The following is a 144,179-nucleotide window of genomic DNA, read 5'->3' as shown; positions in this document are numbered from 1 at the left end:
TTTCAGTGAAATAATGTTTTTCCTACTTTTTGTGATCAGTCTGCTAATGTCAGTAACATAATAGTACACATGTGGAAATGGATTTTTGCTTATGTTTTCATCTCCAGAATTTATCTGTGATGCATTTACAGTTATTGATTAAACACACTTAAAATGGTAGGTTTGCATTAGCTTTGCAGTTCTTCTGTAATCTTATTAACTTCTTTTTTCATTTTTTTTCCCTCCAAGGGAGTAAATTGATTTGTATGAGCATGCTGTTAATATTATAACTCCTTGTCTAGCCCCTTGGGTTCTAATGTTTTTTAAACACAGTACAATTATGAGAAACACTATATTGGAATGACAACATAAATCATCCCCATAGGAGTCTGAGCAGTCTGGGGACTAATTGTATAGAGCCCTGCTGAGGTAAATAAGAACAGTAATTTGAAATAAATAAAAGACCAGTGGTGCTAATGTGGATGTCTCAAGAATATCATTAAGTTTGTAATGGCGATGTTTACTTGGTGTAATGATATTGGATGTGGTGTAATGTTGCTGCTTAAATCATAACTTTATAGTTCATGAACCCGTCTCTTTTTCTTCAGAGAGGATGGCAAATTGGCTGTGTTTCCACATCCATCCTCCAAACACCAGCACTTTGTCTAAGAGCATATGCATATGTGAAATGTGGTAAGATTCTCTAGAACTTCGGTTAAATTTAGTCAACAAATATTGAAATTCCAGATGCAAAAATATGCTTATGGGGATGATTTTGTTCTTTGTTTCCTCTTTCTTACCATAGTCAGATGGTTAGAAAGAGTGGGGAAATCAGGTAACAAAAAATACTTTCCTTTGACATTCATCCACGTACAGCAGTGTTGTTCTTTGGGTCCAAAAGGGGTCTTAGACCACCTTGCACTTGAGCACAGTGTGAATTTGGGAGCTGGGCTTCCTCTCTTTGGCAGTAGCTACTTCTCCAGTACTGAATTCTCATTGATACTCCAAGCTATTGTTCCTCCCTTGACCAGCAAGAGAATTAAAGTATGAGTGTAAGATACAAAATAAAAACAATTAATCTGAAAAGGAACTACTCTAGAGATTTTTGTCAGTCTTTATCTTTTTAACATGTACAAATTACACAGTAGAAAATACTTCAAAATTATGATATTTTTATAGAAATTTTATTCCCCCAGAATAAATTCAGCAATGTCATATGAATAAAATGTAATAAAATGTACTTTAAAAATACATTTTTAAAGTAAATTAATCTTCCATGATTTTTTTTTTGCAGGGAAACATGGATGTAAAGCAACTTTTGTAATTGAAAGCAGGCTGTATTTATGCAGAACTGAATGCAAAATGTTCATTGTATAAACGCAGCCAAACCTTTAGAAGACATTTTTTAAAAATTTGATGGTATTAACTTTTAAAATAATTTCTGAATCAGTCTTGGAGCAAGATTAGACTTTGTGGAGTCTGTAACACAGATTTATGTGCTGCAAGTGTCGATACGACACTGCTTTTCAGTGAGACGAGTGCTATCAGTACAAGGTCTACAGGTCTGGGAGAAATGCTTGTGACATCAGGGACTTCAGCGCAACTTGGACTAGTCAAATTGGCATGGGTTCCTTTTGAAAGTAAAAGTCACTTCCACTTATTTTTGCTTTTTGTTTTTAAACAGCAATAAATCTTTAACGTAGTTTATATGAGAAGCTTGTTGAACAGATCTTTTTGTATGTTATGTTTTAAAATGTAAATAGGAGATTATATAGAGAAATAAAAGAAATCAAGGACGACTCTGGAAAAAGCGTACAAACTCTAAGGCTGTCTCTGTCCTCATCTTTCCTTACAGGTATCTACTTTTGTTACTGTGTATGACCATAGTGGCTCTTTTGTAGAATGTCTTGTGGAAATCTTGACGGACTGATTGCATGCAGCTTTTTCTCATTTGTAAACAATGTAACAATGCAGTTTTATTTCGAAATGTTGAAGTAAAGATTGTCTGTCTCCTTCAGGGTATGGACAATGCTACAGAGTTGATCTTGAGACACAGTTTTCAGCCTTTTCCAATGAGGTAAAATGGGTTTTAAAGGTCTCAGCTTTAAATACTCATATACTCAGGCAATCTAGTAGTGCATGCATGTGATTGCCATTTCTATTTGTGCTCTCAGAACACAGAACTACAGGTATCAAAACAAAACTAACATTTGCAGTCATAGTCAGGCTTGTTAAGTATGTTTATTTGGCTGGCTCCAAATATGAATTTGTAGGATTATTTAGGTCAGAGAGTTGATGCAAGTGAAGTATTTTGTGCCATTCACAAAGCCTTTGATGTTACAGTGGTGAAGAGCCTATCAGTATTCATACATCCGTGTTTCCTGCAGATGGCAGTCAATTTCAGAAAGGCATTATGTAACTGTTTGACTAAATTGTGAAATAATTTATTAAAAATGTCTGCATTTTCGATATTTCTTCCATATTGTTTCCTAATCAAATATATATGTTACAGGTGTATTTGCTATATATGATAACATGCATTCATATACCAGTTCTTAGATATTATTATCTTCATTTTTTCATGATTTTATGTTTGCTGACCGCATTCAGCATGCCATTCAATGTTTTTAATTAAATCAAAATACTGTGTAAATCTACCTGTCCTTTTATGAAACATATTTTTAAAATATAAAACCAGTATTCATGACAATAATACCTGGTAAAACTAGGTAAAGGAGAAGATGAAACTCTGTCTGGGACTTTGTATTGTCTTATAAGGATTAAACTCACTTAGCAGACTTGGAATCCTTCAGTTAAAAAAAGTCAGCCAGTTGCAAGAGATGAGTTAACTAGAGATCAGACAAGGTAATAGGAAAACATGATAGGAATGAGACTTTGCTTCTTGGTGGCAGCACGTTGTTAAGTAATTTGGAATATATTGTACAACTTCATGTTTGAGGGAGGAAATGCCATCTGAAAGGATTATGTTTGACACTATCTGGGAGTGTCTTAGAGGAGGCATGTGAAGTAGACAGATGCTTAGATATAACAGCTGCGCAAGAAAAAGAGGAAAAGTAATTTTCATCAGAGTAAAGCAAACAAGATTTTTAGAAGAAGACTTCCAGAAACTTCCAGGGAAATGCTGTTGTAAAAATGCCAATATTTCCTACTAGTACTATATGTACTAAGTGCTCTGATTTTATTGTGTAAAGCATCTAATAGTAGAGAAAAATATCCACAGTTTTATTTGTTGCTTTCTCTCACTTGTTCTGCATTGGTGATAGAAAATTGGAAAGAAGCAATAGGTGATGCTAATAAGGCTGTCCAGTTGGACCCTGCAAACTCTGGAAGTAATCATGGTACGAACTGTATGTTCTAACATTTTATTTCTGTTAGTAGTTGAGCTTACTCATTTAGCTATTGCTGATTTCCTAGAAATTATTAATCTAATCTGCTGTATTTGTTATAAGAGAGTGCTGCTTTGACTAGCTTTTAAATAGAAGCATAGAATAGTTAGGGTTGGAAGGGACCTTCAAAGGTCATCCAGTCCAATACCCCTGCAAGGAGCAGGGACATCTCCAAACAGATCAGGTTGCTCAGAGCCTCATCCAGCCTGGCCTTGAATGTTACTATGGATGGGGCATCCACCACCTCTCTGGGCAACCTCTGCTAGTGTTTCACTACCCTCATTGTAAATTTTTTTTTCCTTACGTCTAGTCTGAATCTACTCCCTTTTAGTTTAAAACCCCTCGATCTGTTGCAACAGGCCCTGCTAAAGATTTTCTCCCCATCTTTCCTATAAGCCCCCTTTAGGTACTGGAAGGCCGCTGTAAGGTCTCCCTGGAGCCTTCTCTTCTCTGGGATGAACAGCTCCAACTGTCTCAGCCTGTGCTCATAGGAGAGGTGCTCCAGCCCTCTCGTCATCTTCATGGGCCTCCTCTGTTCTCGCTCCAACAGGTCCGTGTCCTGTAATCAAAATAAACCTAGTTATATTAATGTAAAGTGTTTTATTATGTAAGATATTTTGAAGTGGGGAAAATGATATTTTGATAGAGAAATATTCCAGATTTAAATTCTTATATCTCAAGTTTTCCATGTAAGTGGAATACTTTTCCTCTTGCATATATCAACATGGTTATGTAGTGTAGATCTATTAAAACCACCTTCAAACTACTGAGCTTGGGTACTGGGAAAAACCATGAAAATCTAGCGTTTAACTGGATTTTTCCATCATGAGTGTCCTGGGATGGAGTTAGTTTTCCTCTCAGTAGCTGGTATGCTTTGGATTTAGTGTGTGAAGAATGTTGACAAACACCCTGATGATACGAGTTGTTGTGAATGAGACCAAGGACACCGTCCTGCTTTCCAAGTCTCGCTAATTTGCAGATGCAGGAAGCTGGGAGAAAGACTGACAGAATAATTGACCCAAAGTGGCCAGAGAGTATTCCAAGCCATAAACGTCTTGCTCAGTATATAAGTGGGGGCTGGCCAGAATGGGTATCTGCCTTCCTGGCATTCATCTTTCTCCCTCGTTTTGCTGGCATCGTTCCCTCTACCTTGCTGGCTCCCTTTTGCTCCTTTGTCTGCCGCTTGGTTTTGTTTCCATGATTGCTGCTCGGGACGGGCTGTATCGGTCATTGGGACATTGGGTGGTGAGAAAACATATATTGTTCACTTTGTATGTTTTAATATCCTTATATTCTGTTATTATTGTAGTTTTCCCTTGTTATTTTAGTAAATTGTCTTCATCTCAACCCACGAGTTCTCCTTCCTTCCCAATTCTCTCCCCCATCCCACTGGGGAGGGGGAGGGTGAGTGAGAAACTGTGTGGTAATTCAGGCTAAACCATCACAATGAGCCTATACTGAGCTCTGAGTAGCACAGCTTAACTTCTCCCAGTACTGGAGGAACCTGGAGCCACCTTGTGTACAAGGTCATAACAGAGTTTGTGGTGCAGACATACTTTGGTTGACACCATCATGTAAGAAATGGGCTTACTGATCTAGATTTATAGTGTCGCAGTCACACAGCAAGCATGATAACTACTTGAACAGTTACAGTAAGAAACACTAGAATTGCATAAAATGTGAAGCCTCCAGAATAGGTCTGGGATATTTAAGTAAAAAAGGTCTAACAGATACTCCTCTTGTGTCAGAAATGTGACACTGTGCTCCATGGTACGTGCTGGCCAGATGTATCCTGTTTTTAACCAGACCTGGCTCTGTTAACTCCAACTCATGCACTAAGAAGAACCTGCTAGATGGTGCTCCTTGAGGCTTCCCTCTGCTTCAGAGGCATCTTTACAGCTTCACTCTGCACAGGAGAAGGGTGCTGCAAAATAATCCTTACCTTCAGGATGGAGCAAACTGAGATTGCTGTTTTGCTTTGATTTACAGCATACATACTGTATCCGAGCTCGTGTGGAGTACTGTAAAGCAGAAGAAGAGAGACGTTGATTTAGACCATAGCCTCAGGCTCAACCCTTCTCCCGTCTGTGCTTTAATCATAAGGGGGGGCTATCACATATAATGTCAGCAGCCTTATATAATGATTTCTGCAGCCTTCAGAAAAAAAAACTGAAGACCATGAAAAGATGTAGAAATTTTAGTTTGTTTCGCTTCTCATACTGTGTTTAAAAAAAGAAAATATGAGGTAAAATTACGCTTTAGTTTAATCACTTGCATATCTTTTCTAAGCCACTGTTTATGCTGAAACTGAAATGAACCTCAAATGCTTTTTGTTCTTGAGTTTTGATTTGATCTAATCTTCTCATATTGTAGGGTGTTTAAATGAAAGCTTTGGTTTTGGATCACCTTTCAGTTACAATTCCACATCCTTCCTGCAGTAACCGGTAGTGCTTGGTTAAAAAAACACAAGTTTTACCAAAGCAGAATGCTCCTCAGGACATACGGTTCTCCCTAGGAAGAAGGTAAAGGAATAAACAACATGTGACAGAGAACTGGCGTTCTGATACTACCCTGCACTGTGGCAGACAGTATTTTCTAAAAGTTGAAATCGTTTAAGAGTTGACAGGAAGAATACTTGCAAAAGTAGGATGGAGAGAAATTGGCATTGCCGAAGAATTAGGAGTCTTTTGTTTCTGGCAGCATGACTAAATACGGTATTTTGCTTTTAAGGAGAAAAAGGAATTATGGGTAGATGGAACATTATTATTAAGGTTAAAATTAAAACTATTAAGAAATATGAAGATTTATGGTTACTGAGCAGTGCATGTGCACACATAATAATAATACAGCATCAGTGGAACTGTTCTAGTCAGTGTTTCAGTTCACAGAGTAAAATGCTTGATCAGCAAAGTATCAAACCTGGGTTAGTTTGGTTACCTGACACACCTGGGAAACAGTAAAGAAAGTATATTTTTAAATAAATGAGGATCAATCTTTATTGCATTTTTTCTGCCTTTTGAGAGGAACTCCTAGGTCGTTCCAACTCAGTTTGTATTAGATGCAAATTACTCGGCATGGGACAATATTATAACATTGTAGCGATTTTTGCAGGTGAGAAATTCAAGTTGCATCTCTATGAAACACACTAAATGAAAATTTGGTAAGTCCCTCAGGAAATCTTCAAGCTAGTCTATTGGAGATTACACTTCTTTTACTACATGAATAATTTGTTTTTGGAATAATTCTTACAAGCACACCTTAGAAGACAGATTATGGCATTCCAACAGCAGGATAAACCTTTTCTGTCCAAATGTATTTTTATGAGATTGTTAATATCTACACTGGGCAGAAAAAATACCAGTTTCTACGTTACGAACATGGCCTATGATGACAGAGTATCTGAAATGTAGAGAGTATCACTCTTTAAAGCTAAAGGAATGAAGTCACCTTTACTGGCTGGAAACTGACGGTATGATTTCAAAGAGTCTTGCCAAGCAAACTGGATGATTAGAATTAAAGATGTGAAGGAGCAACACTGAAGAATATGCTTAATTTTAAACACAAAAGTAATTTTATAGAATTCAGTGTGACTTAAAATGAATTATATGCTCCCTGGAAGCAATGTTTTAAATCTAACCTTTGCAATTGGGCATACATCTGGAGTGTTTCAAGTTCATTTGCTAGATAGCTTGCAATTTTCATATGCTGCTGATTACAGTATAGGATTGTGTTGCAAGTACTCTGGTAATTAATGTGCAATTAGTAAATAAACACTTTACTTGTAATGCTCTATGAAAACACAGAAAATTTGTGGAGAATCCTCTGTTATTTCACAGACCAGATGGAGCATAGTGAGCATGTATTCTGCCTTCCCAAAAATGCTCTTCCAGTATGCTTTGTCCTTGGTCTGGAGGCAAAGGATGTGGAAATATAAAGTCCACTTAACACCTGTAGATAGTCATTTGGTGGGACTGCTGAGACTTAAAGTGCCAGTGCAGTATGAGGAGCCTTTGATAAAGGCTGTAAGATTTGCTCAGGCAACTAGCTAGTTTTCACAGGTCAAGTGATTCTTGATCACCACTGACATCATATGTATTAAAACTGGACAGGTGGATACCTATTTCTTGTTATTAATCCCTCAAGGAATCAGGAGTGATGGGTTTGGGGATTTGCTATCTGTAGCTTCTCCACATGCTCAAGCTTATTCAAAGAATCACCAAGATGTTATTATGCATTTAATTCCATACTGCTGATAATCTAGTTAAAATTTCAATTCTTTTCCCAATAACAGGCCTTTCAACTGTCCAAGAGAAGTCATCAGTTTTTTGATGTGGAGGACTTTAGTCTTAAAATGGCATATTTCTATGATGAGAATTCATTTGATTGTATAGAGAAGTAAAGAGCTTATCTGAAATGATCAGTCAGAATGAGTTTTGATCTTTTACAGTTTCACTTTTTGGCAATAAGAGCCCCTGGTTATTCCAGATTTTTTTCCCAGTGGCCATGGGATTGTCGCAGTAGGATCACCTACAGGATTTTTTTTTTTCCCAGGGTCTGTATGTAGATAACTCTTTCACATGCAGAACTTCATAGAACCACTTTTCTCCAATGCAGATATTGGATAATCAAAGGCTAAGAATAAACCTGTGAGGAGACAGAGAGATGTGGCTTAGGTGCTACACACTATTTTCAAATGTTTTTGAAGAAGATAATTCACCTTTTGCTTATACAGATTTTTCTTTTGTGATGGGAATTTCCCCTTTAAAAAGTGCTAAGAATCAGAATGAGGAAAAATGCTGGTGTGTTACTGGATACAGGGGAGGGGATTCTGCTAACTGAGCAGACCTCTAACAAAACCCAGTGGATGTGCGGACTCATGCGCTATATTGCTTTTTTTGAGTAAACACTACCTCTTAAAAAAGCAATCTGCCTGCCAGCCCCATTGTGATAGTGTCTTTTGAATTAGATGAGATGAATACACTAATAAAATTGCACTGATACAGCAATAATATTGGGCAAGTTGGCACAGAGGAAGGCTAACCTATTGAAATTTTAGTGAAACTGGTTATCTAAAATATCTTCTGAGAGCAGGTAGATATTAATGATGAAGCAGTGAATCCAAGGGGTAGAATCCTAACTCTATATGACTGTCATCAGCTAAAGTGGAACTGGACATTCTATTAATTGCTGCTGAGCTGACATTTAGTAACTTCTCAAAATTTCTTCTCTCCCTGAAAAAGACTGATGTTGCCTCTGAAATGAGTGGTGTCCTTTGACTGACTTTAGCTTTATGCTAGTATATTTTTCCAAAGCTTTTTGAAAAGTACAAGTTCCGTATAGTCTGATTTGAGTCCAAAGATGTGTAATTACATGCTATAATCAGGAACTAAATTTAAAAGCCCTGTCTTGGATAAAAACTATTGGTTTTAATTACAAAAGCTTTCATTTGAGTTTACCGTCAGTGAGCTCATGTGATGAACTTTTCAAACATTAATGTGGTTAGATTGAGATGTACATTGGCCTGATCTTTTAGTTTACGTCTTAAGGAATTTGACCCATCACATACGTGCATTGTGATTAGAAATGCACACAAAAAAAAGAGGATGAGAAAATTAAAGTTCCTGGTCTGCTAAAAGCCTGCTGCTTTTTCAGCGCGGCTGCACTCTGTGTTTCAGTAATCCCAGTTAGACCATTAGATAAACAAGTGTAGTGAGTGCTGAAATAAGGCTGTGAGCATCTTCAGTTCTTGTAGCAGGTCAGAACTGGTCTATCAGTTTTTGAGATAGTGAGTCCTGGTTCAGAGATGAGTCTTTGTGTAGCTGGCTAGCTTGGTAAAATGCATGATTTCTGCCTTATCGGTACCTTTAAATGAAGGTTCAGTAAGGGAATGATAATACTCCTGTAACTTCTGTGTTGTGTTAAAAGGCTGTAAACAAGGCTGCAAAATGGAACAATGAATAGTTCTGATCTCCCATAGGAATAGTATTATGAAAAAAAAAGCCAGGCCAGGCTGTTAACAGTAGCAAGGATTTAACAACCAGTCTTTTGCTTATGCCAGAGAGTGATAAAAAGTAATTTTATAAAGCTAGGTAAAAATGCTATCCGTTTGTTCCTTGAGAACAGTCTTGGAGGCTGTTCTGGTTAAGCTGACTGTTCTTTTCATGCTTCCCGTGGCTGAGGATTTTTGTTCAGAAAATTGAATGTTTACAATAAAACTACCTCTACCATTCTGCTGACCTTAAATGTAGTCATATCTCACTGAAATTGAAATTGTGGCACTTGTTTATTGAGAATAGAATTAGGTAAAGCCAGCTTTGGTTTATGGGTTTTTTAAAAACATATAGCCACAGTGAGGTTGAATTAGTATGTCTTATTTCATGTATATTTGACAGTGCTTTTACATAAGTAAAATAACTTTTTAGTAAAATGCTCACTTGGTGGAGACAGATGCTGTTTTGTCCTGAAAGGCAAGCTCTGTACCTCAGCTGTTACCCTTTATTGTTGACAGTTGTTCTCAGGTCTGAATTTTGATCATCAGAGTAACATGTTGCAACAGTTCCTTATATGTAAAACATAATCTGCTGAGGTAATGTATATTAATTTAGCTTCTCAATATGACAAATTTGATGCACAAATATTCCTCAGTTGTTTTCTCTTAGCTTTATCCTAATTTTTTTTGTGTATGGTGGATGGATTTGATACTGATTTCTAACTGGTTCATGGTATGTAGTTGCTATGGCTACCATTTATCTAGAAACTATGGCAAGATAGTGAACAATTAAAATAAAGCTTAATTAGGAGTGAATAGTCTGTAGTTTTAATATTGATCCAAGTAAGTACACTTGTTTCTTTCCCTATATTTGAAGGGAGCTTATAAATAAAGCTCTTCTGAAAATATAGCAACACAAGTATCACTTTTGGGATAAATAAAACCATCATTAAAATACAGTTCACACAGTATTTTGCAAAACATCTTACAGCAAACAGCAAAATCTGAAATACTCCTCTTTTACAATGTATCTATACCAATATGTGAATCATCTCTATTACTTAGGTATTGATCTCATGGTTTACCATTGCATTTTTTCAATAGTTATGGCACAAATATGTTTTATTCCATTAATAAAATGTACTCTGCAACTAGGAAATAAAAGGTCTAGACTACAGCTCATTATTCTTGGATGGCGTGGTCATTATTTCTTGGCATAGTGCCTCAGACAGTGCTGTCGTCATTCTTGGGTCTGGACTCACAGATAACACATCCTCGCTTGGCGGTGTCTCTGGTGAATGCTTGGTCTTTACACACTTACAGAAGAATTGCCTAGTCCCTTTGAATTCAAGCTTAGGGGCAGATTTAGATGGCCCAAATACCTTTGATCCTTCTTATTCTTAGAAGGTCAAATACTCCTTCTTATTCTTAGAAGGTCAAATCTCAGACAGATTGATTGTTCTCCGGCATTGCCTGGCTGTGGAAGCAAATGAAACCAGGTGCTTTCATTCCTCTGCCATGGTTTACAAAGTTTCAGTGCCTTGTGGTGGCTGCTAGAGTAAGCCTAGAGGCATTCTGACCTGGGAACCTGGCTCTCTGCAAGATCTCTTATGATTTAATAACGGGCAGCAAAGCAATGAATTCTGTCTAAGTGGCTAATTCAATCTAAATCCATTAGTCAGATCAGACCACTTCTTGCTTGGTGTGCATTGACATCAGTGCAAACCTCACCACTCCCAAAGGCTTTCAAAAGGAAGTGTAATTCTGTGGCCTTGTAGTAAGGTTACTCAGACTGAGAGGGTGTATCTCTAAGGTGTTTTCCCTGTGTTTTCTAAAGAGGATGCTCATGCACTTTTCCATTTAAGAGTTACGGGAATCAAGGACCTGACCCTGGGATTCTCCCTTCTTTTTCAGCTATAACAAAAATTAATTTTACTCATTGGCCTCAACTGGTTGATTTTTACAAAATAGAGACAACAGGGAAAAATATGCAGTGCCACGTTAAACAAATAGCACATCAAAGGCCTTTTTATGGAGCACCTCTCTTATGAGGACAGGCTGAGAGAGTTGGGGCTGTTCATCCTGGAGAAGAGAAGGCTCCAGGGAGACCTGATAGCGGTCTTCCAGTACCTCAAGGGGGCCTACGGGAAAGATGGGGAGAGGCTGTTCAGTAGGGCCTGTTGTGATAGGACAAGGAGTAATGGTTTTAAAATAGAGAGGGGTAGACTTAGATTGGATATTAGGAAAAAGTTTTTTAAAATGCGAGTTATAGAACACTGGAACAGGTTGCACAGAGAGGTGGTGGATGCCCCATCCCTGGAAACGTTCAAGGCCAGGCTGGATGAGACTCTGAGCAACCTGATCTGGTTGGAGATGTCCCTGCTCCTTGCAGGGGTATTGGACTAGATGACCTTTGAAGGTCCCTTCCAACCCTAACCATTCTATGATTCTATGATTCTACTAGTTTTCTTTCCCCGAAGTATTTAAAAAAATATTGAGTGCAGTTTAATTCCATGCTTAAAAAGGTTTATAAGCCTGGATTGTAGGTTCCATTGACGGTACGAAATGTACAGTGACAAAAAGGAAAAAAAAAAGAAGATAGAAACCTTTGTCTTGTTCCCTGCCTTCCCAAAATAAGCATCTAAAAGGTGTCCTCAAAAATGGCGAAAATGTTTTCGTCACTGAAAGTACATCTGCATTCCAGTTCAGTCAGAATTTAGGTGATCTGAATATAGGTCTAAGTTGAAGTACCCAAATTCATGTGTCTTATCACTGCTTAAGAGAGAGCATTCATTTGGTATTTAGCAGATGCTTCAACCCCACAAGGAAATATTTATTTTTTACTGCAAGCATTTATTGTAGAAAATAAGCCAATTTTGTTGAACAGAGTGCTTCCTTGCCGTGATAATGCCCACTAAGAATGTGATTTTATTTTTAGCTTATGTACTTGTTAAGTGGTACAAATTGTAGTGTGACTGTAGTTACGTTATGAAGGTGCATTACCAGTATGGTTTATTGCCATTCATTCTGGAGGAAAACGTCTGTATCAACATTAGCACGTTATGTGGATTTTCTTATACTGTAGTGGGGATTTAGCAATTTAACAACTTATAATGATACTTTTGTTGTTGTTGTTTAGATAAGACCTTCAACAAGAACTATATTTCTATCAGCAAATGTTTCTTGTAATAGAGATAATTATAATTACTTACGGTCAATAGTGCAATAAAATTATTTTGTTCTACAAATGCTGTATCTTTAGGGAGAGTTACAACTTCTTATCTGTGAAAAGCCTACCTTTCTATTGCCTTCATTGACACTTAGGAATACTGAAGGATATTAATTTCTGAAGCTCTACAACCTGCTCTGGGGAAACGTGATACATTTCTTACACAGTCCTCAGCACGCTGTCTCTGCAAAACTCCTATCCTCTGCTAGTCCAGACCACAGGGCTACGGCTGCATTACTAAATAAAGTACGCCTGAACCTGTTCTCTGACTGTTAAAGCAAGTATCACGTTATGCCTTACATTTGTATCACCAACCTTTCTCTTCTTTATCGGCATTAGACATTCTGGCCATATCACACTGTCTGTTGGGACAGCAAGTGCCTGGCTCACGCCGTCCTAGCAATATGGCATGACTTGGGAGCGTGGTAGCTGACACAGCAGAGCCATAGTAAAGGGGTGTGCTAAGAGTTACATACGTTAAAGAATATAAAGAACTGCAAGACCATGCTTGAGACTGTCCTGGCCCTGTTTAATCCTCTAACATAGACTGAGCTTTTGAGACTTTCTGTTAGTCAGAAGATGCTGCCCGGGAATTAAGTTTACTTCATTTGCACTCAGACTTCACCATAAGAGACTGATTACAAATAACATAAATATGGACTTGATCAGACCCTTTTTTTCCTAATTCTTTCAATGTTGTTATTACTTAAAATAATGAAATGCCCCCTATCCTAGGCTTCAGGATGCATGGCTTACAAATAAAGATGCAGAAGTTGTCTAAGTATTCCTTTCAAAAAACCAACCATGACTACTAGTTCTTTCCTGATCTGCCTGTTCATTTCTAGGTCCTTATTGTGTAAGTAAACTTCAAGTCAAATGCAAAAATTGATGTGTGTGCCTTACAAGTCTTAACACCTGATAGTATAAAATTTAGAGGAGCAAGTTGGACTGATTTTGCAAAGCTTGAGTTTTTTCTTTGTTTAACCATGAAACATAACCAGATCTGATTAAAAAAATGAACTTAAGACTGGAAGGGGACATCTTGGGTCACTGAATCAGAACCCTTGCAACTGCAAGTATCCGAGTCGTATAACCTTTTGCTTTGTCTTAACATTTTTTGCAGGCCTCAAAATACAGATTTTAAAAAATTATTTTAAAGAAAAATAACTTCCTTTCTTTCAAGGTGAAACTGTTTGGTTTTTTTTTTTCCCTCCAGAGAACACCCCCTCACTATTTTAAATTCAGATATTTTTACTGTGTATAGCCAGACCTCTTTATTGCTATTGTAGCTGGGTTGTGCCCTGTACTTACAGACCCCTTATTGCACAAGTTACCTTCCCTTTGTGATTGCAGAGGAGTCACTTTGTTCAGACACCTTTTACCACGCACAAAGAGCGCTCTACATGCAGCATACATCCAAGTCAAATGCATAAATCAGTCTCTTATTGGCTAAAACACAGAAAAGATCACTAGGATTAATGAGCCACTCAGCTAAGCACTAGTATGCTCCCCTCTCCAGTAAGACACCTGAAGAGTATTTGCTGGCCAAATGGGTATCAGTCAGCTGGGGGAAGGTTAGCTTCTGCTCCTCCTTGGCATAGATCATTGATGGTCCTGAATTGTCATCCTCTTGATTCCCTGCTGTTTCCTGAAAGTTCTTATACTTTAATATGTTGTTTTTCTTTTCCCCTTCAACTGCTGAGGGTCCCTAGCTCAGTAATCCTCTATCTGCAATTACCTTTCTTATCTTACCTGGCTTTACTCTACAGATCCTCTCTTTCTCACCTAGGAATTTGCTTAGCAGTCAGAGCCCAGGTTACACAAGTGGCTGTGTCAGAGCTGAGCCTTGGATCTTCGATATAATGGTGAGGGCAGGCCTGCAGGAGTGGTTAGAGAGAGGCAGACTTACAGCTATGCCAGCAAAAAATACCATTGTATTTACAGTAATTAACATTTTCCATGCATATCAATGTGTTTATGTTTTCAACTCTATAACTGAAGTTATTTAGGTGCAGGCTGTTGTTCTGAACACCTGAAAGATTTCATTACATACTTTTTCAAGAAGCATGTTTCTGACTCAAAACTTTCTCCACTGAAATATTGAAATTGTTTAATTCTTTTGAGAAAGTCTGTTTTCTTTCAGTGCCGTGTTAAGAGCAAAGCATGCAACTGAATCATCTCCACAGTAAAAAGTGCAGCCTTTTAGGTGCAGTACTCCAGCTGGATAACCAGACAGCTCGGCCTTTCTAAGGAGGCTATCAAATGTGGAGATAACGAAGGAACTAGATGCAACATCAGAAGGTAATAATATATCTGTTCTTATTGACTGAAATCTATCTCAAAGGCCTATTTCTCTTAATCTAGAATGTTCTCTTTTCTTATTTTTATTGCGAAGCATTTCTATGGAAATAGAGAAGTTCACAGTGCTTTTATGGAACATAAACCAGAGTTTATGTTCCATAGTCCCTACGCAAAGTGTGGGCTGCTTTTTGTTTGGTTTTGTTTTCTTTTTTAATTGACAATATGGAAAGAATGGACAAGTAAGGAATGAAAGGATGAGAGTGGTGGAGTTTGAAGACAAATAAGTAAATTATATTTGCTTTTGTACAATTGTACAAATGTAAATTACATTTACATTTGTAAAGTAGAATATGTGCAAAACTTTGCAAATAAAATAACTGCAGACAAATGACCGAGTTATAACTTTCAAAATCCAGGCATGGATTTTTATTTTCTTGCTAGAAACATCTAAATTAATGTGATACTTGCTGGTGATATGGGGTGGCTGATTAGAAGGAATAGATATTCTTCTGTCCTGGTTCTGGCTAGGATAGAGTTAATATTCACCTGAGCTGGGTGGAGAACTGGAGCTGGTGGCCCCTGTAGCTGGGCCACCCAGCCAGGATAGTTAACTAATTAGCTAACAGCTGGGGTTAATTTACCCAAATTAGCCAAAGGGCTATTCCATCCCATCTGACATAATGCTCAGTGTATCAGTGAGGAGAGTGCTGAGGGGAGTCTCCTGCTACTTGGAAGAAACTAGGTGTGGAGATTTGTTGTAAGCCATTGTACTGTATTTGTTTTCCATTGCTGTTTTGTTTTCTTCTGTTATTGCTGTTAAATTTATTTTTTTTTTGTTCCATATCAACCTATGTGTTTTTGCTGGGGTTTTTTTTTGGTTTTTTTTTCTGTTTTTTTTTGTTTAACAATTCTCCCTTCTGTCCCACTGGAGGGTGGGGGGAGTGAGAGAGACTGCGTAGTCTGGTCCTGATCAGGGCTGAACTATGACACCTTCTTGTTAAGTTGGATTGCTGAGAAAGATTTTTTTTTTTTTTTTTTTTTTTTTTTTCCTTGAACATGTCAAATTGATTAAAGTGAATAAAAATAGTTAAAGATAGTAATGCTTTTCAGCTAGAGGCACAGGGAAGAAGTATGGTTCCTACAGGGAAGGTTCAAAACAGATTATTTTTATTTTAATAGAGTATATTTGCATGTGTAAGTCAAACAGTGAAACAACACAGGGTAAAATTTTAAAACTAATTGAAGTGCAAATGTAAACTAATTTCTGGCGGTCGTTTCACCACAATTTGTTTTGTTTCTTTATCTAAGCACTAATGGGGAGGTAAGTTGTGCTGTTGTGCCCAGGTGGCCAAGAGGGCCAACATCATCCTGGCCTGCATTAGAAATAGTGTGGCCAGCAGGAGCAGGGAGGTAATAATCTCCCTGTATTCGGCGCTGGTGAGGCTGGATCTCGACTATTGTGTTCAGTTTTGGGCCCCTCACTACAAGAAAGACATTGAAGCCCTGGAACGTGTCCAGAGAAGGGCAACAAAGCTGGTGAGGGGTCTGGAGCACAAGTCTTATGAGGAGCGGCTGAGAGAGTTGGGATTGTTTAGTCTGGAGAAGAGGAGGCTCAGGGGAGATCTCATTGCACTCTATAGCTTCCTGAAGGCAGGATGTGATGAGCAGGGGTTTGGCCTCTTCTCCCAGGCAACAAGCAGGACCCGAGGAAATGGCCACAAGTTGTACCAGAGGAGGTTTAGATTGGACGTGAGGAAAAACTTTTTCTCCCAAAGAGTGGTCAGGCACTGGAATGGCCTGCCCAGGGAGGTGGTGGAGTCTCCGTCCCTGGCAGTATTCAAGAGGCGGCTTGATGAGAAGCTACAAGATATGGTTTAGTAGCTGTGGCAGCAATGGTAGTGGGAAGACGGTTGGACTAGATGATCTTAGGGGTCCCATCCAACCATGTGATTCTATGATTCTAAGATGAGATTTTTGTTTTGATGAGAATGAAATAGCCTCATGAAAATCTGCTGTTCCAAAGGAGGGAACAGCAGTATTGGTATAAGCAGTTTTACACAGTTTCTTACCCAGTGGTTCCTTTGCATTTTACCATCATGAAATACAAAAGTGAAACTTTGCACCATTCTAATCCATGCCAATAGTTTCAGATCATAAGAAAGCTCAGGAAGATTGCTGCTGGGAATCCAGGCAAAATTCAGGATGGCCTAAATGTTCCTGTGTTGGCATTGGTTCTGCGCTGTGAGACCATACCTAGGCTAGTTGTGAAGGCAAGCGACCTTCAGAGCTGTTGATGCAATCTAGCACGCCCAGTATCACTGTACTTAGTGCTAAGCTTGACTAAGAGTAAAAAAAAAACAAAATACAAATGAGATTTACTTAAGACAAAAGTATGTTTTGGAAAAACTAGAATAAGAAACATATCCAAATTGCAACACTGGAACAGACAGAACTATATGGAAAAAAAAGCTCAAACTGAATTCCACTCCTAAATTGTTGTCCAGGTACAAACATGTTCAAACATAAAGTTACTCGGCCATATTTTCTTCAGAAGGTGAGTTTTTAGGGAGGATTCTGTTAATCACCAAAACTGCTTCAGAATGGCCAGGAGAGAACAAAGCCTTTAGCTCCATGAAGAAAAATTAGTCTCCTTTTTATGAGATACGTCCTGCGAATCTTTACTGTGTAGTGTATTCTATTTTTTTTTTTTTTGTATTTACAAGATAGCTAAAAATAGAAACACATTCTCCCTCATGTCCTCAACCCATCTTTTTCAGCAGAGGTACTGCAGAGTTCAGAAGCTGCATTGGTGAACAGTGCCTGGTTGTTGCAGTCCTTAAATTTACCAGTTCTTGTTAAGCACACAAGTGCCTAACACACAGCGAGCAAAATGAAGCACCTTAGAAGTGACTTCAAAGAAGCTGCAAAGATGAGTGGGGAAATGCAGAGCAGAGAAATAAGGTCTGAATTCCATTTCTCAAAGGTGCTTGCCTCAGGTTGGGATCCTTAGATCTCAGCTTTCTCCCTGCTAAAGTAGCTTCGTTTTAGTGTAGTTGAAAAAACAGAAAGGTAGCTCTGAAGACAGCACTGATTTAACTAGAATTTGCTGTGTAATGAAAACTGCAGTCCATTTTCTCTAGTTTAAAAAGAAGAAAAAAAAAAAAAGACTTGTAATTTCTCTAGGGATCAGCTTGGTTAAGACTACAGGCTCATTTTCAGTTCTTCACATGGAGTCATAGAAATAGTGATAGGAACGTATCTTTGTAAGTCATCTACTCCATCCTAATCTAAATCGTGTCAGCTGTGACTTCATCTAGCTGAGTCTTGAAAATCTCCAGGGAAGGAGTTTCTATGGCCTTTTTGGGTAATTTGTTCCAAGGTTCAGTAACTTCCCAGTGAATAAGTTTTTTCCTAATGCCCAGTATGAACTTCAGCTTGGGGCCACTGTCTGAAAAGTTTGACACCATCTTTTTGTACTCCCTTTCAGTTAGTTCTTATAGGCTGCAGTTAGTTCCTCTCAACCTTCATCTTCTCCTTGTCAAACTAAACAAGACTTTTTCCCTCAACCTCTCATTGTAGGCCACATGTCCTCTGCCTCAAGAGCCATCTCCCATACTTTCTCCAGTTGTCTTAATTTTCTGCTCAAACTAAGTGGACAAAGCTAGATACGCTATTCCAAGTGTGCCTTGCCAGTGCCAAGTAGAAGGAGGTGTAGTCACTTCCTGCAGTTCGCTGGCTGTAACCCTCCTAATGTGTATGGTGTTTGCTTTATATGTGTTGTGGTTTAACTCTAGCCAGCAATCGAGTGCCACACAGCCACTCACTTCTCCTCCCCAGATGATTGGGGAGAGAATTGGGAAGAAAAGAAAACTTGTGAGTTAAGATAAAGACAGTTTACTAGAATAGCAAAGGAAACCTTTATACATATATAGATATATATATATATATAAATAAAATGTATATAATGATAATAATAGGAATAACAATAGTGATAGTAAAATATGCAAAATGAATGATGCACAATTTCTCACCACCCAAAGACTTGATGACCAATACAGCCCATCCCAAGCAGCAATCACAGAATGAAAAAAAACTGAAAACAATCCCAGAACGATTCTGAACAGCAAGAGAAAAGTGAGCCAGCTCACCAGCCCACCCCCACTTATATACTAAGCATGACATTTATGGCACGGAATACTCTGTTTGGACAGTTTGGACCAACTGCACTGGCTATAACCCTCCCAGCTTTCTGCACCTGCACATTAGCAAAACCTGGAAAGCCGGACAGTGTCCTTGGGTCTCTTTAGCAGAAACTCATAACTTTAGTGTGTTTATCAACACTCTTCACATACCAAATCCCATACTAAATCCAAAACACAGCAGTTGCTGAAACCAGCTGAAACCAGGACAGTATGAGGGCAGTCCATTGGCTTATAAACAACTTGAGATCCACCATGATGACCCCAGAAACTTTTCAGCAGGGTTGCTCTTCAGCCAGTTGGTGCCCAGTCTGTTGTGATGGGCCTGAGTTTTCTGCCTCAGGTGCTGGACTTTGCACTTCTCATACAACTACACGAGGTTTCTCTTGGCTTGATCCCCAATATCTCATCAAACTGAAAGTGAGATTTTTCAGAACAGAGTTTTTCACTCGATGTCTGTAAGAATTAATCGGGTGTGGTACTTGAAAAGTTTGAAGTACTTTAGTGACAAATAACTTTGTAGTAAGTTTTTCCCAACAAAATCTTTGGCCAGAATTTGCCACTTTGTTGTAATTGTTTTATTGCTGTAGAGGTTAGGTTTCATTTGTAATGTAGGAATGAACAAGATATATGCCTTGTAACTTTGTTTTCTCTAATCTTGGAGCTGCTACGTTTGAATTAGCCTGTGGTCTGATTTTGTAGCAGATACAATGGACCCTAAAAGAAATTTTGAAGAGTGCTGAATTGACTGAAGGTGTCCCAGGGTGAGAACTAGAATTGTTAATAGTGACAGATGTTTGCAGATCTCTGAAGAGATGCTATATAAATCAAGAACATCTACATTCAGATTTGCAAATTAAATCTCTGCTTGTTCCACGTGGGTTCAACTACTTGAGGAGGAGGAGGGGAGAATAATGTTAACCTTATTGCTTTTTTAGAAATGTACCAATGTTGATTGAATTATACCTTTATTGCTATCAAATGCTGTTTACCATTTGGTAGGATAGCATGCCTAAGACTTTGCCTGTTGCTCTTTCACAGCATGGTTACAACTTTATAACAAAATCACAAACTCAGAGGCAAAAACACAGCTGTTTAAGCCCATAAAATAATTGGTTTACAAGAAAAAGCATAATCAGTAGCATCAAGTATTTTGTCAATTATATTAGCAACAGAAAAATAGAAAATGATGCCTATTTGACAAGAGACTGTTTTTTTTAAGATTATATTTGCATAATGCTTGTCTTTTCATACTATAGAAAGCAGCAAGACATCACAAAAGAGAGATCCATTATTCATGAATTTCAGTAATCTGACTTGCATATGGAAAATAAAACTGAACTAGATTTTATATTGTTATAGGGGTTTTTAAAAAAAATCACAGGCAATTATTATTTGTTGGTTTTTAACTAATCCTGTTTCTTCAGAGGCTGATTCACTGTATGATCTTGCAGCTAGTAAATTAAATATTTTCTTATTAACTTCAGTGTAATTGACACCTTACATGACTCAGAGTGCTGAGAGTAACCAACTCAGGCAGAGTTATCCTGTCACATCTGTGGGGCCGATCAGATGTAAACATCAGTCATGACAATTCAGGTTTGCTGTAGTATGTATGGCTTCTCCAGGTGCCATAGGCCGGTATAGATGTACTATAAGGATGGATGTTAACTGAGACTGCTTACCAGATCTATGTTGGTTTCAAAAGACAAAAGTACTTTGGAAAAAGAGTAATGTTTTTCTATTGCTCCATCTTGGTTTTTACGCAGGAACGGTTTATCTCAGCACAGAATTAGTGACTGGGTATAATAATCAATGGAAGAGGCATAAAGCAGACTAATCCATATCTGTTTACCCAAATAACATATGGAACAACCGTACTACAAAAAATAACACCTGACATTTGGTCAGCTAAAAACCCTTGGATCTCTGTGGTTTTTCAGCTCTCCTGAATATGTTCCAGGTACAGTTTCCATGGGCTTTATACCCATTTCCTGAACATAAACTCCTCTCTCTTTCCAGTGAAAAATTGCAGTGAAGCAACTCTGTTGTTCAGTGCAAGAGCTCTGCAGTTGTGATGTGCAGCTCTGAAATGCAGATGAGAATCTCTTGCATCAGTTCTAAAGCTCCGTCATCTCCCTCCCACAGCAGACCCAGGGAGACGTTAGAACATCTCTCACTTTATTCAGGCTTTTTCTTTCCAACTCTTAAAGCATAGTCTTGACCAAGCTCCGTTTGTATTTCTGAGTCTACAACTTTATATTCTTTAAAGATAGCGATGGATTTTGTAAAGAGTAGGTTATCTAGTAATAGTGTTACTGTGTCTGTAGTAGCCTGAGAATGTAAGAAGTCAAGATTTGTAGGTATAAGTAACATCTTTTAATTATTTTATTAGTTGAAACATTCTGTAGAGCAATGAAGAGTTCTCTGGCATTGGTCTGAGACAAAATGGAGGATGCAGATACAAGACTTGATTAATATATGGTTAAGGGAGGAAAATGTAATGATAATTAATATAACTTTATGGAAAAAATACATTTTTAGCTGCAAAACAGATTCTTCCTCACCGATTTCATATTTTTGCATCTTAACAAAGATGTTCTTTTAACCTTTCTTTCACTATTGATTAGCTTTTTCATTTTTCTTTGACCAAACTCAATTTGAACTAGGAAAATGCTGATTTTTCTAACCAGTCATGTGGTCAGGGGTCTTTAAGGCAACTTGGACAAGACAGAACCATTCGGAGCTCACTTTGGCTTTGTGGCCTGTTACAAATGGATTAGAGGTCAAGATTTTTATATTTAATACTGTATAAATATATATCTTACTGTGGTAGATACTATTATGAGACAACTAGCTGATCTAATTACATGGGCTACAGCCCATAGCATTTTAACTCGGATTGCTTCTTTAGATTCAGTAATATAAGCAAAATTTTAGACTTGTTTTGCAAACAAAACTGCTGTTTCGTAGCTGCTGTCTGCTCATCTTGCAACCCATGCAGGAACTCACTTGAAAAAGAAAGAATAGGTATTTACTTTACAGAAAGGATGAAGATTCAAGTCATGTTGTCAATATGGATTCCATGACCAGACCAGGTTCCCATTGTAATCCTGTGAAGCATTATATACTGGAAGAGGAACAGGATTGCCAGAACATGAGGTAATTTTAGTTCAGTGAAAGAGTGCTCTCAATCTCCACTTGAAATCACTCCACTTTTAAATGGCATACTTAAATAGTCTTTGGGTCAGAAAGAGAGAATGTGTGTTATAAGGTGAGACTTTGGATTTAATCCCCAGTCTTTTGATTGTTTCAGTGTTTTCTGTCAAGAAGAACTGTGTGCATCTGCTCTGTTGGTGAAAATTTAGGGGTCTATTGTTTTGACTGTCACTGCTGGATTTAAATACATGTGTTTGATTTAAATTCCACTTTGGGCACCTACATCCTTCTATGAAACTGGAGTTAAATGCTTCAAAACTCACACAACATGTGAACAAGTGTTTTAGAATCCGGATTCTGGACTTCTGCACTGAAGACATGTAGTGGAGGCGCCTAAATGCTGCAGTGGTTTGTCTTGTACACTTGTATGAACTTTAGGACTATTTGTAAGCTTAAATTATTTTTCCATTTCGCTCAACTATGTGATTAGACATTTTGATTCCTCTACCTAACTTCAAGTTTGAGAAAGCTATTGTGAACTCACATCCTTTCAGCATACATACACCTCGTATTTCAGTCTTGCTGTCTTATTTCTATTTAAATCAATGGCTGTAGGAATATGAATGTTCACATGTTTTGTTTGAATTATGAAAAAAATTGTTTCTTTAATGTTAAAGGAGTTTCTTGAACTTCTTCAAATTGATTTGGTTTTGGTGGCTTTCCAAGCTGTTAATAGACTTCACTCTTAGGAAGTATCATCCTCTAACAGGAAGTCTTTGTTATTTCACCATAGAATATATTTCCTGTGGCTGAGTGTTAGATAATACGCCATGAATCTCACCAAGTCTACGTTTTCATTTAGATCCATTTGCTTACACAGGTAAGAGAATGTGTTGACAATGTGTATGGTAGTAGTCATCAGCCAAAGAAAGATGATTATGCAGCTTTTTTAGAGAACCAATTCTCGGATTATTGGCATGGTGAAGATTTTTTAATAGTGTGGAATTGTAGGGTTATAAATTATTACACCTTACTGTTCAGTGTAGTCATTACTAAGAAAATAAAACAAGTTTCCTGCAGTAATATATCTCGGTTTTAGTTCAGTACTGAGATTTTTTTTTTATGTTTAGTCACATGTTAGTCTGAAAGGCAGTTTAATGAGCTTGATTCCTTCCAAATTTGATGATTTAACTTCTGATACATTCAGACTTTTGCAAAAGTAATGATCTGAATTTTGTGGCCTGTAGTTACAACTAGGCCTGAAGTGATGTGGAATATCAAAAGTTCCTCTGAAGTCTCTCAGTTCCATGCAGAATTGGAATGGCAAGCATGTGCCTCTGCATTGAGGGACCAGGCTTCCTGACTTGAGAGATAATTACTTATCAAATAGTTGAAGGATTGCTTTCCATGTGTTTTGCTTTTGTTGAGTTTAGTGGAGGTCTGGCTGCATGGTGCAGTTGTTTAGAACAATTTTGCATCCATGTAAAAGTTCAGACAGTCAGACTTTCCACAGCAGTTCAGCAGCAGACTTGCCATGGAGAAGCAGCATTGCATATTGGAGATGGAAAGAGTCTGAGGAATGGCAGCATGTCTCTTCAAGAGGTATATTATATTTATGTGTCTTGTCGGTATTCGTTTCGATGGCGTTTGCACAAGTTATCCTTGCTAAAGATTAACGTAAACTATGTCGCAGCTCTTGGTGTCAAGGCTTATCTAATCATCGGTGCATCAGTGCCAGTATTTATCCATTTCTGAGGAAGCTAAAACCACTTCAGTGAAAACTTATCATCATAGGAAGTTTCTTTAAATACAGTATTTTTTTCACTAGAGTATCAAAAAGAGATTGTGTTTGTCTCAAATCACTTCGAAATATTTGACAAGAGGCTTTGTGTAATGGATTTTCAGAACAATCTTGTCCTATACTGCTTGCATTCTATTATCATAAATATAATGGAATGGAGGAAAGCATAAAGTTTCTTCTGCATTACGTTTTTGTTTTACATTTAAGGCATTGATGCTTAAATTATATTTCTTCTTTGTGATCTAATACAATCTGTTAGACTAAGAAGTGTATTAAAATACTTCTCTTTTTAAAATATTATCTGATTTTGGTTTAACTAATTTTTTAAATTATCTGCATGTAATTTTATTTACCAATGATATTCTCTGTGTTTATTCAGAAAAAATTTTGTTCAGGGAGCTGGAATCTGTTCCTCCCCTTGATTTTTGTAGGACTGGAAATCTTCTGTTACTTTCTCACTTATAAAAAGGGAAAGCATAATAATTCTATTGGTGCTTCTTTTACTTTCTCTGTGGCAATGATGGTTCTGTAGACAAAAGAAACCACATCTAGCTGCTACTGAAGCCAGAAAAGTCTTTATCTTTTAATCTCAATGGAGAGTGAATCAGGTTTTGTGAGAATGGATGATAGTTTTTAGATCAAAGGTAGCGGTATGTTGCTGTGGGATGAAGATGTATCTCGGTACTCTGCTGTCCATTCCTTGAATGGAGAGCGCTGCTGTAATGTGTTACAATCCGGTGCCACAGAGTCAATGTTGCTACTAATTAAGCAGCCTAATTAAAACTAAGGATTTCTGAGTATGCTGAGATTTCAAGAAGCTTGTGTTCCCATTAAATATAAAATTTGTGTTTCTAGAGTTCTTTTCTATTTGAAAATTACTTTAAAACATTTTCCATTTAGAAAGTGAAACTGTGTGTTCTTTCATCTTCCTGATTCCAAACGGAGCTGAACACCCCAGCTTTGTGCAGCTCTCAGGTCTTGTTCCTGGAGCAGGAAAAACTCTGCTTCACCAGATTATTTGCTGGCTGTGATTGAAGTTAGTGTGACCGTAACTTGTGTGAGTGCTTCAGATGAGGACCTCCTGTCTAATTGCAAGATGCTTCACATCTTAACTCACACCTGTATCAACACTTGCACCCCTAAAATGAGACTGGCTGGGAGAAAAGGCTGGGGTGCTAGAGAGCTGCTGGCAGTCAGCATCCTCTGGGAGGTGCTGGTGCTTTGCAGCATCCCCAGCTTGTACATGGTGGGGCCTGTCTTCCTAAGGAGGCACTGAACGCTGCTTACTCTTGTTGAACCTGGGGAAGCGAAGGAAGAGCTGTCTTGAAAATCTGGTCTCCTCAAAGCATTATACTTATTATATTAAAAGCATTAAAACATTGTATTTACTCATTTTAGCCCAGTACTCTGTGTGGCGCTGTTAGAGTATTTGGAATTACTGCTAATCTTAAAAAAAAAAAAAAAAAAAAAAAAAAAAGAGAATCTTTGCAAATTTCCCTTTCCAGTACAGAACGAAAGATTTTAACCAGAAAAACAGAACATTATTTCTCCATTTAACAGCCCCTGTGACAGCTAAAGAAGAAAAACATCTCAGTCACTTATTTTTATCCAAGCCCAGTTGCACATACCTTGTTTTAACTGGTATAACTGTGACCATAATGCAGCAAAATCTGGAGGTGATCCTCTGTTCCTTCAGAGGACAAATAATGCAGAAAGAATGGATTTACGCAAGGCCATATCAACAAAGTAAGTGTCTTTGTATTTTTCTTGTCAAGCTTTCACTTCCTTAGTGGTTATTTAAGCTTGCTAAAGAGAACCGTTACTGTAGCATCATAATATTTGATTTGCATTTTTTCAGGTAAATAATTCAGATAACTACAGTGGCTACCTTGGTACCTGCTTTGGATCCCACAGGGACAGATGCTCTTTGCAGGTCTTGGCCAGTGACCTCTTTCTGTGCTGTCCCTGCTTTTGCTCTGGAGAGCTCTCCTACTGCCTTTGCTCCAGGTGGAACAGCTTCTTCAGCTGTGCTTACAGGTCTCTCGCCTCTGTGTGGAAAAGCTCCTGCTGTCTTTTATGCACAGATTAGAAATCACTTTTGTTTATGTGGCAATCCTAGAGTAGGAAAAAAAAAAAAAGAAACAAAGGTTAAATTGAATTTTGGCATGGTTCTCTTTCTTGTGCTTTTGTGAATACTTCAAAAAAAATAGCAGACCTATTGTATCATGTCAGTCCATTTCAGATATTTAGCTTCTTTTTAAAGCAAAAATAAAACTTTATAGTAAAAGGATTTCATCTTTGTATTATTTTTAATTTTCAGGCTTTAATCCAACTTGTTGTAGCATCACAATATTGTATTTTAAAAACATTCTCAAAAGGCATTTTTAGTTTACACTGAAGTTTCTTTTATCTTTTAATGGTATGACATATTAATGCTGAAGTTTGGGGGATTTTTTTAAACTATCATTATCTAAAGAAAAGCTACTGAATATATGACCTGATTCTTAACATTGCTCGGTAACTGTAGTGCCCAAAAAACTCAGGATTGCAGAGTTTGGTTCAGAGCCTGAATTTAATGGATCTATTAGCCTAGGAAGTTTCCAAAGCTCTTGAGGTGAAGCTAAGCTCATTTTAACATGAAAACAAAGCACAGACAGTTCTTGGGCCAACTAGTGTCTGCAAGCCAGCTTTCAGTCTGGGAATATATAAATAGCAGTCGAAGAAGGAAGAAGCATTTGACCAGCCGCATAGCTTTGCACGGCTGCGTAACGCTACGTTACTGAACCTCCTCAGTAGAGCTAATTGCTTCAGACAGAGGCATTGCGTTAACTCTGCCGGTCTTGGTCCCAACATCTCATTATACGGGTTTGCACTGTCCCCTTTGCTGGCAGCTGTACTGCCCTGGTTCCCTGGATCATGAGCTTCTGGTACAGATAATATGGCATTTTACCAGTTTGAGCCTGCCAAGCGGCCAGACATTTCAGAGTATAGCTACAAGACATCTACATCTTGTCAGCTAAGATCCATCTAAAAATGTTTCAGCTGTGCCATCCTGCAGCATGCCCTGTTTAACCTGTAATAAAATCCCCTCCAATCTCCTGTTGATTTGCTCAGATTATGAGATTTGTACACTAAGGATTTTCACTCTGCTCCCTGAATGCATAGAAAGCCCATTTGCACTGGGGTGTTCCCAAAACCAGGGAAAAATGCCAAATACAGGAAGAGCTGGTCTCTGCTGTTTGAGTCAGGTTTTTGTGACTTGCCGACTACAGGCCTTGATTCTAAAAAGGATCGATTTTCCAAATGGTAGAACTGAGGACAAGACAAACTGTTGCTCTGCCAGAATCAAATACATCTAATGTATGAAGTATATTTCTGACAATATTATAAAAACAATTGAGAATCACAATTGAGAATCACAATCCTCCCAGGACACGGACTTGTTGGAGCGGGTCCAGAGGAGGCCACAGAGATGATCAGGGGGCTGGAGCACCTCTCTTATGAGGACAGGCTGAGAGAGTTGAGGCTGTTCAGCCTGGAGAAGAGAAGGCTCTGGGGAGACCTTATAGCAGCCTTCCAGTACCTAAAGTGGGCCTGCAGGAAAGATGGGGAGAAACTCTTCAGCAGGGCCTGTTGCAATAGGATGAGGGGTAACAGATTTAAAATAGAGGGAAGTAGATTCATAGGAAAAAAAAATTTTACAGTGAGGGTGGTGAAACACTGGAACAGGTTGCCCAGAGAGGTGGTGGATGCCCCATCCCTGGAAACATTCAAGGCCAGGTAGGACGGGGCTGCGAGCAACCTGATCTGGTTGGAAATGTCCCTGCTTCTTGCAGGGGGATTGGACTAGATGGCCTTTAAAGGTCCTTTCCAACCCAAACTACTCTATGACTCTGTGTTTCTATGATATAAGTTAAAAGTAAAGAGAAGAAAGGTGATTCTGCAGCACTTGGTTTTAGGCACTTTATAGATAGATAGATAAATCCACAGCCTGACACTCTGACTTGCCCTAGATCCAAAAAGTTATTTGTGTACCAGAAACTTGGTTGAGCCTGAAGTTTGCTGTCTTGTCCCCCAAAGTTTCATCCAGAACTTTGTAGCTACAAGCCTTGGCTCCCCAGACATTGCACACATGTGTTACCCAGACCTAGCCAGCAAAGCCAGGGAGTTTTTGTGGTTCTGAAGGATCGCTTCCCTTCACTTCAGAGTGTCCCCACTTACAAAGTGTTTCCTCTCAAATAGTAGCATACCTGGGAAATAGCTACACTGTGCAGTGGAGCTTGCTGTGGAAGTTCTGCAGTCTTCCAAGCAAGAGAAATAAGAAAGATGAGATTTACAGAGAGATTTCTAAGCAGTTATTCTGTATTTTTACGTAAGTCACAAAGGATGTCCAGAGCTATGCAAAACAGTAGAATTTACACACCTAATTTCTTCTGGAGTGTTTTGGGGAGATTTGATCTAGACTTGGACTCTTGACAATCAAGATGGTTCTTCAGCTTGAGAAAGCATGTCCTTTAAACCTCTCCTCTGAAGGCTTAAACCCAACTCTGACACTTGCTTTCACTCCCTCAGCTCTTTAATTTTCTTTTATAACTCTGTGGGCAACACAGGGAGAAGCAATTTCCCAACTTTACTCCCTGCACAACTTGTTCAGTTATTGTCTCATAAGGAGAAGAGCTGGTTTCTAATTTCCTCTCCTGAAGCATACCAGTCTTGATTTAAACAAAAATTCCAGAAAACAAAAAAAGACAAATTTAGGATTGCACACGTAACAAAGTTCATAACATGCAGATTTCATTGCTTTTAACATATGGAACCAGCATGGCTGAATTTTGCTGTAGATAAAACACCTTTATTCAGTACTGGATGGATAACATCAAAAGAGCAGATAAATTTTCATTTCAATCAATAAAAGAGAGTGGTAGGCATGAAGTCTTTTTCTTTTCTTTCTGTGCATCATACCCTGATTTGGTGTGATCAGGATGAGAAAGGTCTAACTCTATTAGAGGTCTTGGGTATTACAGTATGAAGTAAGTCTAGCTGCCTTTTTGCGTGTGGTTGAATACATTTCGCTGGTGCACACCTTATCTCCTACTCAGCTTCATCTGTTTCAGAGGGGATCTTGGAGATACAGCTGGGAAGTTTTAAACTTTATCACAGCAACTTTGGACAGAATCTTGAGTCAGCCTATTTAAAAAAAAAAACGCAGCCAGAGAAGGTGGTCTTAAGATAGGAGAAATGGTATTTGCATTCTTAAATTTAGTCACTAAAACATGTGGTCTAGTTTTCAAAGATTCTGCAAACCGAATTGATTTTTATTAAGAAAATACTGATTACATTTGTGAAGCAGAAGCGGCATTTAAAGGAGCACTGAGGACAGTATTTCTTCCCTCTTCAGTGCAAAATCCACATTTCAACTTAGATGCTCTGTATCGCCAGAACAGGAGACTTGCCCGCTTCTCATGTGCATGCAACTGAGTCCTTACAGGAAAGCTCTCTATTTAAAAGATTGTGGGGATATGTTACTCATAGTAAAAATAAAAAATATACATAGACAGAAGAGGACAGCAAAATCCCATTTAGTCCAACACAGCAGGGAGAAATTGAGAGACCCTTTGTGACTAATGAGTTCAGGAGCAGCTTTGACTCAGTGCCATTACTAAAAACTCATTTTAATCCAAGGTATTGAAGACTTCATAGCGGTGCAGTTTACCTTATCAGCTTTAACAGATAGTGGTGTATACTCCAGAAAAGTCTGTGACTGTTGTTTACTTCACTGTAGTGATGTGTTGTACCTTTAAACAAAAAGCAAATGCAGGCTATGAGGAGGTCAAGCAGAATTGTTCACAATGCACTGTGCCAGCCCTACAAGAAGACTTCTTTGAAATGCACATATCCCTTTGGTCAGTATAATCCAGTTTTACATAGTAACGCCAAGGACTTGTCATGTTCCTGTTTTCTGCCCTGCTTCTTCCATTTTTATTGCAGTCTTGGATGTGTGTGTCCCAGCAGCTGAACCATTGCAGTTCATGGGTAATCTTTGTGAATCCTTGACATTCTAGCAGCTGTTGCATGAAGAACACAGGCACACCTGAAGCAGGGGTAGGAATTTCCAAGAGGTTGAGGTTACCACAACAGGAATTCCCTAGGTAGTCTCTGTGCATTCATGAATTACAGCCTTTGGCTTCATCTGGGGATCATATTGCACTGCTGACTTTGCTAGAGTTATGTTGATATGCCCTTCAAATGTAAAGATTGGCTCTTTTGGAAGTCTAAATTACACACATGTACTCAAGATTACCTTGAAATCTGGCATGTCCTGTGTTGATATGGAATAGCACTTGTGACTCAAATTAATTTTCCATTTCATAAAACAGGGGTTTTTTTAGTGCTAGCAAGTGAAGATCACATATTTTGGGAAGATGTGACCTGCAACTCATTAATCTATTTTTATCTCAAATGTTCTTAGTTACTCAACATTTATCCTAGCCACAGCAAAGCACGTTGTGTACCTCTGAGGGACTTGTATGGAGGGCTTAATTCTCTCTGTAGGGAGACTGGAGAGAGTGTCTCCGGGGCTGATAAAATGAGGCCTTGTGAAGCTGCCATTTGAGAATGACCCTGGGGGGACATACTGCGGCCACTGAACTGCAAGACCATGTAAAGTTCATCCTTGTCACTGACAGCTGGAGGAAACTGTGTTTTCTCTTCTTTTTACTTAGATAATTACATAAGATATTTCCTTTATCTGCTTTACGTGGGTTACACTTGAGCTACTTTAGAAAAGAAATGACAGGTGAATGCTCGTCAGGGGCAGAGACAACAGGCTGAAATGCTGGGGAGGAAAAAACTTGGGTTTGCAATGAAAAGAAAAGGAAATTACAGGAAGGTTCTGGGGAGAATGGCTGGCAGGGGGATGCAGAGAAGGAGGAAATGGGCTTACAGGGGACAGGGGTCAGTTTCCTCGTACCAGGATCTGTTGTGTACTAGGATCTTGGAGGAACTCATCTCTTGTGAGCCTGTGAACCTGGGGTCCTTCAGCAAGACCTGACATTAGGCCTCTACCTTAGAGGCCCGGAGAGCCCCTCACCCTGTAATCATCTCTGTCTTCTTGTCCCTGACTCCGTCTTGAGCAAAGCAACCACAAAGCAACCTTCAACTTTTGCCAGGCACTTTTTGTTTTGTCAGTAAAGAATAATGCTGGCAGGCTCCAGCATCCTGCTTCCTTTGCAGGTGCTTGGCACAAAAGCACACAGCCATCTGCGGGGGGCAGAGGGCAGGGGTCTGCTGCTGGGTTACGGGGGCTGTTCTGGGCTGTCCTGGGCTTGGGCTGTCATATGGCATTACCCACTCTGCGAAAATTCCCCACCTGAGTGTACCCGTTTTTTTTTTGGCTGAGCCGTTTCACTGGATACCATTAACTGCTTCACAAATGTGTCTTGAGGATTACTTTACAAAACTGTTCAAGAAAGTGGTATAGAGAATGAATGTTTAAAACCAGCTATTTTCCTGTGACACTGCAGCAGTTTGGATGACATGACAAGTCTAAAGTCAAAGATGCGTCTTCACAGGGGTATTTATTTCACAGTAAGCTCAGCTACTGCTCGTGAAAGCGGCTGCAGCTAACAACTAACAACGCACAATAATTAGTGTACTGACTGCCAAGACAGCGTTTGTTCCTCAGTCTGTTTTGAAGGTGCTTTAAGTTCACTGTTTATTGATGCAGTACAGACAAAGATATGCCTTTAATATATGGTAATCCTTCTGTTGTGTTTCACACCAGGACCAAGTAGTCCTTTTGTCTTCAGGCCTTATCCAGCTGTGGAGAAAACTGGGGGCATTTTTACCTGCACATCCCTGGCATCATCGTCAGCAGAATACAGTGGTGGTACACCAGCACTGCGTCAGCCAGCAAGCGTCAGATCTCCATGACTTTGGGGAAGAAGGAAAGGTTCAGAATGGGCTTGACAAGTATCCCCTGAAGGGGTACCTGAACCAGGAGGCATCTGGGCTAGCCTGTTTTGCTCACACAGTGAGGTAAAAGGGAATTGTAGAAGACACAAGGAACAAAGAAGAGGTAGCAAAAACCAAAGGAAATGAATTACCTGTGGATTTGAATCTCCTAGCTGGACTCTGCTGTTTAATGACACTAGCCATGATTTATGCTCCAGCAATAAGGACATTTACGTTGTACTCGCTCCTGTATATGGTAACTAGCACCTGAAGTGGGTTCAGCCTTTCATTTAAGAGGGACACTTATGAAAGGTCCCTCTCCATCTCCTCTGCATACTTTCATGAAACTTTTAACATCTTTAACGTCTCTAGCCTGACATTAAATGAGATGTAATTGATCACTATGTTTGAAAGTTACTGGGAACATACGCATGCACACACAGGGTTATTATGTGTCATCTCCATAGGAAACTCCACAAACCCCAGACCTCCAGCCGTATTTTTATATTCTTCTTCTGACAAGCTGGATGGCATTTCGTCATGAGAGCAGCCTGCAGTGAGCCTCTCTTGGCTGCCAACAAAGCCAGGCCCTCAGAGCTGAGAAGAGCTTCTGGTTCACATGGCTGATAAGAGAAAGGTCTAAGAGGATTCTGGCATCAGCAAACAACCTGTGTACCTTGGCGGTGTTTTTAGTGTGCCACATAGTAGATTTAGGGTAATAAAACCTTACAGTGAAATAAGTTTCTGGAGCAGTCCAGAAGCAAGGTATCATCTAAAGCTGTTTGATTCAGTTTTATCATTGGGTTGTTGAGATGACACTTATGACAGATGACTCATAGAATTATGTCATGGTGATAGAGCATTTAATTACCTAACAAGGCAATTCTACAAGGAAATCCTACCGGGGTTATTATAACCAGTGAATGAACTTTGCACCTATCTGCAGGATGCACTGAAGGCACAGCTGTAACACTGCCGGGCAGCACTCCCTTCTCATCTGCTCATCAAGCTATGCTCTTACATGCCAGCAACATTTTGTGAGGGAATCAATCTGCCTGTGTCTTGCTGAGTCTCCATTTACCATCTTAAACAAGTACATCTGTGTTTTTTAATACTAGATACAGCCTGCCAGTGAAAACCACTGTACAATAGCCAGCTTGCTTCCTGCAGGTGTTCAAAGCATGTTCTTCCATGGCTTTCCCAAATACTTCGCTGCCAATGTCCTCTGAAAGCTCTTCTTCCCTTTCCCACTGCAGTGATGGGAACTGTTGCTGCTGACAGTCAGCTCTTCTTGATCAATGGTCCGCAGCAGAAAATCACCCACCTACCCGCACTGGGCACACATCACAGGAGTATGGAGAGGGGACTCCTGACCACATGCTGTCATACCTGGGGAAAACAAGGTGAGGAAACAACTTCTGTCTCTGGTTTAGGGAAGATGTAAATATCTCTTTATTGAAGGGTATGGCAGACTGCATATTTTAACTCATCCAAGTAAGAAGTTCTCATTAATCTACCTGCCTTCCACAGCAATGGAATATGAGACGGTGCTCTCAACGACAATGTCCTCCTTCCTTGCAATTCTGAACAAGGAAGAGAGAAGAATCAAAGGAGGAAGTGCTTGAACAGCATCTCGTAGTTTAAGAAGGCTGACAAGTGTTTTTAGCATCTCTCAAGGTTGGAAAGAGAAAGGTGACGGGTTAGCCATGTTATAACTGAAGAAAATCTCACCATAAGCAACAAGACTTGGGAAAATAGGGGTGAGAGAATATCACTCCTGCAGACAAAGAACAGGCAAATGGCTTCACTGGAAAGCAGACGGAAACAAGGCAGTTATTTTTCCTTTTTTTTTTTTCTTTTTTTTTCCTCCTATCACAGCTTACATTCTGCATAGGGCATTAAGAACTGCAGGTTTGTTTTGACGGCTGTATGAAACAGAACATCCAGGTGAGGGCTCTCTCCCGCACAAGATCCTGGTCCTCAAGATATCTGAAACAAAGTGGGCAGATAATTCATAGAATCACAGAATAGTTAGGGTTGGAAGGGACCCTTAAAAGGTCATCTAGTCCAACCTCCCTGCAGGGAGCAGGGACATCTCCAACCACATCAGGTTGCTCAGAGTCCCGTCCAACCTGGCCTTGAATGTTTCCAGGGATGGGGCATCCACCACCTCTCTGGGCAACCTAGTCTGGTGTTCTACCACCCTCACTGTAAAAAAATTTTTCCTTATGTCCAGTCTGAATCTGCTTCCTTCTACTTTAAAACCATTACCGCTCGTCCTATCACAACAGGCCCTACTGAAGACATTCTCCCCATTTTTCCTGTAGGCCCACTTTATGGACGAAAGGCCACTATAAAGTCTCCCCAGAGCCTTCTCTTCTCCAGGCTGAACAACCCCAGCTCTCTCAGCCTGTCCTTACAGAAGAGGTGCTCCAGCCCTCTGATCATATTCATGGCCCTCCTCTGGACTCCCTCCAACAGGTCCATGTCCTTCTTATGTTGGGCGCTCCAGAGCTGGACACAGTACTCCAGATGGGTTCTAACGAGAGCACCTCCCTTCGACCTGCTGGCCACACTTCATTTGATGCAGCCCAGGATGCGGTTGGCTTTCTGGGCTGCAGGCACACATTGCTGGCTCATGTTGAGCTTCTCGTCCACCAGCACTCCCAAGTCCTTCTCCTCAGGACTGGTCTCAATCCACTCTCCACCCAGCCTGTATTTGTGCTTGGGATTGCCCCAACCCATGTGCAGGACCTTCCACTTGGCCTTGTTGAACTTGATGAGGTTTGCACAGGCCCACTTCTCCAGCCTGTCAAGGTCCCTCTGGATGGCATGCCTCCCTTCTAGCGTGTTGATGGCACCACACAGCTTGGTGTTGTCGGTGAACTTGCTGGAAACTTGTGGTCTATTGGACTTTGACAAATTCATGCTATAGTTTCTGTAAACATCAAAATTTAATGACTTACTCTTTTTCATTTTATGAGCTCTCCTCTTTGGTGCATTTTTTACAGCAAAAAGAGTTCTATTTTTTTTTTTTTGTTTTTAAATGAAGGAGTATTTTACATCTGTATAATTGAAAAAAAGTTCTATAAAAATGTAACTTTTAGCCAAGGAAGTTCTGCTCTCACATTCAGCAATTTTCATGACATATCTAAAGTATTTTAAAAAGACTCCCTGGTGTTTTAATGAAATATAGAAGCCAGTGTATAAAGAAAATAATTAAGTCTCAGTGAAAGATCTTGTGAGTTAGGCAGACTCCAAGACAACACACGCCCAGTTTTCATGAAACTGTATGTTGCATTTCATGAATTGTTCAGACCCAGTATTTTACAATATTCATTAAGTTTCATAGCAATATTAATGACATTTAATAGCAGTGTTCATGCAATATTTAACAAAGCATAAAAAAAACCATCACAGCCACAAGCTTAATAAATCACAGGAGTATAAACTTCCTTCCGAGCTGTAAGAGAACAGTCATCTTGCTTCACTTTTCTTATATTTCACTAAAGACAAGCAAAGTTTCATGGTAGATTCACAAAATAGGTCTTAAAATTCTCACCAACCATAGGCTAGCCATTCAAAATTACACAAAGCATGAAGACAGCACAGCCACAGCTTCACTGGAAGTTATTTTAAATTATTAATAATAAAAAGTAACCCCCTCCTGTCGTAGCAGGAATGCTGCTCTGACAGTCTTCATCAGAGGCTACATAACGGTCTTCTGGAGAGAGTAGCTTTCTAGTTGCTCGTAATTTCTACCTCTGTGTCTTGAAATACATAATCTTAACACTAAAAGGCTGTTAAATGGAAGTCTCTAGCCTTGTGACTTGCCTTTCAGTTTTCCAAATTCATACTTCATCCTTACCTTGCAGTTAATTAGACAGTCATTCAATAGCCATTCAGGAAAAGGCTTTGTTGATCTGGGAAGCGGACAGTAAGGTGGATCTCCAGGGAGAAGACCATCAATTATAGTAGCTGTGGGAAGAAGTGGATGCTTTTCAGCATGGTGCATTAATGCTGACAAACATATCTCTGTGCTAAACCAGCACCAGTGACTCCACTAACAAAGACAGACACATGATGTGACAGCAAGGAGGAGTAGGTAAGGTTCTTTAATCACTTCCACCCTGTTGAAAATATCACATCCTACCTGCACCAGCTGTACTTTCAGCAGAGCACAATGCCTTCACCACCCAGCAAATAACCTGCTCAGGCCTAATGGTTGGCTGATGGGCAGCGGCAGCAGGTTTCTGGGCAGTGCTGGTGACAGGCTTTTGCAGAGATTAGGAATCTGGTACTGGTGTGCTGCTTTCCCAGCTTTGCTGGCTGTTTATTGTATCTCTAGAGATATGATCCGTCTCATGATGAGGTTCTTCAGTCAGGGCAGGGCTGAGGAAATACATCCCCCCACATCCAAGGAAACAGTTTCCCCCTCCTTGAGCCCTGGAAACTTTTTACGTGGCATCAGAGGCATCCAGGAAAACTCATTACTGGATACTGGTCATGGCTCCTCATCTATGATCTGCTGGACCTGTCAGCAAAGCTGCTTCTTGTTGATGAGCAGAGTGGAGGCTGTAAGGAGCAGGCTGTCAAGTGCATCTCTACAAAACTGTGTGGGTGTTAGCAGGGCTGTGGAGTGGAACACTGTCTGACACACACTGGTCATCACCTGCAGACGACTCAGGAGGAGGGAGGTCACGGAGATGTGTTAGCAGCTTTTGAAAACCACAGCTCATTGCTAACTCAACCTTTGTGTAAGTAAGCTCTCAGGTAAGAAGGAAAGCGTTCTCTTCTGGGTTGTTTCTCTTTGTTATTTTTTTGTTTACTTGTTTTGATGTTTTGCTGTCCTCAGCTACCAGTGCCTGTGGATGGCAATACAGTACAAAACATATCAATTAATGTGTGTAGCTACCCCTGAGTAACAAATACTATACCTGTAATGTTAAAGCACTTGGACAGTATATTTTGCTACTGCAGGGATGCGTTGTGTATGCTGGGAAATGGGGAGAGACACTGGGATTTCTTCTGGAGTTTATTCAGTTACTTCTTAGGAAAAGCTTTCTCTAATGGGAGTTTGTAAGAAACTAGCTTGTAATCTGGCTCATGATGATTAAATTAATAGCGAGAAGACAGTGCTTTGATCTAGTTTTTTTGGTTCTTCCTGAGAGGAACTTGCTTATTTGTCAAGAGAGGCCTTAAAATATTCTCATATACTCAGCTCCCTCTAGGCCAGTAAGCGAAACCTTCAGCTTTTCCACAGGCAAAAAGCATTTGGGCTGAACAAAGTCTTCAGGATAATTCACGTAAGCACTTGAAGCAACTGAATCCCACATAAAGTTTTTCTCCTGTCTGTGTGTGAATGAGAGGCCTACTGTTGACATTTGTGATTCAGACTCCAGCACAGACGGCTTTCTCTATCAGTGACAGAACTGCTTCACTATATCAATATTTAATAGTAATGTTAAATATTTCCAGACATGACAGAGCTAAGCACAATATACTGAACTGACCTGCTTTTTCAATATGTGTGGTGGTTGAGAGGGGAAATTCTCAGGCTTACTACTTGGAGAAGGGTAGACCAAACTGACAGCCACATGGGAAAAAAAAAAAAGAAGAGTCATCAAGTCATCATAAGGTGCTGGCAATGCCTGGAAAGCAATGCTGACAGTAGGATGTTCCTGTGAAACCATTTGGTGCCAGCTCATTAGAGGGCTTTGGCAAGGATATTTGGCATAAAATAGATTTTATTTAGAATTAGAGACTCTGCTGCCTTGCTCTTGGCACAGAATGAACTTCCAAATTAAGCTGTCTTGTAATATAATGACATTATCTTGTCTTATGAATCATTTTAGAATTAGAAACATTGATCTGAGTAAGAAATGAAGACTTCTTAAGAAGCGGAGAAAGATGTGCAGCTGACATTCAGGACCTGTACGCAGATGAAGAATGCACGCCTTGCACGCTGTCCCCGTCCTGCAGCAGTGCGCTGCTTCTAAGCCTGTGTTCAACACCTGGGTCCTTTTTTTGCTAAGGTTTTTGGTTACTTCAGTGGTTGTTTCAGTGGTTATCTTCTTCTCAGGTTCAATTTCTTTCAAAACTTTTCTTTTTCACTGGATGTCTCAGGTGGCTTAATATTAAAATTTTATAATTGCCAGGGGCTTACTTTTCAATTAGGACATGTTAGAAAAGTTTAGGTTAGGTGGAAGAAAGTTTTAAGTACAGGGAGATGGTGGTTGGGCATGTGATGCCTCTCTAAATGTTTGATGAAGCACAGGGCTCAGTTCTGGCTGCCCATATTCTGCATGGGGCAAAAAACCCAGAGACATGGTTGTGCATTTTGGAGCAACTCACTAAGTGTAAGTTTGGCTTGTTTCCTAAAGTTAATTCAATACTTAAAAAACAAAACCAACCAACCAAAAAAAAAAAAAACAAACAGAAAAAAAAAAAAGTCTTCAGGGTTGGTGTCCTGCTTATAAGAAATGGATACATTCTCAGCATAATCAGCTCATTTTTCTCAGCATGCCTCAAACTCACAAAATTACAAGTGGAGAGAGTTTCCTTGGTATTTCCTTGCAAATACTTCTCTCTCAGGTCAAAGACACCATCCAGTCCTCTGAAGAAAGCTAAGCTATGGAGCACTACAGCTATTTTCCTGAGCACACAGGAATGCAATCTGCTTTCCTGCATGTGTTGTGTTTTAGCATTCATGAGTATCCTTATGAAGGCAAGTTTTGAGTCACATGCTGTGTCACACTGCAGGAAAGAAGAATATCAATTATATAGCATGCTTAATCATCAGAGGAAATGGATTTGACTAACTCAATATGCAAATGCCAATTCAAAATAAAATTATGAGCTCTTCCTGATGTGCAAAATGCCACTGGTGAAAAACATTTTAATACATTAGTACTTGGCTTCAGGAGAGTGTGGTTTATGAAGGAAAGAAAGAAAAAATGTAAGTAATTTAATTTCTTCTTGCATTGTATTATTCTTGAAGGTGTTGATATTTTTCTAGCTTGGAAAAGCGTAGCTGACATGAAGCTTTTAAAGCACATTTTGACATTTAAAATGCAGCTTCCTGTGCTTGCGTTCATGCATGGTTTCCTGAGACGAAGGGTGGTAAGTAAACATTCAACGCCGGTTTTCCTGCAAACACCACGAGGCTGTATAGGACGGGATTTGTTGTACACAAGGACAAGCTGCTTCTGGAACCTTACACCCCCTTGCCCTAATAAATCAACAGCTGTTTGGCAAGGAGACAGGAATTTTCTTATTTAGCCAAAACTTGGTATTTACAGCTATTCCCCCATGGCGTGGGTGGTCACAGTTCATGTCCGGCGGCTGCTCAGTGAGAACAGTGCCTCCCACCCAGGGTTAAAGTAGTCTCTGGTGGAGCATCTCTTCCAGTCCTCATCTCAGAAGTGTTTCACTTCATGTAGCATGGTGGGCTGACTCAGAGAAAGGCGATGTGCTGTATTTGAAGAGTATCACACTCTCCTGAGTGGGGAAACCTAATCCCAAACAGCTTTAAATATTGTTCAAAGTAGCAGAGTGCTGGCCGTTGAGGCTGCGTTCCCAATGTCATCAGTGAGTTCTGGAACCAGTCATCTAGTTAAAAGGGAAAGTCTCTCTCCCCTCTTACCAGCTCTCATGTAGAGCACATATTTGGAGGTCTTGTCTAATCATATGCACAAGGTCAGGCTCTGCAAGTAGATCAACATGGAAAAAGTTTACAGACTCAGAGGTGCTCGTAACCCCGAGCTGGGCGGTTTGCTACAGGGCATCCTATGGACTGGGGGCTTCAAGCCAGAGGCAGAATCAGAACTGAGGGGACACCGGCATTTCACTGACAAATGCAGGCACTGCAGCAGAGTTCAGACCTGAGGGCTCTGGAAAGATGAGGTATAAGCACTGAAATCGCCTTGGGGATCTGAATCTTATGCCTGTTCACTGCAAACTGCTCTGACCACAACTTTAGCACCAACCAACAGCCTTATTGCTGGTGGGGCCAACCAGGCTTCTTGCCACCTTCTCCTTCTCCTTCCCTTGGTATGGTTTTAAAATATCAATTTAATGGTGAAACAAGACTGCAGAAATTAACTTGAACATTTAGCTTCTAGATTCCACAGCCTTCAGATTTCCTTGTCCCAAGCTGCCTACCTTTCTGCAGCTGGGTTTTCAGTTGATGTTATTGACAGTTCCATTGATCACATCCTGCCTTGCTGGTGGCCTGGGAGGCCTGCTTGCACACCTTGCCTTCTCCACATATTTGGAGCTTGAACTCCTGGGTATGGGGAAACACCGTACCTTTCCACCATACACCGATAGTAGGCGGAGTGTCTGGGGCTGGCCCCCATTTCTCACAGAGGCAGGGCAATGGCCAGCAGGCTTTCTCAGGAAGGCAGCTCTTCTTCAGCGTTGTGCATACCCAAACATGCAGGCTTGCTCTGCAATGGGTGTGAGGCTGGCCAACAGCTCAGTTAAGGGAAGGAGCCTCTTCTGTATGCTGAGGAAACACTAACAGAGGGCTAAAAGCTGTGTTGGATTTGCTTAGATGACAGGATGATGTTTGGTGGAAACCTGCTAGCTGGGTCCTGCTTTGTAACCCCTAAAATCCTGAAGTTTTAATGTATGTTATGTCTCCCTTTGACTTTTCAGTAAATAAATCAATGTTTACTAGCAGGATAGATGGAGTGACAGAACCACCAGTGTGGCTGATATGGGATAAAAATGTGCTCCCATGTGAGGGCTGGGATGCTTTCACTCCACTGCCTGCAAGCTCGGTGGTTATTCCCCAGCCTTTGAGTGATACTGTTCTCATCACGGCTTCATCTGAATGGGGTTTGGGGTAAAACTGATGGCTTGAATAGGAGCTGTATCTCAATCCTCAAACTTGGGATTTATGCTGTGGGAAAGAGAACCCATAAATAAATGAAAAGTGAAAGATGGATGAGCTGGAATGAGCTGTGAACTGACAGCTTTGTGACTGGTTTTGACTTATTTCCTTTTTGCAGTCTAAAGCTGAGTGCCTCATAAATTCTGAAGACATCAAAACTGTAACTAACACAACTGAAACCATCCTAGGATCACTGGAAATATAAAGAGCAGCAACTGTAGCTAGAGAAGAGATAGTGTACAGGGAATGAGTTCTCTCCTCTAAGTGGTATTTTTGGGTATTTACTTCAATTTTGACATTACAGGTTGGATCAGCACACTGACACAATTGTGGGCATGCGGGGTCACACAGTGACTGTCCTGCAATCTAATATGGCCCTAGAGATGAAAACAGTTTCACAGTTTATGGTTCTGGGGTATTTTGCTGACTGATCTTAAAGATCCTGGGATCCTCAAACAGTTATCTGACCTCTCACGCTCTGTCAGCTATGAGGTTACATACGGTAGACATCATCCGACAACCACGGACCAGCGTGCTGGTCTCAGGGGCCATTGCGCACTTAGCTCGCTGTGTAGACAGGAGAGCTGTGGGGTTTTTGCAGGGAGGAGAATGTAAAATGAGAGCAGCCACATAGGGTCTGGTCAAATTGCTCACCCAGAACTGGAGATGCCTGAAGAGTCTGTACATGTATTAATTACAAGTCTCCAACAGCGAATTCTGGGGTTTATGTACACATTTTTGCGGATCAAGAGCAGGCTGGTCCAAAGGTTTACATCCTCTTGTCTGGGAGTGGAATCAGTCTGTTCTGGCTTGTTCAGACAGGGTGATCTCCTGAGTGCTGGCCCGGCACGTGCTTTCTGCGTTTGTAGATTAGGTAGGCTGTAGGTCAGTCACCTGAATCCTTCCTGGTAGTTATCTTAGTTTTACTCTTTTTATACACCTATGTCAAATAAACAGGCGTTACAAAATATTTGATTTCCTGCCCTAAATCAAGCAGTCTTGTAGGATGCCTGGGTGCAAGATAAGCAGATGCGGTTCCTTTATAGGGCTTCCTGCTCCCCTTCCAGCCTCACTTTCCATCCTTCTGTAGTTCAGGCACCTTGTCCGTGCATGCCAGCACTCTATTCTGCCTGCATTCATCAAATCTCTGGTCAGAATATGCTCGATCTTTAAACAATCTATTTCCATGAGTAATTTAGATATTAGAAACCTGCTTGGAATTCGGCAGGGAAGGTACCATGTTTCCAGAAAAGCATCTGGATTCTCACTCGAGAATAAAAATGAAACAGGTGGAGACTCGGCTTAAGTGGTCTGAGCCATCTTCCTCACCAGTGATGGCAGAAGACAGGGAACCTTCTGCAGTGCTGCGACAGATGTTTCATGCACAAACACCGCTGTGGGGACGTGCCTGAGGGTATGTGACATCCACTATTGCCTCCACACCATAAAAACTCCACTACTCAGCCAGCTGTAGGTGTACAACATTATCTGATTTCAGACTCTGTATTAAAAATATAACAATTGAAATTTTTTAGAAGTCATCTTTACGACAGTACGTTAAATGGTGCAAGGACATGAGCCCAGAATGGAAACTTGCCCATCTAGCCTGTTGGTTTGTGGGAGCTGGTGGGGGATGTGTTCAGTAGGCAGTTTGGATGCAACCACCCTGATCTGGAAGGTAAGACGGTCTGATAGTACACACAGGCCGCCTCTGTAAGAAACAAAACTGATCAGTTCTGAAGCTTTCCTCTAGTTCTAGGTCTATGAACACCATTCTCCTGGCCACAATGCTGAATCTGACCCGTATGATATTACTTATTTTCCTCTTGGCTTTTTTTTTTCCTTTCTTCCTTTTCTTCTGCCCTTTCCTTCCTGGGAGAAGTAACCTTTCTCTAAGGATAAACATCTCATACTCTTTCGCAAGGCAGAAGAAATCTTTAGGGCTTTCAGCTATATAGACCTAATTTGTCAGGTTTTTTTCCCCCTCCCCATCTCTCTTAATGGATCTCTTATGCATTTATAATGTACTCCGTACCATGGTATCTAGGGAACTTATACACAATTTAAAAAGCAAACATTTTTTTTGCAAAAAGTTTCTACTTCTGGCTATTGCCAATCTCTGCATGAGGCTGTTCTCTTTGATTTGCGAAAGAAGCCAAAGTGTCTGTTTTACACTCATGACACTGACTGTCTTAAGAGTATCCAGCTTTGCATTTGTGGGATGGCAGTCAAGTTCACGTCATTGATTTATTTTAGCAGCTATTAACTACAGAACTGTCTGTAATCATCAGAGCTGGCTGCATTGCTCCATCAGCTTCAGCACTGGCATGAGTCAGCACTGGCAGTTCCCTAGCTCCGTGCAGAGTGGTATCTGAGGTAAGAGCCCAGAACGTTTCACTACACTTTGAAGTGGCTATATAAATACTATATAGAGAAAATAATCCAGTGCTGATGAGGAGCAAAATTTTACATTTCCGAGTCACTATCTGTAAGCAGCTGGATGCTGCAGGCACCTGTTGAGAATAGCTTCCTACTCAGTACCCCAAAGAGCCTTGCAGGGTGACCAACCTTTCACAAACGCCGAAGGTGTGCATCCGGTTGTGCAAGGAAATGGTACTCCTTCTGGGCCTGAATCTCTAAAGGTGAGCTCTCTAATATTGAGGGCCTTTACTGGATCCAGCTTTCCATTCTCCAGTATAATACAGGGGTAATGACATATTTGTGTTTTACTCCACAGTGGTCATGGGCAATGCATTCAAGAGCTGATGGACACCAGCTGAGTGCAGTGCTGGTGCAGTAGGTAACACTTATCAAAGCCTTTATGCACTTTTTGCTCCAAATCCACGTGTTCGAATTTTTCTGCTACACTTGTTTTCCAACAATTATAACAGCACCTAAAAAGAAACATTATTTGAACATTCACGTGGCTATTTACACTGGCTTTTATTTCCTAGGTCACGCAACAAGTCGACCAAAAACTACTCCAAAACCCCCAAACGCAGTGCCATGGATGCAGACATACCTTGGGTTGCCTGGTTCCATTCAAAGAGACTTAGAATAGCTGCAGGGCAGCACTGAGGGTGAGCTGTGCTGCTCTCTGGGGTTACCTCGGAATTTGAGACTGAACAGAAAGGATCTACAGAAATCTAATAAAAGAGGAACACTGATTAATAAGTTGCAAAAGTAATGGATTCAATCATGAATTAGAAGCATGAGTCAAAATTAAATTCCTTCTGCTGAAAAAAAAATAAACCAAAGAAAAAAGTGCCACTGAATCTTCAATATGCTCAGCTAGTCAACGTGCTACAAGCACTGCTGATGGTGCAGTGCCCTTCTCTGCAGCTTTGGACACTGGATTACCACTGACACGCCTGTCACCCCTCGTCACACTAAACGCTCTGCTTCTCTTTCATTTCGCACTGAAGCCTTCCCTTAAGCAGCCCCAGCTTGTTAAGAGTAATGCTGAGACTGTTCCATGAAGAGGGAGCACAGGAATCTCCTCAGCAGTTGTTCAGAGGAGAAGTGCAGATCTGTACTCCTCACTATTCTGCAGCATTAGTTTCCTTCTGCTTCATCTGCCAGGCTACATCTCTCTCAGACAGGAACCCTCCCGTAACTTGATTCCACTGGAGACGACAAGTTAAATTGTTAAACTACGAATAATCCTTTGAGTATTTTCAATAAGCTCTGTTGCAATTTCCAGTTAAAAAAACCCACTCTGAAACCAGCTGTACAGAAAAAAAACTATGTCATTCAAGAGGAAGCACAGAAATCTGGGAAGTGATCAAGGCATAAACAAAAAACATGAAATGGAAATAAGCATCCGAAACAGCAAAATATATTTAAGTAATATCATAAATACACACACAAAAAAATCTATTTACAGATCTAAAATCAGTACATCCAGTAAAAATCCTCCCACAGTAATGTATTTATAAACAAGAGAATTAACCCAGTTACATTGTCTACTGCCGGCAACAGAGATGCTTTACAGCTAGCATAGCATTAATTATGCCTTTGCAAAATAAAGAGAAGACTTAATAAAGGTGAAGAAATTATTGGAAAAAACTTAAACTGAAGGCTGCACAAAAACAATCACAAGGCATACAAATCATAAGGAACCGCAAATACAGAACTCTGGTAGTGCAAAAATGAAGAATGGCTTTTTTCCTCAATACTTGTTCAGAGAAAAGCACTGCTGTGAATTTGCAATTTAAATTCCTTTTAAAGACCTAAGTTTGAAGGACAGTGCGTCTGCATGTTTCAGCAAGGCTGATAATACACAGGAGGTAAATGAAACAAAGTCAACATAAAATTACTGTCATGATATAAATTTATAACAACTTTTATAACAAAATGCCTGAATATACAGAACAGAAACAAGCCTCCCCAAAAAAAAGTTTAGATTTTCTCCATCCAGACAATTTGTAAGCATGTTACTGATAAACAACTTGCACATAACTGATAGCATATGTTACATTCTTTGGAATTAGATTTCAATTTCTTTTTCAAGTGTTGCCCCTGGATTTCATACAGGGAACAGGGGAGGGATAATTCCTCACTCCTCACTGGGATTAGGAGCTCCTGGTGTGTTGTCCCTCAGGCACGCGCCCAGGGCTCAGCAGAGACCGTGGAGGTGCGTGAGGGGCACAACCTGGAGACGTCCACCTCCACCTGGGAACGTGAGTTACAGTAGGATGCCTTGATATTAGTCAGTGTAGAAGCGGAGAATTAATACTGTTGAACTCCTGAGGCTCATCATCCCACACCCTGTGTTTTAGTGTGTTTTGAAACACAAGACAGTCTCTTTGTCCAAAAAGGCCTCACAGTTTTGAATGACTGTAAACATTTCTTCTAGTTTAGATCAGCATTTTCACCATGCTTTTGCCATTTAAAAAAAAACAGTAAGATCAAAACAGGAATACCTTAGCTCATGTTAAAACTACTTCAAATTCAGAAAACTAGACTTCTTTAATTGAAGAAACTGAAACAAATCTGCAAACATGTAATTAGTTTTGCAAATAATCTCTTTGTTCTGTTTCTCAGTTGACTTTTCATTTGACTTTCAATAAACTGCTAAAGATTGCCCAGTCTATCCTACAGAAAATCTAGCAGTTTGATAAGTAAGATGGAAACCATCTAATAAACACAGATAAAATACCAGCACCAACTGTTGCATTTGTTCTGCCCAAAGCTCGGCCCACCGCTGCACTGCAGAAGGGATACTCCACTTTAGTCTGCTCACAGTCCCAGGACAGGTTACGAGTCCCACACTTTCCCTCTTCCCCTTGGTGTACAAAAAGTAAGATTCAGATGATGTTCCTAAAAATGTAACAGTAGCAGGTACAAAGTAAGAGTTACCCATTATAATCAGCGGGAAGTGTTATGGTTGATGTTTAAAGCTTTTCCAAAACAAAAAGGACTAACTTCTTCACTTTCAAACGTTCACAGGGTGACTATCAGGTATCAGTGTTGTTTTAAGAGGACTTTGTTAAAAATTTCTAGTGCTCTAGTTTGAACAGTTTATGATGCAATCAGATGAACTTTTCCTGAAACAGCAGTCAAAATAATGGTGATTTTACAAACCAAATTATTGCCTTTATGCCTCAAGGGCTGGTGACCAGAAATGGCTGAAAGTGACTCCTACAGAGGAGGCAGTGCTGCTTTTCTGCAACTTGATGGATGCTTGTTTGGCCTAACTTCAAGTGCTCAAACGAGGATCTTATGTACCCAGCCCAGGCTCCAGAGGACGACTTAGAACAGGAGTGCTCTACGGTTATTAAACAGACATAAGGGATTTGTCTGCTTGACTTCTGGCATATGAAAGCAAAACCAAAATAAATCTAATACGTACAATCACAGGAAAATTTGTCCCAAATTACAGATCAAATGAGTTTTCCCCTGTAGGAATTTTTTTCCCTTTATTAGTGAGCAGTGGAGCACTTAAGGTCAATAGCATGGATTCAGATGTCTAGCTTTCAGGCATCTGAATTAAATGAGAAGACTTGTACCTCAGGCTCCCCCACATCAAGAACTTAAGTTGGATACCTAAAGCTTGATGGTGCAATTACCCCACTGTCCTTACTGAGAACAGCCACCTCTCAAATCTACGACAGAGCTGCAATCACAGCATTTACTTAGAGAATACCCAATGGAACTGAGTCTTGGTAGGACATCTCATCATCTATCTTTATCCTTTTTTCACTTTATGGGGTTTGGGGGTGGTGTCTTGCTAAACAAAGTTGTAATACACACTAATGAAGAAACTTAGTGGCTGTCACTTGTACATACTACAAAATCTATAAAATCACCACTTTGCAGTTGGTGGGTGCAAATTACTCTGGCTATTGCAGATCTCATAATTTCATCACACATTTTATTTTCAGGAGTTACTAACAGGTATTGGTGTTAGCAGGTTCTCTAACTTAGCCAGCTAAAAAATTCAAATGGAATTAGAAAAACCCTTGATGGCAAAGACTTAAAAAACTTCTAAAGTATTTCCATATATTTAAATTTAAAAAAAAGTAAGTTGTATTTTAGACAAGTATCAGCTAACATCTAGCATTTTTATTAAAATACTGATGGAAACAGAAGAAAGTAAACTCTAGGTCTACTGAATTGCACACATGTATGCAAAAAAAAGAACAATCACAAAGTGTACTGTTTTAGTTGCTTAGTTGTTTAACTCCTTATTTTCTGTTCTTGAGAAAAAGATCAGAAAGCTATGCAGCTTCTCTGACCAAAGAGGAAAAGCCGGGGCAGGATTTCTAGAGTCCCATCCAGCTCTGTAACTGGAACGATAAAGATTAGAACCTTGTGGCTGGGGAACAGAGCTGAGGAATACTCAGCATTCATGCCTGCACAAAGGGAGTAATCTATTCTTTCTGACAAACTTTGCTCATGGTTTTAATAGATCATCAGACTTAACAGACTCATCGGTCCAATCCTGTACTCAGCATTTTACAGAATCAAGGTCTTAGGCACAGCGAAGATTTCAGATAAACATGGAAGCAAGGCAACACTTGTATTCCCATTTTTTATCTATGAATTCCTTTTGTTGGGTGGTGTTTTTTTTTTTTTTTCCAGAGTAGCTTTTCAAAATACAAACTATTAAGAGCTTCGAAAAGACAGAACCACTCTAACAGGTGAGGAAAAAACTCTCAGTGCACTTTTTATTCCATATATGAATTAACTAATGGAAATATTTAAAAAAAAACAACAAAAACCAACCCAAAGATCACCAGTGAGATACTGAATTTTGAAAGAAACACTGGAAGTTTTAAAAACTGCACTTTAGAAAACATTATCTGAGCAGCATCAGAACATTAGAGGGTTGTCTGACTTCCTTGTTTTCTGTGGCAAATTTCCACTGATGGTAGTAGAGAACTGAGGCAGGGGCTGAAGATGTAAAAGCAAATAAAACTAAAGATTCTTGGTAGCTACTTACCTACAATGGCTATTCATTCTTCTCTTTTTTTTTTTGGCTCAGTGCTGTTTTATTATACCCTTGACCGCAGCATATAATTTCAAGGACATACATATTGATTTGAATGTCAATTTGATTCCTTTCCTGTATTTCAACCTTATGATGCATATAAATGGCAAATAAGCATGCTGTAACATTCACAGGAGCTGTTGTCCATCAAACTGGTGACTCTGAACATAGGCTGCTTGAAGTAACGCATATGAACATGCAAACTGTCTCCGAGACGCATGGTCATATTAAGTAAATCTCTAACAATCGTACATACAGACCAGTAACAAAACTCAAATATCATAGTCCTACCCTCTTCTGTTGAAGACTGCAGTTTCTAACTGTTGCATATACTGTAGCTGCTCAAAGAGCTGAATAAAGTGAGCATAGCAGATTTTTTTCAGAGAAAAAGAGTCATACAAAAAGTTCTAAGTACAGTAAAGTGAGAAAGTTCCCAGAGCTCTTACTTTATTTTCTCTTTGGTTGCTAATTAGGATTTGACGAGTTTGAAACCCTGTCCTGTGTCCAGCACTGTGGGAAGAAACCAGCTCATTTTCAGCCTTTTCAAGCATCTAAAACACGCTTTACAGACCCAGAACAGATTGAGACCACAAAACCAGTTTGCCAGAAGTACTAATGGGTAGGTGATACGTGGGAAGTATATCATCCAGTGTTTGGCAACATCACTTCCCGTTGGCAAATGCAAAGTGTAGTCGCTCCAGTGTTTTGATACACCATACACTGCTTTCACTGTACGTCCCTTTTCGGACCAGCTGATGTTACTGTTGGGGTTACAGTTGTACTCAACCCATTGCCTGGTGAAGTCACCAAGCTGTGGAGGGTCTGCTTCCTCGATGTCTACAACTTTGGCCATTTTTGCTCCTTGCACAGCAATATACTGGTTATTTACTTTTCTTACTTCTTTAACCCAAGGCTGAGAGTTCTCACAGTCTAAAACAATGATGAGTCGAGAACAAAAAGTGCCGTTCTTCTCTCTCCACCATTCCAGAAGTGTGTCAAGTCGTAAAGCATCACCTCCTGCCACAAAGAAAAAATATTTAAGATTTGCAGGAAGAAAAAGAAATCTCTGTAGAATTTTGACTGCAGGTTCCAACAATCCCTTATTTTAACAACCTGGACAGAGGTAACGTAAGTTTTCAGCTGATCCTCCCTGCTTGTAGATGTTGCATATCTCTAGAGAGATATTAACTTGATTCCACCTACTTGCTGTGGCAGATGAGGTTGTAAACTCACTCTTGATTTAAAAAAAAAAAAAAAAAAAAAAATTCCCTCACAGGATGAAAGAAAATATAGCCTGTTGAAGAAATCTGGAAATAGCTAAACAAGAGAAGAAAATCTGAAATCGTTTATTTTATATTAAATTCTTAATAACTTTAATAGAAAAAGCACTCTTTTAAATATATTTTTATTGATATTAAAAAGGACTCCTCTTTTTAGGAAAAGAGAGGGTTTTTGAACACAACACATGCTAACAGTTTTGAAGCACAATGAGAAAGGCACCTACATGCAAAACCATCACTTTGGCTTGAAAAAAATCATGTGATTAGGAATGGAGAGATTCACTCTATAGACATAATTGTCTTCAGAGCTTCAAGCAAATTAAAATTGATATGGATTTACAAGTCATTGAAACAAAAATGTCATAGGAATTTTTTCCACAATATTTATTTCCTATCAGCTCAGAAAACACTTGCAACTGGAGTGTTAAACTTCTCATGTTCCATCTCAGCTCTTGCTCCAATAATGCTTTGAAAGAGCAGACTGTAATCAAACAGAGTTACCTATAGTGTGGAGTCCTTCTGCTTAAGTGTAATGGATACTGACGGATCTACGTAGCTTTGAAAAGCAGACCACTTACTCAAGCGCCTACGGAAAACATCTTACAAACAAGTGACTAAATCTCCACGGGCTCTGCAGTGACTATTAACGCGAAGAACTGATAATGTGTAGGTGTTGGCAGGTTTGGGCTATGATACAGATTTACCACAAAAATGCTCTAGTTTGAAAATGTCAACTTTGAAAAAATGCTTCAAATTAATAGCTCAGAGTTAGAGCTTTGAGCATGCTACCACAGTTCAAGTAAAAGCAAAATTACAGGACTACAATTTCCTCAAAAATGCAAACCTGGAAAACTCAGTATCAAAGAAAATACAGAAATGACTTGTCTTAGTATGCGATCCTCAAATTCCTGTAGTTCAGTGTATTTACAGCAGAGACTGGTATAGCAGCAGTTGCTCTTTTCTAGGTAAGCCTTCTGTGTCAATTAGCAGTAAAAATTTCTTTATTTGTTTACATTTTAAAGGCTTATAAATAAACTTTAGTTTAGCCCAACTATGCAGGGGTGCCGGTGATTTCAAAACAGTACTGGGTAGAACTACCCAAAGAAAACACTCTCATCCTTCATAAACACACACAAACACATGCTCAGCTTCTAACCCTACTGACCTCAAACACACAGCACAAGATTTAGGCACCAAGCTGTGTAAGAAATACATGCGTCTGGGCACGTCTGGCTCTTTGGCAGGTTTTGCAGGCAGTTAAGCTGACAGTTTCAGCAACAGAGCAAAGCTTCATTAGCCCAGCTCTTGCCTTTGCCTTCACTCAGAGAACATGACCTCCTAGGTCGCTCGACTGCTCATACTTTATGCATGACTAGTTAACAGTTTCTTTTAGATACCACTGTGTTACATCTCAGCTTCCAACAACAGAGAAACATCATTGGTGAACTAATGAATCCAGTAAGCCTCCTTTAAAAGATGTCATTACAAAGCAAAGACTACGCTGCCACTGCTGTGCCGTATCACGGCATAAGCCGGCAGTAAGACACTACTTTTTCTATCAGGTTAGAATGCTGTATTTCATTGTTGCCATCTCTCTTCATCCTCTCCAGAGGTGGGAGGACGGTACACGTTACAGGAGGTGAAGATGAAATGTTCTATCTGTCATGAAATGCCACTGTCCAATACATGTGGTACAAGTACACATTCAAACAGCCTTCGTCTTTCCCATTTATACTCCAAGTTACATTCAAGAGCAGCGCTATCTGGAATGAATATCAGGTTACACTCCATCTTTTATCTAAAATTTATCACAAAACAGGATGCAGGACATATAACAGCAACCTGTTCCTCTCTTCTATGTGACTATACATGTCCCCAAGTAGAAGCTGAAGATGTGTTTGGACAGAGAACTGAAAAGGAGCTTTGTGAGAAAGCTGAACACCACTGTATTTACTCAGTGTACCTTTTAGCACAGAAGCTTTTTTTTTTTTTTGTAACAGTGACGTTGGCCCTTATCCTAAAAGTACAGGCAGAATTCAATTTAGGCTACAGCTACCTGAACAGGTATACAGAGACTTGAGCTCCCCTGTCACACTCCAGGCTGGCCAGATGTAAGCCAGGACTGGGCTGGAAGTTGTTCTGTTTTGCATTCAGCTCTATATATGCTATTAAGCTAACCACGTCTATGCTGCCAGCTGGAGCACGGGTGGGAGGCAGAGTTTCGCTGCTAGCCTGCTCCACACAAAGTGTGGACACACTTGGCAACTGCATGAGGCAGCAGCTGCTCTTATGGATAAGACCACCCTGTTCTCAGAGAAGTCGTTCAGCCACTCTGATGTACATGGCGTTACATCGCTCGTGCTAAGCTCCGAGTATGGCTGTGGCTTTTTAAAATCACTGATACGGATAAACCTTTTGAGAAAAATATAGACATGGCTCTTCAGCAGGCCTAACAGTTAAGGTGTAGAGTTGCATCAAAACAGGTATACAGTCTCCAGATGAAAACTGACTGGTGCCTGAACACCTTAGCATGACCACACACAAAGCTCAAATCTGTCTACACTGTTCAAGCGCAGACGCCCCTGGAGAGAGGCTGCTGACAAACAGGCCAGAGCGTGCAGGCAGAGCACTATCTGTGACAGTGAATTCTGTCCCAGAAAGAAAAAAAGTTGTAAATTTCAATATATTTACAACAAGATTCACTTTTTGCACATAGCAACCTTAGAAGCCCCGTTCCATACAGCAGGAGAATAAGGCTAAATCTACCAATTATTTCAAAACTTCAGTAGGTTTAGCAGCAATTTTTATACAGTTGAGATAGAGTTGCTGATTATAAAGAGATCCAAAACAGGCTGTGTTAATTCCCTTAGAAGTAGCTGTGCTGGCTCTGCTACATCCAAGGAATGAGAAGAGTTTTATACTCATTACAGTAGAAAAATATTCCTCAAAATACAAGGAAAATCTGTCTTTAGTGCAGAATGGGGTCCATTTTACTTTTCTGGGGGAAAAAAAGCAATCTTTAAAGTTACCTTCTTGAATTCTAAGGGGAATAAGAAATCATGTTTAAACTTGTAAGTGTACAACAATATTTAGACCATTTTGAGAACAACTAAAAGAATGGCTAGCTGCAGAAGGACTTTGATAAAAGTGACTAAATACTAAAAATGACAGGGAAATTAATAAAGTAACATACCTGACTGTCACACAGAGCAAGGTAAGAAAAGAGCTGCTTCCTTAGATCAAGTTAACTGCACACAAAACGAGCTTCTGCATTTCTCCATTCTCTCCACTAGCAGAGGCAGTCAGCCTGCAACTTTGCCTGTTTTGATGATTCCTTGTAGCCTCTGAATCTCTTAACAGTCATGCTCTGTGTATTACCCTTTCTCTTCTTCCTTTCCTACCGGCAGCTTGTATGAACCTGTTCTCCAAAGACTGGTGGCTCTTCGCCATTCTGGACTATCAGATAATAAATGTTACCAAAACTTCAAAGTTTTGCAATACCAATGATTTTTTAAAGAAATAATTAATCAGTTTGGATAGTTTATCAATATCAAAACTATTAACAAAAAAAAAATCTCCAAACTAGTTACCTGCTAGTGCCCATTCGCCAGTGCCATGTGAGTGACCACTGTAATATAAAATGTAGGTGTCATGTCTGGGTCCATCTGCTGTTCGAAGTTCAAGAAAAGACTTGATCTTGGAGTGAAGGGTATCAAAGGTCAGTCCGCTCGTAGAGTAGTCACAACCATACGTCTCAATCATGTGATATGCAAAAAATCTTTGAATGGCATTAAGCATGCCAGTAGACCTCAGATTTAACTCTTGTACATGCTCAGGTGGAAGAAGAGTTGGTTGGCCATCAGGACTAAAGAAAAGAAAAAGAGCTGTGTGATTACGATTTATAATTATTTCAGGCTTAGTGAACTTCCAGCAATTGCTGATTTTTTTTCTTCCCTGTGTGTATTTTCTCTGCTACAAAGAAGCATTGTTCTAAATTCAAATTGACTTGAAATGTACAGCTCAAAATACTACATTTGAGTGAGGGACCACTATCTCCCCCTCCTTTCTGTCACACTTCTTCATTTCAAAGCATAGTACTTACTCAACCCCATGCTATTCCTGCAGCTGAGAGACAGACGGGGAGAGAAGGGAGCTGTGATGTGAACATGCTGGGCTCCAACAATTTCATTAAGTCCCACTGAGAGAGCACTGCCTTCAGATAGGCATTTGTTCACACAACTAGAAAGAAGTGCAGGGAGAATGAGTGCTAATCTGCACAAAACATCATGCAAACTAGTTTCCAGTAGTAGACTGAAGAAAAATTCATGTACACATTTTGCTCAGATATTTTGTATTTATTTATCTCTGTTCCAAACTAGCCTTTATTCAATACGGTACTTACACAAATACAGTAATTCTGACTTGTGTGTGCTGGTCAGATGCTGATCATTCAGCATATATAACAAGAGAGTCCTCGGGTTCCAAAATGCATTTTATATATAATATATATAAAAATTCAAATAAAAGCTATATTATTTTATATATTCTATATAAAATATATATACTATATAAAATACATAAAATTACGTATGTATCTACAAAAACTACACACACTTTGTTTTTGGTAAGTCTACATAGCTATTCATTAATCATGACAATGAGAGACACCCAGTTACGGGAGCACTCTTCGGGATGTATTTTCAGAAAAAGAGATGCATTCATCACTCTTCAGTCAATGTAATAATGGTAATGATAAGAAGTATGACTGACAGTTGTACCAAACTGGCCTGATTTATACTCAGTTACAGACATGGAGAAGTTTTGTGGGTGAAAACATGGAGACGGTCTTACTCTACTAATACAAAATATGCCTTCTGTTTTTTATGTATGTGTATGTATGTATGTATCCTTCATGCATTTTTTTTGCAAGTCCGTGTGTAAAGCTATCTGGTTTCTTTATTGGTCTAGCTAATTAAATTTTGCACCCCCTCACCTGTCTGGTGCCTTCATGAAGACTAACATTCCACTACATCATCACTGTTTGTCTCAGCCCATTATTGAAAAAGTCAAGATTTGTTAATAAAGAAGTTTAATTCTGTCAGGTCCTAAACAGTTGCGCAAGAGTATCTTATTCACTCAGAATTTAAAGGGAACTGTCAGAGCCAGAATAACACAATACAATGAAAGGATTAAATTGTTGCCATGGAAATTAAAATAATTTCTATTGTAATGTAAATGTTGATTTTTTTTTAATCCCTAACAATAATTGACTATGTGGATTTTTTGAAAAGACTGTACAGCTGAAGACTGTAGACCAGAAGCTCAGAAAATTTGTTTTTACAGTATTTTATACTACTGAAGATACAGTGATCTAAGATCAGCACGCTACCTTCTGTTTCTTTTCCTGTTAAGTTTTTTCCTTATTCATTGAATCTGTTACACATACTGCAAGCTCGGCAGTTTTCATAAATTGGGCAATTTTATTTTTAAGCCTCTCATTCCAACTTATTACTCTGCTTCTCTTGTAACTCAAACAGATAACTTACATAGCTCTTGTTTATCATTTACAAAACAAATGCATACACGCAATTTTAATTATACAGCTAAAGTAGCATTTGCAAGTTTAAAGCTTATACAAAATGGGCAAATAATAATAGTACAATCCCTCCGCCCCCAAGCATCTCTCATATGCTAACATTTACATTTGAATAAAAATCAGCTGTAAATTCACAATACCAATAACACACACGTAGTCCACTCACAAATCTAATTGTCATGCCCTTTAAGTGCAGACATGACCTTATTTAATAGAATTCAAAACTGTTTTAACTGATCTGTTTGTTTATTAAATCTCCTCATATAAAATATCTGCACTTAGTAAAATGCCCCAATCCTTGGAACCTGGTTTAGTGGTGGACTTGGCAGTGTTAGGTTAATGGCTGGACTCAATGATCTTTAAGATCTTTAAAACCTAAATGACTCTATGAAATACAGACTACAGAATCTGCCTATGCATGACTGTTTTCTAAAAGCAAATTAAATACATATAAAAGGGTGGAGTTGGAGTTACTAATTCTTTTTGGAAGGTGAAGAAAAGGAAAAATAAAAAATCTGCCTATTATTTAAATTTTTATTTAACTATTGAAAAGTTCGAGCAACAGCAGTGAATTGCCCCTACGAGCTACACTACTGCGAAGCTGAAATACAGTAACGGTACCTGCAAAAGTTGGTGGGAATCACAACAGCATACCCAACACACGTTCCTCCCAAGCAGTTTCCCAGCTCATGGAAAAGCCCATGAGCCATGGATTCCAGAGGTAAAACGATGAGAAATGCACTCATGAAGATCCCATTGGTTGGCTAAAAAGAAAATACAGAGATTAAAGTATTGAATGAAAAATCCTTCCCATCCTGAAACATGTGAGTTATTATATATAATGTATACTTATTTTTCCACATATTGCACGATCAGGCCTTAATCAGTAAAGTACAACACAGAATATTATGTACCCAGCATCAGAAGATAGCATACTATATTGCATCATTAAAAATATAGATGTAACTACTCTTGCTTTTTAATGCCCCAAATACTCTTTGTGGAGTGCAAAAGATGACTTGTGAGAACACTTATTAACATTATTACAATTAAAAAACCAGTTATTTATCAGCTACATAAATATCACATGAGAAGGGACATCCATTACAGGACTTTGTAACATTCAGACAGCTAATAGCCTACATGAAACTTTCCTGGTTTGTAGGCAAAAAGTAGTTTTGGGAAAGATTACATTCACTGATACACAGATGATTTTTGTAAAAAAAAAAATAAAAATAAAAAAAGGAAGTTGCAAAAGTTAAGTCTCAAGCACTAGTACTAGTAAAATAAAAATGGACTTCTGAAATGCCACCTGTCAGTGAAAGGCAGAACAGATACAGATTAATTTTAATTATTTTAATATGATTATGGTTTAATGAGGCATTAAATACTTCAGGAAAGGTGGAAATAGTATTATAGCATATAATTAACCAAGAACTTTAATATCCATGGTACAGTTATTAAATATTAATGTTTGTTATGCAGGAAAGGAAATAAATTCGTAGCTATGGATTTCTGTCTTGAGAAGAGTCCTGTAGCCTCTGACCACATCCATGTTTTATTCGTCCTCTTTGCATAAATCTACAGTATTAATGTTTTTAAAAATCTGGATATTGCCTTCGTTTAACACTCAGTGAGTTGATGTGGACTGGTAGTTCAGCTTACATACAGGTAAAGCTATTAAAAATTCAGAAAGTAAATTATACTGAAAAAAATTACGCCTAAACCAACTCAGTTCTTGTTGAGACATGGCACTAACCCAATTATATTCAATTCTTAAACACATAAATATTACATGACTTAGTCTGAAAGAATAGCTTTACCCTAATGTGCTTCCTGCCCTAAGGAAGAATACTGTTTGCTCCCTATCCTGGTCTTAAAAAGCGTCCCATTATACTTCTGACAGAAGAATTTCTCCTATGTGTCCTTGAAATTGTGACAGCAATACTTTTTATGACAAATAAACACCAGAATCTGATATTAACCGATAACTAACTGATAGCACTATTAACTGATAGCACCACTCTCAAGTAACTGGTAACTGTTAACTGATAGCATTATTCTCAAATTCCAACAGCTGAAACCACTATAAAACTATATCCAGTTCCTATCATGCTTTATATAATTCACGACAAATGAAATGTTTATTTCTTTAGCTTCTAGCTCTCAAGGACATGAAGACATGACGTTTAGCAGACATCACATCATGTTACAGAACAACTACAGAGAGCTTCCCTTTACCCACAGCCCCTCACAGCTTATCACGGAGATGCAACTAATATGCTCATTGATTTGCTAATAGTCGAGCTACACAACTAGTTCAGATATAACAAGTCCATCAACAGGCCATAATGCTAGTGCTAACCCTGCCATTCCTTTTCATGTGGCATAATGTAATTGGATGTTTTGGCGCTAATAATTTGAAGGTACCAGGAGCAATGTGTGCATACGATGAGCACAAACATTACAGGAGATTCACAATCACTTATGTACATCATTGTCTTAGCCATCTCAGGAGGGACTTTGCATAATTCCAGATATATTCCTTTCCCCATCTCTGTCTTGCCCACGCTCAGAGGGTCAGGATCAATGAGTGAGTGAGTGAGCAGATGGAATGTATTTAGGCCAAGTGCAGAGAAGCACTCACATAGTGATTCTCGCGCTTTGCGTCAGAGAGATTTTCAGAATAATTTCCCCCAAATCCACACAATTACCTGAAATCACCAGAGGACAGGAAAGCTTAAAACAGTGTAACAATTACGGTGCAACCTCGACTTGTTTTGTTGTCAATAAGAAGAAAAATCTTGTAACTAAGACAATATAATTTTTGTTTCAAACACATCAGCAGAAACTGCTTATTTTTGTTGCTCAGATTCCCAGATGCACTCTGAAAATGAAAAGGAGCAGCAGCAATAAACACTTACAAAGACTTGGTTAGTTTTAGTTCCATAGAAACCTTGTAAAATATAAGACTTTGATGAAACAGTGTAGGCCTCCAGCTAAATTACTTTCAAGATCTGGAGACTTACTTTTGCAACTGTAGATAGCAGAAGGATAATTTGCTTTAAGTTAAAAAAAAAAAAAAAAAAAAAAAGGAAAACTTGGATCCTGCAGAAATTGAAAGGCTTGTCTGGAAAAGTTTCCTATTTATGATTGGTTAGTTAGAGGCCTTTCTAAACCTTGGCAAGACTGAACTCATGGACCAGGAAGTCTTATAATGCATTTTTATGACAAAGTCAGTTTTTCCATCATATATAAATATCACTTTTCTTGGATCTTGTTAGAGAAAACTATTCTTACACTGCATTAGTGTTTTCATCACAGAGAACATATTACAAAATAAACACCACACTTGCTCATAAAAACTACAGCTATCATAATAAGCTAAAGAATACTATTATATTACCTTATATAATTTTATTGTAGAAGTTTTCTTAAAATACGCCATGTTGTTCTAAGCACTCTCTGCATTTCCTTAAACCCCTAAAACACACGCAAGTTCTTAAGCCTACAGAGTGTTCTGCAATAACACAACTTGAGATCATCACAAAGATTAATAGTTCTCACCAAACATCTGATGGAGACCGACTTCTAAAAAAAATTTACATTTGATTGTTTAAAGTACTGGCAAGAAGACTCACAAGTACTTGTGAGATGAGGATCCTACACAGAAACTGTAACATCATCTCAGTGATCCATCTTGCTCTTTATCCTGCTTTGAGTTTGTACCAAATATTAAAGAGGAATGTGAAATACGCTTTATAGTGTTATGAATCAACTCAGCTCTATCTGAAGGTTCAACTTTATCTTAATTTAGTGGCCATCTTACGCTATGAAGTATGAAAGTATTGTTAGCATGTATATTTTACACATATAGACATTATCTAACGTAAAGCTGCTGGCACTTGCTGTCAGCACTTTTTCAGCAGTTTTGATTTAGAAGAAATATGTCACTAACAACTACAATAACGATTAATGATGTTTAAAGCAGCTTTTTAGTAAGATAATAAAGTATTTTAATTCAGCACTGAAAAAAAAAGACTGTTGGCATTTTAAAATACCTAAATTATAAGAACTCAAAATAGCAAAAAATAATATCTAATTAAGTTAGTAATTACTGTAAGTCTGAAGATAGGTCCCTCTTTCAAGAAAACAGCTAAAATGCCAGGTGGAGACTGTCACTGCTTTACTAAATTCAAAAGATTTGATGACTAGTCCTTAATGGAGCAGATGGCCACAGATGCATAGGCGGAGCCAGAAAGGGATTTTGTTCTTTCATCTGTTCAACCCATTTCCATTCTGTTTTCGACTGCACTGGCACTCTCAGCCTCCAGTACATCCCTGTACTCCAAGTGCCTGTTGATTCCAGACAGACTGCTCAAAATGCAAACAGAAGAGAAATGACAGACAATAAAAGTTGAGTGAGATTTGCTAGCAGTATTATCTTTCCACTTTTTTCAGCTTTTCAAGTAACTATTGTTAAATGTAACTTTGTTAAAACACCAGAATTTAGAGCTATTTTTTAGCCAAGATATATAGTTATATGTTAATGTGTAGAATAACTCCAGCCCCAAGAAGTAAACTGCTGTTGGAAGTGGAACAGTTCTTGAACTTGATTTAACAATGGCGCATTACTGACATATGATGGATTAAAAAAAAAGAAGAGGAAGAAAAAAATATGAAACATTAGTTTAAATTGGAAACCAGTTACAAGGATCTATAGAAAAGCCCTTCTGATTAAACTACAAATAAATTCCTAAACAGATGTCAATCAGCTAAGACAATCACAGAATGGTTGATGCTGGAAGGGGCATCTGGAGGTCACCTGGTCCACCCCCCTGCGCAAGCAGGGCTACCTACAGAAAGCTTCCCAGGATTATACATAACAGACTAACAACTGAGGAGGCTTACAAAAAATGTCTTTGTGTATTTATAAGCAAAAATTCTGCCTTGCTTTCCATTATCCAAGCTGAATAATATTTGCCTATTTTTATACATACAAAGAAATAGAAAACAAACAGTTCTGCTTAGCTCCTCTGCAGTGATTCTGCAAAAACAAAAAGTATATGCTCCATGAAGGAGAAGGCTCAGGAGAAACAGGGTAACATGATAACTAATCTACAAATATTTCACAGATAGCTTTCCAAATGAGAACAAGATACGTATATTACAGGTCAAAAGAAGCTTAAAGACAAAATTTGTAAAGTTACAATGCAGATCAACTATCAGAGGAAATAGCTTTGTAAAAAATTATTGAATGAAAGAATTGCCTCTAGAGAATGATAAATAATCCAGTACTTCTGACTATAAAACAGCCCTGGGAAAATCTAGAAAACAGTTTGCAGAAAATAGTCATCACATTCACTGGCAGATGGATTTAATGTGTTATGTTTCCCACCCCTGACTCCCGTTCTACCCACAAGAAAGCGTGTGCTTTAATCTACGTGCATTTGTCCCAGCAAAACCAGAAGTGGTTACCAATTTAAAAGCATACTAAATAAAAAATTTGAATTCTGGAGCTGATGAGACTTTAACAGCAAAGCTTAACACATAAATCAGATTCCTTAGACTAACAATGAATACTTCCTTTCTCCTGTCATCGCAGATCCCCTTCATAACCGAGGGCTTCTGGAAGCAGCGGCGACAGCAGCAAGGTGTGCTGCCAGCGTGGATGTGAGCAGGCAACCTGACATGGCCCTGGGGACAGAACTGGACAGGTAGAGAGCTTCTACCTACTGAGCAGCTACTGCAGAGAGGAGGATGGGCAGCAAACATAAAGAGGATAGCGGGTGAGTTTGAGAAGAAATGACAAGCAGTGAGCAAGGGGAATTTAGGACCCAGCTTAAGAGATGATGAAACAGTAGGGAAAGAAGGAATAAAGGTATTACAAAAGAAACTAAATAGATAAGTTTATAAAGAAACAGTGAGATATGCAAGTCAAATGGGCAAGGGCGGAAAAACTGGCAGTGGGGAAAAGAAAGGGTGGAACTAAAGATGACCAGACAGACAGAGAGGAGAAAAAAAGCAGGAGTTGCATGGCTATTCAAGAAAATATGGAGAGAGGTCAGAGGGTGGAGCAGGGCTTCTGAGGAAAAAAAGAAAAAAAAAAATCAATTAAACTAGACAAGTAAAGCCTGAGTAGGACTGGACTAAAGACACAAATCAGGAAGAAAAGCAGGGAGAAAAAAAGGAAAAGACTGGATATGACTTGCACTCTAAACAGGTATTTAATGTGCAATGTTAACAAAAGTATATGCAAGTAAATACACAGGTTATTTAGAAAATTTCTAACTATTCAGAAAGTAATCTTGTTTCTAGAGAAATTTAAAAAGTCACCACCTTCTATTTTATTAAGCCAGTGTAAACTGTTCTTTCAAGAAACACCAGGCAATCACACCACAATAAAGAATACAAAATCACTAACTCTCCCCAAAACCAGAAAATACTTATACATAAACTAACTTTTCTTCAATGAATAATTTGAGTTCAATAGTACTGTCCATTTAAGTACTCAAGTATATAATGAATACTATTATTTTACTAACCCATGAAACTAACTAAACCCAAGAATAATGTACTGAAAGTACTTCATTCCATTACTTTACCTTTCTCTGACATAGTTTATTTTTCTCTTGGTAATATTAAATACAGGTCTTCCAGGGATAATAATTCTCCTTGGACAGTAATTCAGAAAAACTGTACCTCTACGCTGGCATAGAGCACTTAACAAAATCTGATTTTAAATTTCTGAGAAAAAGATTCCTCCAAATCTTTCCCAGATCTTTGCTTGCAAATACCAAGAGCTCCATTTTTTTCACATTTTATTGGCTTCTGAGAGAAGTAATGCCTGAGTCATTTGCGTGACTTCTGCTGGGTCCTGTCCCATCCAAGCGCCTCACAGGCACGTGAGTAATTGCTGAAACGAGTAAGCAGGAGTTAAAGACTCTATTGATCTGACTGAAATTACTCACACAAATGTAAGGGTAGGTGCAGAACACCTCCTGCAGATTTTGCAAGAAAAATTTCAATGTATTCCTATCAACAAGCCAAGGTGTCTTTCCATTCCCAAAGCAGGGATTATTTCAGGAGCAGACCATGTCCCAACTGAAACATGCCCCACTGAAAAGTCATTACTCCAGTTTTGAATGCAACTACCTTTAACAAATTACTTTTACACTTCTCATGCTTCCTGAGCTCATTCTCTGCTTTCAGACACACCTGATGATTGTGCTTTTCATGTTTAAAGCTTGAAAGTAGAATCTCTCTCTGACCGATCAGGACCCACAGTTCTTCCCAAGCACCAGGAACAGAGACATTTAACCCTTGGCTTAAAACAAAGGGTAAGCTCCCCTTAGAGAAAGGTCCTTAGCTAACAGGACTTCCAGCCTCAACGGTTCTGCGTGACTCAGAAAACTACTGTATGTGAACAGTGAGTTAATTGACCTCACTTTAAAGGCCTTTCCACAGAAGAAGATTTGATATTTCTCTGGCAATTTTAATCAAATAGGATACTGCTAGCCACCAATTAGCAGACAACTGTCTCTTCAGGTCTTGACCTTTCATACACTTGAGATTTATATGATGCACAGATATTACAGTTATTAAAAACGTTAAAAGGGCATATATAATGTGCCTGTAAAAGTTTTCCATGGAATAGAACTCCTCTCCTCCTCCACCCCATTTCTGGCTATAATCTAACATACACAGCTGAGCTAGACTTTCATATGCTAGGGCTAATTATTTATAGCTAACTGTTAGGAGGTACCTTTCCAAGGCTCAGGTTTTTAGCCAATTCTCTTCCTTATATAGGAGGTCAAATGGCAGACCATGAAGCGATTTCAAGCCAACTCTCTTACCAAATGCAATATCATTAAACAAGCTTTCAGTATATCTTCATAGTGAGGAAAGGTATAAATAAAAGACAGTTCACCTTCTAGGTGACACATGAGAGATTTCAAATGCAATTAGCACTTACTAAAATGGCAACATATATCCCAAATGCAAGTTGCAAAGACTGAAAACTGTTAATCTTACATACATGAAAAACGTCTTAAACAATTTTTAAAAGTGCAAACACGTTTTCAGGAACTGGTGACTGAGGAACACTTGGCATTCCTAAGGATATAGGGAAAAAATATGTTGAATATTTAAGTAAAAATAAAATAAATCTGTAATATAAGAATGTAAGAGTGGTTGTATTAGGCTGCACTTGAAGGTCCATCTAGAAGGATGTCTTGTCTCCAAAGAGGCCAAATGGATGCCTAGGAAAGACTACTAGGACAGACCAAGCACACGTTTCCTGAGTACTCCAACCACTGGTGGCTCAAAGACTTCCTGAGCCAGATGTGGTTTCCATACAGTACGTAAACCCCAGTGAATTTGTTTCCATGAACTTATCCAGCTTCTCCTGAGCCTCTGCAAGCACTCGGCACACACAGCATGCTGCAATACACATGCTGCATGAGGAGCTACTCCTGCCTGCGTGGCTCCAACGTGCTTCTTGCCAACTTGATTCCCCTCAGCTTTTGCACTGGAACTGATCGTTTATTGTCTCTGACTGTTTACCTCCTTCCACATCACACATAATATTTTACATGTTCATCATATTCTTACTTGGTTTTCTCTTTTCCAGACTGAAGTATCCTTGTTTATTCATTCCCTCCACGTCAACTGTTTCATGTCTGTAATGAATTTTGTTGCCCTTCTCTGAACTTTCACTTGTTTTTTTATCTATAGGATGGCAAGTAAGAATTCCACAGTTATTCAAAACATAGAAGCTATGGATTTATACAGTGGCACAATGCTAACTCCAGTCCTTTCCTAATAATTCCCAATATTTAATTTGCTTTTTTGCCCACTAATAAACATTAAGCTGATGTTTTCATGGAAAGGCATCTAACAGCCCTAAGATCTCTTTCTACCACATACTAATGGCACCAGCTTTTTTTTCTGCAGGAAAGCTTTCTTAAAAACAAAACAAACCCAAACAAAACCCTGAAATTCCAACCCAGTAAGTATTTAGCAATAACTACTACTTTTTAAAGAGGTAAGGCAGAAAGTGTTCTCTGATGGTCTGATTTGTCTCTTTAACTATTATAATACATACAAATCACCATAAGGAAAGTACATATTCCCTGGAGAAGCTTGATTTCTATGTAACTGTTGAGCTTGTTAGACCTCCTGAAACAGCAGACTGTTCAAAATACCAGCAAAGGATTCTAAAGTAGAGTCTTAAGGCCTTGAATTCCCCCCCAAAAGAAGAAAAAACACTAGTTTCCTTAAACCTCTAGGAAAAAAAAACAATGCCCTGCAAGAAGGTAAATTGTGTGCTTATGCACCATTGCTTTCTTACTTCTAATTATCTTCAAATTTGACACTATCCAGAAAAATACACAAAAGACTACAGCTTCCTGCAATCATTATAATAAATGATACATCCATTATTAAATTACATTCTGGTCAGGTATTTCATTTTCTGACCACAAATGAAACAGACACAGTGATCTGCAAGGCAAACATCACAACATCTTCTGAAGTAGAAATGCTTTTAATTGGAGACAACTGCATTCATTCATGATCTTAAGCTCATGCATTACTATAAACACATGATGAAAGAAATATAAATATAGTAAAAGAAATGTATACATAATTATCTACCAAAAATAAATGATTATAATAAAAAACTGGATTTCCTGACAAGTATTTGGACTGATGTCTTTCACTTTTGCTACCACAATTCTTCCTCTTTCCACTGAACAGGCAAATATGCAACCTATTAGACGGAGATGATGAGCAACAGCTTATCTTATTTACACATAGAACGCTACAAACTTAAAATAGCCAATAACAAATATTAATATTTTACATGTATTGCCAGTTTACTTTTTGTGAACAGTCCTGCACAAGTCATTCCACAGTACAACTGCACTTCTTCACAATTAGTGAGGGCTGAAAACTATGAGACATGTAATAGTTGAATTTGGGGCAGAGGACAGAGACAGAAAAAATTACAATGAATTATCAATCGATGCAAAGAGAAAAAAGTAACAAGATGGGTATGAATCCAACCCTCCTTGCTTATGCACACAGCTTGCAGTAACGAAGCAGTGCTAAGGGAAGTGCCTGTGTGCATGAAACAAATGGCATGGGGAGGGGGAGCTCTTCCCTGAAGGGCTGCAGCAGGAGAGCCTGTCCAGGTCTGGTGGTGAACTCGCTGCAGAGAGGCTCTGGGTGCCACCAAAAGAAACTGCCTCTCTCCAGTGACTATCTGGACAACTTATGCACTTAGAATCATAGAACAGGTTGGGCTGGAGAGACCTTTAAAGATCATCTAGTTCAACCCCCCTGCAAGGAGCAGGGACTTGATTTGTTCTGACAGCTTTCTTAGGTGTAACTAGGTGGACTGACTCCATCCAAGTAATTTTAAAACTATGCAATTACTAACTAATGTGTCTCTGGATGTTAAAAGAGGAGAGTATGGATAGATAAATTAAGATTATTTGATAGAGATGGTAAAAAATTGGTTTTACTGAAAACAGTCATCTAGCATATAAAAATTAAAATTTGCATTTTGACAAAATAATACAATTATCAGAAGAAAAAGTATGGAAGTTAGCAATATTAGCATACTGATATTCCATCTTTACAGCTTACATCTCCCAAACCACTTTCCCATTTCTTGCAGTGCATTAGCACCTTCGCTTCCTGTAAAACATCTTGGGGATTTTTCTTCTCTACTTCTTTTTGGTTTTGTTTCTTCCTTTTGTCCTTTCTGTAAGTCCAGACACTATAGCTGTGCATGCTGCTACTTTTCCAAAGAAATACGAAACTACTCAGCCTTTCTCCCAGGCTTGTCTTTAACCTCTAATGCTCTTCATGAAAAAAAACCCTCAAACCCCAAACTAAAAAAAAACCCACAAAACCAAAACCAAATCAAACAAAAAAACCCCAACACACAAAGTCTCACAAAATAACTGTAAATTTCCTTTTCCATCAAGTTCTGTGATACCTTTCATCCATGAGGTTACTTAATCTAAGAAAATCTGCAGGAATGGGCAGTAAATTGTTTTGGAAACACTATGGAGACATTTCTGTAAACTGTATCTGCCATAAATAGTAAGTAATTTTTACATATATTATTATTATTATTATTTTACATATATGTAACTCATTTAAAAGATGCATAGATACAAAAATTATTGCTGTCAGTTTTCAGAACAACTTAAAAAGAAAACAGACATGAAACTCCTTTTTCACCCTACTGCACCTGTGACACCACACAATCTACTTTAACCAGGCACTGAACAAGCATTTTGAGATAAATTTATTTTTTCTGTTAAAGAAAATACAATATCCTTAATTCAGAAGTGTAAAGAAAAGTCAAAGAATGCTGTGTGATTTTAAGAACAGAGGACATATCCTGTAATGCATAACCAGATCTGAAAATAAGACATGTAGAGCATATGCTGTACCAACAATTTACCAGTTTATCACCTGACCTCTAACTCTGCATTAATGATTAGATGCAGAGCAAAATTACTGAAAAATTCATTCTTAAAACATGAATTCGCCTTGATTCAATTAAAATAGTCCACAAGAAAAGCCCTCAATATAGGGAGAACTACTAGGGTTCAACACTGTGATTTACTTTGAAAACAAATTTTATAGCACAATGAATTCAAAACCAAACCAATTTCATAAGTAGGTAAACTTAAAGTACTTGGCACACTTTTTTTTTTTCTCCGGAAGCATTAATTCTTCCTGTTCTGCCCATGTAAACAAGCTGGCGTGTTCCAGCCACCTTAACAGGCCACACTCAAGGTAGCACAAAGTGTTAAATTCAAAGAGCACGGTGGTGTCAAGGTAGCACAAAGTGTTAAATTCAAAGAGCACGCTGGAGAAACCAAAGGTTCCAACTCTGAATTGCGGAGTCACAGCACACCATCAAATGTCACAGGAATTTTAAGGAACCAACAATTCTCAGGAGCATTCTCAAGAGGGAGATCAATATAAAGAGATTATTATTTACCTGCCAAGAAACAGCCCCCAAAACAGCAGTCGCAACAAGGCTGAAAAATACTAGCTGTTCCGAAATTAAACAGAAGTGACGCATTCCTTTAGATGCCATAACTCTGTCAAGGCTGTTGTTTTCTGCACGGTGGGTATAGTACACCTTGTGACAATCATTTAGTTTTGTGTGAAATCCCCAGAGAGTTATAAAAAAAATCACATGACAGATCATCCAGAAAATTCCAAAAACAGAAAAACCAGGTATCACAAAATACCAGAGATCCAAGTCACGTAGCTTAAAGGCTGCAAGAATGAAAAAGATTAGTTCAATGACTCCAACCGAGATGACGGAAAGCCTTCTGCAAATTTTACCACGGTACAAGTAGGGTTTCCATCGTTCAGTAACTGAAAGTCCACTGAAGTAAACGTCGAGAAGGGGATCTGAAATCAGGCAGCTGAAGAAACATGCCAAGGCAAACGGGTTTGTGGGGATTTGCAGTGATGGAAAAAAAAGTAAGGATGCAATGGCTCCAAAAATTGCCAAATTTGGAATTGCCAAAAAAGATTTCATACGTAAGTCAATAATCAACATGGCCAAAGCTATGACCAACAGAATTATACTCACAGATTTTTCTACCAGCATAGTTGTGCTGGCAATTGCAAATCCAACTAGCTCCAAAAATTCAACTGTTGTCAGCAGAGTTGGTCGGTGATGGATAGAACCACAAATCCTCTCAACCAAAGCACATAATATCCTTAGAATAATGGCAGAAAGGAGCAAATATTTAGTAGCTTCTTCTTTTGCATCCGTTTTGAAGGCAGAATTATTAAGAAAACAGAGAAGGCCAAGTAAAAAACCAAACCAAAGATTGGAGAGACTCAGACTGGCCGTTTCCATTGAAAAATAGTAGTACAGTATGCTGGCAATTCCAAGAACAAAGAGCCCCAGAATAAATATTACCAAAATCAGTGCATCTGCAGTTTTTTCCCATCTGACGTAAAGGCCCATGCAAATGGCAACCAGTAGGTTGATTCTGGCAAGATAGCCAAGGTATCTGACTGATGAATGCATGCTCACTTCTCTGTTCGCTTCTTCTAGCCTTGTCATTGCTGCGTAGAGACAATGACTAAAACAGTAACGCAGTGACCTACACATGTAAACTGCAGTTAGGGGGTTTTACCCACTCGACTGAAAGTAACTATTTGGGTTTCATCCAACGAACACAATCCAATAGCTGCCTTCTGTAGGATCATTTCAGTAACAGTGGCCCAGAATCACTGAAGTCCTGCAAGAAGAATTAAAAGAAGTGTCAGTGGCAAATAATTCCTTTTAACAGTAGACTGCATAAACATGACAGACACATCCTTTCTCACCAAGGAGTTTAACATTTAAATTAAAAAACACATCATAAAGATCAAGTAAATGTGTTTTCACATTTGGGTCATTATCAAAACCAATATAAAATGGGTTATGCATAGATCTTATTTCATAATTTGAATGAGAGGAAAAGATAAACCAAATCTGGCCTGTGCAGCTTTTCCACAAAACCCATCCATTAGGAATCTGTATTGGACACCTACAGGTTTTGAAAATATTCCTATGATATCCATTACCTTCTAAAATATTTTAATATTGTTTTAAAACATTGTTTTACTTCTCCATGGTAAGTTCCTGCTTTATATTAAACCTTTTCAGTATGTTTTGCAAGACTTCTTCTTAGTAATCAAATAGCTATAGGATTTACAAAAAGAATTTTGTAATCAGTTAACAAGTTTAACCCACAGTTGATCATGAAAAAACATATTATTATCTCAATTTCATAGAAGAGGAGTGGACGCACGGATGTATCAACTGATCTGGCAACATTTTCAGAGACTTTTCTTAATGTACAATCAAAGTCTTAATTTTCACTCCTCCAAAACATCTTTTTCCCCACAAAACAAAACCAAAAAATTGATCAGGATAAATATTATATTTAGAACATAAGCTCTGCTTACCCAGATCCCTTTAACTGACATGCTTTTCTTTTTAATATAGTATAGGAATAGACAGTAATATTTTTAGGAGGAAATTTGCAAAGAAAAAAAACGTGGCTAGGGAGCTCTCACTGGAGATGATTAGTATTTTATGGGATAAGCTTCTTCCTGGTCTGAACTCAGTCTTGAAACATGAGGATCTCTGTAATCTTATTGGTGTTAAATCTTACTGAGTTTACACATAAACAATACTATTAATTGCTATTATTAGAAACAACAAAGTTATGGAGGAAATTCTATTTCCTTGAAAATCTCTATTTCATTGTATTTATAGGCTTTTCTACTTATCAGAGGGTTGTCAGAGGCACAGTCCAGAGCTCTCTAGTTAAAGGCAAAAAAGGTTTGTACTTCGAAGTCACAATCTTGTTCTGTACACAAGATGTGTTATAAGTGACAAATTGATAAGAATGACTCAGAGAACAAGCTTTCTGTGAAACTACATGTAAAGAGAACCACATGTACTTCTGATTTTTGATCCTTTTGTGCCTAGAAATTTTAAACTAGGAGTCACTAAATGAATAAAACAGAGCCTATACCTCCAGAGAGAATAAGGCAGAAAACAAGAGGTGGATCACAAGAAAATACAAAAACAAGAAAATCAGCATCAATATTTTTTAATCTCTAGTTCTCTTAAGAAGTACCACAAATTACAAAGAGCCCCAGAACAACCAATCATCCAGATTCCCTTAGCTAAAACTTTCTGAAATCCTATGTAGTATTTATATGTAAGTTTTGTTTTTAAAGTTATTAACAAAAAGTTTATCAAAGAGTATGATTATACATGTTACGGGCATAATCTCCAAGAAATAAGAAGTCTCATATGTAGCATTTACCATTTTGGAAGTAGTTACCTAATCACTCATTTTGCAGAGACTTCTGAAGAGCTAATGGTAAGAGAGAGCAGCCAGTGTGTCAAGAACACCCAGAGGTAGGTTGCTGCTTACTGCTTTCAATTATAATGCTGGGGGAAGTATGAAAGGACACCTTGACTAAAACTTCAAACTTAGACTTCATTCTCTCTTGATTTTTAACTTCTCATTTTTTTTTAAATCAGTGAACAACAAAAGAAAAAGTGAATTGACTGAGTTGCCTATAAGTTTTGGCTAATTTGAAGACTGACACCGAGTGTAAAACCAGCTTAAGTAATTGGTGTAGAGACAAACTAGGCCTAAGAAATCCTAGTGCTTAAATTACTTCAATTTGATAACATATTTTCAAATTATGTTAAATACCGAACAACATTGCAGATATTACTTTGGAAAGAACTGTGCATTAAAAATCTGTTTAATTGAAATAGAATATATACCATATACTTAAAGCAAATGGTTAGTACATGATGCCTTTGCAAGTTTAAGTTCTTTGGATTTTAACTGTGCATAGTACTGGTTATTATTACAGTTTCATACATATAAACTTAATTCTGAGTTGCCTGGATGCTTAAGATCTCATAGTATTTCTCCCCTCACTTGGTAATACACTTACTGTTCCTCTCAACCTTTCAATTGTTTCTACTTCATATAGCTAACACAGCCCGAAGTTAGATATGATATTCCAGGTCACAATATATCAGGTACCACAGCACCGTTTGCAGTCTCACTGTTTCTTGTACTACAACCCATATTTGCTTTATGGACAACTTGAGATATTTATTTCAACTCCTACACATGCCCTCCCTCACCCCCGCTTATCTCTCATACAAACCACGAATACAGAGGAACGATATTCCCCTTCCAACCCACAGCACTGACATGGGACTACTCTTACGCTGAAGCACATCTGCCATCCTGTCCTGTTATCTGGATTCCTGAGCCTTTCTGGAACCCCTCCAAGTCAAGGGGCTAACATGGTACGTATTTCCTTGGATGACAGCCTCACAGAAGTCAGCAGGCTGGCTCACAAGCAGAAGGCAGAAGCTCCCACTTAATGCCTGGCTGGAAATTTTGCTACCGCTGCTAAATTATTTTCTGGTGGGATCGTTACACTAACAAACTCAATTGCAGGTAGGCAGCCACTCTGGCAGAAAACTACTCTGACTAGTTCAGCTTGTGCCAAGTGGAGTTTTGCTGCTATCACATTGTGAAAAACACAAAAGAAGCTCCTTTGCTGCCGCCCCATGCGCTGCGCTGTGCCGCGTGCCGGGGTGGGGAAACACGCCTGTTCCCAGCGGAAAGAACAAAAGTCTGCTGGAGCATGAAGCACGCGCAAAATGACAGCTCAGATCCTCTTCCTTATCTTCTAGCCAATTAGCAAAAATGTGTACTACTAAACCAGGCTATCAATCGTTTGTCTTTCTCTAACCAAAACACATGGTCAACTTTTTAGTGAAAAGAAGAAAAGGCAGCATTTTCATGATTCATGTACTCTATCGTGCAGACATTGCCAACTAAATGTCACATGGCAATTCAGACAATTTTAATGAGAAATTTCAGTACCTAATTTATTCTTTAAAACATAGTTATTTGTTACTAATTTCTGTTAAGACTTTGGCTATTCAGACAAAGACTGTTCAAAGCCAAGGGGATGCTGTGTTTGTTTTTTAAACTAATGGCCTTGAAGTTACAGGCTGCAACATGAGTTACGAATCTTGGTAAATCACATTTAGATCCAAACCAGAATATGTACACTCACAAATGTTTGCCAACTTTTGCAAACACATTTTTAAGCAACAGCTGAAGTGTATCCAAGAGCTTTGCTATACATAAAGGAACAGTGTTCTCAAAGCAGTTTTACCATCATTTGCCTAAAAAAAGTAGGAAAAAAAAACCCAAACCCAAAGATGGTTCAGTGGTTTAACTGTAGGTGACTTAAAGCCCGGGTGAGGCCTATCTGAAACACTGGACCCGCTTTCCTTCACTTTTATTCTTCCAGTTTAGCAGGTATGTTTTTTAAAAAAGCAATTCTATGAGACTTTTTTTAAACAAAAAGTCCTATTTAGGTAAGGCGTTAATAAAGCAGACTTAAGCCTCCGATGAACGACTCCGTTCGTTTTCAGACGTTAACACCGAGCCCGTATTCCGGCTAACCGGTGTCAGGCAAAGGGGGAGCCCCCGGCCGAAGCCCCAGCTGCGGGCCCGCCCCGGCCGGGGAAGTTTAATGACGGCACCTGGCTCCGCGGAACGGGCGCTGCCAGCCGCGGGGCCGCCGGGGCGACGCCGCTCACCACAAGCTGCCGCCCCGGGAAGCTGCTCTGTGCGGACGGCCCCTGTCCCGCCGTGGCCCAGGCCTGCCCGGGGAGGCCGCCCGGGTCCCCTCGTGTGTGTTTCCCCCCTCCCCACCCACGCCGGGATGATGGGGCCCTGCTCCACGCTCAGGGCGCCGAGGCAAGCCTAGCCCAGCCTGGCCGGGCCCAGGCGCTGAGCCCCCGCCGTGTCCGCTGCCCGCAGGAGGCAGCCCGGCCCCAGCCCCGTCCCGCACTCACCTCAACAGGCGTCCCGGCAACTTCCCACCCCCCGCGCGGCGCCGCCGCCATGTTGAGGCCGAGCGAGGCGTCCCGGCTACGGGCCGCGCCAAGGCTCAAACGCGCCGCCGCGGCCGCCCGGGCGGTGAGGCCGCTGCAGGAGCCCGGGTCGCTGCTGCGGGCAGGCCGGGCCCGCGCCTGCCCCAGGCGCTCTGAGGGATGGGGCGTGCGGTTGGCCCGGGGACAGCTGCCGGCAGCGAGGGATTAGCGGGGACTTTCCGACCCCCCCACCCCAGGCCTAGAGTAACCTCTGCCGAAAGGATGCGAAAAAATCCTCGCCTTTAGCGGGAGTAAGAGTTGTTTTAACAGAAACACTCATTGCTGTATTGCATGCTGTATCGCTGCTGAGGGAAGCTCTGCTGTTATTTAGGTTTGGTGACCTGCGCCAGGTAGGGAAGTGGTGTGAGGAGGGGCCGAGGGGGCCGCACTGAGGGGCAAGGGGGCGATTGCCTGGGGTGGAGAGCAAATATCCAGAGCAGCAAGACCCATCTACTGTGGCTGATCCCAGCACTGCCATCCGGCCCACGGTGTGAGAGAAGAGACCGGTGCTGGTGTTGCGCCCTGCCAGGGCCGGGCCTCAGCCTGGGCCGTGCTGCATTGCTCCAGCTGCCTGGAGTCCAGAGCCACATTTTCTTGTACAAGAGTCACCTACATCTCGCCTGGCATTGATGGGACAGAGCGGGGTTGTAACAGTGTGCCCACCGGCACCCTCCAGCCCCACAGGTGCCTTGTTCTTAGGAAATTCAGTAACATCTAGATGATAGGTAAGAGCGAAAGCATATTCTCCCCTGCACACACAAAAAGATTGGGCCATAAGAATGGAAAAAAAAAAAAACCAACAAAAAAACCCTCAAACCTATAAACACTGTCTACTGGTGCTTCAGACACAGAAGAAAGAAACCTGTATTTGAGTCGGGACTGCAAGACAGACTGAACGTCTGTAGCCTTGCCCATCATTGGCCAGCAAGAGCCTTCTAGGGGAGAGGACTCTGGACCTGGACCCACTCCTGCTTCCCAAACAAAAGCCTTTACCACCCTGTCATTATACAGAAGGCACGCTCCCTTGACCGTAAGTGTTTCACAACACTTACTGTTGCAGGCAGGTGGGCAACAGCAGGAAGTTTCTGGATCTTAATGGCTCCATTGCTTAGACAGGCAAAACAAGGGTAGTTCGACTTTGAATGAAGTTTAGACAGCTGCCTCGCAGGGGCTCTTTGAACTGCAAGAGGGCTGGCCTGCTGTGGATTTGTCCTTTGTTCCTGTAATCCCTTCATCACAACCAGCCCCTTCCTCCCCCTAGTCAAGAAGCACTAATGCCAAACTATGACAGTCTGTCTTCCCCGCCTCAACTGTTCAGACAACCGATTCACAAGAACCTCAGTTATCTCCACAATCCTTACTCCTCTTCAGATTTTAAATAAAACTGGCCAACAGGCCTAAAAGTTACATGGGGTTAAAAAAAAAAAGGCACTAAGAAGTTTTGCTTAACAAACAGAACAGCAGAAATCTCAGTTGTTTAGCAAGTGTCACCTGCTTCAGGTGCTTTCCCAGCATCATGGACCATACTTAGTTGGTACTGTATCTGTCCAACTGTGATTTAGGAATACTCTCCAAGCAACAATTTGTTGAACTTCTCAGAGAATATTTTCTTAAAAAAAATAAATAAAAAAAAAACCCCAAAACCCAAGGTTTCTGTACAAGTTTGTGAAATGCAACCCTTCTAAAAAAAACTTCCTGCTATTTTACAGCAAGTCTCCCTGAAGCAGAAAAGGACAGAAAGATGCTGCAGGAAGCAAGACTGAGAACAGCAGTGAAATCACATTTTCTGGTCTTCACTGTCCAGTAAGAGACCCGAATATACCAGCTAGGCTCTGCAATGCTAGGGGGACACTTCAGTTCTGAAATCTAATGTTCTTAGAATCTGGATCTGAGTAGGAGCCTTGCAGTTTCAGTTCTTTGGGTTTCTTCTCCCATTACCATCCTTTCACAACACCTCCAGTACTCAAAATCACCATGTAGAAAAATACAGCAATGACCTCAAAGGGCCACCATACAATGGGTGCTGCAAAGATATTTCAGGGAGACAGAGGAGAAATTAAGAACATCTAGACAGAGAAGAGATGAACTGTATTAGAAAGTGGTTGTATCCTAAGCAGGCAGGCAAAGAAACATGATGCACTATCAGCTGGAGGAACTCCAAAAACCCTTCCGTAAAGCAAAGACTGCAACTGAGATGTAGAAGCTGAAACTGAAGTACCAAATTTAACACCTTTACTATAAATCAGTTGTTTATAAAATAAACCCAACACAACTATTTTCTTGACAATAAGGAAGATAACTATGCATTGGTTTCACTGGATTTCAGCATAAACCAATTGCACAGGAAGAAAAAAATGACATCTCCACCCCAAAGAAACTTTTTTAAAAAGGTTTTCATTTTTTTTTTAATAAGTGTGCTTTGTTCACAAAAAGTAGTGACATAAAGACAACAGAAATGCAAATACACTTTTTTTTCCTTTTCTTCTCCAGCACCTTAAGAACAACAGATATCTTGCACAGTCATAATTTTCAAATATTTCATAACCTATAAACACTGTTCTTGCACCAAAGCCAAACAACTAACAACTCCTGATATCACCACTTTTTTTTTGTTCAGGGAGGTATAAGTATGTATGTAAATCTCACTTTTTTCCTCCACTACAATCTACTGTCCCCTGTAAATGAAAAAAAAAAAAAAAAAAAAAAAGAAAAAAGAAAAGAACACTTCAGGTATTTAGAATGAGCAGCAAGAAAACCAAGCTGTTATGAGGTCATGAATCTCAGGTCCCTATACCACAAATATGGTGGAGTCACCAGCCTGCCAAAAAGGCTTAAATTTTAAATGTTAATATTTTAAACTATTTTGGGGGTGTAAATCTTGGTCTGAATTGCTTTTTGTATGAATCTCCAACCAATTTACATTAAGCAATACCAACATATATGTTAGCTGGTATGTAACTTTTTTTTAAAAGGCGTATCAGTTAAAATTTTAGGTACACTTTGAAGTATGCACAGATTTAAGTTTCCATAAGCAGCTGAATTTATAGCACCAAGATTTTAGCTTTAACATGAGCACTGCTGGAGTCAGTGGTTAACTAGGAAGAAGCAAAGCTTTGACTGACAAACATTTTGGTGAAAGTGAAGTGGTAAAGCATTAGATGCAAATACTGACTTATAGCTGATTTTGAAGCCATTGTGTATTTCATTAGAGAAGTATTCCCTATAAAAACATTTAAAAAGTCAACCATGATACTTTATGTCTAAACTTTTTTTTTTATTTTTTACACATCAGAATATAATTGTTTTGTATATAACTATATAATTCAGTTGGAATAACAAATTTGAATCAGGGGATGCTTTAAATTTAGGAATTGAGACACAAAAATCTTACATTAAAGAATAAAGCATTACAGTCCAGTTCATGTCTGTGTGTAAGCAGGACCAATGCGGGATGACTCTGTGGGAAACAGTTGTAAAAGAAAAACAGGTAGGTCGAATAGTGACACTTCAAGTGCAAGAGTTCAATGGAAGGGGTAAGTTGCATTTTTGTAGCAACCAGTGTGAAATCCACACTACAACTTCGGTTTATCTGTTAACTTCTGTATTATAAATACAACATGGTAGATTAATATGGTATAAGGTATATTTAATCACAACCATCTCTGAAACTATATATTAGTATTTTCTACCATGTTTCTGAAGTCAGTCTTAAAACCATGATGTGGCACCTAGTTCAACTCATTTATTATTAGGCACTTACATATAGATTTGACAGCCTAACAGTCAAATATGAACATTCTGGCCATCATTTTCAAATGGAGGGAAATCTAAGCAAAACTAATACCAAATCTTCTATTTTTACCACTGAAGAGAATTGGGTTTTTTTTCCCTGGAAAAACCTCACAAATTTATCACAGAAGTTAAAAAACTCAACAAATGTAAAACACTCCTGTTCCATCTCCTTACAGTGCAGACCAGTTTCCATACAGCTATGGAGTTTTTATTTAACTAACCAGAAGATTTTTGGGTCCAAGTAAACAAACAAATAGTGTATGTTAACTTCACTTATGTGGCCTGAAAATATGTCTTTGTGCAAATATGTGTATCCTTGAAAAACTTGGATAATTATGTTCCTTTTTACAAAAATCTGTCTGTAGTTACCATATAACTTGGGAAGTCTAGAAAGACAGTTAAAGAAAGAGTTGTTTGTTTTTAAAATGTGTACATAATTTACTTTAAAACATGACAAAACCCACTCTGTCCCCCAAAAAACACAGTTTAAAGAAAATACAGAACACCATCATTGGGGAAATACTGATATATGTTAGTGCTTGTACACTCGTAAAATTTCAAAAACATGTTCCAGCTTTGAAGTGAAACATAATTGTCTAGACGTACCATAATCCTCTGGGGGGGACAACCTCTTGAGAAATCCCATCTCTAACTACTATTTATGCAATGAAATTACACCGTATGTATAACTATGCATGAATATATTCCGGTGTTTTGGCGTTATCTTGATTTGGTGTTATCTGAAGAGGGCTGCAATAAACATAAAATCAAATGTGCAAGCATTACAGTTTCTGCAGCCCAGGCTTAACCAGAGTGAAACAAGTTTTGGAAAAAGTTTTGTTCCATAATTAAGAAGGGACATGTGTAACCAAGTGTCTTAACCTATCTGCACATTTAATTAAAGTGCAAATTATTTCTTCCTACATAATTCTCAGAAGCCCACCAACTCCAGTGCCTTAAGCTCAACCACATTGAGTTAAAATATTGAAACAACATTTAACAAATTAAATAGAATTCACACTTCACAGCACTAAAGAATGGTACCTTTCTGGAAAAAAAATTAGTGATACAAATCTAATGAAAGTAACAGCAATTTATGCTATGACATGAGTCATTTGCATAAAACTTGTATTTTTTTCACTTTCATACAAGAATAAATTTTAAAATTCAAAAGTAGAAAAAAATAGCAAACTCTGTAAACCTTTGCATTTTCTTTATGCAAACACTTCTTGTGTGTTGAGCCCATGTTAGTATAGCAAAATTAGTTAAGCAAGAGGTTTGACTGAAAGGGCATTTCGACGACTACATTAACTTAGAAGCAATATAGGATCTTCTAGCTCATAGAAAGGAATTGAACTAGACTGGCTTTCTCCAGAGTCTGAGTCATAAGGAGCATCAGGTAGCTCCATAAAACCGTAAGCTAGCTGTTCATCTTCGGTATCTGATCGAACATAGCAGGAAGTGTTGGAATATTCCTCATCCTCTATACTGTTGAAATCCTGTGGGATATACAACATTCCTGGGTAGTTCCTGCTAACTAAGTCACTTGTTGTCTGCAAGGAAGTTTTCCTAAATGCCATCAGGTGCATGTGAGAAAACTTGGAATACTTGAAGCGTTTAAAACCCAAGGACTCTATGGCAATTTTCCAGCTTTTCATCATCATAGCCCGGCGATTCTGATGAGATGAATCAGGAGTTATCACAAGCAATAAACCATTTAATACGAGAAGTTCATGTGCCTTCTTGCAGCATATCCATCGTTGGTAGGGTGACGGAAAGTAAGAAAGGAGGAGTGAGAAAACGACGACATGGAACAGTTCTCCAGGTAGAGAATCAATGGGATTTTTCAGTTGCTTAAGAAAGGCATCTATAGCATCTTGTGCCAGTTGGAGAGGTTGCTGAATTTGAAGATTTAAGAAGTCACACTTGTAAACGCTCTGGTGGAATAAGAAAACCAGAAAAACAAATGAACATCAAGGTTAGTTTAAAGAGCATTTTTTCTTCAAATATTCTGTCACTTCATCAGGGTACTTTAGTTGTTCAGGACTAAAATTCCAAACCATGGGAGGCGAGAAGTTCTCTAGATACCTGCCCATATTCTCCTACATGCCATGCCACACACGGCTCTCCTGCCTCAGGGCAGATCTCTGGGTGATATTCCTAAAAAGTGTTTTTGTGACCCTAAGCAAGAGCTAGGACACATTAAAGAGACAGAGCAATAACATCATGCTGGCTTGAATATCCCCAAGATATTCAAAGTTCTCAAGAACGGTTGTAGCTACCCTGGAGGTGAAAGAGTCAGGGAAATCATCCACACACAGATACCAACTTATCTTCAAGGCCATTGATGTTACCATCTCATAAATTGATACTGCATAGTACAACAAAATGATAATTCTCATCATTTTCCCGAGGTGGTAAACAGCACCATGGGGAATATATAGTACATATAAGAGTGTATATAACACAACAACATGACCAACCACTGCAACATCATGACCAGCAACTAATAATGGATATAATAAGTGTATATAACAAATTTTGTTTCAAGCCACTCTGGTCAGATCTGTGGTTATCTCAACCGTTCGTGCCCCACGTTGGGCACTGAAAAAACTGCCATGGTTTAGCCCTGCTCAGCAGCTAAAATACCACACAGTTTCTCACTCACTCTCCCCTCACCACTCCCCCACAGTGGGACACGGAGGAGAATCAGGAAAGAGAAGAAGGCAAAACTTGTGAGCTGAGATAAAAAACAGTTTAAGAGAACAACAGAGGAAAAGAAAACAGATATGGAAAACAACAACAACAAATAATAGAAAATATTTAAGTACATAATTTACAGTACAACAGCTCACTATGGATCCTGATGCCCAGCTGCCTCCTGAGTAGCAAGAACCTCCCCCTCAGCACCGTCCCCACTTTATAATACTGAGCATGATGTCACATGGGATGGAATAGCCCTTTGGCTAATTTGGGTAGACTATTCCACCTATTGGCTCATTAGTAAACTCTTCCAGCTGTGTCCCCCAGCCACAGGTGCCACCAGCTCCAGTTCCTCTTCCAGCTCAGGTGAAAATTAACTCTATCCTAGCCAGAACCAGGACATCCCTTCATTCCAATTTTGCCATCTTTTAATATTTTTTTTTTCTTATGCAGACAAATTAAACTTGTACTCTGGAATATCTGTGATACAAACAGAAGGTTTGAAGGAATAGCTACCAAAAACAGTGGGTCAAGAAGAAAGCTGTTCTGCTTATCCCAGTCTCAGTTTCCCTCCTCCTAGCTTCTAATACTGCATGTTTCTCTCAGCGTACCTGACACTAAGACACAAAAAAAACCCCAATGAGTGAACAATACCTAACTAAAGAGAGTACTAATCTTTTCTTGGTGCAGTTCCCCTCCCCATCAAAACACAAAACATTTTCATGGAAATGTATTTCCATATTCATATCTCTACAGGTTACATTCTCTCTCTATGAAACAGAGATTCTAAAGACATTAATTCTTTTATTATATAACTACCATTTCAGTTCCTCTCCTAGTTCTTCCACAATTACATCCTTCTTATTCCTCAAACTAGCTGAGGCTCAACTACTTTGTCTATATCCAAAGCACTTCTATATTCAGAAAGTGGATTAATCTATTTTTATTAAAGAAGGAATTATTTAACCCTCTATTCAACATTATTCAAGAATCTGACTTCCTAAGAAGCCAAAGTATGTTAGTATCTTACCTAAAAGATCTGGTAAATCAGAAGATTTTACCAGTTCTTCTCTTTTCAGCTTCTGCCACTAAGTTATCAGATAAATTTTTCAGGTCAGAAGACAACATTAACTACCGTAAGAACCCTCTGGCTGTTGTTCTGAAATCTTAAATCAGCCCAGGCAACTGCTGGCCTAAAGATAAATTTATTCATGAGGTTCTGGTGCTGATGCAGCTCAAAGTAGAGTCACCTTAAATACATCAGGGCTTATTAATACTGTTTTGGAGGTGGGCCTAAGCTTATTCTAGCAGAGGTGTTTGAGTGCACAAACCGTACTCCATGTCACTCCAAGAATGCTTGCTAGCTAGGTTTCAAGGTGCCCTCAAACACACCAAAGTAGCCAGGAGAATGGAAGTAAGAGAACCTGGTGAGCGCAAGACAGGCCTCATAGTAACTATTGGTCTGTACAGTAGCACTCTGGAGACTTCCTATCATCAAACTATGGTACTAACTTTGTCAGATGACAAGAAATCAATTATCCTATCATTCCCTTGTACTGGGAGAGCCTGAAAAACTGGTTAGTACACAGAAATTGCAGCTACCTGACTACTCCCTCTCTTGTTGTCTGGCCTGGATTACTCACATTCCTCCATTACATCTTTCTGGGACTGTTCCAATAATTGTTTTGGTCACTGTACATTTAAATTGATTTTCATGAGAACAAAAGTAATTTTCTTACAAAAGCAGCATGATAGACTAGGGAGCAAAATATTATCTATGCATACCCCAAAATTAATGGTTAGATTCAGCTCATGTAACCTCAGGTGCCTTGGCTGCTATTATAGTCACTGGAGAGTTGGTCAATACAGCCCACAAGGTCAGAACACAATTCACCTTGCTGTGAAACAGCAGACGTTTAGGTTCACTATTTTTGACAGATCTCCACTGACTATAATTGGAACTTAGAATCCCACATAGACACCCATAATAAATGTATTTTAGCTGTAAACTTACTTGCCATGTATTGCCATTTTAGATGCCATAGGCTGCCACTTCAGTGGCATACGTCTCCTTTACATCCTGTGTCTTGCCTGACAGCCCTATGCAGATACCCAACAGCCTCTTAAGTGGTGGAAGGCAATCATCTTTGGGCAACTGATGCCTAATTTGACAAATTACGCAAGATGGAGTCCATTCAAAGTTTTTTTGTGTTTCAGGTGAAACTTTGCTTTAAAAAGCAATTTATCAGAATCAGATTTTTTCAAGAATATCTTTAATTATCTCTAAGCGTATACGCAAAAATATAAATTAGGTGTTAGTGGACTAAACCTGGTGACCACAAAAAAATACTATGCATGTAAACCAAACTGCAGCAAATAAGAAAACATTACTTTCAAGTTAACTGCATTATTGTACTCGTACATTTCTCACTCTGCATTTCTAGAGAGGGCTACCTTAAGCCACTGATTTTAAACTGTAAGTAGTCAAGATGTCATGTATGGTCAAAGGTTTTTCCGTTTTCTGTCAGAAATGCATTCCTTTCCGTATATTTTAATTTTCATTCCACTTTGTCATTTTGCTTGGTTGATAAATGCTATTAGGACTGACAAAAGTTGGGTCAAGAGCAAGAGACAGAAAGAACATATGATTACAGCAGAATTAATACATTTGAGAACTTTATTACCTAGAGATGAAAGAATACAATTAAAATGAAGCAATTTACCCTTAAAGTGATGATAAATTTGTCATCAGGATTGCAGAATTTCAATAATATTTGTAGCAATAATCTGAAAAGCCCCCTTACAATGCAATTCTGGTCACTAAAACTCCCCAGAAAAACTCACCGAGTACAATCAATCACTGATCTTTTCCTTCTGTCAGCAAATGCAGCTCCTGAGAGGTTCATGCCTAAGCATAAGCCCACTCCATTTTTATTTATGCCTTTTAAGATGCAATGACTCATCTGAAATGCCATTAAAGGATCACTACTAAAATTCTCCAACTACATTTTGAAGTCATAAAAATCTATTTTTTTTTTCAAGATTTAAGAGAAAAGCCTGTTCATGGGAAGGGATGTAGTAGGAGGGCCACAGTTCCTTTTAAAGCACAGATATTTAGGATACATACTCAAGTATTAAACATGCTATTTTAATAGTTATTTTGAAGCATTTAAAATATCTGAGAATCAAATTTATATTAAATTCAGCAAACATTACATACCTCAACAGCTGGAACAATATCTATGCCAACTGTCAGAAATTCTTCAAACTTCAGAAATGGATTAAAGCAGCTACCAACATCAAGTAATCTGATCTTCCCCAAGGAGTGGAGCAATCTGAGAAGCAGCAAGAATTCAGTTTTATTAAATATTATTTTTGAAGCTATATTTTGAATTACAATTTCAGATAACTAATGCAAAAAATTTCTCACAGTGAGAAATTTCTCACATAGTGACTAACAGAAGTCAATGCTTTACTTGAATTGCTGAGATACCTAAAGAACCAAGCTCCATCAGTAAAGCAGATGGTTCTCAAGTGGAAGAGTTTATGTTGACAGCAGCTGTAATAATAGTATTAACTTGTGTACTTGTAGTAAGAAACTAAAGAAATGAAAATGGCACCTTGTGAGTCTCTATTGCTTTGTGTTTCTCACTTACCTTTTTGTGGAATTTACTGGTGCTGAAGTCACACAAGTCACCAGAGTTAAAATTTCAGGAGTTTAAAAGAGAAATTGACAACACTCCATGACCTACCTACTTGCCAGTCCTGTTCTAAAGGGCATCTGAAGTCAAGTGCCATAATTGGTTTAATAAAGACAAGAGAACACATAACAGTATTCCAAAGTAAACAAAAAAGATGTAAAAATAAAAGCATTTGGTTATTCCCTGGGAAAAAAAAAAAAAGTGTATTTTATTTGCTTTATGTTAGCTAATATTTTTTTTGAATGCTGGAGGTTCACTCCAATTCTATTTTCAGTGGATGCTGTGAAAGAGTTGGATCAATCCATGCAGAGCCACAAACTTAAAAACTGGCTGCTTAAGTTGTAGGGAAGTTATTCTAAACGTCTAGATGAATTGAAATATTCCCTCAAAACTACTTGGGGGAAAAAGTCCACTTCATTCCACACAATCAAGTTTTCTTTTGGAGCATCCAAAAGCTACTTAATGAGAAATAGTCAAAGATAGCCATCTGGTTTAGGAAAGAGAGTCCTAATCAGAGTACTTCTGAAGTACCCAAAAATAAAGATTTATCCAGAAAGAACTCTGGAGAACATTTTAAGAAGCCAAAAATCTATCTTCATATCTGCCACTGTGTGATGACCCTACTATTCAAGGTGAAATTACAGACCAGAAGGCCAATTAACTATGCTACCAAACAGCAAAAGGTGAATGATTAAAAAAAAAGAAAAAAAAAAAAAAAAAAAAGAAAACAAAAGGAAAAAAAAAAGAAAAGAAAAAAAAAAAGAGGATTAACTTGAGAAATCATGACTTACTGCTAGGACAGACAGAAACAAGTTGAGAGACTGCTGAAGACATTTCCATACTTTAGTTCCAGAATGCTGCAGAGGTACACATATACCCTTCAAAAAATGTGATGGAAAAAGAAAAACAAAACAAAACAAAAAACACAAACCCCACCGAACCCACACTGAATAACTGGCCCATCATGGTCCCAACTAGACTGCAAAACTTCCTAGGGTAAAAGAAACTGGAGAAGTGGGAGATCAAAAAGAAAACAGCAGACTGAAGAAACAAAGAGGACATTCTTGTACTGTCTGGTGGAAGCTCCCATTATAGTACAGCAGAAAATATGCTAGAAGCTGGCAGATGACACTGGCCTTTTACTGGGAAACTCTGACATCATCTATGACCAGCCACAAAACCAATCTGAAATGCCTGTATGATGACAAAGACATCATCACTCTTTTCTTTAAGTGAAATATATAGTTTTAAAAAGAAAAGAAGAAAAGGTGCCTGACAACTTTTGAGGTTAATAACTGCTGCCTTGCCTCTGAAAACATTCTTATCTTCCAAGGGACAGTCTCCTTGACCAATGTCTAAAGGAACATTTGTGGTCTTCAAGTTTGCAACCAGAGGCATTTTCTTCATGACTAAAAAAAGATTAGGCAGTTACCAGTATATATAATGTAGCATCAGGTAAGATCAATGCACCTGTACAGAAACACTGGCAGTCAGCTATCTTGTCATCATTTAAAGGTTTTGCCTTGTCCTGGTACTTCATTTATCTAACCTGATAACGCTGTCCCTCTTTAAAGAATTATAATTTGAATGTTGCACTCAGTTATCACTAATATCAAGGACTCAGCTCTTGAACACATCCTACAATCAAAGACATTGTTCTTTCATTTTTTATTTTCCTTGCATTCTGAACTTGAAGGCCCCTGCTGTTATTCTTTCTTTGCAATTGCAACAAACTAGTAAATGCTGGAGTTAAACAATTCTTTTCAAGTCCACTAGAACAGACTTTACATCTGCTTGTTCTTAAAACAACTTGATGAGTGCATCCACATATATAAAAGAAGAGAAAATATACAGCACTACTAGCACACAACAGTTTGAGCTCTTTCTACGGGATCATTTACAGGGCTACATATAAAAATTTCCAACATGATTTGTACGATCTTAGAATACCCAGAATCCATTAATAGAGGCAAACAAACATGAACTCACAGCTTTCACAGGGAATTCACAGTGAGGAGGAAGATAACTTTTCAGCAAGCAAATGTTGCTTTTTTCTTCAAGTTTCTGTAGCCAATCTAATTGGCTTCTCCAGAATATAATTTGTCATCTTTCTGGGAAAGATTCAGCCCTAGAGAGACAGATAACTGCAAAAACATTTAGAAACAGATCTGCAGGGCCAACGGAGTCCAAAAAAGCCATTGCTGTACTCATAGCAACAACAAAGCAGTAAGAAATACTGCAGAAAAAAAAAAAAATCTTTAAGCAGCAATAGAGAGATCTGGGCTCTCTTTGCTACTTCTGAATTCCCAGTGATCTGCCACAGAGAGGATGCTGGAGAGGCAAGAGAAGATCTCTTGCTGCATTCAGCAGAAGAATAACGCCTAGTGTAAAGATTTTGCTGCTACATGGAATAGAAGATATCCAGGGGATATTTCTGTCAAAATATCAGCATCACCAAGGCAAATAGTGCAACAATTATCTTTATGTTAAAACCACACATGTTACCAGCTACCCTGTAAGTCAGTCAGTGCTGAGTGAGATTTCAGAATGCAGATGATAGCAACAATTTTTTTTCCCAGCTTGGATGCCAATCACAATGTAATCTGCACAACAGGAATCTGAATAGCGCAGCGGGACCATTCAGATCTTACTGTCCATAAATCACAAACATGAGCTGAAGTCAAGTAGTGTCTTCTTCTAGTATGAGATTTCTTAGACCAGCACATCTCCTCGTCTAGCAAACAGAGACACTAATGGCAGATTCTTTCTCATTCAAACACAAAAATGTATGCCTGTACATACGCTTGTGTTCTACATAAGAGGTCAATGGTAACAGCAAAAGAATAGAAGACATGTGGGACCACAGGAAACACAAGAGGGAATGTGACTCTACAGTGCAGAGAAAACTTCCCCTAAAGAGTGACAGCCTCTAGAGATCTTAACATTTTCCATTTAAAGTGTTTGATGAAATACTTGTACAGATTAAAATTAAGCAGCACAACCCAGAAATGTCTAATGTCCAGGAGAGCCTACTTCACCTATGATACAGTGAAAACTCACTGTGATGTATTCTGTCCTCTCTTACAAAACCTGCATTCTTGGCTGCAGCATTATTTTTGACTGGGTGAAGAGGGACACAGCCTCAGGCTACTACAGCATTGGAGCACACTTCTGGAAAGCTACAGCTCTGGATTCCAAGCTGAGCAAAAGCCAGAGACTCTCTTCTACACTAACGGACACCAGATCTAAGGTATTTGATATAGGGCAAATTCACTGTGATAGGTGTGTCACATCCAAGGAACCTTGTAGTCTAAGTGCAATGCAAATGTACTTTGAAACCTTAAAAGTAGCAGAGACTCAGATGCTTACTTGTGTCTTGACTTCCTGTTGCTTGTCAGGTTTTGCTGCCTCTCAGAAAACAGGCACAATTAAATCACTCAGTAGCAATTCTCAGGCTGCCAGTTATCAGTAGGAACTGATAGTTAGGTGCTTGAAATAATTTTGAAGCTCTTCAGAAGCACTTAGATTCGGTCACCGAACATATACTGAGAGTACAGACCACCAATTCAGATGGTCTGAAGACCATTGGTTCAGATACCTACTTTTCAGCACTGTAACTCTTAAATCAGATTCCTCAGTGAGAATATAACTGTAATGTAGGTGACAATAAATGATCCAGTGAACCAATGACTTTGTTAGAAATGTAGTCTTGCTGAATTAATTGACAATTACCCTTCAACCTCCTCTTTCCTAATGATTTTCAGTCAAAGCAACATTAAAAGCAAGGGAAGTACTTTGCTACTGCAGATAATCCCCAAGCATATCTTTAATCCACAGTTCTCCAATACTGTACAGGCAGAAAATCAAAGTGTGAATAGCTAAAGATCAGGAACTGGTAAAGAAGTGCACATAACTTGGGAAATAAGTGCATTTTAAATATATCCCACACTTTTTTTTTTATTTCAAGAACTTTATTAAATGGACTGCAGCTCTTGACAGCCTCCTTAAAAATGCGCCTCCTATTCAACCAGGTGCTGTCCAGGTAAGTGACATCATTAACAACAGGTATTCATTTTGAGGCTGACTTAGCAAAGTGAGCACTAAAGAGAGGAGTTGGTAGGGAAAGTCAGCTTATGAGAAGCTAGTAGCTTCATTTTGGAAGCATCTGTTTTGTCTTGTCATAATAGAACAACAATGGGGAAAATGTTTTCATTTTGCATGTTACTATTCAACTAGATACGCATTTGGGATCTTTATGCCTTTTGCGAATTATTTTACAAGCCTGAGAAACCACAAAAGATGCCAGCTGGTAGGGACAGACACTTTGCTAATAACATTAGTAAGATGCTCCTGCCTTTCCTAACTAATACTATATTTAACTTAAAGTAAGTGCTGATCACAGAAGACATGCTACAACAATGAGGAAAATCTCTTCACGGAACAGAAAAAACAGTATTGCAAACAGTTGTAGGAACTGGTCTATAAAGACTATGAACCAAGTCAAGTGTAGCGTAAGTGTAACATTATCATTATGATATGTTTATGCATTCATTATTCCTTTATACTTGTAAAAAATTAAATTATTTCCATCACACATGGAATAGCCACAAATATGACCTATGTTATTTAGGAAAAAAAGAGGAGGGTGGGACTGTAACTGAAATTATAAAGCTACTCCTGTATGCCAAAAATAAAATTCTTACTTGAGTGAAGGTCAAAAAACAGAATTAAAACTGTTGTTAGGAAAATACCTCAAGGATACCACAACTTCTGCAGAGCCAGTCATGAGAAAGCTAGCACATTTAAAATTAAGGGTTATAATTCAAAATTGCTTTTGAAGTGTATAATTGGAATCAAGAGTTTCTCTGCAATTATTTATGAAGAGAAAGTTTTAAGTACTCTGATATTTACATTTGGCACTTAGTACTTACATAAGCAATTGACTTCTCAACAGCCATTAGAATCTAACTTAATTAACGTCTCCCGTATTTCACCTCAAGGTTTAATATAAAATTGTATTGCACACCAATGATGTACAAAAATGAAATTGCTTTAACACTTAAATGAAGATGACTAAATTGTCATTCTCAAGCAATTTTTTTTTATGGCATCCACCAAAATGTACCATGACATAGATACTTCTTGAAACATGTATATATGTTCCCATGAAAATGCCCTTTCTTAACTATTAAAAATACATCAGACTGATGTAATATGTTGTGGGGAAAAACATCCAGGTAAGTGTTATCACACATAAGAGGGGAAAAAAAAAAGCCTGGAAAACAAGTAAACCTTACTCTTCTGTTACAGCTTCATGATTTGTCAAGCCAAAGTTTGGCAAGGGATCTTCAATCTTGGAAGCCTGGGAAACATTTAAAGCTGGAGTGGTCTTGGAAGCAAGAAGTGCTCTTTTTTCATCTTTCTCAAGTGCTTTTCTTTTTCCACCATTCTGAAAATATTCTCGGCATACACTGAAAAGACAAAAAGAAAAATTCCCCAGAAAAACAGAGTGCTATTTTTGGTCATTACTACAGATAAGACACAAGATAAAGGTTTAAGAAATACAAGTGCAGTCAGCTTTTAAACAAATCTGGGTTTTACTGCAACTTTGGTAAATCAGCTTTAGGAAAGATGCAATACACCCAAAGACATAGCTGAAGTCGAGTGGTGTTTTATTTCCAAACATTAGGCCATGCATCACAGTTGAGTAAACAGATTTAAAATAGTTTTATCTGGATAGTCTTAGAGCAAGACAGCAGAAGTCTTGTCAGAACATCACCAGAGGATAAAACTGAGTCCTCACCTGAGCACCACTGTTCTCCACTAAGATGCAAAGAGCGATTAGCTAGCTCCCCACAAATGCAGGGACTTTTGATACATTTGTGTCTTGCAAGGTATGTAATGTGGGGGAAAATAAACATAATCCAGCCTTATGGGCTAACTTACATACACCAGTTTTTAATTTTAATTGAGTTTGCCTGGGGTGTTTTTTGTTTTTAAGTAACAGATTTATGAAGTAGCTGTATTACTGTAGCACTTATTTTAGCTTTCAATTTTTTCCCCATACTTAATTATTTTGCTAATAGGAACAAGAACAAAATAATCTGGTTCTACTTTAAGAGAAATGCTAACCAGTTTAAAGGAATGAATGTTATCAAAATAGTTAAATTGCACCTGCATACTTCAACCAGTAGTCAGCATTAATGTATGAGAAGCAAGCATGTTCAAGAATAACTGAATTTTGTTCACAAAATAGAACTAGAATTGGAAACAATTTGTTGTTGTGAAATTAAAAAGCCTGACTCGCTCTGCACAAAGCAGTATTTTTAATTGGATGTGCCAGCCAAGTATTTGCATGGAAAGTTTAACAGAAATAGTACTCATTTGAATTATGTTTTCATAACAACTCATTTTTATGATGCTTTCTTGAAACTCACTCAATTTTCCTCCAAGAAAACTGCAGAGGTTTGAAAGAAACATTCCAGAAAACTTAAGTTCAAGTGCAGTTTAATAACACCTTACACAAAGCAGGATCAAGATAACATAGCATTTTGCATCACAGATTCAGGAAAGGACATGTTGGAATAATGCTGCATTTAAATCACAAATAGAGACAAGGACTTGGAATACACAGGCCTTATCTAAGGGTTAGTGATATTACAGGCACCAAATATATCCAGGCTTTCCACCACATAAGTAGTGAAGGGAAAAAAAAAAAAAGTAATTGGAGTTGAATTTCTTAAAAAGGGAAACATACACAGTCAAACAGCTACAGATACAGAAGTTGCTTTACTCCAAAGCTGGTAGGAAATGACTACCTTGAATCAGTAAATGTATAATTACAGTAGTACATTATTCTTGCTGTAAGGGTGGAAGAAAAGGTTATCCTGGGCACATTTCTGTGCTGACATAGAACCTCAAGATCAAAACTGACCTGCGTCTAGCAAACTCAAAAGCACAACCAAGTTTTACTTGCTCAAGCAGGCCCTAAGCATTCTTGCACCAAAGATAAAAAGTCTAAAATGCAGACAGTAACCTTAGAGCAGAAGAGACAGCTACATTAGAAAAATCTCAGTAAACATTTCATTTATAATCAACAAGTTACAATTCCTCAGTAACCAAAGCTATTTTCAGACCAAGGAGAAGCTAGGTGGAATAAAGAAATAAAATTAACATCTTAACAGTATGGAGCAAGATGACATGCAGAAGCATGAACACGAGTCCAGGCTCCCAGATATATGGACTCTGAAATCATACCTACTCCATCCATTAGACATTGCAAGTATGGAAAGCCAACAACTCAAAAATTAACAAAGTTAAAGCAAAAGAAGTCAGTCATTTAACTTTGCAGGAAAGAGATTAAAAGTATCAGTAAACAAAAGAGAACCCTAGAAAAACACTTGAATTATTGCTGGTATGCTAATAAAAGTTGTATTTTACACTATATTGTATTATTTGTTTATAAGCATATGATCAATTTGGAACTACTTAGTTCTGTGTAATTTAGTAAAAAAAAAAAAATAAATTTTCCTCACCATTTATCAGCTACTTCACTACTTTGTTAGCATCTTGCAGTCTCTTTCTGTCTTTTTTCTCATTATATCTCTTCTAACATCCGGAATCAATGGCAGTTTAAATAGAGTTGCACTGCCTTTGCTGCTGACATGTAAGTCAGAACATATCAAAAAGTTCTCAACCTTGGGAGAAAGTATTGTTTTTTCTCCTCAACTATTGATATTATCAACCTTTAACTCACTAGAAGCTGGTATGTTGCCCAGCTTAACACTTAAGCAGCTGTTGCACAGGAGAACCACCTACTTGTAAAGTGTAGTATAAGCTCCTCTTGTCACAGAGAAGCCATTTCTTCCTCATTCTTGGTACTGGTGCAAATCAGTACGTTTTCCATCCTTCCATCCTTCTACTTCTGTCTATTATGTCAACTGAGTTCTCCTAATTATAGATTCTTCTCAACTGACCTTCCTTGTCTGCATATAAGATACTATCCAAGTGAGCCATAGGAGAAGCATCTTCTACTTCTGGGTTTTTGCTGGTGGACGGAGGGGCCAGAGCTACAAGAAGGCCCAAGACTAGGTAAAATTTTTCACGTTCAGACCCTAGTCTGCATATCTGTGCAGTACCACAAGGAAGATTAAAAAAAAAAAAAAAACCAACCCCAAAAAACCCCAAACAAAAACCCCAGGCAACACTGCACTTCATAATCACTGAGGGTTATCTCAATTTTATGCCTTTCTGCAATTATAATAATTTGGACAGAATCAATACACACTGCTCTTTGGCTCCTGTGGCCTCAGAGGAGCTGTCTGTGTACTCCCCTGGACCTCACACCTACTGTGGGGTACAGTGAGCACATGGGCAGTCACTGCACAGTAGCCAACTGGAGGTAGCGCACTCAGTAGTTTACCCCATGTTAACTTGTTGATGCAGCCACATGTTTAACTTCATGGCCATTAAAAGCCATCATTGATCACACTGTGGTCTTGAGTATACAGCTATGTAAGACTACGTTTAATAACTGTCTCAAGTAATGAACAGAACATCCCTTATTTATCTACAAAGAGAAATAAAATTAAGCAATTTATTTTGTAAGTCTGAGAATTGACATGACTCCATTTTTAACTGACATCTCATATTTTGGTCTTTAATGATACAATATTAGCTCTACAATTAACATACTCGTTTGTGAAGACTTGTGTAATGTAAATGCTACTTGAGCTAACACTTGCTACAGTTTACATGAACTGCAAAATAAACATTTCAGGTCTAAACTGTTCAAGTTCGCTGGCAGAGAGACAAGTGAGTTGTCCAGTTTTTTTAAAAAACAAAAATCATCTAGGTATTTCCTCAGTGAAACTTGTTTTCCATGTTTCAAATCTCAAATGGTAGGTAACCTATTCAAGTTGACACCTCTGCTCCATCACTTGGGCTGAACACATATAGGAATTTTCAGTAAAAGTTAATATAAATACATATTCATTTATTAACACTCTCCAGGAATGAAAGGGAAGCTTCATTTTTGAATACAGTGACCAATACCAAGAGTTTCAATAGAATATATAAATTAAAAAAAAAAAAACAAAAAACAAACAAAACAAAGAGGAGGGGGAATTGCCACAGTAACATCATACAAAATTTAAAAGCCATGAAAGAATCAGCAGTTAGTTCTTCTCGTCAAGTAACAATGAACAATTAAATTGAAGCTGGCATGGTCAGCTTTTAACATGGTTCAAAGCAGTTTCTCATAGCTGCTACCAATACTCAAGGACTTCAAGCAGCCAGTTTTACAGGCTAAGAACTGACATTCTTTCTGCTTTACAATGAGCAAAAGGTGAGCTTGACTTACGTTCCTTACAGTATTTACTAACCAAAACCTAATACTGAAGATGAAGTTCAGCAGCAGCACAGAGAAATAACATACTTCCCTTCAGAGCTGAAGGAAAGTCTGGACTTCTGCTCATCGTTTCTGTCTGCAAAATGTTTCTCCCCTCCTCCCACACATTGAGGAATAAGTTTATTAAGGACAACTGACAGATCTGCTGGCCTGAAAAAAAAAAAAATGCAAACTCTTCTACAGGTTTAACCCACCCACCTCCCAATCTCCAAAGAAAATCAAGGAAGGGAGAATTCTCAATTTCCCTTGTACACATTAATACCTAGAAGAGCAGAAAAGTTTCCTCTGGACTGGAAAATGTTTTGCCATTGTCATGCATACTCAGCTTAATTTTTCATACTTGGTCTCAGTTCTAGGTGCTTGAGACATTCTTCTTTTGAGAAACATAATTAGGTCTGTAATCAGATATTTCTCTGGTGTTGTGTCTGCCCCTCCACCCAAGCCAGCTTCTGGAAGCAATATCCTTCATTACCGGACGATTCCAAGAACTTGATAGCAGCCAGCAGTTATCATACGATCACTACATTACCTCTAGTGTTCAAAATACAGATACAGTTTTGTCAGAAAAAAAAGTATTATTTAAAAGGAAAAGTGAAAACTGTCATACAAACATGAACATTGACCATTAAGTCTTTTTTCTATTTTAAATGGTTTCCCTCCTCCTGTTTACTCCATCAGCCTCTTAATTCTGCTCGATTAACTCATCAAGAAAAGCTGCAAAATTGTATTGAAAGGACTTTGAACATTCACTCATTCAATCTTGCAGCAGCTTTCCAGTTCTAGCAGAGACTTATTATTCTCAAAGATCCTGTAAGAGATCACTTAGCCTTCTCTTCCTTTGACTAGATAGCTCCAGTCATTTTCTAGAAAAAAAAAACCCACAAGGCTTTTGTAGACAAAAATTATAAGACTTTTGAGCATTTCTTCATCTTCCTTGGAATTGAGCTGCTGTTTGTTATTTTTCAAATGCAGTGGCCAAGGTGATGTTTTGGCTAAGAGCAATGCTAAATAAAGTCAGGGGTACTTTACATATCTTGTGGACAATCTGATTAATGCTCTGCAGTATGATATTTGCCTTTATTGCAAAAGCATCCCATGACTGTTTCATATTCAGCTTGTGGCCTGCTACAGAATCATAGAATGGAATCAAAATGCTTTTCTAAAAGACCGACACAACCAATTACTCCCTGGCCTGTATTTGTATAGTTGATAATATTTGGTATAGTTATCAACACTGTTCATTTTAATCTTGCTGTCAGAGTTACAATTCTTTTCTTTTAAAATTTGCAAATGAGATCAATAAATAGACTTTATTCTAGCAGATTGCTAATGAAAATGTTGATTAGTAATGGATGCAGGGAGACACTGACAGAGTCCTTCTCAGTAAATCACATTTTTAAGATAAGCTTCTAACATCTGTTTTCTGTAAGTTTTTCCAAACAGTTCTGCACTCACTTAACAGTAACTTCATCAAGTTCATTTCTTCAGTTTGCTCACAAAACAGTCAAAAGACTTTTTAAAAAAATCCAGGTCTAAATAGTGCTTTGTCATGATAGCTGTTTTAGTTAGAAGTGCAAATTTTGTTTTCTATTAGTTAAAAAAAATAGTCAAGTCAACACAAATCTTAACACCAATGTGAAAGCAACAGAAAGAAGCAAACTTGCTGGTCTAGCTTATTTTGTTCTAACTAGAACCAGAACAGGCCAGCATTCATTGTCCATACAAAGGTTCACTAGCCTACCTATGCCAGCAAAAAAATTAAGAGTTAGGACAATTATTCAGGGTAAACATAATCTTACCCAATTTTGGTTTAAGTATTGTATTGTAATATAAATGAAATGAAAGAGAAACAGAAATATTAGTTTCCAAATACCATTTGCTACCGTGTTTAAAGTATGTCTTTATGTCGAACGTAAGGGAAGGATAGCTGAGTGTTGCAGGCTTTTTACACCACTGCTCAGGGGATCATAAACATGCATCTGGAAGGAACAAAGTTTTAATGCCTCTTCCTCTCCTCGTCTGCCCCTCCATCCCCATCTAGCAGTTGTATAATGTTAGACTGAAACAATAAATAAAACTGGTCCTATGCAATGCAGCATATGGTCATCAGCACAGTCTATCAATACTGCTTTCCATCTTTTACAGTTTCTAAAGTCTGGATATGTGCTTGTTTAAATCAACAACTACTGAAAAAGTAAAACAATAAGTTTCATGTAATCCGTTTTAAGAATTAATGTTAGAATAAGCATGTTTCTAGCGGCTTCACCTGAATAGCTAGAAAGACTTTCAAAAGAAAATTTTTGTTCTTGATCTTGAGGCATACATACGGCTTCTTCTCTCATGGTTATTCTGCATTCTCTGATTTACTTTATCGGGTGCTTGTTTATAAGAGAACACAAGAAAAAATAAGGAAAGACTAATGGAACAGCTTAAAAAAATAGTGGAAAAAATAACTTCTGTTTCAGATCTTGGAAAAGACATTTCTTCAAAGAAAAACAAAAAAGTCCAGACTACTCTTTTTTCAGCAGGGATATACCAGTGGTTCACAAGTATTTTCAGCATTTTGCTCCCAAATTAAACTTCATCCAATACATCAACTACCTTCCTGCTGTCATAGTGACACAGTTAAAGCATTGAGAAAAAGCTTTCAGTGAGGTCTCACGCAAGTCAGGGTCTCTTGCTTGCAATTATGCACCCAGACACAAGGAGGAGTAGCAACAATGGGACCTGCCATCTGTCTGGTACACCTCTTGGCCCTTTGAGAAGGAATAAAAAATTGCAGTCTTGTAGGAACTACAAACAGAAAACATGCCAGACAGAGCCAAACAACTTCAATACAAAGGCTATCAACTGTCTACAAGGAACAGGGTGATAGACAAGCTTGCCACAAGTTAAGGGAATGGGGGTTGGACTAGATGATCTTTAAAGGTCCCTTCCAACCCAAATTATTCTATTATTCTATGAATACTATTTAGCTGAAATTACTTTAAAGTAAGTGCACGGCAGCTCTACTGGAAAAAGTTTCACATATTAGTTGACAATCAAAGTGTAAGAAAATATCAAGCAGTGTTCCATGGGAGCCTGTCCTGGGTCCACTATGTTAGCATTTGCACAGACAACCTGAACATTGTGAACAGTCAGTACTGCTCTTAACTGATCTGCGAACTATGCCAAGCTGGGGCGGGGGGAAGATACTGAATTCTAATATTGTGATTTCTTGCAGTATGATTCAAGAGAATGTAATTTACTAAAAAGAAGTACAAATATCAGCATTTCCATAGAAGTAACAAATAGCACAAATACAATAAAACAGCGACCAACTGAGGAAGTCTGTAAAAAAGAAATGGGCTGTTGGGGATCACAAGTGAGCATAAATCAATGTCACACCAATAATTAAAAAAAAAAAAAACAAAACCAACCATCCCACAGAAAACCCATCAAATAAGGTCAGCAACATAACAAGAGTTTACTACAACCTCAATAATGTTTCTTCATTTTATTTAACCCTAACAAAGCCAGGGGAACACTGTGTCCATTTTTGAGCATAGTTTTTTCCAACTGATTCAGGTCTCTTGTAACTGGGATAAAGATATATGAAACATGTCCAGAAAATGGTCTATTTAGGAACACTTAACTGGTTTGGGGCAGTTTTTTAAAGCTAAATGATAAAACATTGATGTGTAAAGGAATTATTTTCAAATGTTGGAGTCTGTTGTAGGCAAAAAAGAAACCAGCTTGTTATTACTTGCTCCATTTCCAGAAGCCATAGAATAGCTCATGTTGGCACCAAGATATACTCTAGATCAACTGTTTCACAGTTGTTCCCCTCTCTTTTTTTTTTTTCCTCCTTCTTCATTTTATGGGCCCAAAGTAATGAGTTTAAATTTAGAGATAACTATGCCTGCTTTTCTTTGCTGCCTTTTGCTCATCACTCTGCAGGACCTACAGATTGGCACACAACATTACTTTTCAGCTGTCTAAAGTAATTCCCAAAGGCTGGACCATTGATAAATTCTCTTCCCAGTTAGATTTCAAAAGTATTTTGTTTTATTCTGCTGTACAGATTCCATGGTATGCCTTGGATGCCAACTGTATGCAGGAACCCTGAGTGACCAACATTTATCCTCTTTCAGGAGTTCATTTTCCTCAAGGATTGAAATCACAGAATCATATCGTAGAATCATAGAATAGTTAGGGTTGGAAGGGACCTTCAAAGGTCATCTAGTCCAACCCCCCTGCAAGGAGCAGGGACATCTGCAACTAGATCAGGTTGCTCAGAGCCCCGTCCAACCTGGCCTTGAACGTTTCCAGGGATGGGGCATCTAACACCTCCCTGGGCAACCTGTTTAGTGTTTCACCACCCTCATTGTAAAAAATGTCTTCCTTATATCCCGTCTAAATCTACCCTCTTCTAGTTTAAAACCATTACACCTTGTCCTAGCAAAACAGGCCCTGCCAAAAAGTTTGTCCCCACATTTCTTATGAGCCTCTTTTAAGTACTGGAAGGCTGCTATAAGGTCTCTCCAGAGCCCTCTCTTCTCCAGGCTGAACAGCCCCAACTTGCTCAGCCCTTCTTCACAGGAGAGGTGTTCCAGTTCTCTGATCATTTTTGTGACCCTCCTCTGGACCCACTCCAACAGGTCCATGTCTTTACCGTGCTGAGGGTTCCAGAGCTGGATGCAGTACTCCAGGTGGGGTCTCACAAGAGCAGAGCAGAGGGGCAGAATCACCTCCCTCGACCTGCTGGCCATACTTCTTTTGATGCAGTCCAGGAAACAAAAATAGTTTAGCTGAACTCACTTCATTATTTTATTATTGGGACAACCCAGTAAAAATTAGATGTTTAAGACCCAGGAATTTAAAAGTTTAAAATCCATTTGGAACAAGTTTCACAGAGGTTAAAGTCAAGATTAAGACTTGAAAATTAAGCAGCAGAGATTTGCATTTAGATATCAAACACTATTATCTGCACAAATCAAACTAAAGCCCTGAAAATTAAACTTCAGCTACACTCACTCTATTTGTTCAGTTTAATATATAGAAAATTACTTCATAGGTTTACTTGCAAACAGCTTCATTATTTGAGGGGAAGAAAAAAAAAAAAAAAAAAAAAAAAAGAGTTGTTAGTTGAAGATACTTTAAAAAGAGAGCCACCTTATAACAAAACACTTCATAAGCTCTATTTCCTTAGGAAGTCAGAACAGTAAGAAAATACTTGTTTTAGGAAATAATAAATCATTAACATGTTATAGAATAAATCTTTAAAAATGGCCAAAAAAACCCCCAAAAAGCACTTCAGCCTTTTATTATAAATAATTGTGAGTAGAGGTATGCAATTGTGTTTTTCAGAGACATTAAGATTTACCTGCAGCACCATTCAATTCGGCCTTCCCCTTCACAAGTTTTTGCCCAGTGATTATCTGCAAGGTTTTTCATCGCCACAGCGTATTCACACAGAGTTTCCTCATCCTCACAGTGCTCACGCCAGATCTTATCAAAGTCTCCCACTAAACAAAACAACAACAAAAACAATTGCACATTAGATACAAAGTGTCTCATTATCTCCATGGCAAAATCCCCATCTTCCAATTAAAAGTAGTTACATAATGCACCAAGAGATTACTTTACCTGCATGTAACAAAAACAATGCCCCCTTTTTCTAGTCAAACACAAAATTCCACATCTTGGGGAAGGAAGAGACTATCAGGTACTTGAGAAACTAGCAATATTCTCACTATACTGATTTTGTTCAGTTCTTTCTGTGAAATTCAAGTCCCTGGGAAGTTTTGCTTTCAGACTTCTGTGCGTGAGCATTAAAATGACAAACACTTTAGAAATGAAAGACTGAAAGGTTTCCTAGAAGCATTCAGGTACATAGCTAATACTGTGGATGATACTACATGCAAAAACGCTGAAATTGAAGTTTAACCCAGACTATAGATTTCTTTGAATTCATTGGAAAAGGAATTCAAGCATTCATTGATGTCTGCCTAATCTAGCCAGTCTCAATGAGTTGGCTTCTAGAGGACAGCACTGAAGAATCAAACCAACTACAGTCAGAAAATTACAAATAAATTCATCTGCTGATCTCCAGGGACAGATTTATTTTCATGCACTTCACCATGCTAAAAACAAGTCTTGCAGGTCACGTTCTTGTACTTCAAAGTAATTAAACGTGATGATTTTCCTTCTTTTGCTGCTAAGTATCCACTTCTCATAGCTTGCTTTACATAATGTACTGCTAAACAAAAACAAGATAAACTCTAGTCGTGGCTAGCCACCATTCCTATTATGGTTTCTACAGCATGCAAACCCTTGGTATACTTTACTAAAAGGACATTTCTGCCCTAAGAAAGAAAAATACATGCTCACTGGTATGATCTTCACTAGTTCCTTTTGTGTTTCTTAGTCACAAATGTGGGCACAAACCTAGTATAAATATATATAAATCTGTAGAATAAGAATTATCTACTGATTTCACCGATATAGCTAAAAACAAGTTTTCAGGAGGAGAGGTATACTTTAAGTTTTAATTCAGACAACCAACACACTTTTCACAACAGTTTTTGTATCACCTTCATATTACAAATAAATATTTTAAGAGTGTATCAAGTATAAGCTAACTATTCACGTCTGCTAAAGCCTGAAAGTAGCTTACAGTATGACCTGTCCTCATATTAGTAAGGACCCACTTAGTGTTTCTAACCCACTTACAGCAATCACTTTGATATGCTTTGTTTTAGCAGCAAATAACAGATTTCTTCCAGTTGCAATCTTCCCCTCGCCCCTCCTCAGCTCCACCGTGTGCAAAGCAGTAACAATCCCTCAGCTCACCTGTCCTCCACCTACAGCAAGACTGGGCATGATGGGCAAGAACAGATAGTTGCATACTTAGAAGATTTAAACCAACCATCCAGGTTACTCCCTGTTTAAGTTTGGTTTAGGGATGTCACAGTAATTTTCAAAAATAATCATCTAGCACACTTGTACAATCATCAAAATGAGTCATGTTTAAAATGAGGTGTTTATGCTCCCTTGTGTGAGATGGCAGTTGAGATGGAAGGGAGTGGACATGATTTAGTTTTAACAAAATAAGGCAGCTATGGAAGAAATCTTGTATTCTGTTTGCTGTTCAACAATCATATATGAGAAAGTTATCAGACTGGCAAGAAAAAAAAAAGAAAGAAAAGAAAAAAAAAACAAAAAACAAGCCAAAACAACCCATAATTTCCCAAATGATCCAAGTTTAGAGAGACAGGCTTTATGAGAAAAGGTGCTAGTGTGGTCGCCAACTGATCACTAGAGCAGAGAAACACTTGAGCTGCAGGCAGGCCCTCACAGGGGTTTCTGCTAAAACCTGTGGGTCCCTTTCCCAGAGCTTTCAGGAAAGCCCTATGTAGAAACAATTACGCAGGACAGAACATACTCTACTGACAAGAGAGCAAGAAACAGTATAGACAGTGGCCTACCAAAGGGGACAAAACAAGCATAACTCTTAAGAATATTTATTTCTCAAGTCAACAAAGTGTAGAACCTACACAGCGCCAAGTCAGAAAGCACTAGCCAAGTTCAGAATGCATTCTCTATAGTCAGCTAACTCCGGAGCCATTTAGACATAGTTTCAGTTTCTCTGCCACAGTCCTCTGAATCTTACTGCATGCTCCAGACAACTGTGAAACACTCCAATGACATGCAGTTGCTGAAGATTTAGTTGAGGAATGTATGAATAATTAGAAAGGAAAAAGTAAACATGTGAACACTTGCTGAGGAAAAATATCACAAGTAGAAAAATCCCAAGTTTAACACTGTTCTTATTTTAGTCCATTACTTCATTTGTTCTGTTCTTAAGAAATTATTCTGTTTCCAAATACCACTTTTTTTAAAACTTAAGAAATAAGACTGATGGGGAAGAATAAATATACGAAGTCCAGACATTCTTAACTTAACTAGCCAGCCCTTTCTTAGAGCAAAGCAGTAATGCCTTCTAATATCAAATCCTGCTCTCGTAGCAACTCTTATTTCCTTCTGAACAAGGCAGGGATTTGCACCTCTCTCTGAAAGTCAGATGAGGAGTAGAAATGTCCACAGATAAGGGATCTTAAATTTAGATATTTAGCAACGGACCCAGAGCTGACTACCAGCACTCTGGGACATGAACTTCGGCTTACAACAGAGCTGCCTATGACAGCAACAACTTCTGGGCACTGACAAGAAAATAAAACTGAATGATACAGACTATTAGGAGAGATATGCAGAACAAAAGTAAAAAAATCCATCACAAAGTAATTTCATCACACATCCTATATCAAGTCAGTTCTGTGTGTACTTCTGGTTTGTTTTCATCTACCAATACAGCAGGTTTACATACAGAAAATAGCAGCGTGGGACAGATACAGCACAGCTTCTGTATGAAGAGCACCTAGAGGCAAGAAAAAGGCAGATGAAAGGAGGAGAGGCCAGAACTCCACAAAATCCCGAGTGACACAGAAGAGGTAAATATGGAACAACATCTGTTTGTTCTAAGAGTAGGAGACATACAGGAAAAGCATAAAAAGACAGCTTCAAAGCAAAAAAAAAAAGTTACTTCTTTACAAAATATATAATTAAGCTTAAAGTTTGTGTAGCTAGGCAAACTAAGGGAAGAAAATCCATTATAAACTCTGTATTTGAAGATGCAATTTCTAACTCAGGAGCTCCCAGATCATGAAATCACTGAAAGACAGAATGGTAAGCAACCATACAGTGACACTCCAGCAGCACTTCTCATATATTCTTGTCTAAGCTTCTGTTGTTGACCCATTCTCAATACTGGCCTTTATATGATGCCTTTTGTCTGCCCTTTCATTCATGTAAGCTCCAGAAAAACTGCAGATAAAAGGTTTTCTTAAGACACTGGCACCCTTGTGCATGAACTTTCAAAGAAATGTCTGAGGTCCAGTTTCCCTTGAGTAAGTTCGCCATAGTAGTGAACTGTTCTTGTGTTTTTCCTCCATTCCTCTCCAGTGGGAGCTTTGAGAAGGCACAGACAGGCACATCAGACAGATTTACAGGAACTTTAACTCCAGAATCATGCTCCAATACTGAGTTGAAGCAAATAATGCTTCCTATCTGTTGAGATTTTGAGGTAGTGACTTCAACAGGTCTTGCAGGATCCAACTTCAGACTGATACCCAGAACACAGTAGAGCTATGTATTAAGTTTTTCAAACAATACATTGTAATCCATGTACAAATAATGCAGTAACTCTAGTGGAGTTAAACATTGATTTATGAATCATTGCTTGTATAACCAAAAAGGCAGTAAAATATGCAGGAGGGTTTCACTGCAAAACTAATGATTACTAAAGAAATAAGATAAATAAAATATTATGTTAAGCAATCAATAATGCTGTAAATTAGATTACCCTACCACAAACTTCTATTTAAAGGAATTAAAAAAAAAATCTTGCATCTTCAATCACATCTTAAAGTTAATATTTGATTTTGTGCATTAACCTTTTGATCTCACATACTTTTGACCATACCATAATACAAAGTTTACGGCTACTCAACTGGACATCACCTTTTATGTGATTTAAAACCTGTTTTGAGCAGTGGCTCTTCAGAGATCTTCATACACCTCAGATCAAGGAGCCAGTTATTCCAATGTCCAGCTGAAAAGTGTGACTGGCATGATTGGCTTATAACAGTAGTTTCACACATCTACCAAATCACTACAGTGATATTATTTTAAAATTATTTAATGTTTGCTCTCTTCTCTATCCAGAATTGCCTAGAAAATAAGTAAATTACCTACTCTTCACCTTGAAGATTACCTTTTTTTTTTTTTTGAATGGTTAGAGTTGGAAGGGACCTTCAAAGGTCATCTAGTCCAACCCCCCTGCAAGACGCAGGGATATCCCCAACCAGATCAGGTTGCTCAGAGCCTCATCCAGCCTGGCCTTGAAAGTTTCCAGGGATGGGGCATCCACCACCTCTCTGGGCAACCTGTGCCAGTGTTCTACAACCCTCAGTGTAAAAAATTTGTTCCTAATATCTAATCTAAATCTACCCCCCTCTATTTTAAAACCATTACCCCTTGCCCTATCACAACAGGCCCGGCTGAACAGCCTCTCCCCATCTTTCCTGTAGGCCCCCTTGAGGTACTGGAAGACTGCTATCAGGTCTCCCTAGAGCCTTCTCCAGGCTGAACAGCCCCAACTCTCTCAACCTGTCCTCATAGGAAGGGTGCTCCAGCCCTTTTATCATCTTCGTGGCCCTCCTCTGGACCTTTTCCAGCTGGTCCATGTCCTTCTTGTGTTGGGGGCTCCAGAAATGGACACAGTACTCCAGGTGGGGTCTCACCAGGGCAGAATCACCTCCCTCGACATGCTGGCCACGCTTCTCTTGATGCAGCCCAGGATGTGGTTGGCCTTCTGGGCCGCAAGGGCGCATTGCCTGCTCATGTTGAGCTTCTTGTCCACCAGCACTCCCAAGTCCTTCTCCTCAGGGCTGCTCTCGATCCATTCTCCGCCCAGCCTGTATTTGTGCCTGGGATTGCCATGACCCAGGTGCAGGACCTTGCACTTGGCCTGGCTGAACTTCATGAGGCTGGCACAGGCCCACCTCTCCAGCCTGTCAAGGTCCCTCTGGATGGCATTCCTCCCTTCCAGTGCGTTGACGGCACCACACAGCTTGGTGTCATCGGCAAACTTGCTGAGGGTCTTGCACTCTATCCCACTGTCCATGTCGCCGACAAAGATGTTGAACAGGGCCGGGCCCAACATGGACCCCTGAGGGACGCCACTCATGACTGATCTCCACTTGGACATCGAGCCGTTGACCACCACTCTCTGAGTGCGGCCATCCAGCCAACTCCTTATCCACCGAGTGCTCCATCCATCAAACCCATGTCTCTCTAGTTTAGAGAGAAGGATGTTGTGCAGGACAGCGTCAAAAGCTTTGCACAAGTCCAGGTAGATGATATCCATTGCTCGTCCCTTTATTCCTTTAAAAACAAAAAAGCTCACCTCTTTCTAGCAATTCTGTTCACTGTTGCCAGTGAACAAATGACTGACCAACTTGTAGGTTCTTCGTAATGCAGTCTTTTCTAATGCAATAACAAAAAAATCCAATACTAGTTGGATGAATCTACAACAGATGAATCCCTCTAAATAGTTTCCACCCACATTAATATTGCCTGCAGAATAGCCAAATCATACCCTCAAACTCAACCACAGAGTAATCAGCAGGTGCTGAATCCTGTCACAGAGAGAACAGGTCAGGCACGTAGAAGTTATTTTTAAGTGATCCTAATTATAAGATAGTTTTAATTGTGGGTAACAGCAATAGAGACCTAACGTTAGCTGTAAGTTTCAACAACTGCAAACATTTTTAATAAAGAAGAAAGAATCATACAAGCTCAGTAAGAACTCCCCTCATTCCACATTATTTACAACATGTCAAAGGTGCCCAGCACACCTTGAGAAGACCAGGTTTGCCATTCTTGGTGGGACAATCCCACACTATAACTCTTCTCTCCAGGCAGTCTATTTTTAAGAACAAAATTTCAGCTTTCTTCTATTCTATTTTTTGTTTGTTTGGGGGTTTTTTGTTGGTTTTTTTTTTTAATTTCTAAAAGACATTTCTTTACAGAGAGTGTTAAATGGAACTGTCATTTAAGGTATGTTTATGAAATAACTAGAAAAAAAAATTAGTCAGTTATTCTTCAGCTTCTGATGGAACAAATCATATCAATTGGTATTTTAAACAAAACACAACCCTTTGTATATAAAAGAAGCAGAGATCAGTTTTTCTAAAGGCAATATTTTTCATTTTGGAATGAGATAAACCCCCCAGACAACTGATTTGATTCATTCTGTTTTATCAAGCAATAAAATAGTTAAGTCATATAGAGTTAAAAGCACTATCTGCATCTACAAAACAAGTTTTGTAATTACTATTTTCCTTAACTCCATCAGTGCTCATCAGAAAAACAGTGCAGTCATCTCTGGCAATCTCAAAAACAAGTATAAAATACTTGATCCATCACCGAACACACCAAAATTTCACTGACGCTGTGCACTTAAGCTTCAGGTAGATGCAGTATGGGTTTAGAGCTGAATCAACAACTCCCCGCAAAAGAAACCCTTTTCCAACACTTGAGGAAAACTGGAATTAGAACAGCCATTGTTTCCTTTTGGTAAATTACAATTTTTCAAAGTAGCTGTAATTGGAGGGGGAAAAAAAAAAAAGAAAAAAAAAAAAAAAGAGGGGGTGGGAAGAAGACCCAACGAGAGTTTAAAGGTTTGAAGTCTTGGCTATCTACATGCTGGTATAAACCGGCAATGTAAAAAACACACATTCAATTCACTCCCACACAGCACACTGACTTCCTATATACATCTCCCATGGCTCTGGCAGAGGAGAAAATAAACTCAATATATTGACTAACAATGAAAGATAGAAGCAGAAGTGACATGCTCATATTTGTACAATAGTTATTAACAAAGCTTTTTTAATTGTTCATTGTAAAAAGCAAACCTATCCTCACAATTAAGAGTCCACGACAATGTCGGGTAACTTCAGATGACAGGCTGCCGGCCGTAGCAACGCCTAGCAAGGTCTTTGAGCTTTCTTTTTCGTTGTTGATGGCAATGCACCGTGGAATGAAAAAAATCCACCTCATTTTTAGCCTCTTAAGACTGCCCCTCACTTACTTGCTGGAAACAGTAAACTAGCTTCTACAACATGCTAAACAGTAAATGGGAAAAGCAATGCTACACTGTCCACTAGACAAAAGCTGAAATAAAATTTCTATGAATATCCAACAGAATTTCCTCATTAACAGTGACTTCTCAGTTGAAATTTAGCTGTACTCCTAAATGACTATACTGTGGTAACAATTAATAAAATTAATTACATGAGGAATATCAGATAATACTACGCTATTTACAACTTTCAACATACACAAGATAAACAAGAAACTTACTGAACGTCTTACAAAAACAGCATAACCAGTACTTCTTGTGAAAGAGATCAGGTATTTTTGGTTTCACTGTCTTCCAATTTTACATGCTTAAATACAGAACATGAACTTCAACTCGGACAAAGTTCAAGCAATCGGAGCTAATATTTTCCTTGTCTTGTCTGACTAATGTTTGCTTTACATTCCTTAAGATTTACTTAAAATATTCCATAACAAAATCTTAAAAAAAGAAAAAGTGCAAGAATCTAATTTTCTCTATCTATCTCAATATCGATGTTCCTCCCTTCTACTCAAATAGAAAGGATTCATTTGACCAAATGCGAGTTTCTACATCTGACCTGTCAGGTAAGCTTCCTATCTATCTGTTTACACTGAACAGACTCCCAGGGTACAATTCATCTGCTATTTAAAGAATCTTCTGGGGATCAGTTTATACCACCCTGAGGAATGACCTGTGTCTCCGATCTGCTATAAATCTCTGATGGCTGTCACACAAGCAGTGGGGCACTTTTTTGTGATAGTTTAAAGCAATTACTGCCCCCAGGTGTTGGTTCTACCCTGTTGGAAACTATCACCCCTCTCTCCTCTTCCCTAAACCTGACTTTGTGGGATGGACTATGTGCTGCACCTTAAGGACACCAGCGCAGAGATGAACGCATTAACAGATTTTGGTAGATTTGTGCAAGTGCAGGAGCAAAAATTGGCAGCTGCTGAGGCACAGGTCCAGACTTCATTATGCTGACCCTGTAACAGGCACACTATCTTCCCCACCAAGGCCATAAAGGAGCAGGGAAGGAGGATACATATTGATGTTCATTCAGTGGATGCAAGTCTGGGCTATAGCCAGTGGGTTTTCAAAATTTCTGGGCTAACTAAATGATACCAACGATTAAATACCCCAAACTGTAAAGTATTACGGGATTTCTAATGAAAGTTTCACTGCAAAACTGTGGTGAGCAAACTGTAAGTGCAATCATATCTTAGTGCCCATGTCATAAAATAGCATCAATTTTAATTTTAATGAAATGGCATTTAGCTTCTGTTGCTTGAAAATGTAACAGTTAATATTACAAAGTGTCTTCCTCTTCCAAGAAATGAATGCAAGTGGGGAAAGAAAAATAGAGATCTGGAAAACTTAGGTTTATTTCTACAGTAAACCAGTTATATTTAACAAAAAGGAGTAACAACTCTTAACTTATCACATAGTGTTCAGTGACAAAGTTTTCCTGTCCTGTGAAAAATGCCCCTATTTCAAAATACTTCCTGTTTCACATCAGGAAGAACTTAAGCTCTCTCAAGGTTTTTCATGAAAAACATGAGAGAGGAAGAGACCATAAAGCAACTGACTTCAGAACATTCTCACATGTCTAAACCACTTACCTACTCAGGCTACGCATTATCATCAGGCAAGGTCCTGTAAATTCTTCCTAGTTTTCTGGATTTGAAAAACCTCTTAATAAACTTGTTATCCATTTATCTGAAGTTTCAACAAAATCTTTCTTTTAAGGACTCAAACTATCGCCTAGAAATGTTTCTATCAGCTTCTGTGATACAGTAACTAATATCAGGACAAATATCCGTTTTGTGTGATTCTAAGCCTAAACAGCCTTAACAGGTGTAGGGAAAGAGCAATTAAACATTTTAGCAGACACATAGCAAAATAGTTCATAAAATACCTTTACAGGTAACTCAGCAATTTTTTTCCACAGGATTTCCAGGAAGAAGCAGAGGGTCCTGTAAATCATCTTTCCAGACTACATACAAAACCACCAATTACTGTGGGTCATGCTGCACAGAAAACGTTTACTTGCTAAGGACAGCTCTGCATGACTACAAAGGTAATAAACAACTCAGAGGGGAAAAAGGCTGCCTCTGTATCAAGGGAAGGGATTTTTATCACAATAAAAATTAAACCTACTTGGCTGCTACAGGCAACTGGAAACAAACAAATATCACATAGTAGATGTTCAGTAGATCATGTTTAGTTCCCTACGAACGACTAAATCTGCTTTTACAAGCCTGTTTGTCAGGCTTGACAGACATCAGTATACATGCAATATATGCAACATACATGCATATATGCAACTGATACACCATGCTCCAGCCCATGGCTGCAGGTGCCCTGAAAATGCACAGAGGAAAATCCTGCAAAATCTGGGGTCACCTATGGTAGCAGGCAATAGAACCAATAGCAAGAGACTAAACCAAACATTGTTATTTCCCCATCCCCATGTTGTAACAGGCTTTTAGGAGAAATTCAAGTCTCATGAAACCCCCTAATTTCTATACTTTCTAGGTGTCAAGCATGCAGAACCCTGAAGTTTCTCACAAGTTACTAACTGAGCACTTGAGAGCTGTTTCAGCTTTTGGATTTTACCCTGATGTGTAAGGTAATTAAGAGTAAACTAAACCATTTTGGACAGGAAGCAAGAGTAAAACTTGAGAAGAACATGAGTCTTATACTAATGAGATACACTCCCAAGTAAACACGTTAGACCTGGATGTGTTTTGTTCTCACTTAAAGTTTTCTTCATAAAGATAAAGTTTATAGGCTAACCTGAGGAATGATGTGTAATTTTAGGAACCACTAGACAGGTTTACTCTGTCACTGCCTTCAATTAGTCTGAAACAACTTACTAATGATTAGCTAATTTAGTTGACACATTCACTCAGTGTGGACACAGACCAATCACCTTAATTTTTAAAAATACACTATTTTTCCCCACTAAAAAGCCACACTCATTTGTTAAACTTTTAAAAGTAATTTTAAAATATATAACATGCAATACTACTGTAGGATCCACAGTGGGGAAAAAAAAAGGTATCCTACAATCGCAAACCAATAAATCTGCCATGGCATTTATGATTACATTCTGCTCTTTGTTTACTAATTAACAGGAGAGAGGATGTAAGAGGAAGGGAAGGAAATAGAAAAGGATGAAAAGAAAAGGAAATTAAAAAGAAGAAAAAAAATATTCCCACTAGAAGTCATAGTAAATTAGTAATATCCCAAAAATAGGAAAAGGTAAGTACTAGTCACACAGTAAAAAAAATTACAATTGTTGAAGAAAGCACTTCAATGCAGGCTTAAAAGAATTTAAGCTGAGCCATTTCAAACATGGCAAATGGTTGTCATGAATACACTGGCATGCTCTGCGACTACAATACGACATGAGCCACAGTGCAGAAGTGCATACAAAATCCATCCATCATACTTATAAGTAGAAGTGGTTCAACAAATGCCGAAGTTTTTTAAAAAAAAAAAAAAAGGCAAGATTCAGCTTTGATGAACCCCAAGAGTCAGAGTTTTTCACCAGGAAAAAAAACATCAAACCCTTTAGATGACATGATGCTGACTAATCTTTACTAATTCCTTAGTAACTGCAAAAAATTTGCAGTGATGCAGCTCTAGTTAAGAAATATTGCTCTTGCACTTTGACAAGTATGCAACTTCTTTAGAAACATGCTAGCTTGCAGTTTTGAAGCATATTGTCACTTTTCCACTGGCTCATCTTCAAAAAAGAGGGGAAGCATTATGGGGAATGAAACAAAATTATAACAATGGTGCCAGTTATAAGCATGTCAGATAACACACTGGCTTGCCTTTTACAATTGCTCATTGAAACTCAAGGCTTGCTAACATCAGCAAGGCAAATGAATTCTCAAAGAAATCAGCTTATTAAAATCAAGCCTGTGTAACTTCTATCAATAAACATCTCAGTGTCTCAAGGACGCATCTATTTCCCTTCAACACTTCTAAGAGAAGACAGTAACTTAAGATCATATTACAATACCAAGGGCTTTCTTAGGCTTCATCCACCCTGTGCAACACAATCATATAACTTTAAGAAGGATACTCAACATGCTTTTTCCTCTACCAACAAAATTAATATGCAATTCTATTTTAGTATCTGCAGACAAAGCACTGAAGTCCATCCAACAGCAATTCCAGTACTGTTTGCTTATTTAGACAAAATGGAAACTGGCTTCATAGAACTCTAGTAAATGTGAGAATAGGTAGAGAAAAAAAAAAAAAACATTAAAAAAAAAAAGACAATACAAGAATCTGGCATAATACAGGTAACTGTTTCTGCTTCATATGGAGGTGTGTGCACTGCACTGTGGAGACAAGAGGCTTCCCCTGTAAGCTGTAAGCATATAACGAAGGATGCATTTTTTACCCCTGCTTTTTCATACCCAAGTTGTAATTCAAATTGTACTGAGAAATTACAGATGATTTGTTGCTTTTTTACTTCTCAGTACCTCAGCAAACTGGCAACTTTGAACTTGTCAATGTAAGTAACATGCTTGCCAGTCAGTGTCATTGAGTATTAGAAAACAAAATAAACAAAAAAAACCAAGAAAAGATCCTTCAGAAGTCAAGCACATACTAACATTACAATTTCAGAATAACATTAAAGGCACTTAGCAAGGAGATTCTCAAGTCTGCTTTTAGAAGCAGAGAGAAATGTAGGGAGAAAAGACTCCAAAAATAAAGTTCTGGAGTTGAAAAAACCTAACATATAAAGTACTACGACTACTAATCGCTAGTAACTTGAAAAGACCACCTACTATTGGATGAGTAGGTAATGGGTGGAGCTTTCCTTCTTGCATAGAGCTGATGTGATGAACTGTTTGGATTTTAACTCTCTCCACAAAAATACACATAATGTTACTAATTTAGAGTGACTAGAAAAATCACTGTAAAGTTTTCACTAACACTTGATTTAGAGGACATACGAAGTAACTTTGGAGTACTATTTGCTCTTTTGTTTAACCAATTACACTGAACTAAAGATATAACAAAACTTACCCTTGCATACTAACTTGCTCTTTGCTGAGAGCTTACATAGACTTCCATGTAATTTAGGCTCTCATCTAAAAAAAAATTTAGTTGTTACAGAGATTGCTCACATTTTTTTTTTAAGTTAACAGTGCCAACATTTGTCTGTCTTAATCTGCAGGCACTCTGAAATAACAGAGAAATACGAACTGCTCAAAGCTGGGCTCTTTTGCCAGGATTTGACTGTTAAAATATACCATGTTCCTTCAGCTAAATGTCAGGTGAACAAGGGAGATCCTCCCTTCAATTTTGTCTCACCAAGGCCAAAACAAACAGTGATTCCTGATCAGTGTCTATGTAGGTAGATATCTGTGCCCAGATCCCACAGACAGGCACCCGTGGAGACTTCTGAAGTCCAGAAAGCAGAATGACCCTGTTACTTCAACAGAAGTGCAGACAGAGGCAAGAACTAGTGCCTTCAACAGCAAGAGTTCCCATTTTCTAAGTCTCCTTCTTGAGGTATGCACCAGGTCAGCAAAGAGCTATGGACTCAGTGAAAGAATGAATGGATGATTTATTTATTTTTTTTTTTTTGGTAACCTGCCTTATAAAGATTAGGCACATCATTATAATCAACTTAAGGAGACTACAAATTTCAGCAAACAAATCTCAACTCTGACACTCATCTGAAAGCATTCCTGGGAGGTTTTAAGCATTCCAATACCACCCATAAGAACCTTGCATAAGGGAATTACTACTGATGACAAAGTAGATTCTTCAAGGACTCAGAGTAATTTATTTTATAACAACTTTTCCTCAACCCTTGCTTCATGCTCCAGCCTGAACTATTCCTCCACAGCAGAGAGCCTGGAGGCACAAACAATGCACAAGGATCAGTGCCTCTCCAGATCACCAATCAAGCCCTCTCCAGATCACCAGTGAAGCCATCTTTGCATTCACGACCTACTGTCCTCCCCACTCCTGCAGATCCTCAGTTTGGAAAACACTGTCCTACCACCTGGAAGCTGCCTGTGGCAAAAGGCCTAGTTGTAGCTGTCAGCCTTTAAGTGTCAGAGGGAGCGGTATGGCAGGGCCACACGGACCTACATCCATGCACAGGTGCAGCACACCTTTAGCCAAGCACATGTTTTCACCTTGCAGCACCATCATAGAATCACAGAATGGTTTGGGTTGGAAGGGACCTTCAAAGGTCATCTAGTCCAACCCCCCTGCAAGGAGCAGGGACATCTCCAACCAGATCAGGTTGCTCAGAGCCCCGTCCAACCTGGCCTTGAATGTTTCCAGGGATGGGGCATCGACCACCTCTCTGGGCAACCTGTTCTAGTGTTCCACCACCCTCAGTGTAAAAAAAAATTCCTGACGCTCAGTCTGAATCTACTTGCCTGTATTTTAAAACCATTACCCCTCGTCCTGTCACAACAGGCCCTGCTGAAGAGTTTCTCCCCATCCCCGCACGCCAACCCCCTTCTCACACATCCCACGGGGAAAGCTCATAGAGATGCGCCGTGAGCCTTCCCGAGACGCGAGGGGGTCACCGCTGCCAAGAGCCCATGGAAAGCGGCAAAACCTCGGCAGACCCCACCGGGGCTCCTTGGTGAGGGCTGCGGGCAGCCGACGGCGCGGCCCCCCGGGGAGGAGCAGGAAGAGAGCCCAAAACTGCTCCCAGCCGCCGCTCCTGGCCACCCCCCCCCATCCCGGCCCGACACACCCCCTTCGGCAGCGGTCCGCGGCCCAGCCGGCCCGCGCCGCTTTGGCAGCGCCTGGGGGGGGGCACTCGGCTGCTCCGCCCGCGGGGGGGGGGGGGGGTCACCCCGATCTGCGCGGAGCCTCTCGGCCCGGCCCCCGCGGTGAGGGGAGCGGGGCTGCCCCCTCCCCCGCGGTTACCTTCCCGGTACTTCTTGCGCAGCCGCCGGTGGACGCTTTTCACCACCCCCGACAGCTTCTCCTGCTCCAGCTTCCGCTCCTGCTCCGGGGGCGGCGGCGGGGGGGGCAGGAGCGGGGTGGCGGCGGCGGCAGCACCGCCGGGCCGGGGCCGTGGCTGCGGAACTGCCTCCTCCATGGTGTAACCGCTGCTCCGCCGCGCGCAGCCCGGCTGAGGGGGAGGCGTGAGCGCCGGGCGCTATGGCAGGGCGCGCATGCGCGGCCGGCCGCCCCGCCCCGCCCGGTATGCCGGGAGATGGAGTCTCCAGCGGCCGCCGCCGTCTCTGGGCCGCGCCTCACGCCGGGCAGCAGCGGCCTCGTCGGCGGGGCTGTTCGGGGCGCCCGGCGCCTTGAAGGCCTCCTTCGTCCTTGAGGGCACGGGGTTGGCCGCACCCCGGAGGTGTGGGCTTGGTTATTTCCAGCAAAACTTTCCACAGCTCGCATCTGGAGCAGGTCACCCTGTGGTGCTCAGTACACTAGTGGGAGAAATTTGATGAAAAACAATTAAGGGTAGGATGGCGGTGCGTCTTCCAGGGCACCTCCTCACTCCTACCAGCGTTTCCCCAGTTCACATGCTGCCCCAGTGACCGCTGTAAAAGATCTGCTTATGAATCCCTCTGAGGTAGGGTGGTAAAACCTGTTCTCTACCTAAAAAAGACCCTGTGGAGACAAACAGAGTCCAAAATAAGGTAAAGCAAACCTTGGTAGGTTGGGCATGGCGTGGGCGTGGGCATGGGCACTGGAAGAGTGCAGTTTTGTACAGGCTTTTTTCTGTCTTCGTCAAGCTGCTGGGCCTGTTGTTTCTGCCATTATCTGGGTGGAAATGGAACCGCCAGAGGAGGAGAAACACCAGCAGCCAGCAAAACTGTCCTTCGTCTGCAGCTCTCCCTGCCCGGCTTCAACCTTTCACCAACGCAAAGGACTTAAATTCTCTCTTTCGGTCGTTGTTGGAAATAGGATAGACAAAACCACTCCTCACGAGATCACAGCAGGGAAATCTGCCATGAAGTTGCTTGCTTGTTTGACTTGGCCAGAAGCAGCTAATTGTCCTCTCTGAAGATGCTCAAAAACATTAAGGAGGTAATTGTGGCTACAATTAAGTCGGTGACAAATCTGACGTGGGTAGGGTCAAGATTTCATCCTAATGAGAAGTCAGTGACACATGCGACTTCATGCAGTGGGGTGTGTAACAGGTCCTTATCAGCACCGGTCAGTCCTGCTGAAAAGATTTTAGAGCTAATCACAGAGCACAGTGTTGTTCTGCTCTTCTGATAAACTTCTTTTTGAGGGTGCAGTTATCAAGACAAAACAGCAATGTTCAAACAAAAGCTTTTCATTGTTGTTGACTGCAAAGACATCCCTTTTTCACTTCACTCTGAGCTATTGTCGTGGTTTTGTTAGTGAGGGGGGGCCTAAGGTGGTAGCTTCTGTAGGAAACTGCTAGCAGTCGCTCCCCTTTGTTCAGTGGACTCGGCCGGGCCTACGGCGGACCTGCTGCTGGCCAAGGCCGAGCCAATTGGTAGCAGAATGTCCCATGATAACGCCTCTGCGATAACGTATTTAAGTAGGGGAAAACAGAAAAAAAAAGAGAGAGGAGAGAAGATGTGAAGAAGCTGAGCGGGGCCAGAGGCGCAGAGGGGGAGGCGCAGGCCTCATGGGCCTTGCAGGTCTCACCCTCCGGCCTCTCGCCAGGCAGCCGACTGGGCCTGACTCGGTCCAGCCCGGCTGCAAGAAGTGGAAAGGAGATGAGAAGTGAATAAGATGTAAAAAGATCCTGAAAGACATCTACCAGCCTGTTGTGAGGAACGGCTGCAGACGCCAAGGTCAGTTCAGAAGGAGGGGGAGGAGTAATGTGGCTCCTGGCCAAGATTCCCCTGCAGCCTGTGGTGACGACCATGGTGGAGCAGGTTGTCCCCCTGCAGCCCATGGAGGTCCACGGAGGAGCAGAGATCCACTTGGAGCCCGTGAAGGACCCCGTACCGGGGGAGGTGGATGCCTGAAGGCAGCTGTGGCCCATGGAGGGCCCGCTGGGACAGCTGTTCTAGAGGGACTGCACCCGTGGAAGAGATGACCCACGCCGGAGCAGTTCCACAGAGGACTGTGGCCCATGGGAGGGACCCCATGCTGGAGCAGAGGAGGAATGTGAGGAGTTCTTCCCCTGACGATGATACAGCGGCCTGAAACAACGTATGATGAACTGACTGCAACCCCCATTCCCTCTTCCCCCCCTGTGCCACTCGGGGCGGGGGGAAGGTAGTAGAGATAATGTTAAGCTTGGGAAGAGGGAGGGGTGGATGGAGGTTATCTTGTTCTCTGTCTCATTATCCTGCTAATTTTAGAAATAAATGAATAGTTTTCCCCAAGTCGAGTCTGTTTTGCCCGTGACGGTAACTTTAAGGATTTCTCCCTGTCCTTACCTCAAACCTTGAGCCGTTTTTCCTTATATTTTCTCTCCCTGTTCTCTCGGAGGGTGGGGGGAGTGAGAGAGAGACTGCGTAGTCTGGTCCAATCGGGGCTGAACTACGACAGCTATGCAGACAAATACTGCACCCATTGCCCTGAAAGTGGGTTGCACATTATGACTAAAGGTCCAGCTTTTTCAGTACTGTTATTTTTCTGTAAGTGCTTAAAAACCTTCAGTATAGTTTGGATCTTCTATCACTATATTTACATGCCATTATGTATTTTATTGTCAGACTATTTCAGGTTTTTTTTCTCAAAATAGAGGAGAATGATGGAAGAAGAATGTACATTTTTGCTACTGACATCAGCACTAGGAAAAGAAAGCGAAGTGTAGTGATTCAGTTATCCTTTTAGTTAAATTTTTCTTTTAATTTTGAAATGGAAAAAAAATGAGCATGTGTTAATTAAAAATATACCAGTATTTATTAATTTTACTTTAACTTGGAAAACATCCAAAAAGCTGCTTTGCGTATGGGTTATTGTATTGCATATTCAGTAAACTGATCCAGGAACTTCCTAGAAATCTGAATTAGAAAGAAGAGTTAGTGCTGGGGTTAATGATTGCTTTCTGAAATATTTCTATTTCTAGTTTTATATGCAAGTCTACGTAAGAAGAATTATGACTGTAAAAAGAGATGGCATTGATAATTACTAGGAACCTTTTGGTTAAGGGGGAACCTACACGGTGGTTTATGTTCCTTCCACTTTTACATTGTGTAGCATTTGAGGAAGCACAGAATGAAAAGGAAAAGCATGAGCCAGTCTTCTGTATGCAGCATGATACAAGGAGAACACTGAGGGAGCCTTCTCAGAAGAGTAGGAGTACCAGCAGGATAGGAAAGAGATGGAGGCATTTGGAGGATGCCTAACACATATTGCCATGGCATCAACCCCGCCCCGCTCCCCGGTTGCAAGCCTCCAGATTCAGAAGTACGGGGTACACACTCAAAATATAAGTGTATCTGTAGTTTGGAAAATTGGAAATCTAATTGTAGAATTGGGAAATCGGGGGGAAATTGCACTTACGTGAAATATACTGTCTCAGAATAATAATAAAAAGTTACTATTTGAATGATGTTATCACTGTCATTTTTCAGTTCTCAGAACTTCTTTCTAAAACTAACAAAGTGGTTTTAAATACGAAGTGGTTTAAATTTATCACAATTATTTCAAAATTTACAGTATTAATATTAGGCATACTTTATTACTATGACTTTACACTGGACAGTTTTTATATGACTCCTTTTTTGATAAAATTTAATGATATTATTGCTTTGTATTTTCAATATTTTGATTATTTGCTGATATTTTAGAAATATGTCAACAAAGGAAAAAAAATCCAACTTGGTACTTTAATGCACAGACTACTTTCATATCTAGGTGTACAAGCTATTATTAAAAAAGGGGAAATAGAGAAGTATCAAACTTTTAACGTAAGTGGTTCTATATGAAAATCGACCAAGACATAAAATACATTCTTCCTTCTGAAATAAGTAACTTAGATGTTTAGTTTCAATGAGCAAGTAAATGGCATTTACTAGATGTCAAGTTTTTCCAGGAACAAAAACGAAAGAATACTTCAGGAAGAGGCTTTATGTTTTCAGGACACACGGATACTTACCTCAGAATATGTGGTGAGAGTTGGCTCCCAGCGGCAGACTCCGAATGCAAAGTGATCGAAGGAGGCGCTTCCCTAGAGCGCGGCACGGAGATACCAGGGGGTGATGGAGCGGGCGATTAAAGCAGGACCAGTTCTGGCAGGCCTGGAACTAATGACCTGGTGCACTATCAAGGTGAAGAAAAAACATCTGTGCTCAATACATTTCTTGAACACAGTACAGGAAGAGCCAAGGAACAAATGAAGATGAACATAAATCTTGTGACTGTCCCTGAGGCATGAGAGCAGAATGAGCGATAAGGATGCGTGCACTTACTCCAAGGGAATAAGACAATAAACTACCTGTGTCCTGATGGGGACGATGGAGTTTGACCATCTTGGAAAGAATCATTCTGAGCAGCTAGGCTTACTGTCTTGAATGTAGAAAATGGCCAAACGATCTTCTGTGCATTAGTTACTTTCTTAAAAAAAAAAAAAAAGCCAATTTGGGGCAGACTAGAACAGTTTCTTTTGACATTTCTCCAATATTTCAGTGCCCATCACTTTTTATGAATAGCTTTAGAAACAAAAGTCTCGATTTGCAGGCTGGGAGGAGGAATAACCCCAGCCCTTTCTAGTGCTCAGGTGGCTGGAACATTGACTGAGGATGTGGGAAAACCAGTTCACATCCCTGCTCTGCCCGAGGGGATCTGAAGCCACGTCTTCACTATGAGATTATACAAAGTGGAAGTGCTCTTCCTTCCTGAGGGAAGGGTGACAGCAGCCTATATTTTCAGTTTTTTTCTCTTCAGGGAAGCTGTAGAAGAACAGTAACATAAAAACTTTCCACGCTGTGCAAATCATCAGTGCTCTGCTTCCATCTCTGTTTCAGCAGTACTGTTGACAATTAAGTCTTCTCAGCCTCTTCATCCCTTCTATCTTATAGATGCTGGCTATTTGAAAAGGAACCAAAAAAAATGACACAGCATCAAAGAGAAAAAACCTTTCTAGACAACACTCTCTCCAGTGTGATGACATCATCATTAGAGTCTCTAATGCAATGTAATCTGCAAAAATATTACCGAAAGCATGTAATGATTTTAATGGAATACCGAAACACTGTGGTAATTTAAAAGGAATAAAAGGTTCTTTGTTAGCTGCAGAACTATTTTTGCTACGTGTATCCAAAGGGAAGACAAATAGGCAGCAATAGGATATTTGGTTTGAATTAGAGGTTTTTCTTCTTCATTGATTGTGGAGTCCTATAAGCCACGAAAATGAGATAATTTGATTTAAACAGTGGGGGTCACATCCCTGAATTTGCATTGAGGCAATTCTTAAGAGGTGGTCCATTATTACATTTCTCCAGATGACACACTTTAGTAATTTAGTAATTAAAATTACATAGTAATTAAAATTGCCACCCCATAACAATAATTTTGTAACTACAGATCCTGGATTCCATTCCTGGAGGTTGACATCTCTAAAAGTAAGTTTACGTCAGCAGTCCCATTACTTAGTCCTCTGTGTATTTTAGTGGAAAAATAGGCTTGATGTTGACTTCTGTTTGCATCTGAAGTCCCAATATTTACAGAAATAAACAATAAACAATTCTTCTATTGAAGGACCAATTAAAGTTGCTCTTCAAGTAGGCAGGGACACCCAGCTTGAAGAAGAAAGCTGAAAAATCCTTCACACATAGGAGCTCATTACAGAGTCTAATTATGTATCCTCAAGACTGTGGGAATTAGATCCTGATAGGAGATTTTATTTATTGAAATTGTGTCTTTTGTTTGTTAGCTTGTGTTGCAATAAAGCAGGAATAATTTTAACAGTAGCCAGCATTTCTGATTTACAATACATTCATGGCCTCCATTGTGGCCAGCAGATACCACCTGTGTCTGTCCATGGAAAGGAGCTGTTGCTTTTGACACAGGAGGGAAAATTTAAGAATTTGTTAATCCCTTCAGTCTGTCACTTATTTAATAGTGAAGTGGGAATTAAATTCCATGGAACTACTGAAAAGTTTACTGAAAACCAGCAAAGCATTTCACACCTGAGTTATTCTGAATGTTATGTGTATTTATAGAAAGTAAAACGATCACTTAATGCTGAGAACAGATAATGCCTTTTTTGAGTAAATGCTGTACTTCATTGTACAACTTCTTTGCAACATAAGCATCACAAACATACTTAATACTCTATTAACAAAGATCATTAAATATAAGCATAACTTACTGAAAAGTAATCCCAAATTCCCTTTAAAATCAGGTTTTTTTCATTGATTTTAGTCTGAGCACATTCCCCTGTTATTTGGAATGTATGAATTATTAAATTAAAAGAGTCAATATAATGATTGCTTTAACAAAGACTACTAGCTACGCTTTCTAGACTGAGTTTCTTCTTAGCTGATTTCTTGCTGCCGTAAAAGATTAACTCATAAAATCACTTTGATTTAGCAAGAGATGTCAAAACACCCAGCAGGTCTAACTGGTTTTCTTTCAATGTCAGTCAAAATAGTATGTGGTTTTAGCACTGATTCATGTTTCTGTCAGCTGCTGTGCGTGAACTTGCTGAGTAAGCAATTCAGACACAGTAACTTGATGAAAATTCAGTGCTAGTAGGAAAGCCTTTATTTCTGATTATTTGTGCGTCTCTGGAACCTGAGAGCCTTAAAGACATTCTCAATTCTTGGGATTCAAATTCCACTCTTCCTATATGTGTCAGGTATGTATAATTCCAGTTCAGCTCAATAGCGATGTAGCTGTACATTGGGTCATTTTCAACTAGGGGAATACTGCAGTATCCCTGTGATCTTGTATTGCAGGTATGGTGGCCTGACTCATAAACCAAGATTTCCTCACAGTCTGACTGGAGATGCGGATGCTAAAAAGCACCCACAGAAAGATTTAAGCTGCGTGTGAATTTTTGAGACAGAAAAAAAAAGTCTATGGTGAATAATCTGTTTCTGTGATGTGATGGATAGATCAGCGTATGCTGCGTCATTTCATTTTTCTCCTTCTTTCCCCTCCTAAGTCCTGAGATGGTGTGGGAGAAGATATTTTGGTTATTATTAGATACGACCTATAAAGGAACACATCTCTAGTATACATAAACTGTTCTTGTCTATTCCAAAGATTACCGAACTCCTTTTAATCTCTCCTGCCTCTTGAATACTGTCATGTGGTTTATTTGGGACTCTACTGAAGTTCAAGTCAAGTTTTCAGTTAAGAAGATGAGAGAACAACAACAAAGTCTATTCATATAACATCAAATGGAGCTATATCTTTGGGACAACATATTGCAGGCAGTATAATGTACTTCAGGAAGAGCAAGGAGTGCCAAAGCTCTTACTTATCCTGCACACACGGTATTCAGCTTGTGCACAGTTTATGTTTTAGGTTTGGGTAAGTCTGGCCTCAGTGATGCTAATGCCTAAGATATTATCAATAAAATTAAAAGGGTTAGTACTCTTCTCATCGGTTTCAAGGATCAGGATTTAGGAGCGTAAAGAATGGTGGCAGGACAAATAAAACCACGAATATTAATACTGTTTCAGAACTTTTGACAGTGAGTACACAAAGGCTTGCAATAGTTTTCCAATATGAGCACCACAGATAAAGATTATCTACTGTTAGAAAAATGGTTTCTCTTTTCTTCTGCAGAACATCTAATAAAACAACTGTGACACAAATACTGTGAAGTGAGGATTCTCCACACCAGATGTTTTTTAAATCTTATCTCCCATTACTATGGATTAAGAATGATCTGATAGCAGCTGCCCTGAGGTATGAATGGGACTACAGTCTGCAGAAGAAGAAAGCAGTTCTGAAATGCTTATTTAAAGATAGGTAGAGTTGTGATAAAATTAAATAACCGTTTCAATTTGTTGAGGATACACTGATAAACTATTATGTTAAAAAACTAGGAAATACAACGGACAGATATTGTAGCAGTTAATGGAGACATACATTTCATACTGATGTTCAGATTTTAGTTAAAACATGAAGTCTTTCAGATTTCTGGCTAACCAAAAATGTCTATAATGTCTGTCTATGTGTAAGAGTGTTCTTGGACGTTAAGCATCTTGCTAACTCACAGAAAAACTTTAGACTAATAACTTTCTGTTATTGAGTGCTCTAAATATGGTTGGAATGTTAAGTCTTGTTAAAATAATGCATTCTCACACGCTGAAAACATTTCAGTAATAATTAGAGTATGTGTTTGAGCTACACATAACATAAATCATTATGTTAAATGCTGATTTAAAAAAATCAAATTGTCAAACAGCAATGAAACACATCTACCTCCACCCCTTCTTCCAGTTTCCGTTGGATGTTTCATGTGCCGGGGTCTGCAGCAGCACCTCTGCCCAGTCCCACGTGAGACCTAGGGCTGTCATGCAGAGTTTTTTGCTCTTCTGCTGCGCTTTCCTTCCCACAACGGGTCCTGTGTGGCTCCCACCACCTTCTCTGCCTGAGCCCCCACGATGGCAACGCTGTGCCAGCCCTCCGTCCTCCCTGTACCTCAGCCCCCTCAGCTCCCTCCAAGCCCCTAGTCTGACTTCTGGCACCTCCCGTCTCATTTTCATGCTTTCCTGCAGGATTTCCGCAAGTCCCATCATTTTGTCACCTGGCACAACTTCAGTCTCACTAAAAACAGTGGAGAGAAGCGCCCGTGCTGAAGCCCGGCTTTGCAGCCGTGCAGAGAACCACAGAGGTGAAACGGCTGCTGTAAACCCGTTTGTCCAAAATGGAAGGTGGCAGCCATGTTGAAGAAGGAGGGAACACGTGAGGAAAGGCTGCCGTCTGCCTCACAGCAAGGTTCAAACTGCTGCTGTCAGGAGAGCTGGCAGTGCTGAAGGCAAGAATGGCTCATTTATCCAGGGAGAATGGGGTGATGTGGAAAGGCAGGCTGAGAGACGTGTCCAGCAAACCGTGGAGGAGACACACACGTGCAGACACAGCCACCTCAAAGTGTGAACCTTTGGAGCATGAGGTGTAAAGCACTTCTGTAATTTCTCCCAGGGCAGCTTCAAAATGTAATCTCATTGGCATCCTAACTGGTGGAGGAAGAAGTATCTCCAAGTGACAACAGCAGCCTGCACCTTCATCTGGCTTTGGAAGAATCCCAGCTGTGTGATCTGAACAGTTCCATAATTACAACCACAACATACTTTTCAGCCCCTACAGGTGCCATGTCTTTTTCATTAATAAAAAAAAAAAATAGGGGGGCGGGGGGAAGAGCTAACTGCAAATATTTAGTTCCTTTAGAGCTGTGGTTGTCAAGTAGAACCTATGCCATTACAGAAAATCTAGTTTTGCTTTTCAAAAGCAGCTAAATTTTGCTGGAGACCTGGTATTGAAGTGCTCACATTTGCTATTTCAGCTTGTTCCTGGAAACACGTCACATGCAGATAGTCGTCGTCAGAAAAGTTTTCAAACCAGTGCAAACACTCCTTATAAATGTTGATGGCTTCATTTCAGAGAAATGACATGAAGAATGCTTTTATAATAAAAATATCTATTTTGGCTACTGTCTTTTCTGCACTGGTCACCAAGGAAAATACATCATTTTGGAAATCATAATGACACCACACTACAAAGTGAGGACAATGATTTGGCAGCACACTGTAACGTAAGGAGGGCATAGGAGCCAAAGGCAGAGCTCCTGCTTGCTGGAATGTGAAAGGTGGATTTTTGCTGAATGACTCCTTTAAATCCAGCTGAAATGGCTGTCAGCTCCCAGCTCATATGCTCATAATTTCATATTATAAAGTTATAATATTTGCCTCTTTTGAAGCCTGACATGATAGCAAAAGGCAGGATGAGGCTTATCACGTAGCCTAACAGGTACTTGAAGCATTGCTGTCCTTGCTTTTTCAGAAGCTAGAATGGTCTCCTGGAGGCTTTTCTACATAAATAGAAACAGCCTTTTCTTAGAAGAGGTAGAAATAATTCTGAAGCATCAAAAAAAGTAATTGTGGCCAATTTTCTTACGTAACTTGTGACCTTTCAAGCTCTTACATGTACTCATAAAGGTGAATTTTATCCATCATTAGTTAAACCAGAACTAAAAGCATGACCAAAGAAATATTTCTTCCAGTACCTAAAGGGAGCTTATAAGAAAAAATGGGGAGAAACTCGTTAGAAGGGCCTCTTATGATAGGATGAGGGGTAATGATTTCAAAAGAGAAGGAGGCAGATTCAGACTGGATATAAGGAAAAAAAAATTTACACTGGGGGTGGTGGAACACTGGAACAGGTTGCCCAGGGAGGTGGTAGATGCCCCATCCCTGGAAACATTCAAGGCCAGGTTGGATGGGGCTCTGAGCAACCTGATCTGGCTGGAGATGTCCCTGCTCCTTGCAGGGGGGTTGGACTGGATGACCTTTAAAGCTCCATTGCAACCCTAACAATTCTATGATTTTAAAAATAATTTCGAAGCTTGCCTTTTCCATAACTTTTGGGTTTTTTTTGCTTTGTTCTGAACATTGCTAAAACCTGTGTGAAAAGGTGGGAAGAAATGTTTGGTTTAAAAATATTTCAGGTTGTACTTCCCTTTGGTAAAAAGCTAGCTCCATTCTTTTACTATTCAGGCTGAAGTCTAAAGATGCATAGATATATAGAAAGATCTAGCTGGCCTTACAGTGGTTGGAGGATTGTCCATGTGTGTAGTTATTTTTACACAATTCTCTATTTCAAAAGAAATTGCCTGTAAACTCAGTTGCGTGGGACAAATAGAATTCTGTTAGTCTGTGAAGGCTTGTTTATGAGAGAAGCAGCTCAAACTAGATGGTGTGGAAGACATTGTTTTGGCATGGACACCAGTTACATTTAAATCATGTTTGGCGAGGTACCCCTGGGGGCACTTGGAATTTCACACTGTTCCCAATTTCAGGCTACCTACAAATCTTATTTATTCTATGACCTTGACATTGTTTAGGATGCCTAGGATTACCTGGGATGAGGATGCATTTTTGGTAATGTTTTGTGTCTGATGGCTTTCCTTTATTTTAGTCTGTACTTTGTGGCAGCCCAGTAGCTGCTTCATGAACCAGCCTTATAAAGGAAGCAGAAACCTTTGAACAAGGGGCACTCATCCAGCTGTGAACAGCAGCTTCTGTAGCCACCCTATGTAACCTGCTGGAGCCAGAGCCCTAAGGGAGGAATAACCATCCACAAAAAGAAACAAGACAAATGGCTATTGTATTTTAAATTCACACCTGGCTTGTTTGTTTTGCAATAGCTTCTTCATGCAGATGAACACGAACGGGACCGTGGCCAATTCTCTTTTGCTGGAGATTGAATGGCTCTGCCTACCTTAGCTGTTAAAAGCACTACATAAATGTTTCTGTGACGTGAATTGCCTTTTCCTGTGATTCTCCTACGCTTGATGTTCTTTAAGTTATATCACTCAAGGCCTTTGGAGGACAGGAACTGGATTTTTTCCTGAAGAAGCTTAGCTGGAAATTGCACACCAGGGTTTTTTCTAACACACCCCAAAGGTAATGGGAACGTGTAATCTTTGGGCTGTTGGGAAAGAAAACAGAGGTTGATCCTGTTATTATTTTGAATTGTACTCTAGCATCATTTCCTTTTTTATCCTGAATAAGAGAAATACCAACACAAAGGTGAGCTTTTAAAGCTCTCCATTACTGAGTCTTCTATAGCACTAGGGTTTCCTTTTTGCAATCTAAGTAACTTGATGAGATTTTTGAAACTGTAAAGAAAGGGGCTTTCCAAAATGCCTGTGTTGACAGTATGGTGTAAGAGACTTCCAAAAGAGATACCTAATCCTCAGTGAGTCATGTTTTTAATGGAATTTTATTTTAAATCAATTATCTTATCTTCTACATTCTCTCGAGTCTGGGATCTATGCTCAGTGGCTATAATAGTTGCTGTTCTGATATTTCAAGTTACCAGGTCATCTGTGAATGTTTCTGCGACTCCTTGTCCTGTAGAACCTGGCACGCAAATGAAGGCGACAAGCAAATGGCTATAGTCTGAAGTCTTCTTTTGCTACTGAGGATTGCTGAATTCACATGTACTTGCTGGGTCTCAGAGATGACTGACATAAGCAGCTACCACTTCTGACAGCAGTTGCTTATTGGGTCTAAATTTGAATCTCTTAAACTTAGTGGCAAGGCTTGAGTCAATATGCTTAGTAAAGTGATTTATGATCACTATTACTCTGCATATACACTTTTAACAATAGTTTTACAAAGAGTTGGTTTCAGACTAGTGTAATCTATCTTTCCTCTAACACAAAACCAGTAATGGCCGTTGGATCACATGTTGGCATCACATGTGTAAACATGCAAATCTGGATCAATAAATGGGCAAAATAGCTGCATAGTTTTGGAGTAGGCTTTAATTCTGACTGCAGGAATAGTAGTCAGTGTGCTCAGAGGAAGTATTTTCTCACTTCAGTCCTTCACTGTTTCTTGTGTGATTTTATAATTTCACGTAAGTAGAAGTCTGATGTAAATTTTGTTCTAAACATACTTGTAGAGTTAAGTCCTTAAATAAGAAGACCAGAAGAGATTTGTAAGCTGAATAAAGCCAAAATAAAGAACCATTTTTTTGTCTTATATATAAATTAATTGGCACGTTACACTATTTTTTACCGTTCATGTAATTGTGTTGAATGTGGTTGTGAGTGCCATAGGAGCAACTCACAAGCCTCAAAATGGGCATCTCAGCCAATGTGCAAGACCTCATTTTCAGGATCATGTGTTGGGTGGAATTCCTGAAGTGTAGGAAGCGTTCTCTGGTTTCAGCCTCACTGAAGGATGACCCCCTGCCATCCTACTGTGGCCCCTCCCTGGCTCCACCACTTCTTATGCCAGCACATCAGCTTGCCCAGCTCTGTCTAGGACGGAGGTTACCAGCATGAAAGGGAAGCATGCATTGTGCTGTAAATTAAATTTGGACACCTATGCAAGGAAGCATGAGGCAAAGACCCGTTAAGTGAAGGGGTAGTGCTGATCAGAATGTCACTTTTAAGAAAGGAGATTTCTTTAAGAGTAACCAGGGGGGATTTGGGTCCAGCTCCATCACCTTTTATAACTCAAGAGAATAGAATCATCTCTTTCTTGTCAAATCACACACTTTGTGTAGTCACTTGTGCACAGTTTGCATGCTAAGAAAAAAAAAATGACCCTTTGCATTATATAGAGTATTAGACCTATTATCTCAGAGAACCGTTTAAGTCCTCAAGTTTCTCTTGCCAGCTGGTTTCAATGTGAAGATGAAGCAAAGACACTCATCCTTCAGCCATTTTGGCACAGGATAGCTTCTGCTAGAGTGCCATAGAGATCCTGTAATTCCCAGGATGCCCTCCAAAATTAACCAAGGGGCCTAACCTGCGCTGCAAGTTTTGAGCCAGCCATCTTAGAATAGTTGAGAAAGTAGTTGCTACGTGCCAATAGACCCTTAAGGCGGAGCAAGGTAATGAAGAACTGGGCTGTAAGTCAGGTTTTTGTTCTCGATACTGAATGGTTTCTGGCTCCCACTTTGATATTTTAATTGCAAAATAATACTTCATAATTGAAGAGTGCATACTTCAAAATGGTAACTTTAGCCAAGTTTTGATTGTTTTTTAAAAATTTACAAGTTTTGTTGTACATGATGGGAGGTGACCTAATAAATCACAGAAAAGAAAAAATTAAAACTTACACTAAATATCTTTCTTTCTAGATTTCACCAGATTGATCTTAAGTCGATAGGCTAAGTGAAGATAATATCTATAAGACTGCGGTTTCCCAAAGATTGTTTGATTTATACTAGTGAAGCTGAATTGTAGTACTTGCAGGTCTCCTGTAAATAAAAAGTGTAGATTTCTTACAGGGAAACCAATTAGCGGTAAATGGGAAGTGACCAAGTAAATACAGCACTTAGAGACAAGGAACATAACAGAGGAATGTAACATTGTTCTAAAGCTCACAATGTATTTAAAGCAACAAGAGACACTATAAGTGTGGTCTGCAATCAGAAAAAAAATTGTAACCTGATTTTTAGTATGCTCTAAAAATTTAAGTAAGAGAAACTGAGAGGAGGAAAGGGCACGTACCAGGAACACATTTTAATCCAATCAGCCAGTTAGGTAATCAATTAGACAACATAGCAAGGGCAAACAGATCAAGTGAAAACAAATGTGTTTACTTACCAGTATTTGCATCTTTAAGATAAGCATAACTTGCTTTCATGTAAGTTAAAATTCCAAATCTTGTAGATGTTGCCTCTTTATTTCCCTAAATAATTACTTTTGCATTCACTTGTTTTGCCCTTACCTGACCTTGAGCAAAGACTGGCTGTTAGATGTTGACATCATGCAGCCCTCCTCAGAACATCCTATTGTAGAAGATTCACTCACAGAACTCATCCTCCTTCACCCTGAAGTCACAGATTCAGATCTGTCTTAATTGGAATTAAATATAATTATTTTCTCATGACTGCTTTTCAGTAGCTTCTTATCTGTCAGGGACAGTCCCTAATGGACAAGTGCCTGTGTGGTACCTAGATCACCAATAGCATCTGTGGGTTGTTTTAGGAGTGGTGGAAGAGGTCACCAAGTTCACTAGGACTAATCCACCACAGTCGTAGGAGATCCTGTGATATGTTTGTACTTCACAAGCGTCCACAAATCATCCTACTTCATGTGCAACTGTGAGTTTGCTGCACTGAAAACTGATCTGAATTAGACTTGAAGTAGAAGGTCAGAAAGCATAAGGGAGAAAGAGGCTTCTTAGAAAGTACAGTTCCAGCATGGAGTAAAAGTACCTCTTCCAGTATCAAAGGATTTTATTCTATAAAGTAGAGGAGGAAGACCTCAGGAAAGAGGAAAGTGCAGTGCCACTTCCTGAGCCATTTCCAGAACGTGGCCAGGAAGGATCCATTCCCAGGATATGAACCTTAAATCTTCCACTAACCCTACATTTAATATTAACAGACACTTTGGTCCTTGTGCTGGTAAATTCAACAGGAAAAACCTCTTGTCATAAAGGCTGTGCATGTGGAGATGGTTCTTTTTAGCCTCGAGCTGTGCAAAGCAGGCATAAGGTGCTCTTGTTCTGCCCAGTGCATAAGTAAGCAGTAACACATTATACACAGTAAAGATGAGAAAAAGACAGGTTTGTCATTCTCAAGCTTGAGAAATCTTGGGAATGCCTCTTGAATCATACTTCTTATGAAGCAACATATTTCAAAACCAGTAACTGATATGATTGGTGATTATGATGATGTTGTACACAATAAATTAACCCCCCCTCAGAATCTAAGTGTTGTGCTGTTTGTGTACCCCAGGGAAGAAAACCAGCTGGAGCCACAGCTGCAAAGGCAGCAGATGTCATAGCTATAATTCTCATTGCCTTTAGGTGTAAGATATATGAAAAAAACTTATTTACATGGAGAAGCAAGACGCTAGTATAGTGCTGTCTGAGCTACGGAGACTAAAAGCTACTATCCATAGCTGAAGGTCAAATGAAATACATTTCAGCTTTCTGGGGCTAATAAATGTAATAGTAGGTTTAATTGATACACAAATCCATCGGTTTTGCAAAAGACAAGTGGAAGTTTAAAAACAAATCTTTACTGTAAGACTTTATCTTCCTATTACTCTGGAAGAGCATGATCAGCCTTCTCTGGATATATAAGCACTGTGAAGATGCGTGGCACTCCAAGTGAAATATGCCATCAGTGCCTCAGTGTTTGCGTGCAATTACAGTATATAGTAACTGAACAAACATATATTAATTGCAAAATCATCCTCAAATTCTGTTTCCTGCTCCCAAATTAAAAAACTGCCTTTGTTTAATCTTTGGGTTTGATTGTCAGGTTAGAAGTCACAAGGAAAACTATGAGTTTTGGTGGAGAACTTAGCTGATAGAGAAGCACAAGAACATGCGTTGTAATTTTTCTGGCTGACAGTACGTAGGTGTAAAGGTTAATGGGATACAAAGGCAGTCTGAGTTCTGGGAAGAGAAGTCTGGGGAGACACTCAGCTTACTGCAAATTCAGAGCAGCTGTGGGATGTGAGAGTGCTGGGATTTTCTCAACCTGCTTTCCTGTCACTTGGTTTTTGCAAAGTCTGAGTTTCAGTGATTACTGTCCTCAGCTGTCCTTAGCATTATGTCTTATTGACAAAGTTTCTAGAAGGAAGCAACCTCCCTCTTTCTGTCCACAGTTGTATAGTCCAGGTCAGGGCTCAGAAGGCGCATTCACTCGGCACTGACAGCAGCCGTACGCAGAGAGTTCATTACTTGCTGTGAGTCACCCACCCAAGCTGCCAGAGAAAAAAAGATCTTTTGTATTTTCTGCCTGCTCCTGGCTCTTGTTGCTGTTATGAGACAGGAAAAACAAGGCATCCTTTTACTCTGTTTTTATTTTTAGGTGCGTCTTCTCCTCTCCCCTTATTCAGTATTTGACATCTAAAAAGCACTGAGATGCTACTGACTTCCCTGCTACTTTCACCGACCGGATTCCCAGAAGTGTTTGGAAGGAACATGTGGACGTCATCTACCCTGTCTCCTGCATGAAGCAGAACTCGTCCTGGAGCTAGATCAGATCGACCATGGCTTTGTTTAGCCAAGTCTGGAAAACTTCCAGGGATGAAGGTCCCTTAGCTTCCCTCAGTATGTGCAGTGTAACATGAGTAGAAACAGAAGCTGACCATGGGCTTTCCTTTTTCACAAGTTTGCTGTGTGGTGGGAATGCAGCCTGCAGAGGAGAGACTGGGTAACCTGTTTTTCAAAACAGGAAGCACATTTTGCAGCGGTTAGCTTTGTTGATGCGAAGAAAATCATGCAGTAATGTGGTGCATGGTTTTTGTTTTATTTTGGTGATTTTCAGGAAGCATCAACTTTTAGAATCGTATCAACAAAGAATGTCATCTTACTCTGCTTTATGTACAAGTTTCTAGCAGTAATGATTATAGAAATATGATGTAAAATGTAATTTCAGTGTACTGACATATTAAATAGCTTAGAGCCCTCTTGCCATGCAGAAGAAAATGCCCACTTGCCACCAACCAGTAGTTTTCCAACTGTGTGGAGCTTTGAGGGAAACCAGAGATGGTTGAGAAATGCTTCAGAGAGGTGTTGCTAATGAGAAGATGCTGGAGCAAAGGTTGTTATTACAAAGCAGCAATTCTTGTTTCCACCCTCAGGTATAAAGAGTGCTAGGCTCACAGCAGGTGCTGGAAGGAAGGCTTTCTTTTCCCCGATAGGAGCGGAGCCTCTGGCACAGCTTTTTATTTCCTTCTGCATTTCCTCTCAACCCGCAGCAAAGGTTTTCTGAGAAGTAATTATAATAGGATTACTGTGTGGTGGGAGTAAATGTGCTTATTTGCAGGGTGACTAGAGAAGACGGAGTTAGGAGCGTAGAGGAATATTCTGTTAGGTTGTCTGAATTCTCAAAATTCCGAGTGAGGGCTGATTGAGTTGGTTATTTTTACTTAAGGCCAGTTCCCTAATCATAAGTTCTAAAATGCACTAATGCAGAGGAAGACCTGAGGGTGATGGAGAGCAAATGAGACAGGAGTTCACAACGTGATGAACTTGCAAAAAAATGGGTACTGTACGAGATATATAAATAGGGTCTGACTTTTCAGGACAGGAAAATAATTCTGCTTCATGCAGCTTTACTTATGGGAATACTGGGTCTAGGTTTAAAAAGATTTTGAAAGCTGATGGAATCCTCAACAGCCAGCAGTAATCCTAAGGTTTTAGCTAATCATTCCGATGGAAATAACAAAGGAATGTAAGTCTAGAAAGAAAAAGCTGAGGCTACATTCTGTTCCTCTGCCTGGAATAACCTATGATATTTCAGTCATGTGAGACAATTGCTGATATAAAACAAAAGGAATGTCCTCAAATAAAAATAAATGTTCCACTATTTAATGCTAAATGAGGTTTTGGAGATTTGCCCTATTTCAAGAATGGTCTTAGGTACCAGTATAGGCCAGCGAAGTATCTCCTGCATTACAGAAAATTGTCAGATGCATCAAAACCAAGATAGTGGTAGGCACTAAACTCCCCCATATCAGCTTGTCTGCCAGCATGTCTTAAAATTACAAGTTCTGCTTTTCCAGAATTTTAGAGCATGTGAGTTACTACTTCTGAGCAAACATAGATGAGGAATACCTGTTTCTTTCCATGTATAGTCATGCAGAGATATCAATGTATCAACCACAAGATGTGCTTTATCTAAAAAAATGTGCTTAGAAATAGTATTAGTAGAGGAGTAGGTTACTACAGACCAGTATGTTTGCTAGCTCAAGCTATCTGGTCATTTGCTTAGTATAGTAAGATGTGAACATACTGGATTAAAACTGGGTAAACAGCTGATGATGTCATTAGGAGTTGCTGGAGTGGATGCATCTACTAACTCCAAACAGCTTCAAAGTTTTCACAGGCTGCTTGTTTACAGTATTTTTAGGAAGTACTGTATAACAATGCCGGATATTTCTATAACACATAAGCCAAAAGAAAAACATAATTATTTTATGTAAGTGTGTGTATGAATTGTCTGATCTCTTTATTTGTCCAACTGCTTTAGAAATAGTTTTGGAAAAGCAGACTCTTACCTGGTCTGATCTCTGTCCTTGGATGTGTCATCTTTAACTCATCTTCTGTAGACAGAAACATCGTGGATGTCAAATACCAACGGGATGTCAGGTACATTTTAATGCTGCTTTAACATATGAGTAGAGGCTGTGTCGCTAAAGCCAAGAAAAATATACAGTCTTTAAATTGCGTGATATCATAACACAGTTTTGCTCCAAACCAGGAGGAGACTAAGAAACCAAGTTAATAACTAGAAATAAAACTTTTTGTTTCTAGGCATAAGTAGTTAGTAAATAATTATTATCTCTTATTAAATATCCAGTGAGAGAATTAAGAGACTATTTTTATGGGTCTCTGCATGAGAAAAGCATCATGTTTCAACAAAGTTGAAACAGCCGAAAAACTGAACAAGGTTTCAGTTACTGACTGCTCCTTTTGAGGAGGATTTTTTTTTCATAGGAAACAAATATTTATGAACATAATCAATCGTAAGCTTTCTTTTATATTATCTGTAGAGAGAAGCAACATTAAGCTAGGTCAGATGCATTCAAGCTCTGCTGCCATCCTTTTCCTAGCATTTCTTCTATTACGTACAAGCTACAAGAAAGCCAGGAATAACAATATGAAAGGTCTGTTTCTAGTGATGTGAGTGGGAGCTTGCAAAAAGTAAATGGTGTAGCTGCTCTTTGGTGTTTTGTGCCCTTCAGGTGCCTTTCCAGCCTTGCTGATGGCTGAATCCCAGACAGGGGGAGTGCTTTTCTAATGCAGGCTGGGTTGTTTCCCTGAGTTCTTCAGTGCTCTCACAAATATATCTCATCAAGTACAAAAATTTCCATGAAATGGTCACACCACCTGTCCTACCTTCACAGTCTGACTTCTCTCTGCAAAATAAATACAATATTGCGTTCAAGATCACCTTCCTCTTCTATAAGGCCCTTAAAGACATTTCATGGTATGCATCTGGGTTAAGACAGCAGCTGTCAGCTTAGGTACAGTGAATCTGACTATCACAACAGAAAAGTCAGGGGATGAGGCAGCGTTTTCCTGGAGACTGAACCAGAATCACTTCTGATCTCATTACTCTCTGTGCCAGGTAGAAGAGAAACTCCAGGCCTGCCTTCATGTATAAAAGCTCACAGAGTTGATGATGACTGAAAGCATATGCAACTTTTATCAGGAGAAGCAGGATGGGCTCTGTACATGACAGATGCTGTGGTTTGTTTTGTTTGTTTTTTTTTTTTTCTTTTTTTTTTGCTGTGTTGTGATTTGAAAGCATGGCATGAAAAATGTCATAGAAACAAGAATGGTGCTGCATAGCCAGGGCTACTCTTAATGCAAATTGTCTTTTTTCAAAGGCCTGGTCCAAGACAGAAGTAAGGTTTTTATATGTGCATATATGTGTATAAATATCTTCTGTGTCTATAGATGTATCTTCCCCCCCCTTCAGTGTTCATTTTCATGAGGGCCTTGTGCCCTGGGAGGCCAGTTCAGATGAATACTGCAAGGTTCGGTTTCTTCAGTTTTGTGCCTTTTCATATGTATTTTTTTCTGAACATTGGCCTCATAGTAATTTCTTGTCCTTTGGCACAAATGGTTTGCCAGTATTTGGAAGCTCTTCTGGCTTCTCTCTATCAATAGCAGAATTTGATTATCCTTGGTATTTATTTGTTGCAATTTTCTTTGCTTAGTAGCCCTAACACGGTATACAAGTAGACTTTAATGACCAACTTTTTAGCTTATGGTAGCCAAGTATGACTTTCCAGCTGGTCTTGTACAACCCTAAGCCCTGCATGTTCTCCTGATGAATACAGTTTGTGCCATCTGCTGGGTTGCTTTTTGCTCTTTGGTTTCCCTCAGCCTCTGATAATGAAAAAATCTATGCCTCAACCCATTGCCTTGCAATCAAATGAGAAATCAGAGAAGCCTATTGACCAAACTGGTCTAACTGCTTACCATTCTGGCTTTAACTTTGGGCAGGAGTTTCTGCTTCAGGTGTCATCACACATGGGAATATTTAATTACTCCTTCCTTTAGTCTGAATGAAAGGTACTTACCAGACCTGTATGAGTAATGGATTTTGTTGTGAGGCAAGCATAAAAATCAGATGTAAAACTGTTTGAATTTACTCTGTGTTAAATGTATCATTCTGACTGGAAATGAAAATGTAATTCTGGAATGAAACTTGTTTTAATTAAAAAAGCATTAAAATTATTCATTTAATTCAACCCAGTTGTAATTCTTCCCAGATTTGCCTTTCTTCAGCATAATTTCTGATCTCTGAAAATGTCTTCTACCTCTGGTGTTGTGTTCAGTATATGCGTTTACTTTAACTGTTCTGGTAAATTAGTGGCAGTATTTTTTGTTAATACTAAAAAAAAGACTTTCAAAGATCAAGTATCTTTTTCTATCCGATGTTAATTTTCCAAACCATTTTTATATTTTGGGTTTATTTTCTGGTTCCTCCTTTCACTGATTGCACTCCCTGAATACTGAGCAGTGCAGAAAGCTGTCTAATGCTCTTTTCCCAGCACTTCCTCCAAATGTGAAGGTCCTCATGTTTTCCTTTACTTGCTTTTATCTACTTCCGTTAGTGGCTCATCTTCTCTTACCACATGCTTAGACTTCCAGACTGTGTTCAATATCATAGTAATTTTTGAATCACTGTTAATTTCTGAGCCAATCCTAGACCTCCTTTTTCATGTATGTACTTGGGTAAAGCTCTTCATAATCCTCTTACCCATTTGCCCAGCATTACTAAAATGGATTCCTTTTTTTTTTTTTAATGTTCTTACTCTTTCTGAAATCCTCAAAATTAACTTATTGGAATATAGCTGTTTACATTCTGAAAAAAATTTAATGTTATACCTAGAAATCTGGGAGTTTTGGCATTAGTTCTTCAGAAAGGTGGATTCTCCCATGCTTGAAATCTTTTGATTTCAGGATCATATAATTACAGCCTGTGTAATTTAGTCTTCTCAAAGCTTTACGCTAGCTTTGACTCATGACCATGAAAAACATGCAGTTAGAGAGCCCACATCTAGTGCCAACTTTCACACGTTTCCAGGGGAAGATGTGGTTTTTAGATGTTTTAATAGACTAGACTAGATAGTACTGATGCATGCACTTAAGGCCTATGATGATACAGTTATGTTTACTGATTTCTGTTGATGGTCTGTCGACCATGGAGCCTTTCTGATATGCAAGTGAACTCCTTGTATTTTGCTTTTTGAAGTTTTTCATTTTTTTCTCTTTTCATAAATGATATAGCTATGTTCTCTGCAGTTGTGATCTGGTACCTTTATTATGCACTCAGCAAGGCAGGCTTTGAGTCACTTTGCATGTTAAATTCTGTATAATGTTAATGTACTCTATAAACAACTCATAATCTAAAAGGAATTGAGACATATAACGTTGATGTATAATTCATGCATTCATTTATAGAGGGTGCAATATGCACATGCTAGCAGTTTCCTCTGGGGCCTGCAAACTGAACTGAAAATTGTTTTGACTTAAGTTCAGTGTAGTGTATAGAATAGTAATTTTCCAAGATGTATCTTAATTGTGGGAGGAAGAAGTGAATTACTATCCAAGGTAGAAAGTAGGACAAGAAAATCTATGTCATCTCACAGTCATTAGTCCAATCAGTACGTGAGCAAAGAGGAGGGACCGTGGAAGTGCTAACCTTGTGAATCATAAAGGAGAACATCCTCAAAATTTAGATTAATCTCATTGTGATTATGTAAGTGTTATGAGTATCTTCTTTTATCAAGTGTTGTCAACTCTTAAGAGTGGTGTCTTACAAAATGTATTAGGGATTCTAATGGATGATCGGTTGGGAATAAGAAGGAATAAAATCATTATGTATGGAAAGCATTGATTTAGTCTTCAAATCTGTGGGGCTAATGGGAAAAACAAACAACAGCTCTATCCTAGACCCTATGTGGTATTTTTCCTGGGATTTTTACCAAGGAGGATATCCATATTATGTCCATATTTGATTAATCAGGTCTTGAGATTTTATAAGCACATTAGGAACACGTACTAAGTGTTAACAGGAAGAATCAAGAATACTGTTGTGAGAAAGACCTCTTGTAAATGTTTGAGGAGGTTTTTATTTCTATTTTTTTTTCCTTTGTGCTTGTTTCTTTTTTTTTTTTAATTTATTTGAGTGTGTTGGTTTTCCTCAACCTGTTTTGACTTTTTTTTTTTTTTAAATTTCCTTCTGGAAGAGCTTTCCTTTTCTTGGCTTTTTTTTTCTTTTCTTAGTTAACATTTTGTACTTTTTTTTTCTTGTCCCCATCCTGGTTTTATCTTTTTCCTTTTCCACTGTAGTTACATTACCTTGAAAGGCCCTTCTTTCTCTGAGGTCAGGCATGACCTTTCTTTCCACTGCTTAGTATTTGTAACCATTTAGAAATACTTAACTAATTTCCAGTATGATTCAAATCTTATCCATCAATGCTAAAGTCAGTGAAATTGTTTAGGGTTGCACTGTTCATGCTGTGCTGTAAGTATCATACCAGCCCAAGGCAAGCAGATATCTGTTCTGTAGCTGAGGACCTTGGGACAGGAATTTTATTACTTCAGACAGAGACAGAGTCCAGTTGGAGCTGGATTTGGCATGCAGCTCTCACTTACTGAAGTATTAGTCTTTATTCCTTTAGGCCAAGCCATGTCTCACACTCTTCTGGTCACAACAGAGGTCGTGTACAATCACAAGTGGCTTGTGGCAGCTTTAGCAAGGAGCATGTGGTGGCACTAACAGCCCTGGAAATTTCAGAATTGGTTTCAAGCTGCCTCCAAGAAGCAAAGAAGTTGTAACCATAAACTGCCCTTCCAGCCCTACCTGGCTACGAGGAAGAAAATGAAAATGAATTTTCCAGAGATCTCTTTGTGTATTAAGTACAGAACCTTATGAAAAGATCTGTGGACATGCTCAAAGTGAATTTCAATATTTCTAGCAACTCCAAAGCTGGAGAGCAACTGGATCCCAAAGGTCAGCTCTGAAACAAGGAGTCTGGCTACAGGAGATGTGCTGATTTTGGCTGAAGCAGAGATAATTTTCTTCATAGTAGATAGTATGGGGCTGTTTTGTGTTTGTGCAGAAAATAATATTGATAATACATTGATGTTTTAGTTATTGCTGAGCAGTACTTATGCAGAGTCAAGGCCTTTTCTGCTCCTCACACTGAGTACACTGGGAGTGCACAAGAAGCTGGGAGGGGACACAGCTGGGACAGCTGACCCCAACTGACCAAAGGGATATCCCAAACCATATGACGTCATGCTCAGCATACAAATCTGGGCGAAGAAGAAGGAAGGGGAGACATTCTGGGTGATGACATTTGTCTTCCCACATAACTGTTACACATGTGGAGCCCTGCTTTCCTGGAGATGGCTGAACATCTGCCTGCTGATGGGACAGTGAATGAATTCCTCATTTAGCTTTGCTTGTGTCTGTGGCTTTTGCTTTACTTATTACACTGTCTTTATCTCAACCCATGATTTTTCTCACTTTTACCCTTCCAATTCTCTCCCCCATCCCAATAGGTGGGACTGAGTGAGTGGCTGTGTGGTGCTTATTTGCCAGCTGGGAATAAGCCATGACAGGAGGCTTTAGAGCATCAAGCTCCTCGTGTTTGCTCGGGTGAACCGGCACTGATGCTTGGGTGAACCGGCACTAATGCCCCTGGCACTAAAGCCAAGCCTGGGCATCAGCCAGGTTTCCTACACTGCAATAGAGTGCACAAGAATATATCTCAGTGCTTTGGAGACATATCTCTGGGGAAGTTTTGTCCCAGTTTTGCTTCTCTTGTCATTAGAGGGCATTTGAGTGCAACCACTACAATAAGCAAGATGGTGACATTTAGGAAATAAGATTCCCTTTGTACACTTTTCTAAAGGGTTCCTTTTGACCACAGACTTTCTTCCTCCTGTTCATGACAGCTCTGGCAGCATGAGACTAGCAGTATTAGATAAATATGTTACTATGGTGCATTCATTTTAATAAGATGGTGAATTTAGGGCAGCATATGACTACCGTAATTTGGATGAATTCGGAGATCTGCACCTCTTTGTTGGAGCCCTGTCTGAGGCTGTCGCTGTGCCTGTGTTAGTCAAGCGCATCTAGACTCAAGCCAGAGCTGTGCTGGCTCACGTCCAGTTGTGCTGGCTCTTCCAGCGTTGGATCCTATGCACTTCGGCCACTGGAGTAAGCATGAGGGGAATGAGTGCAGATCTCCATGTACCTCTCAAAGCAGTCAAAGGGAGCCTTTGGCTGGACTAACTGTCCTTTCAAACATACCTTGAGACAGGTCCACAAACCCTGTTCTGCTCTGAAGGGAAGCATCCGAGCACACTCCTTTTTGCTTGAGGAAACAGTGGATCATAAAACCCAAGTATTTCATAGCTGTAGATCACCTAGATCTATATGATTTAAACAATGTAAATTCAGCCCCTGCCCCATGAAGTAAACAGTTTCTGTGTAAGGTGAGGCACAGCACAGAAATAAAATAAAAAAGAGCAGGAAGCACAAGCTGGCAATGAGAAAATGCTAGTTAAAATGATGGACAATGGTGCAACTGTCAGCTAAACCATCTGCCCGTCTGGGTTCTGCAGGCATCACTGTGGAGGAAATTTTTAGGAGGTTTTAGAAGACTTTGTAGACTTTTATACTGACATGTACTTCACTGAGGAGGAGAATTTTTAGAGGATTTTTGAAGACTTGTTAGACTTTTATACAGAAATCCACTTGTGCATGAAGGAGGCAGGGAGAAAAAAAAAAAAAAGCTACATAAACCCAAGACAGAGCTGCACAAAAACTACTTACAAAGTTTAGAGAGGGGGGTAAGTAAACCCCAGGTGCAATGGTAGAGGAAAGGCATTCAAGAATTTAGCATAAAAAGAATGTTAAACAGAGGAAGAGCTGGTATTAAATCATCACTTGTCCTCTGCCTCTGTCATAAGGAGGGCAGCAGGATGCCAGCTCTGCCAGAGCTGTCCTGCATGCGTGCTGGGGACTGGTTTGTGTCCTACGGCATGACGGCAGAGGAGCGGGCAGGTGGCAGAGGGCTGCATTTCTTTCCTCTCCTCCTCCTCTGTGCTCTCCACAGCAAGGACTCAGCCAGCTCTAGACTCTGCTCCCACCTTGACGTTGCTTTTTTTCACCCTACGATGCCGGTATGACAACCCCACCACCTGGGAAGCCTTTGGCAAGGTATTTTTCCACTGTTTGCAGCTCTACCTCCAACAGCAGTTGTCAGATGCTCTCTTGCCCCTTTCGTGATCCTGTGTACATCCCTGCAGAGTGGCATGAAATACTGTCAAGCAGAATAGCACTTTATACCTGCTTTACCCAGAGGTAGTGACTGTGCAGAAGTCACTGAAGTCCACAGAAGCAGAGAACAAGTACACAGTGTTCTGAAAAGTAATTAGTCACTGTATGCGAAATATCAGTGAAGCCTTTGAGGGAGAAATTGCTAAATGAATCAGTCTTGAAAAAGTACACCCATTTAATCAAGTGGATTTAAAAATCAGTCTGGTTCATCTGGTGCAAATGTCTAATGTAGATTTCCATTAATCCTTTTAACCCTTGTGTATATCAGTTTTGCTTGTGTCAGTAAGTTACTGATGGAGAGTAGATATAATAAAGGTCTTAGCACCCGTGAATTAAGTGCTCCAGTGCTGGAATTCTAAGTGGAGTAAAGTGCAATCATACAGTAAAGCATACAGACTCCCTGTACAGAAAATGGGAATAATTAAGTGCCTGAGAAGGGGTTTGGACCAGCCCTTGTGCGACAGGAATCTTCTCCCAGGTAGTGATGGAGGATGTTGAGCACAGGGGTATAGCTAAACGTTTGCCTCTTTTGGGAATTTTAATGCCTAGCCTGCAAAAAGGAGTTGTGAACCTGTGTCAAGAGCTCCAAACCATTTTTGGATGTCTGCAAACACATGTCATTGAAGAAGCTTTGCCTTCTGTCTGGTTGTGCCTCCCACCTTCTGCATAACAGCCAAGCAGGTGGAGCAGGTGCTCAGGGCAGGGGAGCAAGCCCAGGCCATTGGATTTCCTCAGCTGGGGAAACCGCCCCTGATAACCGCCTGTTTAGCCAGGGAAGGCGCCTCCTGCCCCTTTTGCGGATGTGGAGTATGGGGGAGCAAGGAACACAGTCATCAGGTGTCTGTAGAGCAGACAGGTGGGAGTCTAGGGTGGGAGCTTAGATGGGGTGTTTTCCCCAGCACAAGGAAATTCTTGTTCGATAGCAAAGTCACAGAGTTTCATGTAAATGTAAACCAACATGCAACACGTCAAGTTTTCAGGGAACAGGATGGTTGGGTGGTGCTTTGGAGGCACCTGCCTCTCCCCATGTGCAGCACTGATGTCTCTGTGCCTTGTCCTGTGCTCCGTTTAGAGGCAAGAGGCTACGGACTCATTTTAACATGGCTCCAAGCTTGTTTGGACCGAAGCCCAAGGCCTTGTCAGTGCAGATTTTTGGAGCTGCCTTTTCTTACATCTCATCCCTGTTTGCGTTGTGTTTTTTATGTGTAAAGCCCAGCTTCTGTTTCCAAGCAGCAAAGAGGGAACATGCAGAAGAGGAAACACAGCTCAAGATTGCTGCTACTTCATCTCTTGTGCTTCACATATGTGTCTGAAGTATGGTGACTGGGAAGAAAGGACAGAAGGGAAACAAGACAAGAACAAAGTCAACCTCCTACTACACTGAGCAGATCAGCAGAATTTCTGGGTCAGAACGGATGAGGTGTCCAAGTGCCGAGTGGACAGGTTTATAGGATAAAAAATGAGGCAGCATTTAGTCTTCAAGGAGAAAGTTTAACTCTTGATTATTGTAGGCATATGCTATCTGACCTCAACAAAGCAATCCTAATGCTGTTTCATCAAGCTCCTGGAGAGTTTTGCTGAAAGACCTGCTTGGAGAGCGCTAGGTTAGGCTAATGTCTAATTGAGTTACCTGAGTTTAATTCTGTTGTTATAATTGCCTGGGGGAAGCAGAAAGGGCTGGTTACCAATTAAGATTGTAATGTTATTAATTTAAGAGAGTTTGAAGGGTCTATGTAGTCTATGGTATCTATCTAATTGATAGCAAAGCAAGTTAAATATCCTTCTGCCTCAAATCCTAGCTGTGTTATCTGTCCAGAGAATTCAGTTTTCTATTTTTACGTTTGAAAGGTCAGGTCTTCGCAGCCTGCGGGAGAACTGGCACAGCCATGTCATGGGAAGCCGAAATCCAAGCTACAGCTCTGCCTCCCCTCAATGAGGGGCCAAGTGATGCCTGGGGAGATACCCTCTTCTGCAGAAGAATGGTTCTAACTTGTGTTTCAGCCTGACGTGACATCAGAGTTCAGGTCTTCCAAAATCTAGTTGCTGTCTTCTAGCACAAAGAGTAACATGAGATGAAAACAACCTACCAGAAAGGAACAGTAAGGACTGAAAGATTGCTTTTTGCTTCATAGCTTTTCATTGAGGAGAGATTGCTCTTCTAGCAATCATATGAGAAATGTTATCCAAAACGCTTGCTCCAGCCCCCATCCAGTTCATCTTTGTGAACTTCAGCTCACAACTGACCTGAAGTACAGACTATTACAGAGTTACAGGGAGTACTACTACAATCTGGCAACCCTCCTTTGGCAGATGAAGATTGTTGAGTCTTCAGAATGGAATAGTTGCTTTAGATGTTGGTGATAAAGCAAAAAAGTAATTAAATATTAAGCAAGCTCCTACTACTACTTTTTTTTTTTCTCCTAAACTTTTTAAATAAGAGAGAGGAAACATTGTGTTTTGAATGACTGCTAGAGCATGTAAACTGTTATCTCTGAAGTTATATAAAGTGTAGCCAAAAATTAATCCTATGGTACCTTTTGGGTTTGTTTCTGCCAGCCCTGTAAACAGCTCCTGTGTGGTCAGTGAATTCATTTAGCTTAGTAAGTCTTTTGCTGTCTGGGGTGGCATTTTGGATGCTGAGGCTTGTTCCAGTAAGGTAGCAGTGATTTTCTAAGAAGCAAAATGACAATTTATAATAGAAGCTGCAGAGTTCAGTTTCCCAGAGTTTGACATAGGGTAGATCTGTCTCTGATCCAGAGGGACTCTGCTCATATGACCTGGAGGGCAGACCAGCATCTACCCATCTTGAAGAACGAGGCAGTGGTACCAAAGCAGAGCTCTGTGTCCTTAATCAGCTCTTTGAATCCACAGTAGCAGAGAAGGTGAAGAACTGCAGCTCTCTCCTTCCTTCTGAAGAAAAGCCAGCACAGCATGGCTCTCTAGAAATTACCTGTATAAAGGTAGAGAGAATAAATATGATTTTATGGAATATGCTGCTCTTGGAGAGTTCCTGTTTCTGTTGAGTTACCTTATTTGTCACTGAAGCTGCACTCTGCTTTTGATAACACTTCCCTGGTCTGCAAGTGGAGAGACCTTATGCCTCCTTCTCTGCCACTGCAGTCCCCACTTAGTGTATAAACTTGTGCAAACAGAAAGTCATCCCTCCACTGGCATCTCCATGGTGTTTGTGTAAATGAATATACAATATGAAAAAAAAAAAAAGAAATAATTCAGCTCTACAGTGAATAAAGATTGGATGAGGCTTTAGCTACCCCATTTGTTAAGAAGCTTATTTAGCCTATTTTCATACTCTTTTGGTGGTCGCGTTCTGCAAGGATTGCAAGTAAGATAGCTGGTAGGAGTGATTGCCAAAATAGGGATTAACCGAATGTTGCAAAATATTGGTGAAACACAGTAATGAATTCTTGTCTTCACATGGGCGAATTTATTGCCTGATTTACATCACTGCAATCAAGTTGGTTTTCTTTAAAAAAAAACGCCCAACAAAGCAACATGACTAATCTATTGAAACAGTTCATTTTTAATAGAGACTACTGGCAGCAAACTACTTGCTAATGAGGTTCAGGATATGAATTATTGTTGAAATGAATCCTTGAATAGTTTTGTGTAATGTGTTAAAGAAAATTACAGTCTGTTTGCAACGTATTTCAAAGCAGAAAGAGATTAAATTAATTTCACATGTTATATTCCTTATGAAAAAGCCCCTTGCTCTAATAAGCATTTCCTACTGGCCTTTTTTTTTTCCTGATAAGGGAAGACCTACCTAAAATAGAAATGGAATACGCAATTGCAGTGAATATTCTACTAAGTAATGCAAGCATAATATGGCTTCTTTCCTTTGAGAAATAGGTACTAACACATTAATATTAAGGACTTCTGTTATTTTGTGTAGGTCTGCTCCAATGTTTAGTCAAAGATAAATCAGTCACTAATAATTCTGTCACCAAATCAGCATTTTTTGCTGTTTTTTCAGTATCACCTTTACTAATTTATAGTAATTTATTACCTAGTAGTTAAATAGTTAGAAATTATTTTCAGAACTGTGAAGGAAAAAAAGACTATTCAGTTTTCTCTCTGGTCATGTTTCAGCCTGGTATGACTTCCTGATTTAGTGTAACGATACCTTGCAAGTTCAAAAGAACCTTCTGAGTTATATTTATGCCTGCAGACTTTAGGCTGGATGAGATAACACTGGCCTGTGCTATGGTGGTGCAAGTTGTATAAAGGTCTGGAGAATAGCTCCTAGCTTGACTTGCAACCAGACTTGTGAAGTTGTCCTTTCAATTAACAACTGAGGCACCAAAGTGCCTTTGGGAATTCCAGTAGCTGCCCACTGGCATCACCAAGCACTCAGAATTTTCTTTGAATATTCTGAAATCTATACACCAGCAGAATATATATAGTGTTACTGTGCTTTTTGTAGCCTTGTACAGGAGGAGTCTGATGAACCAGGATACTGTATTTCAAACTGGAGCTGCTAATGTTAGTAGTGATATAGCACATACATACGTTAATTAAACACTTAAATGCTCTGATGCTGAGAGCTGTGGCAAGCCGTAAGTGCCTCACAGTCTGCTGCTTTGTGCAACTCACCTTCCTTCAAGTGTCCGTGTTCCTTGCACATGGACGAGTTGCCTCAGAAAGACACACAAGAGCCAGTGCACGTGAGAGTGGACATGCCTAAATCTTCCAGTTAAAAATTCACAAATTTTTGCTTTCATCTTTGGCTTGGAGGAATTCATATCAATGATTTGTCTTATGTTTCACCACTGAAGACTGAATGTGAAGTAATCCCACTCTAATTGTTTGGTAACATTGTGCTTTTTTATTTCCTTCAGTATTTCTAATTGTGCACTGAAAAGCACTGTGATTTTCTCTGGCTTTTGTAATTTGTTTTTGGCTTTTACAGATTATTCAGTAAACTCAAATTGCTTTTTGTCTTAATTGGGTCTTGTCTGTATTCTGCCCTGGCCAATTTTCAGCCTATCACCTAAATTGCTTTGTGCCCTAATAAGATTGACTAGTTGATACAAGATACTATAATATTTATTTCACACCTCATATTCTTCTCTGCTTGTGTAGAAAAAATAATTTTAGAATTAACATATTTTGCAGTTGATTCTAGCAGCTACTGGTTTTCCAGAATATCTCACTTGCTGAAAATAGCAGGGAGAAGGCTGCTCGGTCAGACTCTTCCTTCAAACATTTATATTTTTTAGCCATTATCCATCTCATAGTAACCTTTTCTGAAATCAGGTTTTGGAATTTTAATACTTTTTAGTTGTTGTTGTTGGCATACAAGTCAGAGGTTGCAGGTGTTTAACGGTTCTGTTCACGCAGCAGTTAATAAACAAGTGTTCAAATACATCTTCAGCTCAGGCATCTCCCACTCCTGGGTCTGTGTTGCTAGGTTTTAATGCAGTTAAGTATCTTCATGTATTTTATTTGAATTAAATGTTGTATCATGGGTAATAGGCACTTTGGATAGTTCTTCTAAATGCTGATATATCTGCTGATCCTTGTTCTAAAAAGGACATAACCTCGTTTGTGACTTCTCACAGTTCATAAGGCACAGCAATATGAAACTTGAAAGGGATACATCAAAGTTTCGGTATATGAATATTGCTGGTTCCAATTAACTTCCATAAAAATTATACAGAGATAATTTGTGCGTGTGACACATAAAACACGGTGTTAGATATTAACATTATTGTTTATTTGGTCTCAGATAGTCATCCCAAAATTTTATGAAGGAGGTTTTTTTGTAAATGAAGTAAAACAATAAGTTTACATCACAAATAAAAGTTAAAAATAATATATATATTTATGGGAACAGAGGGAGTGTGACGTGGGTTACACCTTGTTGGCTCTGGAGAAGTGACTTAGCTGTTCTTCTTGGCTGCCTCCAGTCCAGCTGAGTTATCTCCACAAGGGCAAGGGGCATAAGGGTCCAGTTTTAGACAGGCAGTAGGTTTCAGGGTGCTCTGACACCAGCCAGCTGAAGTACAGAACACATTAAGCCGTGCTGATACCTCCTTGACAAGGCGAAAAACCCATTACCCAGACCCCCTC

At 39.4% G+C, this 144,179-nt stretch overlaps 2 protein-coding genes across 4 annotated transcripts; both read right to left on the bottom strand.

Moving 5' to 3' along the window:
• Window positions 1-48,379: 48,379 nt before the first annotated feature.
• On the bottom strand, window positions 48,380-72,856 carry TMEM168 (transmembrane protein 168). 2 transcript variants are annotated; one of them, XM_086747660.1, is made up of 5 exons: window positions 72,752-72,856; window positions 67,316-68,582; window positions 55,909-56,051; window positions 53,282-53,556; window positions 48,380-49,428 (listed from the first exon to the last, which is right to left on the bottom strand). In XM_086747660.1, the coding sequence occupies exons 2-5, from the start codon at window positions 68,450-68,452 to the stop codon at window positions 48,881-48,883; spliced, it is 2,103 nt and encodes a 700-aa protein (XP_086603786.1). In that variant the 5' UTR covers window positions 68,453-68,582; window positions 72,752-72,856; the 3' UTR covers window positions 48,380-48,880. The 2 variants fall into 2 exon arrangements, with proteins under 2 accessions (XP_086603786.1, XP_086603792.1); XM_086747666.1 differs by having other exon boundaries at window positions 68,482-68,582.
• A 2,351-nt stretch (window positions 72,857-75,207) lies between these two features.
• Window positions 75,208-112,282, bottom strand: SAMTOR (S-adenosylmethionine sensor upstream of mTORC1). Of its 2 annotated transcripts, XR_015258557.1 has the most exons (6): window positions 112,089-112,282; window positions 97,800-97,941; window positions 88,323-88,496; window positions 82,545-82,659; window positions 76,221-78,558; window positions 75,208-75,504 (listed from the first exon to the last, which is right to left on the bottom strand). XR_015258557.1 is itself a non-coding variant. In XM_086747679.1 (5 exons), the coding sequence occupies exons 1-5, from the start codon at window positions 112,261-112,263 to the stop codon at window positions 77,929-77,931; spliced, it is 1,236 nt and encodes a 411-aa protein (XP_086603805.1). In that variant the 5' UTR covers window positions 112,264-112,278; the 3' UTR covers window positions 75,208-77,928. The 2 variants fall into 2 exon arrangements, 1 of the variants encoding a protein (XP_086603805.1); XM_086747679.1 differs by having other exon boundaries at window positions 75,208-78,558; window positions 112,089-112,278.
• Window positions 112,283-144,179: the final 31,897 nt, after the last annotated feature.

The sequence above is a fragment of the Chlamydotis macqueenii genome, chromosome 1 (genome assembly GCF_036417535.1).
Source record: "Chlamydotis macqueenii isolate bChlMac1 chromosome 1, bChlMac1.mat, whole genome shotgun sequence".
Taxonomy (NCBI): Eukaryota; Metazoa; Chordata; class Aves; order Otidiformes; family Otididae; genus Chlamydotis; species Chlamydotis macqueenii.
Note: the sequence above shows the minus strand (reverse complement) of the source record. Positions and strands in the feature narration are given on the sequence as shown.

Bases quoted from the DNA above. Each gene is read 5' to 3' on its own strand.
- SAMTOR (XM_086747679.1), bottom strand. From the start codon at position 112,263: ATGGAGGAGGCAGTTCCGCAGCCACGGCCCCGGCCCGGCGGTGCTGCC. The intron at 97,942-112,088 runs GTAACCGCGGGG...TGTTTTGTTTAG, and splicing joins GCGCAAGAAGTACCGGGAAG to TGGGAGACTTTGATAAGATC. The intron at 88,497-97,799 runs GTAAATCTTAAT...TTGTCTTTTCAG, and splicing joins CGAATTGAATGGTGCTGCAG to TGTATGCCGAGAATATTTTC.
- TMEM168 (XM_086747660.1), bottom strand. From the start codon at position 68,452: ATGTGTAGGTCACTGCGTTACTGTTTTAGTCATTGTCTCTACGCAGCA. The intron at 56,052-67,315 runs GTAAATAATAAT...TTTTCTTTTTAG, and splicing joins TGGGGGCTGTTTCTTGGCAG to CCAACCAATGGGATCTTCAT. The intron at 53,557-55,908 runs GTACCGTTACTG...TCTTTTCTTTAG, and splicing joins ATTCCCACCAACTTTTGCAG to TCCTGATGGCCAACCAACTC.